Consider the following 144,179-nt stretch of genomic DNA (forward strand, 5'->3'; position numbering starts at 1 on the left):
CGTGCGCTGCACCGAGCCCAGCTGACGGAACTCCAGCTCCTGGGTGGACTCGTGGTGCCGCAGCAGCATGGCGCACTCCAAGTCCTTCTGGGTCTGCTTCTTGTTCAGGTCCTGGAGAGGGGGGACATTAATAAGAGCCAAATGTGAGTGGGCTGACACTTGCTGCTGGAGCCTGACATGCATCGTCTAAGGAGAGGGGGAGGCCCTTGCCTTCACCGCTACGGCAGGAGACAAAGCCAGTAAAAAGTACAGGTGTAGACATTAAGAGAGACTTTCCATTGCCGCTCCTAGGCAATATAGAAAGACTATATACATAATCTATACCGGTACTCTCAGATTAAAATCCAAGTGTCTTGCATCCAGTCTGTGTCTTAAATACTTCCAAAACATAGCATTTTCTCTCAAACCTCCCTTGTCAAAACACTTCTGGTGGAACATTTGCCATGCACAAACGAATGAGGAAAACGTTTGAGTGTGAGCCGAGTTCACAAGCAGGCGCTCACCCAGGTGTGAGACTGTTCATCCCAGAAGAGTTCACGGAATCGAAGTCAAACACCAAATTCAAGCTGTTCATTAGTTTTCTTGTTGTTTGACTGCACACATCCCCGGGTATGGACTAGTATATATATATCTTTTCTTTTCTCCCGGTGGTAAACGCTGACATGGAGAACATAGTACCTCTCTGAGCAGGTCTTGTTCCAGGTTGTGTCTGGCCAGCAGCATCTTCCTCTTGTACTGACGACACTGCAGCTCATAGTATTGCCTCTGCCTCCGCAGCAGCCCGGCCTCCTCCTCCGCCTGCATCTGCTGCAGACACTCTTTCTGACGGACCAGCCACTCCTGCTTCTCTCGCTTCGGGGTCGACTGGTTCTCGTTCAGCTCCTGTTCCCACAGACAAGGAGGCAACAGTCAACACATTGACTGCCAGGTAATAATTAATTAATTCTCCCGCCACTGCCAGGGTTTTTCAGTGAAGAGTCAGACCCTTATTTTGAAGGCCCGAGACGTGAACCGGATGTAAACAAACGCTGTGTTGAGTGACGGAAGATCGTATATTCTTTCACCTGGAAAAATATTTCGTAACCACGATCATCGGTTCTTTTAGTTATGGGCTGTTAAATAAAGCTTGTTTTGACAGAAAACCCAATCTGGAAAAAGATTTTGTCAGAGACAAATGTATTTTTCTAAATCTGATAACCTTGAGGCGGATGGCAGGCAAAGTTTTCACTTCCGGTTGTATCCGTCGCTTAGCAGCCCAGAACTATTCATCCATTGGGAAAAACTGCACAATCCATTGCCTTTGGCAGTGAAGGGTTGGATTTTAAAAGGCGTAAATCTGTGTTGGTGTTAAGCTAAACAACTAAATGTTTATGATTGAAAACATTGATTGAAATGTAGGAACAAAATGGGCCCTTACAGGTATGTAACGCTCAAGAGTTCAAGGCCTACATGCATACTAACTGGGCTCCTTGAAATAAAATAAAGTTTGAGAAACATCGTACTTCTTTGAGCTGATCCTTGCGCTGGCGGTACTGGCGTTTCTGGGACTCCAGTAAACTGGTGAGCTCTTTCTTCTGCTGGCCCAGAATGTGCTGCTGGAATTTCTTCTCCTCTGCCAGCGCAGCTTTCACCTGCAGACAGACAGACAGACAGACACACACACACACACAGCAATGTTTATGGTTGTGTTCAGTGTCAATCCAACCAGTTAAAACAAGCAGACTATAGCACAAACCACACCAATGAGTCACCGAGTGGCGCGCTAAACGCTTGTAGGTCTGCTATTCTTTTTAAATCGAAGAACGACTGACATAGCTTTTTCAGAAAACTGTCATTTTCAAACAGACATTTTTAGAATCTGATCTCAGGTCAGAATGGGTTAATATATTATACATTGTGCCAGGCTCACCTCTTTCTCCAGGATGGCCTGGTGCTTCTTCACCAGCTTGTCGCCCTCGCCAGAGAAGCTGTTCCTCTGGCTCTCCAGCTCCTTGTCCAGCCTGAGCTGGTGCTCGTCCATCTCGGCCTTCAGCTTGTTCTCCAGGCCCATCAGCTGCTTCTGGTGCTGCCGCCGCATGCGCTTGTAGCCCGACATCTGCTCTCGCAGCGCCGAGCCCTGCTCGTGCTCCTGGATCTGACGGGTCACCTGCAGACGGGTAGTAGAAGCTGTCACCATTAAGACACATTTTACACTATGTTTGGCTTGGGACATCCATAGCAGTGGTTCCCCAAACTTGAGTGAAAAGGTTATAATTTAATGACTTTTCTGTCTGACAGCCAAGTCTATGGACTTTTAATCGTTTGCCAGCTAAGTCTATGGACCTTTAATGTTTGTTTAGAGCACTAAATGATGATGTGAGACTTAATGTAGCTATTGTCACATTATCTATCTGTGGAACAGTCAAACTAGATGCTTCAGGGTGGGGGGCCCTCAGTTCATATATCATTCTTTTGGGAAGGTTGCGGCCTGTAAAGTTAGGGACCCCTTGCCATAGAAGACATTCTGGCTGCTATGGAATCCAAATGACTGAAATCAGTCGTGATGACTGAGAACTTGAATCCATGCAGCGACACCACCGTCATTTGACGCAAAGCATGAACTGACCAAAACACTCGCAGAGACTTCCGCACAAGTAGGACTTAACATCCATCAAGGAAAAAGAACATGAGGATAAATACGACTAGTGTCGAACCAATCACACTAGGCGACACCACGATAGGAGAGGTAGAGTCCTTCACCTACCTGGGAAGTACTATCAGCCACAAGGGTGGTACGGATGCAGACGTAAACGCAAGAATAGGCAAGGCAAGAACAGCTTTTATACTTCTAAAGAACATCTGCCGCTCTAGGGAGATACAGCAAAAAACTAAAAACAGAATATTCAACTCCAATGTTAAATCCGTCCTGCTCTATGGGGCAGAGACATGGAGAATTACAAAGACCACAATAAGCAAAGTGCAAACCTTCATACACAAATGTCTGAGGAGAATCCTGAAAATTCACTGGCCGGACAAGATAAGCAACAACGATCTCTGGATGAAAACTAAACAACTCCCTGCAACAGAAGAAATTGGACAAAGAAGATGGGGATGGATCGGGCACACACTGCGCAAGCCAGTATCAAACACCACCAGACAGGCGCTGACTTGGAACCCTCAGGGAAAGAGAAACAGAGGCTGGCCCAAAAACAGCTGGCGGCGGGATCTCCAGGCAGACACCAAGAGGTTGGGATGCACCTGGTCGCAGATAGAGACGAATGCCAGTGACCGAGAACTCTGGAGGACCCTCGTCGACGGCCTATACCCCAGTAGGGGTGTCAGGCGTAAGTAAGTAAGTATGAACTGACCTTCAAGATCAGGACCGGGGGTCTTACTTACCAGGGAGGCGGTTCGGATTGTGGCAAAGTGGTCGCGGTTGCGATAGTAGGCGCGGCGCCGGCCGGCCGAGGGGGCCTGGGGTTGGTCCATCTCTGGCTGGTAAGGGTCATCGTAGATGTTGTCCTGGCCCTGACAGAGGGAGAAGAGCAATACATGAGTCCAACAAACATACAGTACACATCAATAAATGTACTGGGTTCTTTTCTTTTCTTTCCTCCTGCTGAAATAAAAATGTACTGTAGTGTGGACAATGTTTTTCAGATTGGGCACAGGCTGGGATTGTGTACCAGTAAATATTTCAAGAACATACCCACAACCAGAACAAAGATGGGTAAGTAACCATTTGTGTACTGGAGAGAGTAGCCATTTTGCACACCTAATTGATAGGTCAGGTGCATAGGACTGGACAGACGAGGCTTAACAGACTTACTGCTTTTGGCGGAATGCTCCGCCATAAGGAATGTAATTACCTTCCGCTCCTGGCGGATTGATCCGTCAGATATGCTTTATTATCGCTATCAAACCGGATCGCTGATTTCTATTTTTTCATTATTATTTTGGCCTGGCCTTTCCTTCTTTAGCGATCCTAGACCGGGTTGCGTAACCTCGCCTCCGTCCGCATCCAATTATACAGGCTGACTAAAAGCTGAATAACTCCTAATCTACGGAGCTCTCCATGGTTTGGATAAAACGCGTGATGTTCGGAGGTCTTTGCTGATTATCCCGTGGTTTAGATGGAAACATTGGCGCGTTCTAGAGCAAGGATGGCTTTATTTTAGATCACTAGCATTGACGCTAATTATTTAGCATCAACAACAGAAGCCCAAACAGCATGGCGAGTCCAGCCTGTGTTACAATGACAATTGTTCGGCAGTCTGCGGTTGGTTCTGCGTCCAGCAGGTGGCAGTAGACAGTTAAGAAGACAAAAAGGAATACTGCACTGACTTCACTTACAGGCTTACAGCTAACTATTTATTAATGCAGAAAATACATTTTGGTCACACAGACCTTCATCAGGTGATGCCTGATGAAGGTCAGTGCGACCGCCCTGGTGGCATGCGTGCGTTACCGTGGGTCGGTGGATGATGGAGCTGTTGGAGGCCACCGTGTGCTCTCCTTCCTGCATCATGGCCATCTCGTTGCTGCTGTCATCGGAGGCGTCCGCCAAGCTGTTGACGGAGCTGCTCTGTGAGCTGGCCGAAATGGACATGCTGGGCACCGACTGGGAGCTCTCCATGCTGTTCACTGTGCCCGTCCGAAGCACGTACTGCTCCGCATCCTGATGTCAACAACACCACAAACTCGTCAGAACGTCATTGAGGCAATTCACTGATTACGGAAAAGACAAGATTTGAGACATTCACAAAATTGTAGCCACACGAGTGCTGTGACCACTAAAGTTTTTGCTCAATTAACATGTTCATATTTTGGTGAACTTAACATTTTTAACTATTGAACATGAGCATTGTTAAGTTCTGCGTTCTGCGTTAACGACACTCATCATTTCAAGTAGCTAGACAAATTGTCACAGTTTCTCAATACCAAGATCGTAAAGAAGAGAGCAGAGAGAACACATCTTGTCATGCGATTGCACTCTGCAGCTGTGCGTGTTTAAATCAAAACAGCAGGTTAATTTTTATTTAATTTAGACTTTTCGTTAGGTTTAATTAATTGCACAACCATGCCCCCATATGTGGTATTTGTCAAGGCAAAGCTTTACAAAAGGTATTATTCCCAGTTAAAACTGGAACAGCAAAAAAATAATAAATAATTGTATCATCATCAACATCATTTCATTCTCATTTTTAATTTTAAATTAGTTTGTTTTGTAAACAAATAGTTTCTGTAGTTCTGTAGAATATGTCCTTGGACCCTCAGAATGTGTACACAATACTACACATTCATATAGCACACTGATAATGACATACAGGATGTAACCACAGGGTGAGCCATATTTTATGCATTTGAAGTCCTGCATAATTGTCATAGACGGAGATCTCCGTCATTTAATGCTTTATATTTGTTTGTTATCGACGAGCGCTACACTACTGTCAATTGCAAACATTCAAAACCGGAAGTCATTGGTCGGTCTGCGAAATGATTCCCCTTTAACGGGAGCCGAAATCTTCTCCCTCTGATGTCTCCGAATCTAAATCACAGATTACGATTCAAATCAAAACACGCGTTTTTGACGGCCCATCGCAGTCCTGTTATATAATTCATGCCTCGGGTGGCCGGCGATCCTCCCACGGTGGATTTGGTTAGGCGCTATCTGTGGACCCTTGAAAACGAGATGATTCATCTAAAAGGGGTTATTCCCAATAAATAATTGCAATTAATTGCAAACCATGAACATGTTCATATAAATCAAACTACAGCAAATGTGAACTTAACTTTGGGCTAGCTTTTGAAGTGTGACCTCATTATTAAGCCCTCTCCCCTTCTTCATTAACCTGACGCTGCCAGATCCAAGAAGCTTGCTACACTTTGTTTCACAGCTTATTGGGATCTGGGATCTCGGGAGCCAATTTTTTTTCAAGATACTTGGTAGATGATTGGATGGGACCGTCTGTCTATCACCGTGTGGGCGTGCAAACACAACCAATCAACCATGTTCCCCAGACATCCGGTTTCGCACATATCCCGCCCTTAGCTCACGCCGATTGGTTCGAACCGGGAGCGGTTTGGTGTTAGCTCAATCCCCTGAGCGATCTCAGATGGATGCTGTGTTGGGGAACATGGTTACCCAATACCGCCCCCATCTGGCAGAGTCAGGTTACTTCTTCATACCCTTGCAACCCTCCCTCCATCTCCCTCCCTTGTGCCTTACCTCTTCATCTTCCCCTCCCTCTGACACTGGGCCGCTGTGCTGCGTCTCCTGGAAGAGGATCTTCTTCATCTTGCGGTACTGCAGGTTGTCCAGCTCGCGCACTGCGTCCTTGGTGCGTGCGATCAGGTCCATCACCGCTGTCAGTGGACGCTCGCGGCACAGGAAGCGATGCTGGGTGGTGGGGAATTGGTGCACGTTAGCACAGCGAGTAGGGCTGGGAAATATACTACATTAGCATGATTGTTATTTCTGAGAAGTCAATGCAAACAGGTGCTCATAACAAAAAATCAGGGCACGGTAAAAATGGAGGAAACGGCGAAGGCGACTGCCTTGTTTTGAACTTGAAAGCTCTTCATCAGGGTCTCTTTTCCCTATTCTATGTCATTCAGTATGACAGGAACATTATTTGTCAACATTTCTTAGCACAGTTAGTTGGTGGATGGAACCATATTGTCTGTCCTGATGAAGGTCTAATGGACCGAAACGTCGACCCAAGTGTCTGACAGTGTGCGGGGCCCTTTCTTTGTTTTTCTTAGTATGCTCTATTGCCCTACGCACCTGTCACTAGCCTTCTGAGGTGTGCATCGGCCTTTTGCTACAAAATGGAACCATATCAAGCATTAATGTTTGGGCCACGAGGACACGCGTACACAAGATGTAATAATAAAAACATCTGTGTGTGTGTGTGTGTGTGTAAGATGTAATACTAAAAACATCTGTGTGTGTGTGTGTGTGTGTGTGTGTGTGTGTGTGTGTGTGTGTGTGTGTGTGTGTAAGATGTAATACTAAAAACATCTGTGTGCGTGTAAGATGTAATAAAAACATCTGTGTGCGTGTAAGATGTAATAAAAGCATCTGTGTGCGTGTAAGATGTAATAAAAGCATCTGTGTGCGTGTAAGATGTAATAAAAACATCTGTGTGTGTGCGTGTGTGTGTGTGTTGTGTAAGATGTAATACTAAAAACATCTGTGTGTGTGTGTGTGTGTGTGTGTGTGTGTGTGTGTGTGTGTGTGTGCGTGTGTGTGCTTACGTTCAGCAGCACATCAGAGGTAGGCCGGTCCTGGGGAATCTTCTGTAGACAAGAGTCTACGAAGTTACGGAAGTAGTCGGACCTGACGAGAGGGAGAGGAGTTTTACCATTCGGCTTCCAAAAAGAAGCAGCGTAGCGCGCTTAACATAGGAGATCTACAAGCTCACAGCGCACTACATCCTTAACATAGCAGATCTACAAGCTCACTACATCCTTAACATAGCAGATCTACAAGCTCACAGCGCAGCACTACATCCTTAACATAGCAGATCTACGAGCTCACAGCGCACTACATCCTTAACATAGCAGATCTACGAGCTCACAGCGCAGCACTACATCCTTCACTGTGAGCTTGTGGATCTGCTATTTTGGACCTGCGACACCATGGTACCACAACGTATAATTCAGGATTTAGAGAAGTGAGTGTCGTCTCACCAATGGTTGGACTGCAGGATGGGACTCTCGTTCTGGGCGATGTGGTATAAGGCACTCATAGCATTCATGTTGAACAGTGGAGGTTTTCTCTCAGCTACAGAGGGGGAGCACAGAGATCAATATGAACACATCGGAATAAACAGCCTTCTTTTATTCAGAGGTGGCACCCTGTAAAATGATCAGTGTTCAAGTCAAACTTTTATTAGTAGTCTTTTATTTAAGCAACACCAGTGGTAGCTACGCGCACTGATCATTACAGTATTTTCTAAAACCGCAATTCCCAAAAATCAGTTTGAAACCAAATTAGACCCGCCCAGAAGCATCTTCGCAAAACAAAGCATGGTCTGAGAGCGGGGAATATTTTGAGAAGCAGCAACAATGTCAATGGTATGCATTTACTTAAGGAATGTCAACATGATACATTCACGGTCACAAGAAACTCAGTGGTTTTAAGTTACTCAATTTAGTAGTGAATTGTCTCCACCAGGCCGAAGGCATGGGGGGAGAGTATGTTTTGCACTCCGTCCGTCCGTCCGTGTGTGTGTGTCCGTCCGTGTGTGTGTCCGTGAGCAGCTAATCTCCCGCACCGTTAACCCGGTCGATGCCAAATTTTGCACACGCACTCCCTGGATGGCAACGATGAACCTCTGCCCCAAAATTTCCAGAACGGCCTGTTATAGCGCCACCAGGAGGCCGCTTTGTGCAAAACAAGTTTTTGCACAGTACACCTACAGATTTTGTCCAAACATCGCGCAAATTGGTACACAGTCTCTCTAGAGCCATTCAACGAAACGGGTCTTTCAGATTTCTCAGACTCCATCCTGATTGGTTAAGATTGGCTTCCAAAGTTCACAGGAGTGCTCAGTTTCAAACAAAATGCTGCAAATCATGAACACATCGCGTGATTTCCGTGAAATTGTGCACGCACATTCCCACTAGGCCGAGGAAGAAATGCCACATGAACAATTTCAACTCAGCCTCAAGGTGGCACTATAACTGGCCGAAAAGTGTTTTTACCTCTAATTAGTGTGGTTGCCCGAATGGGCAACCAGACTCTTGTAACTGTGACACTTTATTATTTCACTGGAGTAGTCTTTATTTTGACGCTTTATACCTCCCACACTGTGGGACCGAAAAAATCGGGAATCGTGTGCTTGTATTTTGTTAAGAGAAATGTTGTATAGTTTAATTGATATGAATTTATTAGTGAATTAAATTTCCCCATTGACATGAATGGGAAAAGGCAAAAATTCACATTCAAGTATTCGTTCCTCGGAGACTGTAATCACTATAGTTACAAAACTTTTAGGGATAATTCAACATTATCCCTAAAATTATTTAACCCTAAAATGTTATCGGTCGGCCTCATGGTGGCGCTATAACAGCCCACTTTACCTTTTGGCTTATAACTCTTGAACCGTAGGTCGTAAAATCAAAATTATTTTTTCCCTGGATTCCTTGGGTCATGACGCATCTCCCCATATAGGCCACGCCCATTTCCGCCATGATAGATTTTCCGCCATTTTGAATTTTGTCCAAAACACACTTTTTGCTTTTCCTCCTACAGATTTTGTCCAAATCTCACAGAAATCGGCACACGTGATCTCTGGACCCATCCAATTAAAACTGAACTGCAGAATTTTTAAAGTGCGTATCGTTCGGCCGTAATCGTCTTCCGAAGTTAGTAGGAGGGGCCTATATCACAAAAAATGCCATAAATCACGAACGGAATGTCCAATCCATCCCACATTTCAATCACATGTCCGGGGTGGTTCAATCAACCAAGTTCTAAAAGCAAATGCGAGAAATGTAACCGTTTGTCGCAAAAACATGAATTTCGGGGGTTAAATCCCTTCCGAATTACTTACGCATGATCTAAGGCATGACTTGAAATTGTAATTGGCTGGCAATACTAGTGGGAGGGGCATATGTAAGCCACTGCGGCAACCACACTCTGCAATTTTTTTTAAATTGCGAATTTTCTAGTTTTCATTGTTTTGTTCCACTTTTGCTGTGGCAATGTAAACGTCACACACACACACACCCAAACAAACTTGTTTAAATTACTCCTAAACATTTTGCCAAACATCACACACTCTCCTATCCTCCTGGTGGAGACCTGTGCCCAGAAGGGCACTTTTTCTAGTTTATTTTCATTTGGACGCAGATTAAATTTATGTACACTATGGTACCATATACAAACATTTTAAGCATTTCGCAGACGCTCTTATCGAGAGTGCAAGATCATAGTAAATGGCATGAACGCTAGTCAACAAACAGGGTAAAAATAGTCACATAAACAGGGCGTAAATAGCAACTTCAAACCTTAGCATGCCATCTAAATAACATTTTAGATCGACATTATACAAGCTCCTATAGAAAATGGGCGACAAGTAGGAATACTAATATTAAGAGGTGCTAGGGGGGGGGGGGGGGGGGGGGGTGGAGTCTGAAGAGGTTAGTATTCAGCCTGCAGCAGAACATGGGGAGTGAGTCTGCAGTTCTGACTGGGGATGGGCAGGGGGTGTTGAGCCTGGAGGGAGAAGAGTCTAGACTATGTGGAGCGTTGGCCAGGGTGTCATGAGGAAGGGAGGTACACAGAAGTCCTAGTGTGTTAACTGATCGGAAAGGAGTGTGTGGTTGGATCATGTCCTGGTCTCCTGGAGGTATAGGGCTGCCATGCCCTCGATTGCCTTTTAGGTCATCATCAGTGTTTTGTACTACTGGGTGCGGGCAGCAAGCAGAAGCCAGTGAAGGGAACGTTACACAAAAGGGGGTAGACGTGAACATATTGGGAGGTTGTAGGTTGCTGCAGCATTCTGGATCATGTGGAGGGCTTTGTGTGAGCAGGCTGTGCATATAAATGTTTACTTTTGGCCCTTGCATCCCTAATTTGGGCATAATTTATTTTTTCTTTATTTTATCTAGCTCTACAAGATCAAAATCTATCTAGCAGGTCTTCAAGCTCAAAACATATCACGGTGTAACGCGTTGTTAGCTTGTATATCTGCTATTTTCACTATTTGTCTAGTATAGTGGATACGTGGGTATTGAGTTGAAAATGGCAGCAATAGGACTGACTGGTCAAACATGGCTCATGTGACAAGTATGCTTACCTAGCTCTATGCAGGTGATTCCCAGGGACCAGACGTCCACCTTGCCATCGTACTGGCCCTCGTCCATAGCCAGGATCACCTCAGGAGCCATCCTGACACAGAACACACAGGAAGCCACAACGTTTACATTACACAATCATGTTTGGAGGCAACCAGCGTGAAGTTTGTTTGCGGTGGGTTTTCTTAATCAGAGAGCAAGCTTAAGAAATTGAATGAACCTCTGATGCAATAGTCCTGTATTACAGTATATTCTCAAAGGGCAACGTGGATGGCTTTAGTGACGAAGGCTTGTGGCCGCAACGTGGAGGTTTATTTTAAAAGTCTATTATGATCATGTGATTTATTATTAATTATTACAATAACGGCATTTTGAAGTGTTCTTCAAGAGTGTGCCTTGGAGAGTGAGAAATACTGGCTGTGATGCAAGGCCCATGTTTGATAAACACCAACAAACATTTATAAATGTGCAAGTTAACAAACCAAACCCCCCACATTTACTAGTGAGTTCATGTCCGCAGACAGTAAACTCAGTTCGAGCTGTCTGGAGTCCAGAAAGAATGACAGAGAGCTTGATGTGTATGAAGACAGAGAGACCAGTGTTGTTACAAATATGTTTATGCCAATTCAGGACATGGCAAGTTTTTTTCTTAACTTGTTCAGTGACTACTGTATGGTGTGCAAATCACACAGGCTGGTCTTATCATCCTGGTCCCTTTCATTTGTAATAACTTCATAGACTGACTGATTAGCTGGTTTACACAATTTGGCTGCATGCTCTAACTCAGTGGTTTTCAACCAGTGGTCCTTGAGGAGGTTCCAGGTGGACCCCAGATGAATGCTGGAGAGTTGGTAACCAAATGGACCCTTATTCAAGAGTTAAAATTATTGTTAAACATCTGCATTACTTAATTTACAGAAAGTCTACACAATTAGAGAATGTAGAATAATTGTTATTTTGATCAACATTTGCCTGTGTCTCCTATTAGCCGGGGAGCCAGTCACCCAAAAATTGAGAGTACCTTTTTATTTGTGTTCTTTCTATGAATTTAGTCATTAAGGTCCACAGAATGAGAGGTCTGCTGTGCCGGAAACATCGCAAAGATTTCAGTATACCACACCATAGACAACCTATAAGGCAAACATTTCCAAATTTCACCATGCTTTAAATAACATGTGACATGATTCTGAATCCATTCGTTTTGCATGAAAAACACTCCTTGGCCTAAAAACGGCAGCACAGGGCACATTTGGGCGGGTGCAGTACTTAGTTTAGACTAGTCATTGGTTAGACCAGTCATTAGTCCTACAACTACAACCTATCTCAAACCCTCACCCTAACGTCCCACGGGGCAGCACACCTAAATCTAACCTTAACAGGTTCACTGCCACCTGCTGGACGAAAACTTCTGACTGCCACGGTCTGTGGGGCGATTTAGAGGCTGCGCACACAGCACAGAAACGGATGTTGTGGGCATCCATCTTATGCTAAATAAATAGCGTCAATGCTAGCGAGCTAAAATATAGCCATCCTTGCTCTAGAAAGCACCAATGTTTCCATCTAGACCACCGGATAATCAGCAAAGACCTCCGAACATCGCGCTAATTGACCAAACCATGGAGAGCTCCGTAGATTAGGAGTTATTCAGCTTTTAGTCTGCCTGTATAATGGGAGGTGGACGGCAGCGCGCATGCGCGATCCGGTCTAGGATCGCTAAAGAAGGAAATGCCGAGCCAAAATAATATTGAAAAAATAGTTCTCAGCGATGCGGATTGATATCCATAATAAAGCTAATCTGACGGAGCATTCCGACAGGAGCGGAAGGTTATTACATTCCTTATGGCGGAGCATTCCGCCAAAAGTATGGATTGTGTTAATAACCCATGTCTAACCAATTACTAGTCTAAACTAAGCTGCTATTTACACGAGGATGGTGTTCATATAAAACGTCAAAATAAAGTATCGTTTGCTGCTGTCATTTAGACGAGAACCGTGTTCTCAGGAGGTGAAAACGCAACGAAGTGAAACCACCTCCCAGAGTGGAAATCTTTGAGAACGCCGTTTCCTCTGGTCTCCATATAAACAGGCAAAACGGTGAATCCGCAAAACGTATGACATCATGGCTCACGTTGGCTCACAGCGCATATGTTTATTACATTGATGCAGAGCCATATCATTATGATATAATGGAGTTCCTGAACAAGCCTCCCTCCTCGACTACAAAGTGATGCTCATCAGCGATGTTGAATGTAAAACCATGATGTAAATAAAAAGCCTTGTGATAGACGGCAGCCGCGGCAGCAGCGTTTATGTAGCCTAATGTATTATAAAATATATACCATCCCGTGGCACGCCCAGAGCAGTGTTGCGCCGCTTTGAAGGGCTTCTTCTTCTTGTACGTGGGTGACCTGTCTATTTGGCAGCCCGTTATCGCCACCTAGCGACAGTATAGCATAATAGCACATCATATCATAACGTGTGCGTTCTCGTGTAAAGGGTAAGAAAAAATGAGAATGCAACGGGACTTTGACGTGTTATATGGAGATCGTCGCCGTCTAAAAGAGGCCTAAGTATGCACCCCCATTTGGGCAAGTGAATATGGCCGAATTTAGGCCAAGGAGTGCAGACCTCTCATTTTGTGGACCTTAATGACCAAGTGAATAGAAAAAACTGAAATAAAAAGTATGTCATGACATCACAGGTTAATCTCTATTCCTTGAGTGGCTCCTAAATTCATGATATTGGACAAAATCTTATCCAAGGCTAACAAAATATTGAGGCTAAATCTCATCCAATGGTGGTCCATGACTCAAATAGTGAATAAATAATGGGCCTTGACATGAAAAATGTATACAAACAAAACCAACACAGGAATCACCATTATTGCCCTGCGCCTTTTCATACACACAAAACACATACAAATCAAATGTACTACAGGGAATGCATCCTCTGGGTGCACTTTCCTAGATTAAGGACTGTAGCACAGGCACTCACCAGTAGGGGGTTCCCACAAAGGAGTTGGCTGGGGCCACGATGGAGGCTGAACCAAAGTCACCCAGCTTGACTTGGCCCGGCTCTGTCAGGAGGATATTGCCTGCTTTCACATCTCTGGTGGATAGAGACGCCATAAATATGTCATAAGTTAGCACACATAACCACCTGAACCCAAGCGTCCCCATTCTGGGCTGGGTCGAATATATGCAAGGTAGCCGATGTACAACCTCACAATGTCGTGTCGCCTTGTGAGCTTGTAGATCGGCAAGGACATTTAGTGTTAAGCGAAAACAGGAGTCAACATTGTCTTGAAAATCTATTGATATACCCATGACAGTCACAAGAACACCTGAATCACATCATAACAGAGCAGTAGTCGTGTGGAACAACATCAATGTGTCATAAGCCTAGGCATTGTAAAAGTGGTTTACCTGTGAATCATATTGTGAGAGTGAAGATACGCTAAGCCTAGTAGTGCACCATGGGTAATAGCAGCTATTTCCACCTCCTGGAGTGGCTTCTTGTGAACTGCAAGTCAAGGAAACATAAGGTTAGAGCAAAAAGACTAGAGAGCAGCTCAATAATAATTTAACCACTTAAGCCAGATTATTTTGACGTCGCACAGTAAAAATAGTAGAGCTGACCCAAATTGTTTGAAGCTTCGAAGCTTGGTTCAATGGCCAAGATTCGATAGTGAAAAACAAAATTCAACTATTCGTTTTTTTGTTTTTTATTATTTAAATTAATTTACATCTACAAGCCCACAACATTGCAGCCTGACTGGTTGAGAGCTTATAGATCTGCTCCCCTTCAAATCCACATGATACGTTGTTATTTTCCGCCTCTCTTCTCTTCCAGACTAGGTCAACTTGGCCGGTGGATAAAAGCTAGGCTGGTTAAAACTAAGCATACGCACAATGGATTATGCTTAATTTTACATTCATATTTTCTTATTTTTCTTTTAAATTATAGGCACAAATGGTACTTTCTTTTATATAAGATATATGGACAAATTATAACATGCAAGGCTTAAGTGGTTAAGTATAAAGCAGTGGTTCTCAAAACATTAATCGCCCAGTCTGACGTGCAATACATTTGGGGTGTACTACAGTATGTACTGTAACAAGCCATACAAAATAAAATACATATGAAAGTAACCGTTGTACTGACCTTCTAAGAGATCTGAGGCCGAGCCTAGACAGTACTCCATCACCAGCTGAGAACAGAGCAGTGGCATGAATTATGTCACACAAGACCCACCGCTTCTCAGTCACATGTACCAGTGAATACTGTATATTCAAATTTGTAAAGGGTGAGTTTACATACACACACACACACAAAAACACACACACTTACCCATGCTGTGTGCTCTCTCAGGTAACATCCTCTGTATTCTATGGTGTTGGGATGGCGAAGCTTCTGAAGAAACTTCACCTCCTTGATAATGTCCTGCCATTTCTGGAGACAGAGAAGAAGATTAGCCAATTCATAAAAACATTGAGAGTCATTGACACACCCTCATGTCTCCCGGACAAAGAAAACAATTATATTTCTGTTATGATTGCAAAAAACGACGTTAAAAAAATGGTGCAATCGTTTATTTGGTTAGCATAAAATTGAGCATCTCCAATTCTGAGCTCATATAAGAGAGAGTCTGAATTCCTTTAACCAGTTTCAAGCTGGCAGGCCTATTTTGGGCATGTCAAGTACAATGCGGTGGGTAAAACGTACAATTATGACTATCCACATTGTCACACCGTTGCCAGTTGAATTCATCGTACCTGTCAGCCGTCACATTGCTCAATGAAACCACAAGCTGCATGAGCCGACATATGTCAGGGTGATTTGCAGCTCAACGCAACAAAACGTGTTGATTTTATCAACTAAAACTGACAAAAAATGTTTGCCAACTACCTTTTTTCACTGACTAAAACTAAATAAAAACTAAGCTGTGATGACTAAAACTAAGACGGTTGATGAAATTGTCAATATTTTATATTGACAATTTCATCAAACGAAAAAAAGATCGACTAAAATGTTAGGGAGGGACTAGTGGAGAAGAGTAAATAAAAATGTAAATTACCCTAAAAGGAGCTGTAAATATCAGAGATATCTAGAGAGTGATTGATTCCCTGTGCTTTAAAACTTAAAACTGCAAAAATAGACGATGACCAAGCTCAAAACATCACAATGCTTAACCACTTACCCTATTTCAGAACTTTAAAACAATATAAGCTCACAACGTGCAGCATCAAATTCTTTTTGAGCTTATAGATCGCCCATTTTAAGAGATCTTGGGGTATTTATTGAATGTTTTCCCCTATACTTAAATGCCCAAAATAGGGACACCAGGTTGTGAGTAGTAAACAAATTAAACATTTGATTGTTGTCGCAGTATTGTATTTGATAGGTATACAAATAAGTCGCCGTTTCTGTTAACAAAATTAATGACCTTATAACAGGGCTCTTGCATTGACTATTGTCATAACACCAGCTACGACGCTGCCAAAATGTCTGACATTACTAGAACTACGGCGTGGATGGGCTTGAATGGCAACCAACCTTGATCGTGCCACACTGAGCGACACCGAGAAGTTTACAAAAGACTGTCCACAGAAAGCAGTTAATCAGTGGAGGAGCACTTTGGCTATCATGGGCAGCACACTCGCACAGAGCGTTTATTCATGCCAGAAACATTCAAGCCTATTGCTGTGCTCAAACGTTGTGTATCTGCGTTATTAGCACAAACAATGGTATATGCTATGGGCTACTCATGGTTGTGGGTAATATCAGGTTGTAAATGGCTGGGTTGTGAGACACAGCCAGGAGGATCAAATGGTACTTTGATGAGCGACACACCTCTCCAAAAAGGTGAGCTATTTTGTTCTTGCGCTTGAGTGCTCCACCAATAAAAACAGGTTGGTCGGCAAACATGATGCTTGGCCCTAAGAAGACTAGCGCTACAGTGCATCTTTACCATAGACATGGATGGCAGAAAGGCCCTGGCAACTCAAATATGCGATTTCCATGGACATAGTCCCTTTATACTTTATGTGTTGATTCCATCCGAGTTGTTGATATTGCACTGTGTATGTGTGTGGTCACTATGACAACACTCTCGTCTCGTTACCTCATTGGTTTGCTTGCCGCTGTAGGACATCTTCTTGATGGCCACCACCTCATTGCTGCGCACATCTCGGGCCTGTGGAAAAATAGTCAGACAAATTTAAAGACAAAACTAAAGGCAAACCAGTCGACCTGCCATCCTAATTCACAGGCCAGTACATAAACATTCAATCAATTTAGGGAGGTGGATTTGGGTCATGTTACATGTTAATTGTATTGTAAAACATCACAGCAACACAGAACTACGTATTGTGTTAGTGATGACATTAATGATGTCATTTACTGACTCAGATACCCTACACATGAATTTGTACATAAGATTTCGTAGTACAACAGAGCAGGTATATATATATATATATATATATATATATATACATGCATAGCAACAACTACCGGTAAATTGGTAATACTACAACAACTAATAACACAGAGGTAGCTCCCGGATTGAAAGGTAGAATAATGTTTAGGTAATAACCGTAATAACCGGTCTAAATTAGCTAATCATAAAAAAACCTTTTTTTGTTGGATTTTAATATTAACATATTGGCTTATTCAATGCTTTTTTGTTTTTAATTCTAAAAAGCAGCAAGCATATAATGCAGCATGAAGTTGTAAAGGAAAATGGCAATGATGATTTTGAATGTCTGGCACTGAGGATTTGGTGTTCTCTTAAATTAACATTTAAAGGACCACTTCACCACTTTTCAACGTATGTTCATATAATAGGTCCTCACTAATAATCATGATAAAATGGCACGATCTTTTTCTACTCAGTCTGTGTCTCATAGGAGGGCTGTGGGCAGTTTAGAAACCGTCTTCCAGTGACATCATCATTAGGCAGATTATTTTTTAAACAAGATTTTTTTTACAAAAATGTTTAGATTTTCATTATCGTGAGAACGATTTTTTTTTAGCTTGTATTCCCCATCGATGATGTCACTGGAAGACGGTTTCTGAACTGCCCACAGCCCTCCTATGAGACACAGACCGAGTAGAAAGAAATTGCGCCATTTTTTCATGATTATTAGTGAGGACCTATTATATGAAGATAGGTTGAAAAGGGGTGAAGTGGTCCTTTAACTAAACTCTCTCAATCAAGAAACTTTCCGGCGTTTAGTCTTCAGGCTATTTCGTTCTTTGGTAGGTGATGAAAAACAGCCAAGCAGCTGCTGAAAGCTGCCAAGAATTCACTTCCATTCATTAGCGACGTTATACCATGAATGCAAATGAATTCACAAAAAGTAATTTTTGTGACACATCCCTTCCCCTGAAATGTTGATTCAATTTCCTTTGCATGTACAGTAGCTGGGGAAAAAATACCGTAATAGGCTAATGGTCTCCCATCACAGTAAGTATGCAATATGCTATTGAGGAAACATACAAATATGAGGATGAGATCAGGCTGCTAAATTCATTGAAAATCACACCATTTGTTGAATTATTCATCCTCACAGAACATTGTTGTCAAACTAAAAACAAGACTGTTATATGTGTGATATTTTGCAGTAATTTTGGGTGTGAATTTACCCCAACTCAGAAAGAGATGAAACATTTTTGTAACATTAGTTATCGCTGTTGCAGTGAGCCTTTAAGGGAATGCAGTCAATGTGTGCCTTCAGAACCAACAGGCCTGTTTCCATACTCACAAAGTAAACTGCACCGAAGCTGCCATGGCCGATCTCACGGAGGTCAGCAAACAGCTTCTCTGGGTCATCTCGGTAGAAGAGCTCTGCCACCTCCGGGTCCTTCAGATTGCCTGCCCGTGCTGCACTGGCGGGCATGGCCAGGGCCTGGCGGAGAGAGACAGGGGCCAGGGTTACACTGGGTACTCTTACTGGACAATCCACCAACCATGGGAGCCAAATATGACCGACCTACCAATAGAACCCTGCCGCTGGTCGAAACAGCTAGTGAACATACCATGCCCTACCCATGAACCATTTACTATGCAATAATCAAGGCCCTATTATGGGACGCACATTTATCAAAATTAGCCGATCTACTAGCTCGTGACACGCCAGCTTGTAGATCAGTTATTTTCGGTAGAGGTGGACAAGGAGGAGGCCTACAATAGAGCCCTGGGGGCTAATATATATAGGGTTTACGTGGTTTAAAGGTTATCTAGAATACTGACACAGGCAATGTCACAAGACTGATTTGAATCTGTGACAAGATACGTGACAAGGAAGGGAGGTGCACAAACTTGTCGAAGCACTGTCTGGAACAGCTCCTATGCATTAGCAAGACCTTAAGGGGCCTCTACAAACTAAGCTGTCTTGTCCTGACATCTCCGGACTACATCTGGAAATCAGATCGGGTGTCGTCAGGTGAAATCTCACCTTTCAAGATGCTCCAAGTTACTGCAAAGACTACAGCTGATGGTACTGAGACAGAGGAATTAAAGGCAGTGCCATACTCTCCCTTCCCAATGAGTCCCACTGCCTATTAAACATACCCACTTGTGCTCTAACACAAGCCATTGGGTGTCAAATAAATGGCATCAGGTCATGCAGGTGTGAACATAATGTCCCAAACAATTTCATTCTAATGTAATAAATAGGAATTATGAGAGAAGGCTGCCTTATTTTATTTCAGTAATAAAACTCCAACATACTGTGCATACTGGAGAGACAATGTCATGTATATATCTAGACACAATCTACAGTATATGTGAGATATTCAACACCGTCAGTTGGAATCTGGCTAAATCTTGGTCTTTATCGCACAGCTGGATGTTAACCAAGCAGGAAGTGAGAACACAGAATGAATTGGATTTTCCTCCAGTCCATTCAAAAGCAACGACAGCCAGCCCGTTGTGAGCTTGTAGATTGGCCATTGTCACTATTTGTCGTACAACAAAGAGGAACACCCCCTCCCTTTGGTTCTTTTTTCCTCCCTTTTTACAAATGCGACCCTAGTTATTTAGTATGGTGAGGTGCTGGCTAGGACAGTCATTCTCAACCTTTGAGAATGACCCCCAAGATTTTTTATCTCTGGGAACCCAATCCATCTATACAGTAGCTGAAAATAAATACTGAGTTTATCCATTGGGTTCCATTTGTTTAAAAAACTCAGTCGCAGACCGATAATGGTCCATTTTGACCCGGCGTTGAGAAAGCGTGGGACTAGGACGACAAAGACGAGCCAGCATCATTAGCATGCGTCTATGATTCAGTGACTGCATGAAGACACAGCCTTGGGGCTTCCATTTAATGCAATCCTTCATGGACCACTTCCTTGAACCACTTAAGCCCTATATAATTCGACGTATGTATAGTAGTGAAAATAGCCAGTCTACAAGCTCACAAGACAACACTGTGAGGAACATTTATTGAAACTTTTGCAAATCGTTGCCTATAATGATGCCAAACATAGCCAAACATTGAACTTGAAAAGGTTGAAAGTGGTAAACGTATTAACTATGCAAGGCCAGGGCACCACTGTATGTGCGTGGCATCTGCATGAAGTACCATAAAACAATTTCATGGCATCATGGAGTAATTTGCTGGTGGTAAATCAGAGGAAGCACCACAGCAGAGGCGCGTGTTGTACAAGTGTGTGTGAAGCCACACACACACACACACACACACACACACACACACACACACAGTACAGTACATTTTAAAGAATCGTCACTAGTGTCGGGCAGAAACCAAGTTATCTCCATATTCCACCCTTCTTTGCATTAGGGTCATGCAATAGTAGCAAAAATACTAGCCGATATATAAGCTTACAACGTGCCGCATTGTGAGCAGGTAGTTCTGCCATTCAATATTTTTGAAAGGTTTCACTGAATAGTGTATGCAATTAATGCATTCAAAAGAGCTGAATAAATGTTTTATGGACCCATAATAGTGATTATTATTTAAGTTTTGCCATAAACATTTATTTTGCCATAAATCAGGTAGCTTTAAGGTACGGCCATGACAGCAATGGTAGGAAAAAATATATAATATTAATCATATTCATTTCCTATATTCGGTTTTGGCCAAGAATTTCCCTTTCGGTGCATCCCTAAATGAAAGGTATTAACAAGAGCTTGTAGCCATAAATACATGGTATCATTATCATAGGTAAAGTAACATACACATTTCTGCCTGACAGCGACAATATATAATATCCTGTGACAAATGCACTGACAAATGCTTTTAACACTTCAAACATGAAACGTTTGCAAGGCGAGCAACCAACTCTTTCCACCGCAAGTGGCTGAACATTCTTTCAAATAAGAGTGTGAAAGAGAGACGTTTGTTGAACAGAAACGGCGAGTTATAATTTGGTGTGTCAATGAAGGCTGATGACCATGATCACATGGCTGAGCAGACTCCGAGCTCCCAGACTTGGATGGCTGGCTGATATGAGTCGTCATTGTAGAGGGAAGCAAGGTTGTTACATTTGTACAGTGGAAACTACTTCTGTAGTATAACTACTTATAACCGTTTCCTCACATTGCTCACAGTAACAGTACATACGTGCACGTGACGTGTAAAATATCAACCATTAGTACAAGCCATTATACAACTAGGCTATACGTGTCAGCTCATTGTTTTTATATTTGGCAGCCTGAGTCATGTCCACAGGCTGGTGGTCAGAGGCTTGAGGATTATGGGGTTGTTTAAGTGTAAGTCAAAGCAGCTTGCAACATACTGTTCAATCTCCTCCATTATAGGCAGTCGGTCTATTTGGAGGAGAAAGCGCTTTTGGATTTCTTCCCCCCCAGGTGTTGGTAATATGACAGACTATGACCAATGTTGGCTGTTCATGTGCATGTGTTGCCTATATTCTGTACATTTAGGGCTTGTTTGGATTCAAGCACTGAGACGCATGTTTTTAGTGTGTGGAATATCGGAAGCAACTGAAAAATATTTTTGCCCTTGTTGATAATGTATTTTTTATAAATGTGGACTCAAATAAATAAATTGAAGTGTGTGTGTGTGTGTGTGTGTGTGTGTGTGTGTGTGTGTGTGTGTGTGTGTGCATGCGTGCGTGCACACACACACACACACACACGTTTTTGTTGTCTGATGAACTTGTGTAATTGTTCTCACAACTTGCCTGTGTTAACACCGTTTCTATTTTATGTCTATTCATGTACTGCCTAATCACAGATATATAAGATAATAGCACGTTGTATTGTTAGAACTGAGCAGAGTGCTGAAATTAATACCCTGCCTGCTACTGTAAGCTTCATTTTACTCACATACGCCGACAAAAATTGGACTTATCTCTGGTTCCTAAACTTTAGCTAAATGCAACAGACAGTATAGTGTTTCACTCAATGTGGAGAAAGCGTTCCTTCTCCTCCTGACTGATGTACCATCTGGTGATAAATAATGGAATATCTCGAGCTGCTCCGTCATGATACCACCGCTAAGTGGAGAATGACTTTGCTTCATCCCTTGTTGAGAAGCTACAGTTCTATGTTCAGACCCCAACTCAGCGAACGCAACCCAGAATCATGGGAAAGATAAACAAAAGCTTGGCTACATAATAAACGATACAACAAGGCTATTATGTCAGCCTTGTTTAACCACTAAACCGCTATACTTCATTGTATGTCAGACAAAAAAATGTCTTTAAACTCTTTTTTTGCAGGGTTTTTTCCCCAAATGTTTGACGTTGACTATTCTGACATGCCCAGGCCAGAAAAAAATTGTCAATTTACAAGCTCTCGACACGTCACGTTTTAATAATGTGTGCTTGTAGATTGGGTATTTTCACTGAATGTTCACTGCAGAATAGGGATGCTAAAGCTCATATGATTAACTTTGGAGAGATGTCAGATTGCATAATGCTTTTTGTACAACATCACAAACTCATTAGAAAAGAGAAGACTCGTTCCAGTTTACAAGGTCACCAATGACTTCTGACTGCTTCCTCCTAATAATGGACTTATTCTGTCAGAGATTATAAAGTCTTACAGGAAAATAATGCAATTGGGGCTTGTGACTGATGTTTTTGGTTGACCTTTTAAATCTCATGTGAGTGGAGTGGATGTTGGAAGCACAATCACTACATTGTCCCCAAGTTAAGTATGTGTACAGTACAGTAAGTATGTACACTACAGTAACTTTTGCCGGGTGGGATTGACATAGAACACATAAACACATTACACTGACGTTACAGTACAATAATACACAGTACTGGAAATCTTTGAATGTAGGTCGACACATCACCAAATGAGGTTTTGTTTATGTACACCTAAACACTCAGGATAAGATACACTGAGCAACGGAACCTTCAGTGAGTGAGCATAGATAAGAGAATAATTTTACAATCTCAGATGGGAGAACATTGGAGGCTGGTTCGGAGCATGTTAGCTTCTTGTTGTGGTTCAGTGAAAACATATATAATATTGTTTTGAGATATATTTTATAAAAACGCGTATTTATGACGCCTAACGTGGTAAATGTATAGGCACCCATCGTGATATTATTAGCCAACTACTAGCTTATTATTTATGATACATGATAGCACAGCAAACTCAGTATCATTAACCCACTAGCTGACCTACCCAACTACACTAGCAGTTAGCATAGGCTAGCATCACTTACCGCGGCTTATTGTGCCACTCGCTCCTCTTTCCGCCACGAAAAACAAGCGTTAGCACCGAGCGGCAGCAGCAGCTAGCGAGACGCGGCGGTCCTCATAGCCCGGGTCCCTGAACCGCTCTCAGTCCGTCTCCATCACCGATGCTCTCCTCGGGGTTTTTCGGGGGTGACCAGCACGGCTAACGGCGACTCCCTGGCTACTAACGGGCTCCTTGTTCCGCTGGCTTAGCACTGTTAGCAGGCAGCAGTCAGTCGGCTAACTAGCTTAGCTTTAGATTGGCTCCTCCGGGGTTAGCAGCCCAGCTGGCTGCTGCTGTGCTGCTGGCTGCTGTGTACCGCTAGCTGCTGCTTCCTCCCGCGGGGTGTGGCTGCCGCTGCTGCCGCGTCTCCTCCTCGGTGCTTCCCCGCGTCTCTCCGCGGTACATGCTGCACGCGCCGCCGTCACATGCGCTCTGGATGGATGATGTACGGGTTTGTTTATGATGAGGCTCGGTTGGGGACAGACGCTCGTTGTTGTTAACGGTGGTCTGTCTGTGTGTTTGTTGTGGACCCCGCGCCGCGCGCACCGCGTCCTGTCTGTCTGCCTGTCTGCGCTTCGTTTCTCGTTTGGACCGGACGCCGTTTTTTTTTTTTTTTGTTCTAAAATACAAGATGGCACACAGTCACCGGAGGGGCGGGGCTAAACACCATGTGGACCGGAAAGTGTTGTTGTTCTGTTTCCTGTTCATTGTAGAACCCAGATTGATTGATTGATTGATTGATTGATTGATTGATTGATTGATTGATTGATTGATTGATTGATTGATTGATTGATTGATTGATTGAAAGATGTATTAACAGATTGGAGAATTACAGTACATTTCAAGCACAAGTTGCACAACTCAATACAAAACTGTTACACATAGGGTCCACCATGATCAATTCATCATAACATTTAGAGACGTACAAATATACACTTCTATACAGGCAAAAACAGGAAATCATCATGGAGGTAAAAAAGGGGAAAAAAACATATAGGCTACAGTGAGGAGAAAAAGGGGTGGGCGGGGGGAATCAGATTTTACGGGGGCCAGTTTCGAATTGCAGCCGTCCATAGGTGCCCTTTTAGAGCGGTTTTGAAGGAGTCAAGGGATTCGCATTCCGTACATTTTGGTGGCATAGGAGCAAAAAAAATGTAGTCCCTTGTTTGTGCCGAATCTGGGTAAGCAAAGCAAAGCAAAGTTACCATGTTTAGTTTGTTTACCCAGGGTAACTGGACTAAGCTCAAGAACTTGTTTACAGCCAGGCCCGTGCACATTTTCTCTCCTGTATCATGGTATGTGAATATATACCACACCCTGCTCATAGAACATTTCATGGTAGGGGTTCAATGCCTTGCTTGTGGTAATTTTAACGTGCCGGTCCGGGGATACGAACTAGCGACCTTCCGATTTCAAGACCGTTCCGCCACCGCTGCCCACACATGGTTTGTTGAACTGAACTCCCTCTGGTGTTGTGGGTGTGGACTTCGTTGACATTAAGGAAGTATTTAGACAGGTACATGGGTATCTTGATGGTGTATCAAATCTTGTGGACCAGACCCATTGCAAGATGCTGTATACTCTATCATCGACCCTAAGCCATCCCAGCCTGTCAAAGTGGGCAGGGGTGAGGTGGGTCCGGGGGGTGAGGCCAAGTAGGAGCCTGCCCTGACCAGTTTGTTTTGGGAAGTCTGGAGCCTTGTTTTAAGGGCCTTTGAGGTGCTGTGGTACCAAGAGGTGCATGCATAGTCAAAGAAACCTTGTACGAGGGCTCCTGTTAGGGTCTTCAAGGTGTTTTTGTTGACCAGTGAGGAGATCCTGTAAAGGAATCTTGTTCTTTGTTTGACTTTTTTGATTACGTTGGTGGCCATTTTATCACCGAAAAGATTAGCCTCCAGGATGGAACCTGTAGGTAATTTCATATTTTCGTGTGATAATATTGTCACCCACTCTAACCATCTATCTTGATTGATTGATTGATTGATTGATTGATCATGTTATATAAACCAAAATGCAATGCATAAATACAATCAATAATAAATACATTCGGCCCAGGCCGTAGCGTAACGGTCTGGGCACCGGACTGGTGATCCAGTCGCGGTGTGCCGCGGGTTCGACTCCCGGACCCGACACGGCCCTTACCGCATGTCATCCCCCCATCTCTCTCCCGTTTCCTGTCAGCCTACTTTCTATCCCTTAAAAAATATCTTAAAAAAAAATATATATATATATACATTCATACAATTTCAACATAGTTCCTCTATGATTTGATTTTAGAGTTCTTTTAGATTATTATTATTATTATTATTCATTTTAGTTTCTAATATGTTTTTCACATGTAGTTTTCGTTATAACCACACACGCACGCACACACACACACACACACACACACACACACACACACACACACACACACACACACACACACACACTCACACACACACACACACACACACACACACACACACACACACACACACACACACACACACACACACACACACACACACACTGTGTGCACACACACGTTGATAGAGACCGAAAGCATTTTCAGACCATATGTCTATCAAACATATACTGTGAATTCCTGAGCATACAAATGAAACAAAATGAACTGAATATTAATGAATATACTGTGCAACACAAATTTTAATAACAGAAAGAAATATAGCCTGTGAAAGCAGTGAAAGCTAAATCAGTTAGTTTTATTATATTTTACTAGATCAATTGCTTTCTATAGTTGATTTTATTATTTACTTAATTAGGGGGCCACGCATTAAAAGTAAATTAATCCACAAAACTAACGTCATTTGTATTGTTGACCTATTTCTAAAATATTATAGTGCAACTTTCGTTCATGTTTTACCCCTCTATCACACGGAACTATGTTTTTTGTTCTTCGTATCCATATCACTACGCCCAAAAAATAGTTCCATGTGATAGAGGGGTCAAAGTTGAACGAAAGTTGCGCTAATATTTTAGAAATAGGCCAACAATACAAATTGTAATACAAATTACTTTTATTGCGTGGCCCCAGTGCCCCCCACAAAATGACCGGACTTAATATTTCACCAAAACCAGAGCAGAACTCCCACCACGGTACTCGGGCAATCAATTAATACAGTTGCAACCACTATATGGCAAGTATTTCATACAGCTTAAGTTAAAAAATATCTGAACTATCCCATTAACAATTAAGAATTGAGCTTGGTATGAGCCTTGTGAACTTGTTTAATTGAAATGATCAGTCAATTGACTGCTAATGGAAACACTCATTCTTCAGTCATTAATCAGCATGCTGGGGTTGTCTCTGTTGTTGTCATCATGGAAGAGTGATGTAATGTCAAAGGATTCTGCCAGCTCATCGTAATAAGGTGTTCTGTGGCATGTTTCTGAACGTGTCTACAGAATTTATTTTGAAATTGTATTATTTTATTTTTAAGAGACCGGGAAGCTATATGCACTCTTGTATTTCTGGTTATTCTTGCTGTTGTTGTCTCCACCAGGCCGAAGGCATGTGGGGAGAGTATGTTTTGCACTCCGTCCGTCCGTGTGTGTGTCCGTCCGTCCGTCCGTCCGTCCGTCCGTGTGTGTGTCCGTGAGCAGCTAATCTCGGCCACCGTTAACCCGGTCGATGCCACATTTTGCACACACACTCCCTGGATGCCAACGATGAACCTCTGCCCCAAACTTTCCAGAACGGCCTGTTATAGCGCCACCAGGAGGCCACTTTGTGCAAAACAAGTTTTTGCACAGTACACCTACAGATTTTGTCCAAACATCACGCAAATTGGTACACACTCTCTCTAGAGCCATTCAACGAAACCGGTCTTTCACATTTCTCAGACTCCATCCTGATTGGTTAAGATTGGCTTCCAAAGTTCACAGGAGTGCTCAGTTTCAAACAAAATGCTGCAAATCATGAACACATCGCGTGATTTCCGTGAAATTGTGCACCCACATTCCCACTAGGCCGAGGACGAAATGCCACATGAACAATTTCAACTCAGACTCAAGGTGGCGCTATAACTGGCCGAAAAGTGTTTTTACCTCTAACTGCACGGATCTGTGGATAACTTTGTATGCCAACTCCCTAGAGGCCAAGGAAAAACCTTTGCCTCAAATTTTTCACATCTGCTCTTTATAGCGCCACCAGGAGGCCGACATATGTAAAACACATTTTCTATTATTACTCCTTCAGATTTTATCCAAATTTCACGCAAATCGGTATACACTATCTCCATAGTCATGTGATCAACACGGAGCGCCACCATTTCCCATCTTCCATCCTGATTGGCTAAGATTGGCTTCCAAAGCTCACACGATTCGTCCATTTCGAAAAAAGGCCACAAATCACAAACACAGTGTGCAATTTCCGTTAAATTATACACGCACATTTTCACTAGGCCGAGGACGACATGCCACAATTTTTTCCTCAAAATCAGCCTCACGGTGGCGCTATAACAGGCCAATTCCTGTTTTTAGCTATAACTGCATCGATCTGTATACAACTTATGTATGCACACATGGAAAAACATTGTACCTGCATCCCTCCAACACGAACCTCCGGCCCAAATCTTCCTCAACAGCCTGTTATAGCGCCACCATCAGGCCACAACCTGACCTGCCCTGGTGGAGACCTGTGCCGATTGGCACTTTGTCTAGTTAATACTTTTTCTTCCAATCAAAATCTACCGTCCCATTGATGAAAATAAACAAAACTTGGCACACATGCAGGCACAATCCAATGGCAAATGCGGCCCATGTCATTGTGGGCCAATAGTCCTAATGGTGGCGCTAAATTCAACATAATGAAATTGCTTGTGTAGGCAAATCATCTTCAGCAGTAAATAAAGTTCACTCCCTCTACCACTCTCGTTGAAGAGCACATTGCTGCCTGTTGGCTGGCATCTCACATGCAGTGGATGTCTTCCCACAACCGAGTCTGAGTTTCCATCTTCCCTGGAAAGCCCTGTCCCCTGCAGGATCTTTCAGAACTATAGTAACTTAAAATATACTAAATGTTCAGCTGCTTCTCCCTCACTTCTGTGCTCTCTTTCACTGGCTTCCTGTTGCAGTCCGCATCCAATTCAAAACACTATGATAACCTACATGGCAATCAAGGGAATGGGACCCTACTACCTTCAGGACATGATGCACCCCTACACCCTTTCCTGCTCACTAGATCAGCTAAACACAGGATGTATGTCCCTCCCTTCCCTAAACCCTGGACAAACTCTACAAGGAATTCCACTGGCATGGCACAACCCGCCGTCAACGTTTTGGGACCTGCCATGGCCTGATGTCATGTCATGCCAGGCTGGTGATGTCAAAGGGGTCTGAAATGCATGGGTGCCTATTTTGGCACCACTCCAGAGTAGGTCTGACTGAGCTAGGCCAAACATGACCAAACACATAAAGACTGATCACTCACTGACTTTTATTTAGACCAGGATCATAATTGTAATACATTATAATATAGATTATTATTATTGTGTTATAATCTATTTGAGTGTATTATTATAGTTGTAATACATTATAATACTTTGTATTGTATTATTAAACAGTTATAATACATTATATTTCATTATATAATCAAAATATGTATTATATTGCCTATAGGCAACCACACTAGGTCAATTGTCACACTAGGTGTGACAATTGACGATGGGCTTAGCTGGAAAACACACATCACAAACGTAAAATATAAAGTAGCTAGAAGTATAGCAGTCATAAATAAAGCAAAACAGGTTCTTGATCTTAAGTCACTTCACACCCTCTACTGTTCCTTAGTCTTGCCATATTTCCATTACTGTGCTGAGGTATGGGGTAACAACTACAAAACATCAATTCATTCACTTGTCATTTTGCAAAAGAGAGCAATAAGGACTATTCACAAGGTTGGTTATCTGGAACACAAATCCACTTTTTATACAATCAAAATTGCTCAAATTCACAGACATTGTAGCGTACCAGACAGCAATAACAATGTACAAAGCCAAGAACCATAAATTACCAGCAAATATTCAAAATCTGTTTCATGATCGGGATGGAGGTTATAATCTGAGGGGAGAACTCAACTTTAAAACTTTAAATCGTAATACCACATTGAAAAGTTTCTGCATTTCCATTTCTGGTGTAACACTTTGGAACAGCTTGAGCAAGGAACAAAAGCAATGTCCAGGCATCAATCAATTTAAAGCAATGTACAAAAACAATATATTTTCAAGATACAGGGAGGAAGAAAATTGATTTCACGAGTACTCAAAATATATTATATTTATGTATATTATATATTATATTATATTTGTGTAGAATGTTTTGTTATATGGGTATTAAATTGTCTATATATTAAAATAGACAATCTTTGGATTACGTATATAATATGGATGTATGTGTAACTGAAAAGTAATTTCAGTTAAAAAGGGGTGGGAGTTTATACATTTTTACTTCTTCTCAGTCCTTTTCGGATATGCTTAGATTTATTTATTTTATAATTTTCCTTTTATTTCTTCTTTTTTATTTAAATTATTTTTCATTGTGAATTGCAAGGAATTGTTCTGTTTATTGGCATATTCGAAATAAACATGACAAACAAACATTGTCAATGCTCGGGTGAAAGTTCAGATCAACTGCTCCAGCTACTGAGGAGAAGGGACATTGCGTAACGAGGAGTGTTGCGCAATGTCCCTTCCCTTCTCCTCAGTAGCTGGACATTGCACAACACTCCCTGATGAAATCTCTCCCCCTCGCTCTACCACTTATATTGGACCATGTGGCACACTCGTTATGCGATGCTCAGCCAATCGCGGCGCAGAATGGCACACATTGATTCCAGCCAATCACAGCATGAAATACATCCATATACGTTTCCGCACGCAATACGTTTCGGTCCTCAAATCTTCCCCTCCTATATACAGCTATAGAGATTTTTGTCCTAACACAAACATTAAATGCCATTGACAATGAATGGAGAATTTACGTTATATGTATCTGAGCAAGTAGATATTTTGATGCGTTGTGGTTTAGTGCCGTGTGGTGCTAATAGTATAGGGTCGGCCAGAGGCTCCACCAGCACCCGAATGACATTTTAACTAGACATAGACTAACAAAACAGGTTACAAAAAAATGTCATTCAGGAATTTTCGAAATCCAGCAAGTGTCCTGGTCTATTCTCCCTCCTGGCTCCTAAGCTGTAGTGTGGAATGACCTCTGACCGCAACCCCTCAGTCAGAAGTCAGGAAGCACTCCTCATTTCTAGCACTCTACATACTAAACTCATACATATTTGTAGGCTACTTGTTAAATGTATGTTATATATATTTTTTTAAAGCTATACTTTTTCTTGACCAAAAGATTTTATTTAACAGGTTTTTTTCTGTTAAATGCCTGTTAATTGTAATTAAGCAATTAATATATCGTAAAGTAATAAAAGATTACATTTGGTGATGGTCTGTTTTATGGTCTTGCTGAGAGACTACTGTAGTGGTAGTGATGACGGATGTTTGCATCAGGGTTAGTTGTTATTGACAGATCGCACAGAAACCATTGCTGGAAGACAGGTTTTGCAAGGACACTGTCACACCTCCACCTGACCAGAGACTACTCCCTCAATGCACCTGTGGTTTACACACAGTTGGGAAAGGGGACGTGATGGAGTCGACGCTGACTGTTTGTGTTGTAGTGATTTTAGCTTTACTGGTTGACGGTAAGTGTCACAATATTCTAAATGCTATTCTAAGAATATTAGTTTATGTAATCTCTCAATAGTAATTTAAAATGTAAATTAAATATCTGATGTAAGGTATAACAATCATATGTAGGAAGTGTTAGGTTTGTAAACTTTGTACATAATAGGTTATGTAATGTCTATCAATTGATACTGTCTATATAGCAGAATGAGACAAATGTTCATCCATGTACATTATTCTATAATGTACAATATCAACTGGGACCTCTCATAGTATACAGTTATGTACACATCTCTGTGGCTACATGAGAACGTTTAAATTGTAAAATTGTACGTGACAAACAATCCAAGGTACTTATTATCTAACTTATTGTCTAGTCTTCCATGACATACCACTGATACCAGAACTTGTTTATGACTGGAAATAAAAACCTTTTGATTTGTTTCTGTCCCCCCTGCAAGATAATCTGTGTTGATAAAACACATGCCAATCTCATGACGTGCATGCAGGTCAAGTCCTATGTATGCATTTGTGTTGGTGTTACTGCAGTGTTACGTAACGATACTAACAATAATTTCTTGCAATTTATCAGGTGCCAAAGCACAGGCGAATGGTGAGTCCTGCTTTCATTCAATCATTAACCTTTTGTCAAACGACTTAAACTCTGTACTTCCCAGTCTACACCAAATGTGTTTGTCAAAAAAAGCCAATCTACAAGATCACAATTAACTTGTGATAATGCAACATGCTGTGAGCTTGTAAAACAAATCATGTGCTGTACATACAATGAAATTACTTGTGGTGGGTCAAAGTACAAAAAACTGTGTCCAACCCACTCACTCCTGAAAGAAATGCAAAGCAATATGTTACCAAGGAAATGATAAACAATACAAGAAACACAACTGTATTCACATCTGAATACAGTTGAGTTAAGACAAGAGAATAGAAAATAAGAATACATTCAAATACCGTTAAAATAAATACGATATGTGAGAAAGTTACAGCGCTCCTAAAGAACTGAACCAAAAGTCTCAATAAAAGGCATGGCCAAAATGAAAGTCTTCAGCTCTGACTTAAAATAAATGGAGAGTTGTACCAGACCTGTGGTTTTGATTAATTGATTGATTGAATACTTTATTAACAGTTTGCAAAAAAAGCACAGAAGATAGTACAGTTTAATACAAATAAAAAAGGATTGAACCCAAGAAAGCACTATGGCTTGTTTCCATTGGGGTCCTGAGTATTCAATTCATAGAAACATAATGACACTAAAAACATTATCAAACAACCAAAAAATTATCAAATGTAAAAATGGAATTGGACCATAGTCCCCTTGGTGTTATGGTTATATAAATCGAGTGCATAACTGTGGTTATATTTTAGTTGATTTCCATAATTTAAGAGCAGGTCCCAGAATGGAGCCTTGGAGAACTCATTTTTGCACTCTCATATGTATAATTATTATGAGTATTAGTACTATGCTAGAAAGTCCTACCTGCATGGTCTTCCAGAATTAGGCAGCGAGAATGATAGTCATGGAAAAACGGGTGAAATAGAGTGTTTACTTTGAGGGTAGTTCAAAGGCATGACAAATGTTTCTATTCCAGGAAAGGCCAGCAGAAAAAGGCCTAAAAATTAAGGAAACAATACAGTCTTCACAAAGTGACATTGCATTGCATGTCATGGTTTGTCTCCACCGGGCCGAAGGCATGGGGAGAGAGTATGTTGTGTGTGTGTGTGTGTGTGTGTGTGTGTGTGTGTGTGTGTGTGTGTGTGTGTGTGTGTGTGTGTGTGTGTGTATGTGTGTTTGTGTGTGTGTGTGTGTGTCCGTCTGTTACCAGCTAATCTCCGGCACCGTTAACCTGGTCGATGCCAAATTTTGCACACACACTCCCTGGATGCCAACGATGAACCTCTGCCCCAAAGTTTCCAGAACGGCCTGTTATAGCGCCACCAGGAGGCCGACTTTTGAAAAACATTGTTTTTTATATTACTCCTCCAGATTCTGTCCAAAAATCGTGCAAATCGTTCTATAGTCATGTGTTCAAGACGGATCTGTCCAATATTTTAGATTCCATCCTAAATGGCTAACATTGGCTTTCAAAGTTTGCAGGATTGGCCTGTTTTGAACAAAAAGCCTCAAATCATGAACGGAGCATTTACGTGAAATCTTTCACAGTCTTTCCTACTAGGCTGAGGAAGATATCACACCCTTTTCACATTGGCCTGTTATAGCGCCACCAACAGGTGGACTTTTGCAAAACATCCAATCATCCAATCAAACCTCAAATCATCCAAGCCATCCAAGGCGTAAGAAGAAATGTCACCCTTTTCACATTGACCTAATATTGCGCCACCAGGAGGCCACAACCTGACCTGCCCTGGTGGAGACCTGTGCCACGAGGGGTACTTTATCTAGTTGGTTATTATGTCGGTGGAATGTAGTTTGTCTGGAATTTGTTTTGATACATTCATCTCCCTAGGAAGCAAGTGAGGTTCATGCCTTGCTTTGGCTGCAGATTATGTCAAGTGTTTACTAAAGACACAGCTAATGATGCCAATCTCATACAGATTAAGGTCATGCAGACATACCTCCTCAGTCCCCACACACCATACAGTAAAAAAGGTGTGTGAAAATTGCAAGATTAAGAACATTTGGGTTAAACATCAATTATAGTCTGCAGATCATGGTTTGACTGAGCACGACAAGAGTAAGTAAGTAAGTACATTTTATTTATAAAGGTGCTGAACAATTGACACAGTAAAAACAATAGAAGCACAGAACATATACAGTTGTGACAAGTTATCTTTGGTGAAAAATTCATATTCCATAGGGTAGGAGCTACCACAGCGAAAACCCGGTCACCCTTAGTTTTCAGCTTGGACACGGGTATTTCTAGCAGACCATTGTTGGATGACCTGAGCGGTCTGACATTGGTTTGTGAGGATTCTGGCTGTGGAGTTTTGTATTAGTTGAAGTCGGGATAGTGATGGTCGGCTAAGAGTGGTGTAGAGTGCATTGCAATAGTCCAGACGGGAGTTTATAAAAGCGTGCATTATTTATTTCCAGGTCTTGAGGTGAGAGAATAGATTTAATTTTGGCGATGTTGCGAAGATGAGCAGGCTGTCCAAGTGAAAAAATAGTGCACAGTAAATGAAAATATATGGGAGTGAGTGAGAAATATAGACAAATGGTATGAGCTCTGACAGCAACACAAGCATGACAGAAAGAGGACGATGTGAAAACCTGATGGGGAAACATTTTGAATTGTCATTGCTGAGTGGAACTCTTATACAGTAGGCCTATGTACAAAACCATTATTATCAGGAAATGGAAAAGTACCCTTTAGCGCACAGGCTTTCATTGGTTATAAATAGGCCTATACCGTACCCACAGACAGAGATACAAAATACAAATACTGGGATACAAAATACAAAATACATCTTCCATCCCAGCGAAATACAAATTACAAAATACAAAAAAAGTATTTCAAATACGTATTTCAAATACATGTATTTCAAATACTGCCCATCTCTGATGGGCAAAATACATAAAAAATACATCTAATTTCTTCCATCCCAGCGAAATACAAATTACAAAATACAAAAAAGTATTTCAAATACGTATTTCAAATACATGTATTTCAAATACTGCCCATCTCTGCCCACAGACCGGTTTCAACCTGGCATCCCTATAGACATGAACAGCAATGTTGTTTGTTGCATTTCCTTGTAGTGTGCGGCCAGGCTCCATTGAACACCAAGATCGTAGGAGGTGCTGATGCTCCAGCAGGAACGTGGCCCTGGCAGGCCAGTCTGCACTATCAATGGACCCATCGCTGTGGAGGATCCCTCATTAACAGCCAGTGGATCCTGACTGCTGCTCATTGCTTTAAACCGTGAGATCATTTGCTTCTCTCTAAACTCTCCATAATGTTAACTGTCTGATTCCTTTTCCGTCTGACCCTATTATTCTGGGCATGTCCCATTATAGGCAAACATTTTGCAAAAACCTGACACTGATGAAGGCTGGATAGCCAAAACTCTCTCAGCTATTTATGTCATACAAATAATTGAAAGTGACTCTTGCCACTGTGTGCGATCCAATACCTTTGTTTTTCACGATGTTATTTTGAGTGGATAACACACCAGAAGTCAGAAAGCGGTGGTCACAAGAAAACCACCTGGTGAACATAAATTTGGCTAAAATAGCTCCTTCCTATACGATCTACAAGCTCACTACTGTGATGTGAGCTTAGATTGTAAGGAGCTGGGAAGGTTTAGACCCCCCATTGTTTTATTAAACATTTCTCAAAACTATTACAAAGATTTATGTGATTGATGTACAGTAACAGTTATGACGAGAGATCAAATTTGTCCTATTGATGTGTTATTGCCTTTTATTATAATCAACCACACGGTGTTGGTTGAGAATCAAATTAAATCAAGCCAATGTGTTCATTCAGATTAAAGTAAATAAAAATAAACTTGTGCCATTAGATTGTGAGATGAAGTGTTGTTTGTTTGATTGTTTATTCTTTTTAACAGTCCACACATACTATACTATATATAGTACTATTATAATGGTGATCGGGTGACCTTTGCTGGAGCCAGTATAACAATCTCAAATGTTAAATTAACTGGGTGGGTTCATGTTTACATAATCTAATTATATACTTTGAGGTAGTATAGATAGAGAGTATAAGGCTATAGTATTATGTTCCTCCCAATACCACTGACATCTCTCACTCCATACATTCAGGGGCAGCGGCATCAGCGCCAGTGACATCACAGTGTACCTCGGACGAGACACCCAGCATAGCTACAATAATAACGAGGAGTCCAGAACCGGCTCCCGGCTCATCAATCACCCTAACTACGATGACTTAACCCAGGATAACGATATTGCATTGATAGAACTCTCCGCCTCGGTTGATTTTACCAATTACATCCGACCTGTCTGTCTGGCGGCAGACGGAAGCGTCTATAGCGCTGGCACGATCACCTGGGTTACCGGTTGGGGCGCTATCCGCAGTGATGGTGAGACATCTTTCAGTGATTACTTTGAAACTACACATTCTCACTCTGAGGTCATATGGTCAGGTGATGAGGTGGGCAACATCTTCAGGCTCCTGTGTCGCATTGCTCTTCAACCCTATTCCATCACTTTTCAACATCCCAACGTCATGACAATGGAATGCATATTGTACGTTCTTCTCACTCTCAGCTTGTAATGTGTAGGCATGCAGGTGTAGGTGTCAGTAGTGGACTTGAGCCCTGTGAGGTGAGACACTAGCTGAGTTGAGTGGCCACACTCAGCGGTGCGATGTCCACTTCTGCGGACTCAGCGCTGTTCGAGTTGCATAAAAATAAGCTTGGAATTGTAAATTATGACATCCTCGTCAACATGTGACACAACAGGAAGCCTGTCACATCAAACGTGGTTGATGTTGCCCAATTCGTCACTGTAGCTGGATGTGAGAATGCATTATATGAAATGTATAGCTAGACGGTCTGTGGCAAAGTTTCTCAATCGTTGGTCTGGAACATCGTAAGATATTCTCAACACACAATTGTCAATTCATATACTGTAAATAATTGATACCTTTCACTTTATACTGAACAACATATCTTCTCTTCCAGTGCCTCTGCCTTCTCCACAGACGCTGCAGGAGGTCGATGTGCCCATTGTGTCCAACGATCAATGTAAGGTCAGCTATGCCAGCCTCACTGACAACATGATTTGTGCTGGTCTTACAGAAGGAGGAAAGGACTCCTGTCAGGTATGTCATCTAAGTTTGTACACTTGTACAGAGGAAATGCCATTGAAATGGCTCTGGGGCAGATATACCTCTACTCTTGAATACTGGAAAGCTCACCTCAAAACACTGTCAACCCGTTACCCGGGCATACAGCTGGCGGAACTGCTCAGCCTGTTATTCCTAAACGTAACCTACAGTAAGCAAGCTATGCTTATACGGTTAAACCTAACCTTATGGCTTATTCCTATCCTATAAAATGGTGCCAAAACCTAACCCTATTCCTAAACCTAACCCTAATAAAATTATAACAATAAAAGAAGAGGATCCAAGGCACTCTGTTCCAGTGTTATGATTTAACCTCGCCAACGAGCATTCCCCCCCCCACCCCATTTCCCCTCACTGTATATGTATCTTTTCCCTTTTTGCTTCCTATATGATGAATTCCTGTTTCTGTTCTTTAGCTACATAGAAGTGTCTATTTGTATGTCTCTAAATGTTTTGATGAATTGAACAATGTGGACCCTGTTGTAAACAAGTGTAATGCTTAATTGGGTCGTCCACTCACAGTCAACAGTCTTTGTATTGAGTTTGTGCTTAAAATGTACTGTAAATTCTACAAACTGTTAATAAATATTTCAATCAATCAATCAATTCAGTTCAGCAAACAAAGAACCACAGCAGCACTCTCTTCCTCTATTCAGCAAAATTATGCCTAAACCATTCTCACAAAAAGAAATACAAGAATACAAGAACCACCCCACCGAGCGGTTGGTATGAGGTCGGCAGTCAAAAACGAGGGAAAGTGTGTTTTAAGGCGAGCATTCTGGATACTACTGTTTGGCTAGGTGAATCTTTTATTTAAGTAATGACATGGATTGATATAAGCACTTGCAGTTTATAAAGAGAGTTTATAAATTAGTTAGCACAGAGGATGTTGTTGTGCAATGTGGTGTGCTTGCACATTTGAAGATGTCCCTCTGCTAATGTAACGCCCGGGATTCGAACTCGGGCCTCCCGCCTGAAAGTCCAACATCTTAAACACTAGACCAAAGGGATATCCCTCTGGACTGGGGGAGATATTAGACTTTTGAGGCCATCAGGCAGAGGCTGTGAGCCACTCTGCTACACTCACCCCCTTTTGACCTCCTCCCATGGGGAAACCCGATCCGGGTCACGGCAGTGACGGCACCCATGTAACGCCCGGGATTCTAACTCGGGCCTCCTGCGTGAAAGTCCAACATCTTAACCACTAGACCAAAGGGATATCCCCCTGGACTGGGGGAGATATTAGACTTTTGAGGCCATCAGGCAGAGGCTATGAGCCACTCTGCTACACTAAGCTCCCTGTTAAATGATAAATGGTGCATTGTATATAGCACCTTTATCCAAAGTGCTTTACATAGACTGTGCAGAGAAAACCATGCAAGGCACATCAGGAGTAATTAGGGGTTTGCGTATTGCTCAAGCAAGGAAACTTTGACAACAACTCTGGGTGAGCCAGGATCAAACTGGGAACCTTGTGGTTCCCATCCGGCCTCCCTACCAGCCACTCTACCCCTGAGCCACTGTTCCCATCCGGCCTCCCTACCAGCCACTCTACCCCTGAGCCACTGCCTCCCTACCAGCCACTCTACCCCTGAGCCACTGCCTCCCTACCAGCCACTCTACCCCTGAGCCACTGCCTCCCTACCAGCCACTCTACCCCTGAGCCACTGCCGCCCAAATCTGGCACATGTTACAGACTAATCTTTGACCAAGTTAATGAAGTCATTACTAACTATGATTGGCTTGGGCTATAGTGTCCTAGCCTAATAAGCCAGACCGAATCAGCCGTTGGCAAAAGAAATTGCCTGCCGGCGGATTGATTTGAGTCTGGCTTATTAGCCAGGCTAATAGTGTCCCTCCCTATCACTTCCTTGAAACAATCCCGCCCATCAAAATACAGAAAGTGTGTTCTGAAGAAAATGCAAGTGGGTGTAAATGGGTGTGGTCTATGGAGAGTCATTTTTTTATTGTACAAACTGGAGTCATGCATGACATGATACTGTAAGTGGGCTCGTAAAGCATCACCATGCAGCTCATTTGAAATTTTTGGGGTGGAGTAACTTCCATGACCTAATGGCATTCTGTATGAGAAATGTGGCGTTGATTGGTCTAGCCAAGATTAGTTCCAAATGTATATGTACACAGACATAAATATGCACAGGCAGGGTCAAAAATATAATCACCATCCCTCGCCTTTAGCCTATACTTGAGATAATGATAGCAAATATCCATTTTGTGTTTCTTACACAGGGAGATTCAGGTGGTCCAATGGTTTCCAAACAGAGTACCAGCTGGATCCAGGGTGGAGTTGTGAGCCATGGTTATGGTTGTGCGTTACCTGACACCCCTGGTGTTTATGCCAGAGTGTCCCAGTACCAGACTTGGATCAACAGCGAAATTACCAGCGACCAGCCAGGATTTATTCCTTATGTTGGCGGCGATGCTGTGTCCTCCAATGGTATATCCAGTCTATTTTCCATTCTCCTTGTATCGATTATACCCCTTGTATTTTCTATCTATTTCTCTTAGGCCTATATAAACAGTGCTTACCAACTTGAACCCGTAGCAACTTGAAACCTAGTATCTCTATTCTGGGAAAACGAAATTGTCAATATAGTAGTATTAGTTTTAGTCATCATTGTTTAGTTTCATAGCATATCATAGTTTTTGTTTAGTTTTCATCAGTAAAAATCTGTAAAATAAAGTGTAAACTACAATACATTGAGAAGAATGTCATGAATCCCAGCTTTGTAAATGTATGTCTAAATACAAGTTTTGAGAACCCCCTATGGTTTACATGCAACCACATGAATCCTAGCATTCGGAGCATTCCAGTTCTGCGGTGAACATTTGGCAAAAATAGCAGATATACAGTACATGCTCACAATGTGTCATGTTGGTACTCCTGATATGTACACAGGCTTATTGATGTTTAAGTTACAAATCCAAACGTTTTACGTCTCTGTCCTAACAGAGAGAGGTAATTGCAAAAATGTCCAAATTACAATAAACCTGACAATAGTGCAAATAGTGTTCAATCTGGGGCACCATCAAATAACGTTATTGTGTCAATCAGTTGGTGTACAAACTATACAGCGTATAAATCCCAGATTGTATATAGCTTCAACCAAAGTTACTGACTGGAGCTCTGATCGGGTTAAATTGAGCCAATTATCCTACAGTATATGAATATCCTATATGAATCACTATTCATATCCACGCCTTTGTTTTCTCTCGGCTTGATTACTGCAATGCACTTTTTTCAGGACTGCCTAAGAAAACAACTGACAGATTACAACTTGTCCAAAATGCAGCAGCCAGAGTTTTAACTAGAACTAAGATGAGAGAACATATTACTCCAGTTTTGGCATCACTGCACTGGCTTCCGGTTGTTTTTAGGATTGATTTTAAAATTATTTTACTTGTCTATAAAGCCCTCAATGGTCTCGCACCTTCCTACCTACATGACTGCCTGCCTAATTATGTCCCAAACCGCCCGCTAAGGTCTTCCACTGCTGGCCTGCTCGCTTTGCCTAAAAAAATGGCAACTAAAAAATATGGGGAAGCAGCTTTTTGCTTCTACGGGCCCATTGGCATGGAACAAGCTCCCTCTGTACCTTCGTCAGGCAGCCTCTGTAGACATTTTTAAAGCTCAGCTCAAGACCCACTTCTACAACATTGCCTTTAAGTGATCTTATATTTTTTGTTACTGCTTGTTTTTTAATGTCGTTGCCTTGCTTTTCTTTTATGCTTTTCTTTTATTTTATTCTCCATTGTTCTGTAAAGCACTTTGAGCTGCATTTGATGTCATGAAAGGTGCTATACAAATAAAGTTTTATTATTATTATTATTATATGTTTTCATTGTGTATTTGCTACCGAAATTATGCTGAATGACCTTTAATTTGGATGTATATACTGGTACTCATTTAATGGAAGTTTGCAATAGCCTACTGTATTGACAATTGCAAATATTGAAAGGTTCTGAATAACAATATAACTTATATAAGCCATATTTGTATGGCCCTTTGTCATAGATGCTTACTCATAATTTCAATTGATATAAGACATCATGAAATAAGGGTAGATCTTTAGATTTTACTCCTATCTCATTTGGCCTTGCACGACAACTTAATGAAGTGTCTCATTTTACCCTGTTCTCCCCTATAGCTGTAAGTGTATTGAATTGCCTTGTTGTTAAAATGTGGTAGGCTATACAAATAAACTTGCCTTCTTTGCCTTGCCTACATTTACATTCCTCATAGTGTAACATTGTTACCAGTTTTATCTCCATCTTATGGAGAGATAAAGCCTGGACAACTATACCCCAAAGTGCATAACTGGATTAAGTACATTGAGATACAGTACATGTTATCCAGTATGACACTTTCGTTCTCCATCCTACCTCTATATTGTTCAATATCCAATTCAAATAATATGTCCATCAATGTCCATGTCTATTCCTCATGTGTCATCTGTCTGCGATTTACTTTGTGTGTATGTGTGTTTGTATTACGATAACTTGCAAATGATTAACAACTGATTACAACACAAACAGGACAGCATGTGCCACTTAAAGACAATAAGGAACAGGATGCAGCAGGGAATCAGTAATAAATCTGCCGTAAGGCAGTAGAATAGGGGGTCATTATTAAGGTAGCATATACTGTATAAGCATAATGTAGTAGGGAGTCAGTAAGTCAGCTTTCAAAACAAAAACCTGGGGGAAGGACTCAGGAAATCTGAGTGGGAGTGAACCTTGTATTTTCCTAACCAATGCAGAGGGGTGTTGCTCCAAATTCGGTGACGTCAGTGTACTCCGCTGCATGTGTTTTTTTGTGTTTTCATATATTTTTAAATAATTCTTTTGGAAAATAACCTACTCCGGCACCGCTCTAAAAATCTAAAATAATTATTAAAAATAAATAAAAACAGTAAATGAAAAAGCCCTCACGTGTACAGTAAATAAATAGACTAATTATTTTGTGCCATGGCGGATGTGGACAAAATAGAAGCTGGTTCTAACCCTATTACTAGGAAGGACCTTTTACACGTTTATACTAAAAGTACAGTTTCTATTCCACCATATTGATGAGGAACAGAGGTGTCAGAATCCAACAGGCTGGTGCTACGGCCACCACTGCCATGCTGATGTTATACTGGTAACTTACTGGAACATGGCTAAAGAAATGGGGAGAGCTCAGATAGACTACGTCATGTGCTAACTAGGCACTGGAGAGGCAAACAGTAGCCAATAATGATGGAATTGCAACCTGCAAAAAGTCCATAGATGCTGATACTGTCTGTTTCTATTTGCCCACTTGCCAAAGAAGCTTGCAATTTACAATGGGAAAGAGAATATACATAGGCAAGACATCCTCGCACGTTGGGTGGTCTAGAATAGACCAGGGGTGTCAAAGGTAAGTTGCATGCTCTGCTCGTACACAAGTAAGCCATTCATGGCCAACTTACTTGTGTGCAAAGCGCAAGTTGGCAGCTCGACAGAGTGCATTTCTAGTTATTATAAAGCATCATGTGTCTTTATAAGCGCTTATAACTATAACTAACCTGTTTCATGAGCAGATTATAATCAGTGCATGGCAAGTGTTACCAAAGAGATACTCAAGTAAAAACTGGAATTTATTTGCACATACAGTACATTTTGTTAGAACAGTAATGCGATGCATTCAGCTCGGTCTGTTGCTTGCAGCACCTTGTGACAGTAAGCATTTACAGTTTAAAATGTAACACAAACCAACAACAGCCAATACAGCACTTTGATATTCATACATTTAATATAAACATAAAGCAAAAAAGTGTGTTTTGTTTGCTACTGTAGATCATTTCTCTGTTGCTTCTCAGCAGTAACCATTATTGAATAGAATATATCATCTCAGTCGGGTGGAAACCTCATATGTCCAAAACTGTTACTTTTCAGTATTCAAAAACAGCTAAACATGCAGATCTACAAGCTCAAAACACACTTGTGGATCTGCTACTTTTGATGCTTTTGTGTGACGCTGTAATATGAATGAATAGTTTATTATAATTTCTACAGTTGAGTTTACAAATAAAGAGATGGCACCGAAGAGGTGTAGGCTGAAACCGAGGCTTAGTTACCTACTACCCCATCTACAGAGTAACTTTGTTTCTAAAACAAAAAACGGTATCAGAACTTAATTTGACCAAGCTGAAAACCATAATTATGTCAACAACTTTTACTTGGGGCAGGGGAGTTTGACACATTGTTCATTGATACAACCAACACACTTAGCTGTGCCACTCGTCCCATAAAATGTTTGTTCCATTCCCAGAAAATGAGGCACGATTTGAATAATGAAATAAACAGGCTTTCTAACAGCATAAAAGTTAATGCCAAGAAGCATTGTTACAACAGAGATGTAATGTACAAAATATTTTGTTTTATGTTTAAAATTACATTTATGATATTGTTGCTGTCGGGCAGGAGCTCTCCAAAATCTCCATATTTTAACTTCCCCCCCCCCCCCTTTTGTAAATTAATGCCCAACTTGATCATACTACAGTGGCACACAAAAGTACAGTATCATAAGTAGCAGACCTACAAGCCATAAACAAGGCGCAAAACATAATTTGAGCGTGTAGATCTTCTATTTTTGTCTTTGATTGAATTTGATGGTGACGGCAATTCCTTACAGCACTGCTTATACCTAAATATAACTAAGACACCATTTGCAATTTGATTGAAACAGTCACACGTTTTATATCACAAGGGACACATTTATCTGAGCTTAACTTGTAAATACATATACTGCAGGGCAGAGTTTTATAGTGGGATAAAGTCTACCAAACTGAAATAAAAATAAAAAGATTGGAGAATTGCTGCTGTAGGGGTTAAAACAACACTACTGTGCTTTGGCAGCTTGACCTTCTTTCAATTAACATTCAAAGTCAGATGGATTGTTGCACTTGTGGGTATTTTTCATTCAGTTCTGTTCAAAGGTCCAAACTTTGCTGCTTTTTTTCCTTTTTTTTAATTGCTGAAGTCACATGCAAAAAGAAGCAAGTATTGGCCCTAGCAAAGAAGACACTGTATTCATATTCAGACATATCTGCATAAGACACATAGGCCCTCATTTATCAATCGAGTGTAAAATCTGCCACAGATTCGAGTGCAGGTTTCATAGTACACCCACGTCGCCACGGCATTTATAAAGTGATCGCAAACAGCTGATCCTTCCTTAATTTCGTTCTCACGTTAATGAATGTCACGGCTGAATTTGATCTGGCACGCCCTAAGAAATCATGCCTCGCCCTCGTTTTTGCGACCTGAACCACTGCTATACGATCTGGAAACCATGGTTACCGTGCCTTTCTGCCCGTCTCACCCCCCTCTCTCACACTCACACACACACACACACACACACACACACACACACACACACACACACACACACACACACAGACGCACACACGCTGCACGCACACGCAACTTGCAAGCCCAACTAACTGGTGTGTTGTTAAATAAATAAACAACGAACACCTGCATGAATTAAATAAAGTTGTAGGCCTACCCTGTCTGTTTCCCTCTCACCTCGCTTGCCTTGCTGTCATGTCCACGCACGCACGCACCTACATGACACATCGCCATCGCATCGCCATGAATGGAATACGTTTGGGCTGGCCTATATTAATTTTACCCATTCGTGCGCAGTGCACGGCGAAGGCGTGAGACTGCACACTGCTGTGATATTAAAGTCCTGTGGGTGACTCAGTGATGCCTGCATGAGAGATAGGCTATCATGTCGTCAAGGCAGTCATAATCAACGTTTATGTAGTGATTTGATCATTGATGAACGAATCATAAACATATGGATGAAGGCTTGCTAGCATGTGTGCTGGTATGTATTGGCGACGCACGCCGCGGTCCCGTCCTCCCCCGACCCCCGAAAATGATCTCGCTTTTATCTGAACTGTCAAAACCTGTCTAAGCACTTATTTAAATGGTGAATGATTAAGCCCCTTACGCCTATAGCCTGCTAGTACTTACTACAAATAGGCAAGCTTTATGCTTGTCATTGTCACTTGGAAATAAAGGCGTGCAGTCCATTTATGCCTTTTTTTTAATAATATCATAATCACATATGCCGCATCACCGCATGCGCTCCAAAATCATCTCACAAGTGCGCTCGCATAACAAGGCCAGTAAAGCACTGTTTGATTAAGTACAAACTAATACATTGTAAACATGTTATATTGGTTTTAATTGCGCGATTTTAATTACTTGTAAAGTTGGAAATCTCTCTTTTGTTTTTTACATACACATACCATTTTATATTAACATTTTAGGAGTGAAAACATATGTTTAAATGCCTGTGACAGCCTCTCAGCTGGCCAAACAATGCTGCTCCGCTGTTCTAAGACAGAAAAACAGGTGAGGACAAAGCGTACGACAGGTCCCGAGCAGACGTGGGTTTTGAACGTTGTCACGTTCAATTTCAAGCTTTGCCGGAAATGTTAAATGCCGAAAATGTCGGTAATTTCGGCGTGTGCCCATATTTTGGCGTACGCACGGTTGATAAATGAGGGCCAGAGGGCGGAAAAAATCCATGCAAATTAGGAGAAAAAACAGAAACCAGGGTCTTGCCCCTTTGGTGTGGTTAGGGCTTTAGGCCTACGGTGTTCAGTGAATGCCCCCCCCCCCCCACAGAATAGAGATGCTAGGGTTTAAGTGGTTGAACATTTAAAAAACAGTTCCTAATTATCACACAAATATTTGGTGGCCCCCTCTGCAGTATTTATTTTATTTGTTTGTTTTGGGACATTTATGCCCATGACCGCTACACCAGTGGCCTGGGCCGTGGACCACCGCCATAGGGGTCCCAGACCCCCTGTTGAAGACCCCTGGTTTACATAATCAAATGACAAAGGTGGCGCGAGAAGCACATTTGAAAAGTAACGTTAGTAGTTGATAAACACATTCTCAGAGGGCATATGTTCTAATGCCTGACTCAAAATAGCAGATCTAATGTTGATCGGCTCTATTCACGTGATGATGACACCCATGCGCAAAGTGCAGTATTACTCAGGCTTAAAAGGGTGGCACACCCACTAATGATTGTCTGCAAGTGTAATTTTTTACCTTATGTTTGGTATATATTCTGAGGCATCTTATTTGATAAGAAACGATATTAAATTACACTCCACGGATGTCAGAAATATGTCGCTGGCTGATAAAAAAATGGCATGCCTTTTCTCTAGTCTCATGTAGCAAGACAATCAGAGATTATTTTGCCTAGCACCTCTGTTTAGTGTTGACGTCTAAATTCATTGCATGGGCTAAAACGATAGGGTTGCTTATATCTAACCTTTATATTTTACCATCACTTATGATACTTATACAATACATTCATTGTGATATTTGGTAGCTTGTAAGAGCCTAGTCGCTGTATTTTGCATGTCTTAAGTACCAGGTCTTATTAATTAACTTAAGACCTGGAGGCGTGGTCAATGCTCTTTGGCCACTCAGAATAGCCAAATGGCATTGATCACGCCTCCAGGTCTTAAGTTAAGTAATAAGACCTGGTAAAATACAGCCCTAGATGTCTCCACTACTAGGCCTAATAGATAAATACAGCCCTAAATGTCTCCACTACTAGGCCTAAATACAGCCCTAGATGTCTCCACTACTAGGCCTAAATACAGCCCTAGATGTCTCCACTACTAGGCCTAATAGACATTGTTTAGGCATCTTGTTATGGTTCAGTTGTCCATGAAGCAGCCACAGTATAACTATGATTTCTGCGCTGTGCTCTTAGCAGTACTACCGTACCACTGAATGAGTGTTATTGTACTTCTACCCATGATATCATGTTACATAAAGCATAACCATCACCAGATTCACCACCGAGAATATTGTATCACCTCCTATTTGCCTCATCGATTGCGGCTTGATCCAGTATTCCACGACAAAACTATTCCAGATTTAAAACAATAACTGAATTGTGGGTTTGTCAGCTGCCGCCGGGCGTAAACCTTGTAAGCCCAAAAAACGATTTAAAGTAGTGAGAATAGCCCAATCTACAGGCTTGTAGATCGGCTATTTTAACTACTTTTGTGCAACACTCTTGTATGATGAAGTAGGGGCGTGCATTTACAACAAAACATACAAATGTTGAAATATTATGAAGATTCAAAGTTTCCGCCCGACAGTCAGCAGAGATATATAGTAGATGATCAGCTATTTTCACCCAACGTTCAACCCCAGAATAGGGATGCTCTTTTTTGTGTAGCGTGTTCTTGTGTCCACCTGGGGTCAGTAATCCTCCACCCAGCCGTTCTCCATCGTGAAAGCATCGATGACTTCCTTCATGGCCAGATTAGGGATGAGCTGCTCTTGAGTCAGCTGGGCGCGGGTCACTGGGTCAAAATGGCCGACCCGCTGTAAGTAAACATCAAACAATTATTAGACTATAAAGCAGCAGTTCCCCAACATTTTTGGCTCAGGTCACCCCTGTAAATAACTTTTTCATCCACGGCACCCCTGCATTGCCTTGTTACTTCATAGCACCTCATGTCATATTAAAGGAGAATTCCATGCTAGAAGGCTTTCTTACCTTTATTTGTAGTCGTTACGTCCCCAACAAAGAGGTCCAGGTGTTATTTTGTGCAAAAGTGCATTATTGGCTATTTCCCCATATATAAGCCCTCAATGGGGGTTGGGTTTTTGTGCTAATTCGCTTATTTCCATTGAAATAAGTAGTAAAGTGTGCCGCTCAGGATACTATTTACATTATGAAGAGAGGATATATGTACAAAAAATATAGATTTTTGAGCGATGGAAATAAGCGAATTAGCATAACACCCCATAGCCCCATTCAATTCAATGCAATTCAATGCAATTCTTTGAGGGCTTATTATGGTACAGGCCAGGGTAAATAGCCAATAATGCGCTTTTGCACAAAATAACACCTGGAGCTCTTTGGTGGGGACGTAACAACTACAAATCAAGGTAAGAAAGCCTTCTAGTCCGTTGCCGTTGCTCTCCCCAGGTTGGCGGAGGGTGTGTAGAGCCCAGGATCACATTAGATGATTGACACAGGGGTGAAAAATGGGTTACAAAATCGTGGGATAAAAAATATATTGAAAATAAAAGAAAGCCTTCTAGCATGGAATTCTCCTTTAACAGTAAGTTAATATGTAAATCATTGCCGCTAAGATACAGTATGTCACGAGAATAATAAAATGATGAAAGTAATTGGTGTTTAACCACTTAAGCCGCCACATCCCTATTCTGGGGGTAGTCTCGCGTTACCAGACTGTTCCCTCTCGCAATTTCCAAATGCTTCCATCATACAGTCTGGAGCAACGGAAGAGCTGTCATGAGTAAAATATAAAAAGGAAGTGGAGCCTCCTCCCCACTTCCGTTTAGTCTTTACAGTCGCGCAAATGTATTTCTCTCAAGCAGAAACGATGAACCGGAAGCAGCGGGACACAAATCTGATATCTCCATAATAATTTAGAGTTGTAGTTCTGTTAGGTTATATAGGTTTACATTTGCGCTGTGGCACAGCTACAATATGTCACCAGTCTCGCGCTGATCGCGTGGAGTGAGGTTACTCTAGGAGGGCATGTCATACAAACATTACATTTGTTAGTGAATAAAAAAATGTCGAGTTACATACAGTACAGTACAATAGAACTACAATCGGCGTGGTTGTATTTGGTCTCCCTGCTCTTCTATTGAACCATTTAGATCCTGTGTCTTGGTTGGACACGACTTTGACCTGTACTGTAGGTCAAAATTCAAATCCAGGGTCAAACAGGAAGGTTACATAGTGATGTAACAGGGTTCCCCCATCTCTCCACCTTTTTTTAAATAAACAAAAAGATACCCTGGGTCAGGATCCCAATCTCATCCAATCAGGAGATGACAACTCATGTGGGATACAGGACAAACAAGTGAGATTGTGATCACGGTTCAAATGGATGAATATGTGTAGGTACAGTATAGGTACAGAACCTGCAGATGGTCTTCAATGTCTTTGCGGTCGTAGGTGATACCGCTGGGCGTGATGCAAGGTTCCTTCATCAGCTCAAAGCTGATCTTTCCACACAGGTAGTCTGGGATGTCCCGCTTCTGTCAGGGTGCGTGCACGCACACGCAAACACACAATTATGAATTTATATTTTGAAAACTTTTCATGTTTTGCTGAGAGTTTGCTGAGAGTGAAGCTATAATAGTGTCAGTTACCAGCAGTCACCAGTACTAACCTTCCTCTTTTCATCGACTTGACAGAACAGCTCCTCCATGTTTGAAATGTATTTATCCTACAGGAGAAAGCACATCGATCATCAATTTATTGAAATGATGTCATCATTTAAACAAGCTGAACTTAAATAGCTCTATATTCCACTAGTAATCATTGTATAGTGAGTTCACAGGGGTCTTCACATCTCTCCCTCTCTTTAGAAAAACAAAAAACACATGTTTAGGTCCAGGATACCAATTGTATCCAATCAAAAGAGAGAGAACTCATACAGAATACAGGATGAACAAGTGAAATTAGAAGTGGAACATGAACAAATTAACAGACAAAACATGGAACTGGAACACTATAAAGCTGATAAATTATCTCTCCTGATTGGATAAAAGTGTCATATGAAAATGTGTTTTCTGCTTGCGATGGGGAGGTGTGCAATGTCACCATCAATGATTCACATTCCCTTTCTGCTAAATTGACCGTAACTTGTGTGCATCACGATGATCACGGTGATAACGTACATATTTGGACTGGATGGTGGTGAGGTTGTGTTGGTTTCTGCCGTCCTTCAACTTGTCATCTTGTTTGTGTCTGCAGCCCTCCAGCTCTCTGCGGAGCAGACATGGACCAATTCATTCACAATGCATCTCCAACACTGTGAACTGCAGGACACGAGGAGTGTGCCGAATAAAAGTCTGTGAATATTTCTCATCAAACTGTTCATACAGTCCCGGCCTCAGGGGCACGTTTTAACACAAAAAACACAACAAAAGGAGGCCTTTATCAATTTAGGCATTTAGCAGACGCTCTTAATCCAGAGCGATTTACAGTAAGCAAGAACAACACAAGGTAAATACATCAAATACATAGAAATGCTACGGGCTAGAGTGGAGTCTGAAAAGGTGAGTTTTCAGACTACGGCGGAAGACTTGGAGTGAGTCTGCAGTTCCATTAGCTTGGGAGCCAGTAGGGAGAAGAGCGGGGGTGGGGGTGGGGGGTTGGATTATACTTTGACGATATGGAGGTGCCATACCTTTGGTTGCTTTGTAGGCCAACATCAGTGTTTTGTACTCTGTGCGGGCAGTAATCGGGAGCCAATGGACTGAATGGAGGGAGCGGAGAAGGGGGGAGACATGTGAAAATTGTAGCTGGTTGAAGACCCACCTCTCTTTCTTTGCGAGGATGAGTTTGGTGAGGTAGGCGTGCAGCTCGTTCTCCTGGCTAAGACGCTTCTCCTCCATGCTGTTCCAGCGCTTCTTCTTGGCGATTCGGAGCGCGCTGGGAATGTCGTCGCCGAAATTCAGCCGCTGCTCTTTGGCTAGGTTGTAAGCTATAGCAACAGACAGGGTTGTCGTCACGAACGTGACATTTTAGTCGACGATTAATCGTTGTACACATTTTTGCGATGAACAATTTCATTTAAGTTTTTGTTGGAATATGAATAAAGTATATCTCTAGTGTCTCATGAGAGGTCTACATCACTATAGAACTGTCGGGTGGAAACCTTGTATGTCCAACAGCGTTCCTTGAAAAAAATTGTGACAAAAGCCACAACGTGTGTCATTGCAAGGTGTTGTGGGCTTGTAGATCTGTTATTTTCACTAGTTTTGTGCAAAATAATTAAAATTGAAATATGGTGGTGATACAGTACGAGGTTTCCCGACAGCAACATACGCGGTATGTTCTATCAATGTCAAACAGCACTTGAATTGGTCAAGTTAAGTGTATTTACATAGCACATTTCATACGACTAGTGTCAACACAATCTATTATCTATAGGGATGGGCATTTTGTTCTGTAAACGTTTAACATTTGGAATGTGGGACGCCTATGACGTCATATCAATAAATAAAGTTGCAGTCCTATGTGTGGGTTTTGTTTTTTAAATTGTAATGTAAAATATTGTAAGAGGAACAATTATAGATTAATATTAGGGATGCACCGAAAGGGAAATTCTTGGCCGAAACCGAATACCAAATATAGGAAACAGTTGGCCGAAAACCGAATACCGAATATCCGAATATGATTAATATTATACATCTTTTTTCCTACCATTGCTGTCATGGCCGTACCTTAAAGCTACCTGATTTATGGCAAAATAAATGGTTATGGCAAAACTTAACTTAAATAATAATCACTATTATGGGTCCATAAAACATTTATTCAGCCCTTTTGAATGCATTAATTGCATACACAATTCGGTGATATATTTTTATATATTTTCTGCGGCCGAATATTCGGTGCATCACTAGTTAAAATAGTATGTTCATACAGAGTAAGTACAGCATAAATAATCTCTCAATCACTTGGTAATGACTGTGACACAGTTCTGTATCTGAAAGGTCAGAAATGCAGTCCTTGCAACCACAATGTTTCCAGCCATACAGGTCTAGTCCAGAATGCCACTTAAGCACTATATACTTTGTTGTACAACAAATAGAAAAAAATGTTGACCTACAAGCTTGTAGATGTTTGGAAAATTTGAAAGATTTAGAAAGCTTTTGCCTATAATGCCATGTTGAAAGTGGTTATCACTTAACATAACTACACCGCACAGTATCATTGGTATGAAGTGTAACTGAATATCGCTGTTTTAGTATCCTCACTTAACCCATTAACCTGAGTTTGATTCTACAAATGTTATGTTAACTTAAATAATAATCACTATTATGGATCCATAAAACATTTATTCAGCTCTTTTGAATGCATTAATTGCATACACTATTCGGTGATATATTTTCTGCCTATTTGGGCCGAAACCGAATAGGCCGAAAATGCATTTTGAGCCATTTTCTGCCGAATATTTTCTGCGGCCGAATATTCAGTGCATCACTAATTAATATATTTAAGTGAATTATTCCATTAATATTCTGTTATTGTATCTGGTTATAGTGACACATATTTAGGTTTAACCCATCAAAACCGGGAAAGTATCTGTCATTTTAGATTTTAGCTACTGTATATACATACATGTACAGTACATTGTCTCTGTCGAGTGGAAACCATACATATACTGTACATATATATGTGTGTGTGTGTGTGTGTGTGTGTGTGTGTGTGTGTGTTACTTTTCAGGATTCAAAAGTAGCAGATCTATAAGCTCAAAATGTGTCTCTTAGTGCTGCATTTCGAGCTTGTGGATCTGCTACAGTACTTTTGATGCTTTTGTGTGAAGCTGTAGTATGATCAAGTACATGGTATTCATTTAAGAAAAAACACAAAAAGTTTAAAATATGGAGATGAGTGGATTCTGCCCGACAGCAGCAACGATATAATGCAGGTTCTTTCAGAAAATTGTTAGGATTTAGAAGGCATTTTGTAGAGTCTTCTTAATGGTTTAACCATCCTATCCCCAAACTAGACTTGACAGTGGAGACCAACCCCCGACCCCCCCCCCCCCCACACACACACACACACACACACACCTTTCTTCAGGTTGCCTATGGCTTCGTCATAGTTCTCCATCTCCAGGTGACACTGTCCCATGAAGAAGTGGGCCTTGACCGACTGGCCATCCAGCTCCAGGGCGTGTTTGCAGTCCGCCAGGGCCTTGTCATACTGCTGCAGCTTTACGTAGCACAGCGCCCGGTTGGTGTAGTATGCCGGGATGGATGGCATGTGGCTCTGGAAGGAGGGAGAGCAAATGGTTACTTTTGGATTAATCTCTCAAAAACAGATTATGAGCTGCACAAACAGCAGAGGGCGCTGTTTTTCCTTTTTTTTGCCGATGTGTTCCCAGATTGCTTTTGGATTGTTTGTGATTTTCATGGACAGGATCTCGAGGCGAAGTCGTGGCGGAAAGGGTATACGGCTCGGTGAGCTAAGGGTTGCATCACTGCTTTTTGCAGATGATGTGGTCTTGATGGCACCATCGGTCCAAGACCTTCAGCTCTCACTGGACCGGTTCGCAGCAGAGTGTATGGCGGCTGGGATTGAGGATCAGCGTCTCCAAATCAGCAGGAAACCGGTGGATTGTGCAGTCCGGGTAGGGAATGAGGCATTACCCCAGGTGAAGGAGTTCAAGTATGTCTGGGTCTTGTTCACAAGTGAGGGGAGGACGTAGAAGGAGATCAGCCGGGGAATCGGAGCGGCAGGGGCGGTATTGCAGTCGCTGTGTGAAAAGAGAGTTGAGCCAGAAGTCAAAGCTCTCTGTCTACCGAGCAATCTTCGTTCCTACTCTCACCTATGGTCATGGTGTGGTGTGGTCATGGTGTGGGTCATGACCGAAAGAATAAGGTCGCAAATACAAGCGGCCAAAATGAGTTTTCTTCGACGGGTGGCTGGCATCTCCCTTAGAGATAGGGTGAGAAGTTCAGTCACACGAGAGAGACTCGGGAGTAGAGTCGCTGCTTCTTCGCGTGGAAAGGAGCCAGGTTAGGTGTTTCGGGCATCTGATTAGGATGCCTCTCGGGCGTCTCCCTAGGGAGGTCCTCGAGGCACATCCCACTGGGAGGAGACCCCCGGGCAGACCAAGGCGCAGTTGGAGGAAACACATTGACTCACTGGCCTTGGAACGTCTCGGGATCCCCCAGGAGGAGGTCACTATTGTTGCTCTGGAGAGGGAAGTCTGGAGCGCTCTGGTGGAGCAGTTGTCCCCGCGACCCGACTACGGATAAGTGGTTGAAGATGGATGGGTGGATATAAAGCACTTCATTAGTCTCAGTGAGGGGGAAATAAATCATGTATTGGAATCGCGATGCATCGTGATACAGTACATCGGTTATCGATTTATAATCGAATCGTAGCCCTCTGAATCAGAATCAAATCGAATTGTCACAGGTACCTAGAGATTTCCGCCCCATGCTGAAGTTTCAAGTTGCACATAATCGTAAAGGGCGTCACTTACGATGGCTTTGGTGTAGCAGGCAGCAGCCTCCAAGTACTTGCGGCTCAGGAACAGTCTGTTTCCCTGCTCCTTGGCCTCCTGTGCGGACACTGAGGCGTGCTTCTCAGGGCTGCCGTCCATCTTATCCACCAGGCGCGCTGCACCGCTGGCAGCTGCCTCTCTGCTTTGCTTCCCTATCCTGCTGCTTTTTAAATGCGCCACGGCCACCTGCGTGGCGTGAAAAGACAGGAGAGATAAGCACGGGGGATTCACATGCACGTCCGAAAATATCTATTAACCTGCAAATGAACCATTACAGGTCGAACATAGACATATAGGCCTATAGGACCACAATGGAAACACGTCCCAAACTTTTTGTGTGTTATCCCTTTTGCTTTAATGTCTTACTGTACCATGTCCAAGTACAGACTAATGACTAATTACAGACCTGTTCATTTGGTTCTAACTATCAATTATTTAGCTGAACCCCTGGGGGTCCCCACTTTGAGACGCACGTACTGGCCTACAGCCATTGAATTTCAAGTAACGCTAATTATGTGGACTTCACCTGAATTTGTCAAAACCATTCATATTAAGATTTCAAGGAAGGAACCTGGTAGATCAGGCCACAGACAACCATTTGATACTCATTTCTATCTCTGGAAATCCCCAATCTACACTGTTGATCACCATCACTGACTGTGTTAATTTAACTCAGGGAGGCTGGTTCTAAGAGGGGACAGGCACACTTGCATCCTGCCCACCCAATCAAAAGTTATAGAGAATAATATAATTTATTTTTAGCCAATATAAAAATAACACCACAAAATATCTGTACCATTTATGATTTATGATTGGGTGGGAAGCATTTTTAGAGAAATTTAGACCCATCTGAACACTGTTCAGTGCTGTTAACCGACAGGGTGCTGATGGAAATACTGTTTGTCAAACGAGAAGATAGATAGATAGATAGATAGATAGATAGATAGATAGATAGATAGATAGATAGATAGATAGATAGATAGATAGATAGATAGATAGATAGATAGATAGATAAGATAGATAGATAGATAGCATAGTTTATTAGTTTTCTGTGCATTCCATCCGTCCGTCCCTTAGAGTATAGGTCCGTCCCCATTTACGGTGCACACCCTAGTGGGCCAGGCTACAACTGACAAATGGTCCACTGGTCACATACATTTGTACATTATGTATGAGTTACAGACTGACTGTTATTAAACTGGTAAGGATCCATTTGGTTACAGACTGACATGGTAAGGTAACTGGTAAGGGTCCATTTGGCTCAATCATTTTGGCTGGGGACCCCCTGAAACCCCAGAAGCACAATGACCGTGGAGTCCTGCTGTAGCCCTAGCATGGTTGATATTCCGGGGATGATCCCACATTTAATGTATGGAATATCAAATCAAATCAAATGGCTCTTACAATCAGTCAATATGAGTTTTGCCTTTGATATGCTAGGCTAAGCCGTATCCCATTTTCTTAATGCACTGTCTCCGTTTAAAATGTTGATTGTTTCTATTACAGTTACCTTGACACGTTTGTTGAGAAGGCAGACACTTTACCAACCTGAGATCGCTAACTATGTCGAATCATGACACCACTAGATAACATGACAGCTAGTGCACGGTACGCCGAATTGAGTGACCTATCGAATTGAGTGACGAAAGGCGGCGACATTTCACGTTTTTACTTTACTGGGCAGTGGGCACTGGAGGAAAATGTTCTAGTGTCCACACAAAATAAAAGACAATAATAATAATAATAATAATAATAATAATAATAATATCCCCATTTGTCTAAATCGCAAAACAGCGATCTCTGGAATAACATAATTCTATAGGTCACCGATTTGAGTCTAGCAGTGGCTAAACGCTGTCTGTCTAGTAAACGTGCATTTCAATTGTTGTATGATAGACAACGACATTTAGCAAAGTGGTTGTAATGTTTGTATAAAAGAAGGTTGTGCTACCTTGTTTGTTAGCGTTTAATGCCACCGCTGTCTGTATGCTCTGTTGAAGAGAGTGCTCAATACAACTGCTGTGTCTGCTGCGGACAACTATAACCCAGGGGGGCAGTCAGCCAGATATTTCGTGAAGCCTCATTTGAAATCGGTAGTTCATATAATGGCCTGTTGTGGCGCTGGACCGGACCCAAAAAGCCCCATAGCTCCATAGAGGCCCATGTATTTTGGCCCAACTTCACCTAGACTGTATTACCTTAATAAACATGGTCATGAATACTTTCTTCTTCCAGTCACTAGTTTAAAGTCTCATTTCTAATGTCATAATATTATTTTTGGAAAATTATGGTCCAATTAATTAAAAAAATGACCATAAAGAAAAAAAACCATCGTATGTTCTGAGGGGCGTGGCTACCATTACAGTCTATGATCGGGATTCCCCTCCCACTCGAGTCAAAATAAAAACCAACGGAGAAGAAGGGGGGAAGTCCCGCCTCGTTGTCTGGGCAGCCAATGACCAGCTGGTATACAAAACGGAGCCAGCCAATGGCCAGCTGGTACCAAAGATGGCGACTTACATCAGGAATTAGCATATTATTACAGGCTTCATTTTACGTTCATGTTAGACCCGGGGAACGCTTTGTCCATATTTTTTACAGTCTATGCTATAACCAGCAGAGTAGCTTTTGTCGTTTTGGTTTGATAGCAGCTTGCACCCTCTATGTTGCTTTACTGCCACCTTGTGAGAGTGATAGTCATTACTACAGCAGTAGTTCTCAAACGTTTTTAAGGACCCTCAGTTATTTACTGTAGGCCTATAGCATTCATTGCATGACCCCCACTGTCCACTGAGTTAGGACCCCCATAACTCTGAGCGAGTACAAATAGACCCTTGGGTCCACTTCGTTCCATTTCACTCAAAGTTAAAGATCTGTAAAGGTTAATTTGGTTTCTAACTATCAACAATTTAGCTGGGGAGTGGGGTCATGGACCCCTGGGGGTCCCCACTCCCCAGACCTCACTTTGAGAACAATAAATTGTCCTGACCTACAGTGTCCAGTCCAGGTGTGCCTTGAGATTTGGTGGCAGCACACTTTATTATTCCGATACAATAGGTACAAAAACGGGTGGATGGTTCTAAATTTACTATCAGAGTATAGGCTACTCTATAGATCTATCAGCGCACTGCATTTCCCAAACAAGAGGCAAATTCATATATTAAAATTGGCTAGGCCCGGGCCGGCCTAGCGGTCCGGGCAATATAGTCTCCTAATGCAGCCTGACAGCGCATTGTCAGCTTTGTTTACACACTCCTCATCTCTCTCCCCTTTTCCTGTCTGTCTCTACTTACCAAATAAAAAATATCAAAAAGAAATCACACCGTATGAACTGTGAAGTGAGGGGCGCTTTTATCATCATACGTCATCATATATCATCTCATTCCGGCCAATCAATGTTTGTGTTTACACAAACACTCAAAGCTGCAGGCCATTCATTGTCAATGGCAATGTTTGTGTTAACACAATCAGAATTTGTGTCCTTACCTTTGTCATCAATGTTTGTGTTACGCAATGTTTGCGTTTACACAAACACTCAAAATTGTCCATTCATTGTCAATGGCTGGATATAGAAAAACGGCTAAACGGATGGCAAGGCAGCCGTCCGTCCGGTGGATGGACAACGGCCATGTCACTATGACTCAGACATAACCATAAACCAACTTGATACACCCATAGGATCACGACAACGTCCCCCAATATTATACCCATACTATATAGGCATGTCACTATGACTCAGACATAACCATAAACAAACCTGATACGGGCAGACTCAGACGTAACCATAATCAACCCAGATAAGTCCATATATAGGCATCTCATATATGACTTATAGTCAGGCGCGCAGATAGAGGGGGATCGACCCCCTCAGTTTCATGAGGAGGGGGGATTACCCCCCCCCCAAAAAAAGCCATGTACCGTGGCTGCATGTGTTTTGCTGTGTTGTCAGTGTTTTGCCGTGAAATCTGCTAAAAAAAACACAGAAAATCTGCGTAATTATGCGCAAAGGTGGGGGGGATATGATATCCCCCCTCCTCTTTCGCGCAGATAGCCCCCAAATATGACCCCCCCAGTTAGAAAATGCTATCTGCGCCCCTGCTTATATAGTCATATGCCCACATATAGGCATCATGTCACCAAAACCATAAACAAAGCCCATATAGGCATATATGGGGATCCGGTTGTCCAGGGCCACAGATCCGACCGCTATGCCCATAATATGGTGATGTGCATATGTGGGCCAGACCAACTTCAAACTCATCCAGAAACGCTTGTGCCCATAGTCATGCAGGGTATGCATGGGCTTATACTAATGACATCAGGGATCTCCATATATGAGCATAAGATGGATAAGGCTTGACAGATACAGAGATCTCCATATATGGGTATAAAAAGGACACAGACACGGGATCTCCATATATGGGCAAAAAAGGGACACAGACAGTTAGGTACATTGACCATGACATCGGTCGGATTGGTGGTGTGAGGGCCATGTCACGCCCAAATATGGGCCAGATTTAATCTGCAACAGATGTCTGAGCCTATATGGCATCAGGCATGTACAACTGCATGATGTCAGTATGACATCAGTATACCGTGTCTATATCAGTACCCAGCATTGCCCGGATTTAATCATTTCCTTCGTCTCCCCTCTTGAGACACCTGCAGTAACATTTGAACCCTTTACTGTCTTTAACACGTTATATAAGACCTTGTTTTCTGTGTGTCATACATCAATTGTTTGTACTTCGCAGTGTCAGCTTGTTGTTTGGTTCACGGACATGGACCCAGTATCACTCGCTGATGTGATGAGCGAACAGCTAGCCCAACAACTGGACGATGAGAACCACGACATGAACAGATTCTCAACAGAGTCCAGTGCAGAAACAGACACCGCCGGTGACCTTGTGTTGGCTCAGATGCTGCAAATGCAGTTCAACCGTGAGTTCGATACACAGCTGCGTACGGAGGACAAAAACACACCGGTTAAGTTTGACCGCAGGTTTGACCATGAGCAGTCTCATACCCTGCTGCATCAGAAGGAGAGGAAGTTCAAGGACCTGGAGAGTGACAACCACAACCTAAACACACTCTCTGAGTCCAGTGCAGAAACAAACACTGCCAGTGACCTTGTGTTGGCTCAGATGCTGCAGATGCAGTTCGACCGCGAGTCCGATACTCTGAGGCGTGCAGAGGAAAAGAAGTTGAACGGAAACAGCAAGCTGTCCATCTCGTATGAGAAATATTTTAAGGTCCATCCATACGAGGACAAGAGCGAAAGAGAGGACGAGGACGAGGACGACTGGCAGGAGGAGGATGATCCCTACAGTGGAGCACCTAAACCTCCGGTTATGTCCAGGAGGGGTTACATAGGAAAGGGAAAGAACATCACAACCAAACACGATGCAGTCATTAGTGGACGTAAGAACACGGCCCGTGTGGACAACTTTGCTTCCCGTGTTAACGTAGGCGATGAGCTGGACATGGATCTGAAGTTGTCCAACACGGTGTATAACTCTCTGAAGCAGCACTGTCACAGCGAGCAGAAACGCGGGGCACGTCTGCACGAGAAGAAGGAGCACTCCACCGTGGAGCAAGCTGTAGACCCTCGCACGCGTCTGATGATGTTTAAGCTGGTGAGCAGTGGCATCCTGGATCGCATCAACGGCTGCATCAGCACTGGGAAAGAGTCTGTCGTATTCCATGCCAATGGCGGGAGCCCGCAGGGCCAGAGTGTTCCGGACGAAGTGGTGCTGAAGGTCTTCAAGACGACTCTGAACGAGTTTAAGAACAGAGAGAGGTACATCAAAGATGATTACCGCTTCAAAAAGCACTACAGCAAATTCAACCCCAGGAAGGTCATCAAACTCTGGGCTGAGAAAGAGATGCACAACCTGACCAGAATGAGGAAGGCAGGTATTTCGTGTCCAGAGGTGGTGTCATTGAAGACCCACATCCTGGTCATGTCATTCATCGGCCACGACCACGTGCCAGCTCCCAAACTCAAAGACGCCATGTTGGGACCAAGCGATATGGAGGCTGCTTACAAACAGGTCCTACATATGATGCAGTTGTTATATGAGAAGTGTAACTTGGTCCACGCTGACCTCAGTGAGTACAATATGCTCTGGCACGACAACAAGGTGTGGCTGATCGATGTGAGTCAGTCCGTGGAACCAACTCACCCTCACGCTCTCGAGTTCCTCTTCAGAGATTGTCGCAACATCTCCACGTTCTTCCAGAAGGGAGGTGTGGAAGAGGCGATGAGTGAGTACGATCTGTTTAACGCCGTAACGGGATTGGACCTCACCGTTACTGAAGGCGATGACCAAGGCGAGTTCATATCCCAGATTGTAGCTCTGGAGAAGATAAACGAAGGCCATGTCCAGATGAGTGACAGACAAGCTCACCGGTTCACTCTGGCAAATGAATCAGAATCAGAATCAGAATCAGAATCAGAATCAGCTTTAGGTTTACAAGATAAAGAAGTGGATGAATAGTTTTCGTGCATAGTATATGATAGCACCACAGCGATGACGAACACCGGAACAGCAGAACATTTCGTAACCTGAAACTTTCTAGAACCTGTGATCTGTGATCTTTTTTGTCCACTTTTCCCTTAGATAATAATATAATAATCTTTTTATTGTCCCGAAGGATATTCATCTTCACAGGTCTGTTCAACACCAACAACAAAAGCAGCACATAGTACAGAAAAACATTACACTAAGACAAAAATACAAAAACATGAGTTCCCCACTGTGTACAGAAACCCTCCTATCGGTGGGGCAGTTTGTTTAATGCCGCGATGGCTGATGGGACAAAACTCCTACTGAAACGAACCTTTTTCCAGGGTAAGGTTCTGTATCTTTGTCCTGATGGCATGAGGTTGAAGAAGCGATACAGGGGATGATCAGTGTCACGTGATATTGAGAGTGCTAGCCGTGTGATGGCATTATTGTTCATATCAGAAAGTGTTGGTGTGGGAAGTCCGATAATCTTGGAAGCAATACGGGTAATACTGAAAAGTTTGTTTCTGTTAGGCATGGGTAGTATGTTGTAAAAACATGCGGAACAGTACAACAGAATAGGTTGGATAATGCTTTTGTACAATAATAAAAGAAGATGAGGAGCAACAGATCTTAACTTGCGGATTACATGAAGTCTTTGCTGAAAACGTGACTGGATAGATGTAATATGTTGATCAAACCTAAGTCCAGTGTGGGTTGTTACAATGACCAGTTCTTTTGTTTTGTCCACATTCAACACTAAATAGTTGTCAGTGCACCACTGTGTAAAATGAGAAATGGTGTTCTGATAGACCGTGATAGAGTTATTGTCATGGAGCAGTCCGAGAATAGCGGTATCATCAGAGTAAATATGTGATGTTGCTGGGTGAGGGGCTAGTACAGTCATTTGTGTATAGTATATAGAGGAAAGGACTGAGGACACAGCCTTGGGGGGCCCCTGTGTTGGTGATAACAGTTGATGAGAACGATGTACCTACTTTAACTGCTTGTGGTCTGTTACTCAGGAAACTGTGAGTCCAGTGTATGAGGAGATACACCCTTGAATGAGGAGAATATATGAAATATGATATGAAACAAAACAAAACATTTTGATAAAACATAAGCGATCTATACGAGCTCACAACATCTCACAACACGACACGTTGAGCTGATTTTGTACCTAACTTCTAATAATGAAACACCAAGAAATGACTCCCAAGAAACGTTTTCAAGAAATCAAATATACATTTTTCAGAAAATTAAGAACCTTAATTAACAAAAAACATCGCATGGATGCACCTGGGACGTATCCTCAGTGATGTATCCCAAGGTCATCTGGGTTTCGGGTCTCTCGAACATCATACCCCTCACTCAGGCAACCCAGCCGGGGTGATCAAGTCCCAACTTATGTCCCAGTAGCTACCCTCAATCAGTCATATGCCCACATATAGGCATAATGTCACCAAAACCATAAACAAAGCCCATATAGGCATACAGAGATCCGGTTGTCCAGGGCCACAGATCCGACCGCTATGCCCATAATATGGTGATGGTTGGCAATGTTTCCGCAGACTCCACCCTAGCGAGAAGGTGGTTCTGCGGGCTCCGCTTGCTGCTTGAATGGCCCTCCTAAAGGCCTCACCGAGGGTTTGTTGGGCTTCCACCTCACGGAGGACACAGGCTGGGGTGCTAACCCATAGGCTACTACTCACCCGGGTGCCATCTACATTCCAGCTGTCACCCGTCTCTCTTACTATTTGTAAAACAATGCAATAGTTGGCATTGTAACTTTATATATTTTCAATTACTTGCATGAGAGGGGGAGAGGTTGTGGAGTTATCTGCTTTAGCAGACAGTTTGAGGATCCCAACACAGTGCCTGTTAGGGCAACCAGCCTAATTTGTTTGTGTCTCGGCACTATATATCACGATGACGTCATGCGTGATGTCACAGTCACAGACTCACATGTACTGTTGAAGGTGTGACATCGGATCGATCAGAGCTCTAATCAGTTAGAATAATAAAGTTGAACTTGTTGAAGTATAGATGTAGAAGTAGAAGTATAGGAGTAGGGATAATTCAGTTGAAGTTGAGAAGAGGGAGTCAGAGAAAAAGTAGTGAAAAGGCAGCAGAGACATTCGAAACCATCTTAACCGGAGACTTTGTACGAGTATACTGTGGAAGGATGGGAGCCTCACTGTCGACCCCTGCTGCGCCAACGCTGAAGACCGAAGAAGTGATGAACGCCCCATCCCAGGGCTGTCCCACGCACCAGGACCACCCGCAGCATGTCAAAACATCTCCGTCGGAATGTCCCATGCACCAAGCAGCGTCACCAGCAGCTCCAACCCATCAGGACAGGGCCTACGAGTTTGTGGTAAAGCACATCATCGACCCAACAAACATGATGCCTCCTTCTAACCAGGTGCCGGCTCCAGACCAGCCCTTCCCTCTGAGCCTCAACCAGCAGGAGTCCACCATACCCCGGTATGGTACCGACAAGAACTGGGTCTACCCCTCCGAACAGATCTTCTGGAACGCCATGCTCCGGAAGGGCTGGCAGGGCTGGCGTGACAACGGCCTGTGTCCTGAAGACATAACCAACATCATTAAGATGCACAACCAGAACAACGAGCAGGCCTGGCAGGAGATCCTCAAGTGGGAGGCTCTCCACGCACATGAGTGCCCATGCGGTCCCTCTCTCAAACAGTTTGGGGGTAAAGCCCAACAGTATTCTCCCAGGGCACGCCTTCGTCACTGGATGGGGTACGAGCTGCCTTTTGACCGCCACGACTGGGTCGTGGACCGTTGTGGGAAGGAGGTGCGCTATGTCATCGACTACTACGATGGAGAGATCAACAAGGACACGTACCACTTCAGCATCCTGGACGTCCGTCCGGCCTTAGACACCCTGGGGGCGGTCTGGGACCGCATGAAGGTGGCCCGGTGGCGCTGGTCCTCCTAACAAGGCTAGCAGTGGAAAGATTACTCACAAGGATAAAACTCCTGCAGATAGAATGCAAGAGCTAAGGTCCAAAAAAGCCACTGGGAACAGGCAAGTGACACTAAGGAAATAACCAAGCAGCGACATTCCCAAAGCCATCCAACTGCTGAGACTGAGACCCTGATGTGAGGGCTATGTAGCAGCACCAACTGAGACCCTGATATGAGGGCTATGTATGTAGCAGCACCAACTGAGACCCTGATATGAGGGCTATGTAGCAGCACCAACTGAGACCCTGATATGAGGGCTATGTAGCAGCACCAACTGCAGTTAAGCTGTGATTCTAAACCTTTGGGGGTCCGAGATATCCGACATATCTTACTAACTTATCCAAGTCTATGTAGACATAGATCTACATATATGGAGACGACGGACAGAGACATTTAGTGTTAACATCAGAAACCACATACCGGTATATGGATATAAACGACTGGCATCGTCATTGTCATTTGACCAGTTACCACTGTCGCAATATTGCTTACTCTGGGTGGATCTTTGTTGGTTTGTAAAATGTCTTGACAACTTGTTGTGATTTGACACTAAAATTGAATTGAATTGAATTGTGAAACGCAACCAATTGACTGGCATTGTCATCGTGCAGTATCTAGTCGAACCCTATATAAAGACTTTGAACGTTAAAGATGAAGGAGAAAGCATTATCTACTAAGGTCCTCACGAGAGACTCCAACACCTTCAGTACAGAATATTTGACTTCAAAACCCATATTGTTGTGTCAGAGATTTAGACATCAAAACAAGAATTATATCAAAATTAAGGCCAGCCCTACCTGTGCTCTCATCAAACCCTGTACACTCAAGACACTGCCACCGCTGCCACCCTTAGATCTCCATAAATGGAGCTGACCCGTTCCATGTTGATCCAGCCTCACCAAACCCTGTACACTTAAGACACGCTCCATATATGGCCAGCTTCTCGCCCTCAGGTGTCTTACTGGTATACAATTCTATTTAGAAAACATCTCATCGATTTCCAGATATCAGATTTTACATTCAACTCGACTGTTAGTATGTGAATATTATGTAATGATTAGCCTACTTTCTATAGGTAAAGTAGAATCATCAGGGCCCTCTCACAGCACGGCCCTGTCATGTTAACATAATATTTTACTAGCCCTGTCACAGCCTCACAGGGATGGAAGGCCTTAGTTAACCAGGCCTGGAAAAAAAAAAACGCATTTTTACGAATTTTCAAAAATAGCAGACCTACAAATTCATAGCGCGCCACTCGGTGGCACGCTATAACCCAAAATGGGTTAATATAGCATCAAAATCAGTTTAACAACTTTAACCCTAATTTAACACAACGTGTTGCATCACAACACATTTCAAGTTTGTCAATCTGCTATTTTTGGGGGGAAATAATCTTGAAATGTTGTGAAACATTTTGAATGTTGTGTTTAACACAAACCTTCTCTTGGGTCTTGTCAGATGGGGGTCTGCGCAGCGGCCAAATACATCAATTTGAGAGTCCTCCTTGACATGAAAATGCACAAGAGCCACTGTACACGCCTTATGGTGTATTATAAGTGTAAACAGCAACTGACCATTCTGAATCAATCCAAATTCTTTATTTGACCTTTCAGTTGTTTTTATAACAAAACATAGGCTACTGTTGTGTCTCCACGTGCATGCGCTGTGCATGTTGACTGTTGACTGTGGCATGACTCATGAAGATAAAACATTCTTAAAATAGTGAACCAGTTAAACTGGGGCTTCTGCTGGTGAACAAACAGACTGTTGTGAAGCTTTTTCAATATGACAACTATGCCCGGCCTAAAAAGACTGTTTTTTTGGGAGCGTTCTACCCATTGCAGCCTGTCTGAATACCAAAATAAATAAATAAAAAATAAAGGTCATTAAAATTTCGACATATTGCTTATAGCAGCTTTAAGCCATATGTAGGCTACTAACAATTAAAGGTAGGGTAAGTGATTTTTGTTGGTTAAAATAAGCTCTATTGTGATAGTACTCATTGCCAGAGTGTTTGTTCAGTAACAGGAGTCGCCATGTCTCTCCAGCTCTTTATTAAACTGAATATTCAGGTTGGGATAGAGAACGCAGTCAGGATACAGATAAACAAGTGGAATTGTAAGTGATGAGACACACAACTTGAAGATCTTCTTTTAGGGTCCGTTAAGTGACATGACCCCAACCCTGCCGTTAAAGAAAGTTCACTGGCAGTACATTGTAACTCCTACTGTCCTACACCAGTATGCCGGCTAGAGCATTACTAAATCTGGGCCATATCTGGTGGCGGAGTTTCTGGATCTCAATGGACCATGTTAAAGTTGTTAGGTTTGGTGGAAAGTTTACTGGCTGTACATTGTAACTCGTACACCAGTATGCCAACTAGACTAGAGCATTAAGACCAGGTTTTCAGGGTTTGGTAAAATGGTTTATTCTCCGTGAACATGGAACAAATGGTGATGGAAATGACTACATTGCTAGTGATGATTTAATGAGTAATGCATCAAGAGTCAAGACAGACACAGAGTTATACCACTTCACTCTTCAGACCAAATGTTTTGTTCTACCTGGGCCTATATTATATTATATATTTTATATATTATAATTATTTATTAGTTATTCTGTTCTCCCTTTGAGCTTCTTCGGTAGTGCAGGGTACTGTATTTAAGAACGTTGTCTGTCGTGTTATTGTCCTGTATTTATTGTTACTGGCAGAGCTGTATGTGTTACTTATTTTGCCTCTTCTCTTGGCCAGTTCACACTTGTAAAAGAGACTTTAGTCTCAATTTGGTTTTTACTGGTTAAATTAAAAAAAAAAAAATAGGCCTGCCTCAGGTGTGCAAATGAAGCTAACCACAGACCCCAGCCACCACTCAGTGAAATGATTAGCACCCCAGCATCTAACTACTCCACCCACTCCCAGCCAGAGAGTGAGGGGATTTTGTACAACTGCCAATTTTCTTTGTTCATACATTTTGGGGAATAGTGAACCACTGGAACCCAGCGTCCATATTCTGGGACAAACATTCTGTGACTGTGAAAATAGCTGATTCAAACTCACAATGCGTCTATAGAAATGTGTCTGAGTGAAAACAGGATGTGGGCCTCGTACAGAGCCCTGGGGGACTCCTGTTGACTACGTACAGGATTTAAGTGGTGAAAAAAAAGTGAACCCTGTTAACAGCACAGATATTGACAACCATGGTGAAGACACTGACAGTAAAATGGAAGAAATAATGGCAAATATGAATATTAATGAAAAATCTGACCCGGCTGAAGTGAGTGGTGCAAAAATCTCAGCTTCCCATCATGCACCTGTGCACAGTGTGAAGCTCAACAGCGCCACTTTGTCACCTGTTGTACCCTAAACATACATACATACATACATACATACATACATAGAACCACGGGGACAGACATTGCTGGGCATTGGAGTGGTTGCACCACTCAAAAATATGTAAACAAGAATAAATTATAAAAAAAAAAACTTTTGTAAAACAAAACCGAGGAAGAGGGGGAATGCACATTAACAAATCGTCTCTGTCGGATGTAAAACTGTTACATTTCAGGATGAGCAGCAGCAGATCTACAAGCTGAAAAGTGCGCCACACTTGGAGCTTGCGGATCTGCTACTTTTCATGCTGTTGTGTCACACTGTAAAACAGCTTTGTCCAAGGTGGTGTTCATACCTGAATTGTATTATGAACCAATGTATTATTGTATTATGCCCAACACTATGGGACATTTTTACTTTCAAGTTTTTTAACCTCACAGAATATAATTTGTCAGTGTTCCTTGTATTCTTTTTATTTTCTTTTTTTTACCTTGCTTGCTTGGTTACATTTGGTAATGTGACATAAGGCTGAAAAAAGGCTGAGATACACTTTTTGTTCACAGCACACACCTGACAAAAGACCATGTCCATTGATATTAAATATTGATCATGATAGTTAAATAGAATCGTTTAAAACTTTAAATCCGAAGGTACAAATTATGTAGTTGGCCCTTGGGTGTTTTAATATTTTCTAATATGGCCGTCTTTGAAAAAAAGTTTGGACACCCCTACTGTAGGGCATTCATTTATGAAAAAGCTAAAAGTTAGAATACAGAGATAAGAGGTTTCTGCCCGACAGCAACGAAATGCAGTCATAGCTTTCAAATGATTGCATAGATTTGTCCTCCCCAACAATAGGTGTGTGTTCAGACTCAGAGTCAGATGGACTGCATGCAGCCAAATCTGACGTGTTTCTCAAAATGAACGAGTCTATTATGGGCGATTGACTGTTGTACCGTGCAGTATAAATCAAGCTTCAGTGTCCAAAAAGAGACATCGGAGGCTGTTCAGTGGTGGAAAATAACTAATTAAATTTAATTACTGTACTCATTGTACAATGTTGAGGTATTTGTACTTCCAATTTCCAATACTTTTACTTCAATACATTATCTCAGATCAAAATATTGTACTTTTACTCCACTACATTTATTTGAAAACTTTAGTTACTATACTGTAGTTACTTTGATTATTATCAACCACTTCTGCCTTATAATATAAGGCAGAAGTGGTTGATATTAATCAAAGTAGTGAGGTGCGAGTAGCGACGTGCAAGGTTGGCTATTTTCAAATGGCCGAAATAAATTTTATGTATTTCGGCCATTTGAAAATAGCCAACCTCGCACGTCGCTTGTAACAGAGTATTTCTATATTGCAGTATTGATACTTTTACTTAACTTACGTAAAACTTACTAGAGTACTTTTTCCTCCACTGCGAGTGACACTATTGTACCATGCAGTAATAAATCAAGCTTCAGTGTCCCAGTGTCCAGACTGAGACATCTTTATAAGGCTGTTTGAATCATATTGAAATTAATTTAATCAAAACATAAAATTGAGTTTGTTTGTGGGTTTCTTGTGTTTTGACTTCCAAATAGGTCAAACAAAAAAGGGAATTGGGCTGCCAGTCTGAACATACTGTACTGCCTACTATGGTAAAAGACCCGGGGACCCCCAGGGGTCGTTAAGGGGGTTCTAGGGGGTCCCCAGCGAAACAAGTTAATATAGCCGATCTACAAGCTCACACCGCGTCGCGATGCAACTTGCTGTGACCTTGTACATCTGTTATTTTAAATAAATAATGGGTAAACGGGTAAAAAAATATATACTTTTGAAACATTTTAACAACACAGATGTTGAATCCCTGTGGCACACGATTCAGATGAGGGTCCGTGGCCAAATACATATTAATTTGGGTTTCTTCTTGACATGGAAATGTTTGAGAACCCCTGGTACCTTTTGCCCAGTTTTACACTCACACGACATTATAGAAACTCCACAGGAATGTAACAAACACTGAGGTTTATAAAGTGCTGTTTGCAGTGCACAATGCATTTCCGCAGCATTTCTATTACTAAATTATATTTTAGTTTGAACTCCTCTTCCAGGCAACGCATCCATAATACAATTAACACTGAATTCAATGAGAAATAGAAGGTATACTTTAAACCTTTTTGGTTGTGATGTGTGTTTTTCTGGCATGGTTTAGCTCCCCTGAGGCTGTATTCAGAGTTGAAATGTATTGTACACACCCATAGAAATGTGTGCCACTGTTTTGGAACCAGTGACTTAGCTGACTGTTTTTCACTTAGGGGGAACAGTTCAAATGCCATTGCCAATGGCATGGCATTCTGTTGTAAATGCGACGTTGTCATCATTTGAAAATACCTGAGAGACTCCGTCCCTTGCACCAGAGATAAGCACCTGCTGGCTGCTGCACATAACTGGGGCAGAATAGCAGCTTTTGTATTTGGATACAGGCAGTGGCAATCTTATAAGTGGGGACCATAACTGGTCTACCCAGATCTGGTCTCAGCCCTTGTTTTTGAGGTCCAGCTTTTGGTGCACATGTGCACAAACTTTGTCCTACACAAATATTAAATCCCACTGACAATGAATGGACAATTTTGAGTGTTCGTGCAAACACAAACATTGCGTAACACAAACATTGAAGACGAAGGTGAGGACGCAAATTCCGATTGGCCTGAATGAGATGATGTATGATGATGTACGTTGATAAGATCGCCCCTCACTTCACACAGGTGTGATTTTAGTTTTATTATTAACGTTTTAATTAGATGAATTAGCAAAAATGATCAAATACATGTACCGTTAGTTAGGCATACAGTTCACAACTGGCATTAGTGTAAATACAATTTGATGATGTTTTCTCTCTCTCATATCAAAATGTTGGCCCCCAAGATTGCAGGGGCTAAAAGTGCTTATATGTATACAAGTGAGATCCAACTCTGAATCCAGCCCTCCAAAGGTAAGGTAAACCCATCGAGGTAAAACCACATCCAAACAACCATACCATAAAGTTCACAACCGGCTGATTAAAAAAAGAAAGAAAGTCTTGAACCATTTTGAAACACTAAATACAAATTAACTGGGGGGCCTTGACATGAAGAGAACAACAGCTGTAATGACTGAGTTCTAAACAGGTTTTTTAATACTTCAGTGCTGAGAACTATACCCTGCTATCCTAATATGGCATTTGTGTTGCGTACTAACAGACAGTCTAAGTACAGTATGTCTAAACTGACAGCTGCTACAGTACATAATGATTTGACCAGTGCTGTAAAGTCCTACCATTTATAACATCTTTGGAAACATGTAAAAGTGCATCATAGAGTTAGTGATCAAGTAACTGCTCTTTAAAGGGAAACGCTGCCGATCCTGAATGGAAATCACATTGTTTTGATGAGGAGATCCTCATATTATACAGGTATACCTAAATACCTATGTAATATGTAATTTGTGTATTTCTCTGTGAAATGCGCTTGGTGTCGTTGGGGATACAACACGTCTCGCATTGAGCAGAGAAATACACAGAAAACATACCGAACAGTAGGGTATTTATTTTGCCGACATTACATAATATGGCATATCGTCTCTGTCGGGTGGAAACCTCATATCCAAAACAGTTACTTTTCAGGATTCAAAAATAGCAAAATGTAGCAGATCTGCAAGCTCCAAATGCTTAGTGATGCTTTTGTGTGGCGATCAAGTAGGGCATTCATTTACAAAAGATCACTTTAAACATCGTACTCGATATGTTTGTTCAAAGTGCTCTGAACTAACATTAAAAGTCCATAGACTCGGCTGCCATATGACTTAATTTCTGAAAGCCTGACGTTGGATGGGCTATTATTGCCCCTCAAAAAACACACAACAAGTTAGAATATGGAGATAAGAGGTTTCTGCCTGACAGTGACCAATGACCTATACTATGTATGACGTCAGCACCCGTTTGTCAGGGAGTTTGTCGCTACTATGACGTCATATTGATGGTATGCTATCCACCGACTTGGAGAGTTGGGAGGTCTCCACATCGGCAAAATGTCCCATTAATGTCATCGTCAAGGGATGTGCAAAACATTCTCCACGTCTGTCAAGCCCCCAATCTGATGGTCCCTTCTTCAAAACAGACCCCCGCCACCCATGGTCAATTAAGGCTGGTAGTGGTCATAATTATAAAGATGGTCAAAGTGGGGTCTGAGGACCCCTGGGGGGGTTCCAGGAGGTCCCTAGCTTGACAGTTAGGAACCAAATGGACCCTTAACAGGTCTCTAACTCTAAGAGAGCAGTGGGTGTCATAGTGGGCGAGGCTGGTGGAGCCCCGCGGTCTCTGGGCTGAGGGCGGGACAGTGTGTGGCCTTGGCGGGGCTCCAGTTCCCCAGCGAGGCCTGCAGGGCCTTGCGGTGGGCCAGCCGGTGGGTGATGGAGAAGCCTGCGTTGCCCTCCAGCTGGGACAGCACCACGAGCACCTGCCTGAAGGAGCAACACGCACACACACACACACACACACACACACACACACACACACACACACACACACACACACACACACACACACACACACACACACACACACACACACACACACACACACACACACACACACACACACACACACACACACACACACACACACACACACACACACAGGTAACCGAAGGTTGAAAAAGACAAGCGCTGAATCTAGCGAGTCAGTCTGGATCGCAGGATAATGATTTTGAGCAATGTGTTCTTAAAGGGTAAGACCACTTTTTTTGAGGTTTGGGTTGTGTAGTTACTTTGCCATGATGCAACTCCAAATGTGGACAAGAAATAAAAAAATACTGCTCCAGTGATTAGAAATTGATAATTCAAAATATGCTCCTCATTGACTTACATTGTAGCTAAAACAGCTCTCAAAGTCACTCTTTTAGTACGTAAACAAACACAAACAATGTTGATTCAGACAATATAGAGCATCACCAAAACTCATGTGGTTTTATTTTTTCATAAAAATGTTAGATTCCTGTTGATTTGTCCATTTTATTGGGAAGAAAACCCGGACTGGATCCGTGGATCCGGATCCAGATCTTCAATCAACAGGAATCTAACATTTTTATGAAAAAATAAAACCACATGAGTTTTGGTGATGCTCTATATTGTCTGAATCAACATTGTTTGTGTTTGTTTACGTACTAAAAGAGTGACTTTGAGAGCTGTTTTAGCTACAATGTAAGTCAATGAGGAGCATATTTTGAATTATCAATTTCTAATCACTGGAGCAGTATTTTTTTATTTCTTGTCCACATTTGGAGTTGCATCATGGCAAAGTAACTACACAACCCAAACCTCAAAAAAAGTGGTCTTACCCTTTAAATGTAAATCTTTACTGCCTTAACACAGTTTTCTGTAGCTAAAAACAGTGTTTTAAGGATGGTGGTGTGTTTTCTCACAATGCGCATTGTAGATCTGGATTTTTTTTATTTTAGATATTTTATTTGAAAACGTGGTACTCAAGTACTCAAGTACTCATTTTGAACTCCAGGCTTTTACTTGTAGCGGGAGTGTTTCTACAGCACTGATCCTTTTACTTTTACAAAAAATAAAAGTGAGTGCTTTTTCCAGCGCTGCAGCGCACCTGTGAAGAGGAGGGATGCTGTCGATGGTCTTGAGGCTGCAGCGGGTAGACATACCTGTGAAGAGGATGCTGTCGATGGTCTTCAGGCTGCAGCGGGTGGACATACCTGTGAAGAGGAGGGATGCTGTCGATGGTCTTGAGGCTGCAGCGGGTGGACACCACATTGAAGCTGTCGCTGCAGTCACAGGACACGTGCAGGTGGTGCCTGGGGTGGCGGTTCTCCACCATGACGATGAGCCCCGCCCAGCCGTGCGTCAGGTAGTAGCAGGTCATCCCCTCACGGCCCTGCAGAGGGCAGCAGAGCAGCGCGTTTTCAGTTAGAAACATCAGTCAGAACAGGTTCTCAAAAGTGGGGTGGGGGGGGGGGGGGGGGGGGAGTGGGCCACAGCGGTTCCTTGAGGCGGTTATAGGGGGTCCCCAAGAGGGGAGGAAAAGTGTTATTAATATGGAATCACAATAATGATTTAATAATTTAACCATATTTTATACTTTAGCTGAAAATAGGTTTGTTTTTAGTGTTTAGTTCAGACACTTGTTACCCAATACCCAGTCAGTAGTGGTCAAACAAGACCACAGGATATAAATGTCTCAATAGAAGAGCAGGGAGACTAAATGCCAATACCCAAATTGTGCAAGTTAACATATTTACTCTATACCTGCACAGCGGTTCCAAAATGTTTTAGATCAAAAAGAGAAATGAAGACATTTCCCCTGGTTTAGGACACTAGTTTGGGTCCAAACCCAAGGTAGTAGAGCGGCTATTTTCACAACTTCTTCTTAGATTTGTTTGTTTGTAATTTTCGGGGGAGAGGAAATAATATATAGGTTAAAGTTGTAACCCCCCCCCCCCCTAACCACTGTTTAGGAAACTCTATAGTGCTCTATATGTAATTTAAAAAAACGGAGGACACACGACCACACCGACCAGTGACTCTTTGGCTACCAGGTGTACTCACTCAGTGAGCCAGCTGTGAGTGTGTGCGTCTCACCTCGTGTCTCTCGCCCTTGGTCTCGGTCAGCTGGATGATGGCATCGGCGATGGTGGTGGTGGAGGCCGTTATCTGCTCCTCCATCACCAGGCGAGAGCTGTAGACGGCCAGCGTGTAACCCGGTGGCTCCACTTTGCACCCGCCCGCTGCACAAATATACACATGACATCAGTGACGTTGAGCCCATTGCATTTAGGTCAAAGAACCCTGTGCACCCGTAGAATAGAACAAATACCGAATCTTGAATCTGTGTGAATTGAATTTTAATCGTTTCGTGCCACAGTGTGTGTTAAGAGTGATTCTGACATATTGTTAGCATATAAAGTATGAGAACTCTTGCCAGACTGTAAACACCATTCCACTTCACTGACACAGCTATGAGTGTGTATTCATTAACCATTTTAAACCTTGCTTGGCGTTCCTATTTAATGTCATTATAAGCTTTGGCTTTTTCAGAAGGCATATAGTTACAGACTCTATGTAGCGGACTAAGTTGTGGAATAGTTGATTGGCTTGAGGGACCAGTGAACATAGCGTCGCTGTCGGTTGGAAACCTCTTATGTCCAAAGCTGGATTAAAATTCAAATATATCAAAAGTAGCAGATTGACAAGCTCAAAGCACGTCGCTTCGTGGCACATTTTGAGCTTGCAGATCTGCAACAGCAGCGACGTATGAGGAGGTGTCTGTGTCCTTGCCTGTGCTGTCGGTATCCATGTTGCTGTGCCAGTGGTTAGAGTTAGCTAACCTGTGCTGTCGGCCTCCATGCTGCTGTGCCAGTGGTTGAAGGCGCAGCAGAGCACGGCATACTCGCCCGGCTCCAGCATGACGTCGCAGCCCACGAACCTCCTGACCGAGCGCCTGCTGTGGGCCATGAGGCGGCCCAGCGTCACGCTGCCGCACCGGTCGTACCGCGCCCTGAACACCAGCACACACAGGTCCAGCAGGTGCGACTCCGCCGTGTCCCAGCGCCTGACGAGATCACGGAGAGGAGGAAAGGTGAACACGACGGGGATGTTACATTGTGTACAGTATGTTACGTCTAATGTTACGTACAGCAGTGGCTCTCAACCTGTGGGCCCCCACATTATTTTGTTGGGGTGGGTGGTTGTCCCCAGATGACAGTGAAGTGATAATTTAAGGACTTTTAAGACCTTTTTTAATACATTAAAAAAAAGGAAAGTAACAAACCTACTACCGGTATAAACTATAGGGTTGTCCCGATCCGATCACGTGATCTGAAAATCAGGGCCGATCATTTTCAAATGATCGGAAACGTATCATGAGCAAAAAAACGTGATCGGGACATCCCTAGTATAAACTATACTATAAAAACTGGTCAAACATTGGACAAATTGTGAAATACTATGAAGATATTATAAAAACTCCTACAATTCCATGTGCTTCTGTTCTGTTCTGTTAGGTTTAAGGCTGTTAAAGTGCTGCAATATCTAGCTATTAACGGCACTAATTTAGTGCACACAAGAGTGGATAGTATAAAGAAATGAAATAATTGAATGGATACCTGAAAAGTAATGAATATTAATACATTTGGATTTTCCATTCAGATGGCTATACAGCATCATACTGTTTTTAGTTCACCATTCAAGTTTGAGGAAGTACCTGAAGGTCATCCGTGGCCCAAACGTTGACTCCTTTACTAAATATTCTCCTGTACCGTGCAGATCGACAGAGTGCGGGCATATTATTTTATTTAATTATAATTTTGAGGTAATAAAAAATTGATTGATTAATCGCGATCAACGACACAAAATTGAGCAATTAATTGTGTTTATTGCGTGGCAGCACTATGTTATGTACAGTATGCTATGGTATTGTATGTTTTGTTGACTCCAACTCTGACAACTAAAAGGAGCGGCTGTTCTGTTTGCCCAGCTTAGAGCTTAAGGCCATAGCATAGACTGGTTTGCCTTCAAGTCATCTTGTTTGACTAAGTGACCTATATACCAAAGCGTAAATACCGGTATATACCAAACCGTAAAGCCGAAAAACAAAGACTGCTCAGAATGCGGCCGCTTCATTTACATTCTGCTCCCACGGGTTAGACCGGTGCAGCACGGCGTGAATTCCGTTTGTGTCCGAGCATAGGCATGGTAACGCCCCGCCTGCCTGTGATTGGCCTACCGACACTATCCTCCGAGGTGGATATGCTGGATCATGATGCCTGGATGTCTGATGCGAGGTGGGAAATAATAATAAAAGTAGACATAGTATGGTATGATACAAGAGAACGCTAACTTGTACGTTCTATTTTTGTAGAAGAGGCAAACTAATATTGTTTATTCCGTTTGCTTTGATGGAATAATTGATTGAACATGCACGCCATAATATGATTTGTTTTGGGTGTGTTCTAAAATAAAGTGTTTGTATGTGTAAACTTGAAACATTATTGTAGGCCTACTATAAAAAGGTCTATTTTCCCTTCATCTTTATCCTTTTTTGTTTAATAGTATTATTTTACTATAATTAGATGAATACACGATAATCAACACTATCAAATCAAACGGCATAAACAATAAGTTTGCCTCTTCTACAAAAATAAAACGTACAAGTTAGTTACAATCTGCATTCTGTTGCGTGTGTCAAACTGTCATTCTCTTGTAGCCTATTATTTATTTCTCCATCTCACCACGGAGTAACCTCGTGTCTCGGAGGACAGTCAAGACGGGCAGTGTCAGTAGACCAATCACAGGCAGGCGGGGCGTTACCATGCCTCAGCCATGCCTATGCTCGGACACAAACAGAGTTCACGCTGCAGCACGGCCTCGTTGTGTACCTGCTGCCTTCCTGGAACAGAGCCAGCTCCACCGTGGTCCTCTCCAGCACCGTGAGGGACACTACCGTCACAGGGACGTTGGCTCCTCTGGGGAACAGGCCCGGCACTCGAACCTCCTGCCAGTCACAATGGATCTTACAGATATCCACCGAGTCAAAGTACCTGGAAGAGAAAAAACAAGAAAAACGACTTTTTTTGCTTAAAGGATAGCCAGAGGCAGCCAATCATGAAAAAGTGCCTTGTCACTATGGTCGTTAGTAAATGTAGTTCAGCTGATAAAAACAGGGGTCATCAATAGAGGTATGCGAGGTATGACATCATCATCAAACCCGGACGTTATGCAGGAATGAGTGTCAAAAAAACTACTTTCTGGCCTTGACAGCCCATACATCCAACAGAAAGGTCCTATCTGATTGCATTAAATATTGTTAAACAATGTTAAACTCACTTTGCCACTCGATTTGCCACTAGATTTGCTATTCACTTTATGCATGAGCATACCCTCTATATGTCTGTAGGCAAAGACTGTGGCAAATTGATATTTTCTCTTCAGCCTGGGTTCTATATTTGTATCAATAGCATCCCTATTCTGGGGCAAACATTTGGCAAAAAATAGCTGATCCACAAGCACACATGATACGTTGTGTGTGATTGTAGATCAGCTATTTTTTGCCAAATGTTTGCCCCAGAATAGGAATGCTATTGATACAAATATAGAACCCAGGTGCAGACACAGACATGGAGACAGGAATAGAGTGCAGAAATGACAGTAATAATGGTGTTAGTGTTGGTCTAAAAATGGTGTTGAAAACCAGTAAACCACATGGATGATTTCACAGTCATCCCCGACTTCAGCTGAAAACCAAACATGGAGATAAATGTAGACCGACATGTGAAGATCAGAAGATTACTCCTTCATGTCTTGGAAATTGTTTCGTCATACAGCACAACTTACAAATATGCACTTCATTTCTGAAGTGCGCGTTATATTTTGATTGGTTTGAGTAGTTTTATTTAGAGAAAGATTTAACACAATAAATCAGAGAATTACCATCTGTGCCATTTTACATTTTGCTATTATCGTCTCTGTCAGGTGGAAACTGTGTGGATTGATGGATTCAATTTCATATCCACAAGCTCAAAGCTTGTAGATCTGCTACTTTTGTGTGACGCTTTAGTATCACGAAAAAACACCAAAAGTTTGAATATGGAGTTAAGAGGTTTCTGCCCGACAGCAACGATATTTAAGATATATATAGCCTACGTTTAAAAAAAAAAAAAACTGTTAGGATTTAGAAGGAGTTTTTAGAATTGGCCTCAGGTCTAAATTGGTACAGACTGCAGTGTGTTTTCCCGGTCTAAATAAAACGAAGCAGCATAAATAAACACTGCTAGAATGAAAGGCAACCATAGATACATGGGTTGAGAGGCCGTTCCTCGGTTCGTCTCCCATTCCCTGGTCTATGTGTTAAAGTGTCCCTGAGCAAGACACAGAACCCTATCTGGTCCCAGGTGCTGTAGCATCCACTGCTCCTACTAGCTAGCTTAACCAGCTGAACACCAGCATCAATAGTATGGGGGAAGTAACGTTAGGCAAATTCTCGAGGAAATGTGCCAACTATTCCTGGTGGTTGGAACACAAAGTCCAGGGTGATTATCTTCTGTTGCACTGTTTAGTTTTTTGGGTTTAACATCTCACTTCACGGCCACCCTTGCATGCGGAAAGGTGACCTCATTTTCCTCCCATGCCGCGGCTGTGGCACTACTGTATGGAGTATGGTTACATTTAGCCAGGGGCTTGGCTGTGGCACTACTGTATGGAGTATGGTTACATTTAGCCAGGGGCTTGGCTGTGGACAAATTACTTTTAGTTATTACTTGGGTTCGGTGCGCTTTAATTAAAGGTAGTGTGTTTTTTTGGTTTAAAAAGAGGACAGAGCAGGAGATCAGCCGGAGAATCGGAGTGGTATTGGAGTCACTGTACCATACTGTTGTGATGAAAAGAGAGCTGAGCCAGAAGGCAAAGCTCTCGATATACGGAGCAAACTTCATTCGTCACCTACAGTATGAAGTGTGGGTCATAAAAGACAGAATCGGGTCACAGAGACGTGGATACAATCGGACAAAATTAGTTTTCTCAGAGGTGTGGCTGGCATCTCCCTTAGAGATAGGGTGAGAAGTTCACCCGCGGCCGTGAGAGACTCCCAGTAGAGCCACTGCTTCTTCACTCGGAAAGGAGCCAGCTTAGGTGGTTCGGGCATCTAGTACGGATGCATTCCGAGTGTCTCCCTAGGGAGGTCCTACAGGGAGGAGACCCCCCACACAGACCCTTTACGGTTTTACAAATATTGAAAGCAATGAAAAGTATTGAAAACTGCTTCTGACTAAACCTCTTAACTCCATTGCATACTCACACTGTCCGTCAAACCACCTAAAGCCAACTTTTGGTTCATCATTCTAATCAATGATGGACATAACTATCTCCACATTCACTGGTCAAAAAACACCTCCTAACTTCACTTGAACTGGATTTGTCAAAGTGATGATTATAATAATGACACATGCACATCATTTCCTGAAAAGTTAATATTTTGATAGTTGCCGCTCGAAGAGTTCCGTCCCATCGACGATGGCCATCTGACAACGACACCGCTAACTGCTACTGTACCTTATGAAGTCCCAGAAGTCCATCCAGAACAGGCCGTCCTCTCCTCTCTGGGCACACAGTTCCCTCTTCAGGTGGAGAGGCCAGTGTGACCAGCTGTCTGACCAGGGTCCCGTCCAGGAGAACCGGCCCCACGGGTTCCTCAGCTGCAGCAGCCTGAAGGAAATGATACGCCTAAGCAGCTATTGTATTGTACTTTTATAGAACTAAATCATTTCATGCAAGAAAGCCCCGAAGAACTGAAGAGGTGACGGACTCGCTCACCCCAAACATTTTTTAAGTATGACTCTGGAGTGTCTAAGGAGATGTTTATCTGTCTCAGGCTTAGACAGTTACTTAAGCTCTTACATTCTCAACAATACTGCAAGTGCAGTAATCTTCTCTTCTGGGGGTCCCTAGCACAAAACATTTTCAGATGTGGGATCCACGGCTAAATACATATCAATGTGGGTATCCTTGACATTAAAAAGTTTGATAACCACTGCTGTAGGTCAACACAGGTGCATCAGGGTAACTAATTAAGCTCACCCGGGAGAACATGAAAGCCCCCGTCCCCATACATCCATGACCCCCCCCCCCCCGCTCACCTGTGGCTGTCCATGTCCCTCACGTCAAGAACAGAGTAGGCGTGTCGCGGACGCAGGCCCAGTGACTCATACTCGCCGTCGTCAACCTTCATGTTCCCGCCTCCGCACGACGCCCCCATCAGGAACCTAGAGAGCAGCAAGAAAGGGCAACTACAAGGTTATAGGAGTCCTTTAGTGAGGCACAGTGTAACACAGAGGTTCATGTCAAATTAATTAAGGAATATTACACTAGAGGGCGTGTGTTATCGTGATTATCAGCACGGCGCATTTTTTTATATTTAGGTTTGCTGCTCGTTTGAAGCAGTGTTCTGTTATTCTGGCTTGAAGCACAGGTAGCTATTTCAACCAATCAGATTGCTTCGTCGGAACTACCTTTTGTATAATATCTCTGCTGTCGGGAAGAAACCACTACAAATGTGTCATTTTTCAGGAATTGAAGAAAACCTTATATTTAAAAAGAAATCTAATCAAAGTTGGTGTTGTGACTTTATATATTGTCAATTACTTGAAGGGTAGAGGTGGTGGAGTTAGCTGCTTTATCAGACAATTTGAGGGTCCAATGGAGTTAAGAGGTTTTTTCCGTAGCGCTTTTTACTACTTCATTGGTTCAATATTTGTTTAACCAACACACAGATGTAAAGGCTGTTCAATAGCAGTGATTTAAGGAAAAACAAATCAAAAACCTAAAAAATGGAGTTAGGTGGTTTCCTCCCGACAGCAACGATATGTATTTGTCAATGTGTTGAACTGACTTTGACAGTATACTATACCTAATTTAGCTGGGGACCCCCTTGAACCTCCTCAAGGACCCCTGAGGGTCCCCAGACCCGCTTTGAGAACCACTGCGTGGTAACAATTCAAAGTCCCTCAGGCATCCCACCACACACACACACACACACACACACACACACACACACACACACACACACACACTGGAAGAATGCTTCTCTCATACCAGTAATGATGTAACGCAACTTCACATCAACATGTCATGATGCAAAGTGGAACTGCAGTGCCGTACATCAAAGGAACACGTTGCATTATTTATGAGACGGGTTAAAAACATAAAAGAGGGTGCATTTTGTCACACAGTGTAAACCGCATGAACCGCATGAACCCTAGCATCCCTTCTGGGCACACAATGTTCTGTGAGCTATTTTCGTTGATGGATTTAGTGTAGAGGGAAAAAAATAAGGGGTCAAGAAAGTACAGAGCCACCCGTGGGACCCCGTCGATGATTTAAGTGGTTAATATAAAGCTGCAATCTGGAACTTATTTTAATATAAAATTATGCATATAGCGTCTTTATACAAAGCACTTATGCAAGAAACCACAACCAGGAGCAGTTGTGTCTTGCTGAAGGACACTTTGACACAGGCACAAGCAGGCTAGCTATAAAACTGTTTAAAACTTTTCCAGAGAGTCGGGAGTTTTTTTAATACAACACGGAAAGGCAAGGATTGAGGAGCTGATCGTCCCCTCAGAGATATCTAACAACACTTTGATAGGACCGAGTCCCACGCAGTGAGCGGAGGTGGAGGTCACCAAGTCACATGCAGCGAGCGGAGGTGGAGGTCACCGAGTCACACGCAGCGAGCGGAGGTGGAGGTCACCGAGTCCCACGCAGCGAGCGGAGGTGGAGGTCACCGAGTCACACGCAGCGAGCGGAGGTGGAGGTCACCGAGTCCCACGCAGCGAGCGGAGGTGGAGGTCACAGGCGGTGAGGAGACAGAAATGGTGTGAGACGGATCATAATAAAACTTTGATAGCCTGGTTAAACATTCCAAAAAGTGGAAGAGCCCATCCGAGTCTGCGCTCAGGGCCCTGTGATTGACAGACACTGATTGGCTTTTCCACGTTTTGGTTTCTGCTTGGGCCAGAAGACACATGATGATGTGAATTCACGTGACCCGGGATCGTTTACCAGGCTAAAACTTTGATCCACTGAATCGGCTCTTTTCATATGAAGTAATGAGTGACGTGCCCAATAAATGTCGGCATACCGACTTGGAAGAGAAGCAATTATGCTACTATTTACCGCAAAAGTAGCTGCGTTACATTAGTGCGTTACTGTGTCACTGTGTTACTGTGTGTTACCGTGTCACTTTGTAACTGTGTAACACGTTGGTTCCAACACTGCTTTTAACACGGTGGTTCCCAAACTTTTCAGGTTGAGAGCCAAAAGAGTGTCCCGGGACCCAAACTAGTGAAAATAGCAGATCTACAAGCGTACAACGTGTCGCTTCGTGCTGTTTTGCGAGCTTGTAGATCAGCTATTTTCACTACTTCTTGTTTGTTTTTGTTTTAAAATGTATACAATTCTTAAATATATATTAAAAAATAATAAATATATAACTTTTGAAATATATATTTTTTAAATGTAGGAAAAGAAAATGGGATTCGTGACCCATAAGTTGTGACCCATAAAGATTGGTCCGTGACCCACAAATGGGCCATGAATCGATTCAGGCGCGTTCATGGAGGTTAGCACTTCCGCATTTTGGGCACCAAATTTTGGTCCGCACTCTAGTTTATAACTCTATGGTCCCGACTCACTGTTTGGGAAAGAGTGTTTTAACACACACCCTGCTTCTTTGGAGCTGAGCATCTTGGCCCAGATGAGGTCGGTGTCGATGGGCTCTTCACGGGGGTTGGTGGTGCTGACCTGCAGGGCCAGGGACTCACAGGGGGCCCCGGTCAGCGTGGCCAGGCCCTCGATGGCGCGGCCAGCCTGCAGGGCGAAGTAGGAGCCATGCAGCTTGGCCAGCGCCTTCTCTATCAACGCCACCCACAGCTGTCTCCTCTGGGACTACACAGGCGCACCAGACAGAGAGAAGGGACACATTTCACCACATTAGAAAGAGCACTTGGACCATTTTCGACCGCATCTTCATATAATTGATCTTCACCTTGACTTTATGTAGTTACTGTACTGCACATACATCATGGTCACACCATGATCAAAAGATGAAGATAAGATAAAGATAAAACATAAAAAACAAGTGTAAAATTACACTCTCAAGAGTTAAAGATCTATAATGGGTCCATTTGGTTTTAGTTGTCATAGCTTAGTTTTAGTTTTCGTCTGTGAAAAAAGGGTAGTCGGCAGACATTTCTCGTCCTAGTTTTAGTGTGGTCTGTCACACCTGAGAGAAGAGCAGATGTCCGTTGTGGTCACAGGGCAGCATGTCGTCCACCAGCACCGTGGTCCAGGAGCCGTCCTTACACAGACGGACCTGGTACGCCCCCTCTGGACACAGCTGGCGCGTCACCATCACCCGCTCCACCAGCTCGGGACGCTCGGCCAGGACCGCCAACGCACTCAGGAACCTGCTCTCCATCCAACACATTCACATATAAGAGCCTGCGGTAGTGTTGATTGAATCACTTGTCTTTTAGTTGTACTGGATCTCTTCTCCACTAGTCGTCTCTCCCTAACATTGTTGTCTAATGTGAGCTCTAGCTGCGGTGGACTCAGGAAGGACAACATCTTTCACCTGTAACACTCCTTCTGGGATATATAATAGCATGAGATTAAGGTAAGAAAAAGCCTAATCCGGAATTCTCACATTCCTTGAGGATCACAGTTTAAAACCTTTCTACTGCATTCTGTACCGTAGTTATAATCAGTGAATGCAACCAAACCAGATAATTCCCATTTGTTATAATGCTTTCTCGATTTGAAGTTTATTTAAAAAGAAATTGGGGGTGGGGGATCTGGGCTCACCAGCAATTACCCAGAAGTCCCTGCAGGATGTCAGACGGGCGAAGCGTGCGGAACACGGACCACCTCACGGCGCGGTCTCTCACGTTGCAGTTGTTTATCTCTTGGGGGCGGAGCCACTTTTTGACGCGCTGCTGTACTCCGTCGTCTTCAGGGAAGCCCACCGACTTGGGTCCGGGAGGAAAGCTGTCGTCCACGAATGTCACCGCGTTCTGGGAGAATCCAAAATAAATGCAGTGGATTAGTTTATTCACACGGGAAGACGGCCACAGCAGCACACACAAAAGACCGAAAGAAACAACAGTGAACGTACGCAAAGAGAAAACAGTAAATATTATCAGGATTCAGATTTTAAAATGGCATAAAATGGCAAAATAGCAGATCTACACGCTTCACGTTCACGCTGCATTTCGATTTGTGTTTCAACCTTGTTGAACTGCTACTTTTGATGCTTTTGTGTGACGCTGTAGTATGATCAAGTAGGAGTAGAGAGAGTTTATAGAAAAACACAAAAAGTTATAATATGGAGATAAGGTTTCTGCCCGACAGTAACGATATGATGAGACCACCCAATACAACGGATACTATACAATGGAAATTCAGTGCAAAATTAACTACGGCACGTCATGTTTATGTTAGTTTGATATTAAAGACATACTGTGCGACTATTTCAATTATACAAAAGTTACTTTAATATTTTTTATATAATCTTTCACTTGCGTGTTTTGAACAATAACCACTCCACATAAATGTGTTTTTGTTTTGACAGCTTCTCTAAACAACATGTTTTGTTTAGAACTGCAACCTTGTGATCAAGAAAGATCTTCTTCAGGCATGCATTCCTCGAAAATAATTAAATGAATCGAATCAAATCAAAATACAAGCACTATGTACAGTACATCTTTTGTGTTATGTTCATCCTATTTCGTCCTGCACCTGGAAACTTTAAGTGGATGTAAATGCACTAGGCCAATGGTTCTTAAACCTTTACATTTCAAGGTCCACCCCTAACTCTGACAGTATACAAATGGAACCAAATGGACTCGTTATGGTTATGGAACCAAATAGACCCGTTAGTCCATTTGTATACTGTCAGAGTTACAGACTTGTAACTTTGTAAGGCTCAATTTAGACCCCCCTAAAGGAACCCTGAGAGTCCCTGCACTAGGCCTCTCTTCTATAAACCAACCTCTCTGCAGAAGGAGAAGAAACCCTGCACTAGGCCTATAGCGTCTCTCTTCTATGTACCGACCTCCCTGCAGAAGGAGAAGAAACCCTGCACTAGGCCTATAGCGTCTCTCTTCTATGTACCGACCTCCCTGCAGAAGGAGAAGAAACCCTGCACTAGGCCTATAGCGTCTCTCTTCTATAAACCAACCTCCCTGCAGAAGGAGAAGAAACCCTGCACTAGGCCTATAGCGTCTCTCTTCTATGTACCGACCTCCCTGCAGAAGGAGAAGAAACCCTGCACTAGGCCTATAGCGTCTCTCTTCTATAAACCAACCTCCCTGCAGAAGGAGAAGAAACACTGCACTAGGCCTATAGCGTCTCTCTTCTATGTACCGACCTCCCTGCAGAAGGAGAAGAAACCCTGCACTAGGCCTATAGCGTCTCTCTTCTATAAACCAACCTCCCTGCAGAAGGAGAAGAAACCCTGCACTAGGCCTATAGCGTCTCTCTTCTATGTACCGACCTCCCTGCAGAAGCTGACGATGTTCTCCCACAGTTCCTTGGCCTCTCCCTCGTCGTTCTGCCGCCGCGCCTCCACCAGCATGCTCTCCTTCCTCCTGAGCCCCGCGGCGGGCGCCAGTCGCGCGCGGTACCGCTGCGGCGTGTGACAGGCCACGCAGTGCTTGGCCCGGACGCCGTTGATGAGCGTGCACGCCGGGCACGCCCACTGCTGCTCCGCCCTCCGGCGATGGGCGCCCGCGGCCACCGCGCCGACACCGGCACGGGGCGGGAACGGCCTCGATGTCTCCGACGGCGGCGTCGAGGGCGACATCTCTTCTTTGAGGATGCTGAGCCTCCTGCCGGCGGGCGCAGCGTCCTGCTGGGGGGGGGTGGGGATATCTGAGTCGGCGGTGGTGGTCGGCGACGGGGGCGGGTGGGAATTATGCGATTGGTTGAGACAAGCCGGCGGAGGCGGGACCTCTCTGCGGCTGCAAGGGACCGGGTTATTCTGTCCTGTGAGAATCAGAAGCAACTTTATGTGTAAAGAAGTGGTGGATAATTATGCTTTGTGCAACGTCAATCATTTGTAGTTTTCAGGGAAAAAAGGGGGACAGGTCAAAAGAAATATCTAAGAATTGTAAATGTATAACGTTGCTGTCCAGCAGAAACCAGCTAACTCTATGCTATTGAACGTATGTTTGTTAGGTTTATTGAACCAATGAAAAGTATTAAAAAGTGCTTCTTACAAAACCAGCACAACACCAACTTTGATGAGGCAGTATTGCTTTGTTTTAAAAAAATATAAGTTTTTCTAACTTTTCTTCCTGAAATATTTACATTTTGACAGCAGAGATATACAGTATAAAAGTTGAGGTTAGACATAAGGTGCAACAAGTAGCAACTACACAAGGTGCAACAAGTAGCAACTACTGTATGTTTGAGTTTAGACACAACGTGCAATTAGTGGCAGGTATGTTCATGACGGTTAGACATGATGTGCAGAAAGCAGCAGGTACTGTACTGTACCTGCTATGGAGGGCATGCTAAGGGCAGAGGGGGCGGGCTGGGCGGACGGAGGGTCCGTCGGTAAGGTCTCCCCTACGGCAGAGATGGACAGGGACAGCGCCCCCGCCGGACAGTCCTTCTGCCGCATCGGCATCAGCGATGCCGTCGACGCTTGACTCTTGACCTCCGGCACGAGCAGGGCCTCGGCGGGGATCAGGGGGAGGGAGAGCTTGCGGGGGCCGCCACACGCCGAGCAGGACATGGAGATGGGCGTGTTCCGCAGCGTGCACCGTTGACAGTCCCACGCCGGGGTCTGGTGGTCCGCGGCCCCGCCCTCCGACTTGCGTCTCTCCTGGCTCTGCTGCCCCCCGCCTGGCGGGAGGTGGGACTGCAGCTTCAGCGGGCTGGAGCAGCTGATGGAGCGCCGGGGACTGGCCCTGTCACCGTTCACAAACAATTAACCTAACAATTAATTGTGTTTTTACGACGTTGGAATTGAAAAGTTATCAATAAAAAAATAAATTTCTTGTTTGGTCTTTTAGGCTTCATAATCATTTTCGATATCATATATCATATCAATCATATATTTCAAATCATAATCGCGGCGATCATGTACAGTAATAATGGCCTACCGGGGACGCGGCTGGTCGCCCTGCGGGGGGGTCTCCTCCCCGGCGTAGCCGCAGACGGAGCAGGCCATGCTGCCGGGGGAGTTGGCCAGCGTGCAGCGTGGGCACGGCCAGCGGCGCCGCTCCGCCCCCTCCCCCTCCCCCTCCTCCTCCCCCTCCACCCGGCCAGCGCCGCTGGCGCTCCGGGGGCGGTGCCACGTCCAGCGGGGCGGCGGCCTCTGCCGCGGCGCCTCGCAGATGGAGCAGCGGGGCGCGCCGGCGGCGTTCAGGAACGTGCAGCAGACGCACGACCACTGGTTGGCGCTCCGCATCGGCACGGACCCCGACGAGAAGCTGTGGGAGAGAGAGAGAGAGTGAGAGTCTTACTTGGTTTCATTTCATTGTTATCAACTTATACTCAATATACTCAAAATACACTTGAAAATAAATAAATGTACACATCAATAGCCTAATTGATTTAGCACAGTTACAATTCATTCGTGACAAAAAAGAAAAGAAAATATTTTCGTTGAAGCCGTAGCTTTTTAGTTGATACACATAAGCTTGTTACATGAATCATCTCCCTTTCTGTTTACAGTTACACAGTCAAAGAAAACACAATCTCACAAACGTGGTTTCTACCACTAACAACATTGCTGAAAGACACTATTAAACTTTGTTTTAACATTTCCAAAATCACTGCACTTTTGATGACATTCGCAAAAAGAGGGAGGCCAGGTAAAAAAAAGAAGAAGCCAGGGAAGATAAAAGTGGGACACATCAGCATGTCACGGTCGGTGCTTATTACTGTAGCCAGTGGCAGCTCAAAGACCGTAACCCATTAAGAGTAAGACCTGAGGCCTATTCTACCAAATTTCTAAATCAGTCGTTCTAAAAGACATTGTTTCAAGGACTCTCAAAACTTCCTGTCTGGAATTCAAAATGTACTTGAGTAAAAGTACAAAAGTATCGACATCAAAATGTACTTAAAGTACAACAAATATGCAGAATCATTATGCAGAATGTCCCATTTCAAGTTGTCAAATGTATAAAAATCTTTTGAAAATAGCAGATCTACAAGCTTGCAATGTGTCACATCGCGACACATTGTGAGCTTGTATAACGGCTATTTTCAAATGGCCCAGAATGTATATAGGGCTGAAGAGTAATACATCTACAAAGTAAGTTTACTTAACTTGAGTAAATGTACTTAGTTACTTTACACCACTGGAAACACTGGCCACACAAAAAAGTATTATTTACCCCTTTCATGCACTATACTGTATCTGCTGGATGTTACTAACTTACTGTCATACTAAACACATTGTTGCCTGTACTGTATGTAAGTGTATTGTAATCAGATTGCATAGAAAGAACCATATAATGTGTCCAGACCAACTGACCTGATGTGTGTGTCTGTGCATGTGTACTGTATGTACATTTGCCTGCGTGCACGCAGCACGCACGTGTGTGTGTGTGTGTGTGTGTGTGTGTGTGTTGAGCTATTACACTCATGAAGGTCAGATGACCGAACAAGGTCAATTTGTGTGTGTGTGTGTGTGTGTGTGTGTGTGTGTGTGTGTGTGTGTGTGTGTGTGAGTTGCAGTTGGCAACTCAAGCAGTCTCTACTAGCAAGGGCTGGAAGGGGCTGGCATGAAGCCGTTCTCATGGGGTGCATACTTAGTTTAGACTAGTCATTGGTTAGACATGGGTTAAGGTTAGGTTTAGGTGTGCTGCCCCGTGGGAGGTTAGGATTAGGGTGAGGGTTTGAGATAGGTTGTAGATGTAGGACTAATGACTGGTCTAACCAATGACTAGTCTAAACCAAAAACTGTCTAAACTAAGTACTGCACCGGTCGGTGCAAGCCTCCCCAACCAGACCAGGTGTTCCTTTGACGCAGAAGGGCTGAGCTATTTTCTTGCAGCGCTATCATGGAACAACCTGCCTGGATGGATGCCGCTTGCATTGTCACACTTTGCATCACGGCACTGGTCTGAACAGCGGACATAAAGACGTATTCCATAACGACGGTTGCTATGGAAACGTTTTCATGTTCGGGCTTCCTTCCAAGCACCAGTCAGGAAATCAATGCCATTTTAATTAACGAAGCATGCTTGCAAAGTGTCTGTCACTCACATCACTGACATCATTTCCTCCTGTCATCTCTCAGCATTTCAAATGAACCACTTAAGCCCACTGTATATTGCTGCTGTAGGGCAGAAACCTCTACCATATTTTAACTTGTATTTATTATTATTATTATTATTATTTTGTGATCATATTGTCATAAAGTAACAGTTTTGGACATATGAGGTTTCCACCCCACAGAGACGATATAAGACTTTGTTTGCTTCTCGGCTCGCACAGCTCGTAGCCATGATGCAATAACTTGTTTACTTTACCAACGTTTCTTCTTCAGGGTATTAAAGAGGAGTGTGACCATAATTCAGAGTATAAAAATGGACAAATGTGGTTCCATTTTACGGTTTGCTTCAATAAATACCTTGAAGACAAGCAGGCTGCTTGCATCTGCAATGTGTCGCAAGGACTGAGGGCACTACAGTATGTGTGCCTGTGTGTTGTGTTGGTCACTGTGCATACAGTATTTGTCTATGTCTCTCTGAGGAATTGTAAAACTGCTATCAAAAGAACAAGCACGAAGCTTGTAACTATTTTATATTTCGATAGGTCACTGGAGACCGGAAAGCAGAGACAGTGAGTATAGGGAAGGACATGATGCAGTCTGTTCAAACCAGGGACTCACTGTCAGACATTAGAGCCTATGTGGTACAGTACATGCTCTAACCACTTGGTTATCAGGTCTCCCAGGAGCTTGTAACTCTAAACTACAGGTAGAGGTGATGACGTCACCACCCACAAAAACGGACCTGTATGTGTAGCTGATTGAAGCACTTCTGTATGAGCGGGCATATCACAGGGCTCTCCTAACAACTGTAGTCTGGAGGAACATAGGGTCTGCGGCAATGCATTTAGAAAATTGGCCTGATAGCTTGCGCAAAGGTTTTGGTCTGTGAGATTAGCCCTGAACACACACACACACACACACACACACTCTGTCATTTCTCAACCGTTTCGGACGTGGGGCCGCTCGCCGGAATCGGGCCGGCACCCTGGGTGCGTTACTGTAGGTCTGGAACCCACACACGGAGTTGCACCACTTACTTCACACGGGTGTGATATTTTGCTGACACAGGACAGATTGCTTGTACCAGACTATAAAGAATACACTTAAAGGCAGTGAGGCAATGATCAGGGATTCCCCAGTGGTACTAGGTTTCCTGTCAGTGAGTAACCTGACTCCTGCATCGCACCAGAGCAGTAAAAAGGGCAGAGGCAGCAGAAAAGACCCACAGTATATCACAGGATACATTAGAGAGATGCTGTTGTGTGTTTGACACTAGTGATATCGCACGCCCACGCAAGGAATTAATGTCAATACCGGCGTTGAATCAAATCAAAATGATCTTACATGTGTACTCAGTACAAGTAAAAACATTAAGAATAATAACTATAAATATGTCATTAATAAATCATTGTAACTCCAGTGGATGGCAGCTAGTCCGCACCACGAATAATTGATTGATTGATTGAACATTTTATTCAGTTTGTAGAATGGGTACAGTTCAACGAAAGTACAGGTCAATACAAAATTTGTTATGAGGATAATCCAGAAAAAAACACTAAGACTTATTTACATCAGGGTCCTCCATTTTCAATTCATCAGAACATTTAAAGACGTATGCAAATATAAACTTCTATGTAAAAACAAAATCACACCTGTGTAAAGTGAGTGTTGTAACTCTGTGTGGGGGTCCCTGGGGGGTCCCTGGAACATCCAGACCCCCAGAAATGCAGCCAGGGGGCCGGGCCTTTTCCGGCGAGCCGCCCGCGTCCGAAACGTTCGAGAAATGACAGTTACCAACCAAGCTATTTTCGTGCTTAGACAGACAGACCCATGAACCCAGGGACCAAGGGACACACATAGCTGTGTAATGGAAAAACGTCATTTAACATCAACGTCAGTGGTGAACAATATCGCTGAGATCACAATCAGAGTGTTTTTTTTTGTTTTTTTTTACCCATTTTTCACCCCTGTGTCAATTATCTAATGTGATCCTGGGCTCTATAATTGTGTTTCCAGCTTAAAGGGCCTTGCAAACGGGAGCGATAAAACGCTCCTATAGTTCATTTTCAATGAGACCTGCGCTTTTGCTCGGAGAAGTCGCGGTGCGACAACGCAAGCGTATTTACGTGAGCGCGGTCCCGTGAATTAGTTGCGCGTGTGCTCGTTTCGTGCACACGCCCGCGACTCACCAGACCTGGATTCGGTTTACCTTTTTTTTAACGCTTGCGTTGTTGCACCCCTCTGGAGTAGACCGGTAGCAGACCTGTCGTTGATCCAGGCAACAAGGTGTGCGTTCCTCGCTCCCCGTTAGCAGGGCCCTTTACACTTAAGTGTGCTGTAAATGCTTGGTAGTGTGCAGCAAATGCTTAGTTGTGTGTACTCAATGAATGGTATGTGTGTGTCATTTGAAAATATGGCTGTGTGTACCAAATGAAAACACGAGTTACATTTTGGGAACAGTTAAGAGATTTGATGGCAAAGAGTCATTATGCAAAAGGAGTGTCAGGGTTTTTTGTGTGTTTTTTGTGCATTTTGTGTGTGAGGTTTTCAGTTTTGTGTGTGCAGTTTTGAGAAAGCCGTTATTGTTTTGAAAAACGTGTGTTAACAATCGTGGAAAAACTGTAACTTGTATCGTTCATCAGTGAGGACGATCACATCGTTGTTGTTAAAGTTACAGTATCTAAATAGTTATCATTCTTGGTGTGGATGGCCCTACAATCCCTGTGTATTTCCGTGACAGGTCATTTTATTGTCGTCTCTGTCGGGTGGAAACCTCTTATGTCCAAAACTGTTACTTTTCAGGATTCAAATTCAAAAATAGCAAAACTAACAGATCCACAAGCTTTGATCTTGCGGTTCTACTACTTTCTTTTTTTAATATATATTTTTTATCCCACGATTTTGTAACCCATTTTTCACCCCTGTGTCAATCATCTAATGTGATCCTGGGCTCTACACACCCTCCACCAACCTAGTCCCCATATATGGAGGACAAGGGGAGAGCAACGGACTTGAACTCATGCTTCCTTCATGCCTGAGTGTCCAAGTTGCTCCTTTACACCTGACAGGGGGGAGTTTCCCTGGTTGGACGTAGCACGTGGAAGGAACAACTCCAACCAGTTCCTTTCCCCTCCATCAGGCGCCCCGGCTGGCCAGGGGGAGGCAGTTTAGTGACCAGGATTACTGCATGTTTTTTGTGAGGGTACCTACCCTAGGGGACACGGGGAGAACATGCAAACTCCACACTTTTCTACTACTTTCAATGATTTTGTGTGACACTGTAGTATGATCATGTAGGGCATCCATTTACAAAAACAAAAAGTTAGAATATGGAGATAAGAGGTTTCTGCCCAACAGCGACCTAGAGGGATACATCCTCATGCGCTGCTAAAGTCGAAAATGATTGATCTCCTCCATTCAGACTCGTTACCCCGTCAATGCACCTGTAGTGTACAGGATGCTCTCTCTCTCTCTGAATGATCTATGAAATGCAGCAGATGTTAGTCAAAACGCAGCTGGCCCTGCTTCCTCTTCAAACGGGACTCAAGCTGAGAGATGCCTGCACTGTTAAAATCCTTTGCTAATTGCCGTCCCTATTTTGGCATGTTATTATAGGCAGAAAACATTCTCAAAAATAGCCTCGGCCTATATGGTATAATTTATACTCCATCATACGCCGGTGTCATGCTGCAAAAGAAATGTAGATACAAGCTCACACCGTGTCTCCATGAGACACATTGTGAGCTTGCACATCGTCTATTCTTTGCCATGCAACACCTTTGTACTACAGAGTACAGACTGGAGTTGGTGTTGAAATCAGTGAGGGTTTGAGAGGGACAAAGCGATGCCTGGCTCAACGGAACTGGGGATATTTGATGTGACGTTATGAACTGCATAGGCGGTGTTGAAGGATATCGTTGATATTGGACAGAAACGTTATGTGTTTCATTTATTTTCGTAATTTAACGCTATAATTTATCAAAAAGTAAACAAAGGTAACAGTTTTGGACAGAGACATTAAATGCTGAGTTGGCACATTGAATGTGACAAGTTTATTGCTGGGGAGACGGGGATGTCCCTATACTAGGAACACATGTTGGGCCAGAAATAGATCAATACATGCAAATGAATTACAAAATCTGAATCCATTCCTGCTACCTGGCTCGCAATGATTGTAATCACACAGACAGAGACACAGACATCTTTGGGGCACTCTCCCATCAGGGTGATAAATATCATAGTTCATTAAAAATTTGACTAAATGTAAAAACTAAAAGAGGGAACATGATGTGAAAATGTATAGAATGCGTGTTTTTAGGAACATCTTTGATTTTAGGATGTTCTGGGGAAATGTTTGAAATTGTTTTTGAAGGCCCGGATGGCTGGCGTAGAGTAGACGTCTGGGCACCTATAGGCTGCTAATCCAGCCTGACATCATGTCATGGGTTCAAATCCCCATACCAACGAGCTTTGCTGTGTGTCACTCCCCATCTCTCTCCCCCCATTTCCTGTCAGCTTACTGTACACTATCAAATAAAGGCAGAAAAAGCCCAAAAATATCATTAGATATTTTTTTTTATGTTTGAAAATCTTATATATATATATATAGGGACGTCAGATTGACAGTGGTTTATGTGTGTACAATACAGTATGTATATGCATACACAGAATATACGGTACATATATAGTACTACAGTTACAGTATACATGTTACTGGCACCATGTGCCTCTTCCTTGTTTATCAAGAGGTCCAAGCATACAAGATGTCACTACAGAAGTACAACTACAGTATTATCTGTCTGCTGCTTGTTAGAACATGGTGTCTTCATCTATTCCTAGATTCCATATCGATCAATTTCTGTATCAGTTATTACTCACATATCTTCCAGTCAAGTAATGTGGCGTGTGCAAAGGTATTATATTCTCTTCTAACAAACTCCAGATCATGTTGTGTGATACTGTCTTGGTGTCATCTTGTTCTTTTCAGAGCTCGCTGCTTAATTGCTTATAGCAGTGGTTCTCAAAGTGGGGTCTGAGTGGGGACCCCCAGGGGTCCTTGGCGGAGATCCGCAGCAAATAAATAGCATCAAATATAGCATCAAAATCTGTTTCATCATTGTAACCCTAAATAAAGGGGCGGCGCTCGCTGGCCAAGTGGTCCAGCCTTTTGCCACATATACTGTAGGTTTTGGCCTGACAGCATGTTGCGTGTTCGAGTCCCGTTCAGGACGACCACTAATGCATGCATGTCTCTCCCCTTCCCTCTCTCCCTCTTTCCTGTCCATATTCACTTGATACTATCAATGAAGGCAGAAAAGACACAAACAAATCAAAATAAAAAAAATTGATAACCACTGGCTGACCAAGGAATAAAGCCAGATATATATTTAGTTGAGCCCTAGGGTTGCGCACCAAAGATGGCAGATCTACAACTAACAACGCATTGCAGCACAAACAAACACAATGCACTTGACTGCACTTCACTTTAAAATACAACATTCAGTGGTAGAAAATGCACCAAAGTAGCAAAAATATATACCTCCCTAATACTAACCTCCCACCCTCAAACCTCTCCCCAACGCACGTATGTAACAACTAACACATATCACGCGCGCGCACACAGACACACACACACACACACACACACACACAACACCCCCCAACACCACTGAAGTGTCCTTGAGCAAGGCATTGAACTGCTGATCAATGGCCACTGTGCTTGTACTGGGCAGTTCCCAGGTTGTCTGCTCCCCCTTGTGTGTGTGTGTGTGTGTGTGTGTGTGTGTGTGTGTGTGTGTGTGTGTGTGTGTGTGTGTGTGTGTGTGTGTGTGTGTGTGTGTGTGTGTGTATGTGTGTGTGTGTGTGTGTGTGTGTGTGCGTTGCTGAATAGCACACCATTATCTGCCCTGGGTAAATAAAGGTTAGGAAAAACAACAACACGCAGACTCATACACGTAAGCACACACTGTAAACATCACGGGCCTGGCAGAACAGAATGGTCTTAAGACCGAGGACACCGTTTCCACAGATGTCATTACCGGTATGTCATTTGTTCCAAAGAGCAAGTCCACACTGACCAAAGGCACCCTCACCAGATGTGACTTTAGGTTAGGCTAGGAGGCTTGTCACAATCGTCTAATCGCAATTATTTGAGATAATCACAATTATGTATTTAATTTACATAATCGTCATAATAGTTGAAAAATTTTGAAAGTTTTCCATACATTTTCAAATGTAAGAAAGAGCAGAAATAGCAGATCTACAAGGTTACAAACTTTTGATTATGCAAACCGAAATTATTTTGTATGTTCCAATGTCCAATGACAAAAACACAATTAAATCGTTTAACGCAAAACGTCAAGTAAAATGTGTAATTGTGACACCCCCATATATGTGTTGATGTGAACATAGGTTAGAGATGTATTTGGGAGCTAGACCAGTGATTCTAACCTTATATTTAATTCAAGGACCCCCAGTTTGTTTGGCTTCAGTGTCCCTTCCTGCACAGGAGTAGCCTGGCGTGGCCAGACTAATATCACTGCGTAGGGATTATTATTTTTCCTGTGGCAGGTTGGTTGGTTTCCAGGATAGCACAGGAGGAGACCCGTGTTCGAATCCCGGGAGTTACATTGGTGCCACAACTCAAAGTTAAAGGGGAGGTGCCTGAAGACCTAATATCACCTCTGGCCAAGGGGGATTCCCTCCTAGGCTAGTGGTTAACATGTTTGGCTTTTTAGCATCCCTTAGTTCCCGCATGGGAGATCCGTGTTGAAACTGTGTAACTGGCGTTACACAAAGCATGCATGCATGCTTTTACTGTACCTTCGCTCTCTGTGCCTGATGGGGGGTCGGGCCAGCTGTCGGGGTATGAAGGTACTCTGGCTGCTCCTCAGACAGCCCATGAGGGGCGAGGGCGGGTGCGCAGGGCCGCGGGGCGCCGGCTCAAACTCTGCCTCATCCACCAGGGAGGAAGTGGAGCTTCCCATGGTGCCGATGGCTCGACGTGAGTACGCAGGGGCTCAAAAGGCTGCGCTGAGGGAGAGTTACATTGAGGTGAGTTGGCACTGACACCGGTAGGGGTATCGGATTCTGAAACAGGGTGTCCGTGCACGCTAAAATCATCAGTGTTCATTTTACCAAATGAACCAATTTGTTGTTCATGTGTACGCCCTCTACAAATACAAGTTACATTTTTAAGTGTGTAGTGAAATTACGTTCCAAGATCCATGTCAGAAATCAAATGCTAAATTATGATTCTACTATTTCACCACATCTCTCAATTAGTAAGTAAAAGCCTTGGGAGCCAATGCCTCCTGAGCCATTATGTGGCCCATAAGGTCAGGTGCCTATCTCCTGTTTCTGTAGCGTGAGGCGGCTTGATGTATAAAGTTCACCCCGGGGGGTGGCGGTGGCTCAGGGGTAGAGTTAGGGTGGCCAGACGTCCGGTTTCACGCCGGACAGTCCGGTTTTAGACCCACCTGTCCTCCTCCCACCTCAACCTCTGGCCGGACACATAATTGTCCGGTTTTTTGTGATATACAGTGCTTGTGTCATTTACGTCGTCTGCCTGGGTATTAAAATCTCCGCAGCGCTGCTCAGCTCCGCCTCCGCAGCGAGCCGGCCACACTGTCTTAAAAAGAGAGAGGCTAGTGGAGACGTTCAGAGTGTTGCCATGTCCGCTTAATTATAAGCGACTTTAGGCTTGTTTTATATAATAGGCTACTAAGCCTAGTCAGGCTTCTTTTGGGCTTGTTTTCATAGACATGGTTGCTTGGTTCTCTTCCAAAACTGGGCAACACTGCCAGTGGGATGGTCGGTTTGTTTGTTGTGCTCTCACAATCACTTTAGTATAGTTAATGCAGAGACAAACAAACCAAATATGCCGAAATGAAAAACTACATTTAATGAGCAATGGAGCAAGGAACTCGACATCATAAAGAAAGGGAGGCTGTGTGAACATATAGGCTACTGGCATCATTCTATGTCCCACACCGATGACCATAAAACTGTATTAAAAAACCCACAAGAAAGAGATTAAACATAAAACATATCTAAACATGAAATAAAATAAATTTATTCTAAAATGAATGGCCTTTGTGGTACCCTATAATTTAAAAAGGTTAATTTAATTAGCAAATATATGTTCTCTGTGGACATAATGCTGGAGATGATGGTGGTGAAAATCAGGTGCAATAGTAGTAGTAATAATATGAATATATGGGGAGGGGGGGAACTGGGAGGGGGGGGGGGGGGTCGGGGGAGCGAGCCCCGCAAAAGTGTCCTCCTTTCTGAGGTCTTGCAGGTGGCCACCCTAGGTAGAGTGCCTGGATGGTAACCGTAAGGTTGCCAGTTCGAACCCGGGCTCCCCCAGAGTTACTGTCGAAGTGTCCTTGAGCAAGACACTGAACCCCTAATTGCTCCCGATGTGCTAGTTGGTGCCTTGCATGGTTTCCGCTGCCATCGGTGTATGAATGGGTGAATGTAATGCACAATCTCTGTAAAGCGCCTTGGATAAAGGCGCTATATAAATGCACCATTTACCCCTTGGCCACCGTTGGACATGATGGTAGTATGTCACAGGGACCTAATCCATCCACTGATCCACCTCCCAATCTCAGGGCGGACACTCTAACTACAAAGACACTCAGTTGCAGGTCTCTCAATCAATGAAATCAATTAATATCACAATAAATTGGGTCCGGTGACCACAATATTATTCTGTAAAATGCTTCTGATATGTAATCTGCATTGGAGGATCAGTTACCATACATATTTATCTTGGTAAACATTCTCACTGAAAAAGATAAAGCAGATATCAGAATGCACGTGACATTGCCACCAAGGTTGCCGTTTCAAAGCCCACTAACTCGAACCTTAAGTGCTGCATCTGTATTATTGGTGGCGAGGGGATGGGGGCTTGCACTGCAGTTTTGCCCTTGAGTAAAGGACCCAAATTCACTCTATTAATTAGCCTACACCACCAGCTTTGGCAAAAACCATGTGTTCTTTTAACTCAGAGAGGGTACAAATAGAACCAACCAAATGGACCCCTTTGTACCCTCTCAGTCAGTTAAAGTAACACTGAGGATTTGGCTGTGCAATAAACCCCAGCCCAGATCTGTATTATTCACAACACAAACCTGGTGAATTATAGCCCATCAATTCCAACAATTATGCATCACTTTCTTTAGCGAGTGTTTAAGCAAGTTTAATAGCCTACAGGATAATATTGGCTATTTCCATGTGGCTGCATGCAATGCATGTGTGCCATCAACCGACATCAATGCAGATGCAGCCGCCGGTGCTGATATAAGTTTCGAATACACAGTTCCACCAAGTACAGTATAGGCTAAAGCCTGCATGTGCGATTATTACATTACACCGATGGTCGCTCGTGGCTGTATAAAAGCAATGTTTCAGATGGTTTCACTTACCCCCGTCGCGGCTTTAATACCCTTTCAACGAGGAAGACTATAGTCTCGGCAGTCCATGTAGGTAGATCCTATGAGTTATATAAAACGGACTGGATCAGGATGCATTACTTGAAGCGCCTGATGTGCACCGTCACCGCTGGTCCATTCTTCTCTGCTGCTGCCCTTATAATAAAGCCTTAGAATTTAGGACGTGTTTTGTGCGTCTCATAGCCATTGGTCCATCGAGCCGGGGGGAGAGCCTGAGAGGTAAATACGGTAGTAGAGTAGCCTAGTGCATTTCGCATGATCGAACGTAAGCCAGCCTGAAACGACCTCTATTCTTTATGCCAAAGCAGACAGACAGGCAGGCTTGTGTGTGTCACTGTAGGAGGACGCCGGATCGAATTCCTTCGCTGCGGTCGCTGCTGGCTGCTGCTGCCTGGTCAAACGTGTTGGTGGAGATTGCGGTTTGGTTTGGGTTTGAGTGTAGGCAGGCAGTTGCACTAAATATATTTGTTAAACCATTATGTGATGTCTTAAATTGAGGGGTTTGCAAAACCTCTAGGAACATTACATCACACAAGTTTTAAAAATAGACTGGACTCTGGACTGGAGTCACTGGACGCACCGCACTTGCAGTGGTTGGCTACTGGGAATTTGTGCATTTTACTCGTCTACATCTTCAGGTATAGCCTTTTGGCTATACTTGAGCATTATAGGCTACAATTTCTGCCTTTAATGAATGAATGAATGCAAATGCATTGGGTCCTGATTATTTTTCTTTACAAAAAGAAGAAAAGAACAACACACTTGTGTGGACTTAGCCTAGAACAAGAACAAATATCAGAAATTTAAATGTCCATCCAAATCACACAAAATACAAATTCAATTACCTTTACAATTTCTCCTGATTGGAACTATGACTAAACCTAACCTTATTCTTAAACTTAACCTCAGTAAAACTATGCCTAAACCTAACCTTATTCCTAAACTTAACCTCAGTAAAACTATGACTAAACCTAACCTTATTCCTAAACTTAACCTCAGTAAAACTATGACTAAACCTAACCTTATTCCTAAACTTAACCTCAGAAAAACTATGCATAACCCAGCCTAAACATATTCCTAACCTTAGCCTCAGTAAAACAAATTCAAGAATACAAGAACCATGGGGCAAGCTGTCTCCAAAATAAATTGGGCGAGTCTGTTTTGGGGCGAGCATTCCGGTTACCTAAATGGACTGTATTTATATAGCGTGTTTACACAATTAGGCCTAATGGTCTACAAACAAAGATCATTAATAGCCGAATCAAGTGTTTGTTTGATAATAAACAGTTTATTGGTTATTTAAAAATAAGCATGTAAACTATCCAATTTACAGATTATTCAATAAAAATAAAAAACTTTACAATTTGCACAATACCAAAATATACACAGTACAGACTCATAGCATCACTAAGTATTCTGGGACATTTGCTTTGCACAAATAGCAGATCTACAAGCTCACAACGCAACACATTGTGAGCTTAGAGTTTTGGTGAAATGATTTAGTGTAGAGCTAAAACAGAAGGAAACTATAGTATAGAGCCCCTGGGAATCATGGTTGAAGAAAGCTTTGAATCTAATAATAGTCTGAAAATGACAGACACTTAATAGTTAGATTACATCTGAGAGGAAAAAACACAAAAGCATATAAATCAACATTATGTCAACATCAAATTCAAAAGCATTAAATGTAGCAGATCTACAAGCCCTCATTTCAAGCTTTAGGTCTGCTATACTTTTGATGCTTTTGTGTGACACCGTAGTGTGGTCAAGTAGGGCGCTAATTTACAAAAAAAAACACAAAAAGTTAAAATATGGAGATGAGAGGTTTCTGCCTGACAGCAATGGTAGAAGTCACTTATTCCTCCTGTAGAAGAAGCTGTATACTGTATATACTGTATACTGTACAGGGCTGGACAGACAGACAGACAGCACTCCACTCCTTTGTCTCCTACTGAGTGTTGTGCTGCCGGGGGACTGTGGCAGCGCCAGCGTCCCCTGAGAGCGTTGGGAGGAGAGCGCTTTATCACAGTGTCGACCAACCTCCACCAAAACCCATGGTCCAGACTTCCTCCCCGGAAATGTAGGTTGCCTTGATGTTGAGGTCTTCATCGACCAAAACAAGGTCTGTGAAGAAGGGTAGACATTTGTATACTCACTGCAAAAACCTGTCAACTTAACTTAACTCTTATTTTAAATCAACCAATAAACTGCTTATTATCACAATAGAATAATCAGCTAATGATTAATTGTTGTTTGTATTAATTGTGCCAACGTGTCCTGAGCTTGTATAGAACGGTTATTTTAGCTATTTTTCAAAATCTTTGAAAGTATAACATTCTATTTCACATTCATTTCATACTTCTGTGAACACCCCGGACAGTTTGTAAGTTGCTTGATTCAGTATTTAATTTAGATAATTGATATTCATTTTAGCCGCCCCCCCTTCGCATACAAACCCATTGTAACTTCAAACTCCATTTAAACCATATTAGATTCATTGAAAACACCCGGTTCTGGTGACTCATACTGCCCTCCTAATATGTGAGGGGGCAGTGTTACTTTATTCATTTATTTATTTACATTTTATTTTAAATAAATGAAAAAAGTAGCCTAATAGAAAAAACACTGCCTGTTGTGACATGTAAAATCCCTGTAGTGAATGGTTACCTGCGTCTGTGCCGTAGTTGAGGGTTCCCTTCCGATCGCTGATGCCCAGTAGCTGAGCAGGGTGAAGCGAGGCTGCTTCCAGAGCATACTCTATACTGCAGCCTGTCAGTGTACACACACACACATATTTTTTGGGGGGTTTTGCCTTTAATGACAGATTAACAGTAGTTTGACAGGGGGAGTGAGATGGGGGGGAAGACACGCAGCAAAGGTCGTCGGGAACGGGACTCGAACCTGCGACACGCTGTCAGGCTGCATTACCAGCCTAGATGCCTGGACTGCTCAGCCGGCCCAGGCCAGTGCAATAGATTTGACAAAGTCTATTGCAGTTCACTGATGCGAGGTCCATGTTGTACGGCAGCGGCTTTAGCTGCGTTCACCTAGCCTGGCTAATAAGCCAGACCGGGCCCAGGCCGTAGCGTAACGGTCTGGGCACCGGACTGGTGATCCAGTCGCAGTGTGCCGCGGGTTCGACTCCCGGACCCGACACGGCCTTTACTGCATGTCATCCCCCCATCTCTCTCCCGTTTCCTGTCAGCCTACTGTCTGTCCCTTCAAAAATCAATAAAAGGCGTAAAAAAAAAAAAAAAAAAAAAAAAGCCAGACCGAATCGGCCGTTGGCAAATCACACGCAAATGGCAAATCACACGCGACAGTGTGATTTGAGTCTGGCTTATTAGCCAGGCTAGCGTTCACCAAGCGTAGTTGTGTGGCGTTTGCCGTGCGATAGGCGAGAGATGTCTTTTTGGGGTTGTTGCCGGCGTGTTGTTGCTGGCGGTAGCTGTCATGGGTCCTTATTAGTGTAGTCTAGTCAACACGACGTGGTGGAGTGTTCGCCTGTCCGGCACAGCAGCCAGAGGGGGAGGGGGCTGAGGTAGAATGAGCTGGTGTGGAGCAGAGGAAGGTTGGACATTGAGGGGTTAGAAATCATCCCGGTCGCGTGGTTCATGTAACGCGTGTGTCACTGTGAACGCCGTAGACTACAATGCGCCATTGGACTGGCCCCATGAAGTGAACGGAGTTGGCGTAACTCGGGAAAGTGGTGACGATTTTGACGTAGGCTGGTGGTCTTGCGCAAGAATGTGTTCTTTCATAGAAATGGGTATTGTACTGTAAATATGACAGTTGCATGGATGCAAAGTAGTGCGTGAGGTCTGGACAGGCATGTCTGTTGGTGTTGTGCATGGTGAGATGTGTGCAAACGGTGTGGTTTGGTAGGAGAAGGCGGACAAAGGATGGGGTGTTGCGCTGGCTATTAGTGTGGCAGGATGTTTTGAAGATCTTTCTTTTTTTTATTATCACAACGTTGAAAAAGACAGCTTCTGGTGCAAGTCAATTCAACGGAAGCCTATACACAGCACAGCACACCTTAGGTTGTTGCCAGGCTTTTCTCCTCGAGAGATGAGAAAAGGCTGGGAGCGAGGTTAGTGTTGCACACTGAAAATAGCCAATCTACATCTACAAGTTCACAAAGCGTCGCAATGGGACGCTATTTTTGGCTAGATATTTGCAGTGCGTGACACAGCGTGAAACCAAGTGTAACTCAGGCATAATATATCCATTATGGAACCAAAAGTAAACAGCACGAGGTACAGTCAGACATGTAGTCTAAAAAGAACAACGCAAAAAGGTTCAGGGGACTTCTTTACATTGTGGTCCTATGTATTCAATTCATATCAACATGATCAACAAATACATACACTATTATTGTAGGACTCACCCGAAGTTTGTTTGAAGTGTCTCACACACATATCCATGGTGGCTATACTTCCACTGAGTGTCGTGGTACCTAAAATGGGACAGCATATTCATATTCAGTAGTGCTCAGTAAACCCACTGAATGAAACATTAGTCTCCTGTATCCATTTCATTTGGTAACCGAGCTGGTGAGATTACAGTCAGTGGTGCCAGACAGTACAACAACCGTTTTAGGATAATACAAATAAATAAATTATAATTTCTCAATAAACTAGTAACTTCTGTAAGAGCTATCGGATAACACACATCTCTTGATTTTGAGGTTGAACCACATTCAAATAAGCATATATGATTCTTCAACTATTTTCAGATTTCAATACAATTACAATCTACTTTTAAATTCTGTCAATGGCCTAATAGTTATCTTTAGGCTAACTGTAATGGCTCTTGACATACGCAGCCACCAACCAACACAGTGAGTCAGTGACAAATGTCCAGTGGTGGAAGAAAACTAATTAAACACTCAATGATGACAGTTTTGGGACCTGCTACGTAGGCGTGGAGCCCCTGTATCTCCAGGACCTGCTGTCCCAGCGTGTGGCGTCCAGGTGGAAGACCCATGGCTGTGATGGCATCTGTCACCAACACCAGACCTGAAGCACAAACCCCCAAAACCCACATTCATTTATTCATGTAGTACTACAGTAAACTCCTAATCCTTTTATCCATTTGTCCCTCGTTCCCAACAACTTAGTTTTTCTTTGGACAATAATGTACTTATTATTTCTTCTCCCAATAAAGTTGTTGTGCTGATTCTCTGATTCCCGGAGTATTTCAGACCCTGTCATACATTTGGCCCTCAGGAGAGCACAGACAACCACATATCTCCTCCAGTAAAAGCTACATATTTTCACCTGCACTCAGTAAAATCATTTATGAAGTTTATTTGCCTCGCAGAGCAATGTGACGGGCATGTTTCAGCGCACCGCCTTCATCAGCGTTGATGAAGGCGGTGCGCTGAAATGCGTCCGACGTATTGCTCAGCTAAATAGACAATCAAATTAAACCATTATTTCCTACTCTGTAGAAAATTCTGAGTGTTAATTTAACTCTGCACCATTTTGGTAAGTTTTGTACACTCTCAAAAGTTAAGAAATGAATACATCAACAGAGAATGTTACCGGGTAGTTAAGAGCTTTCTGGTCTAGAGGGTCGGGTAGCGCATGGAACTTGCGCTGGATAATATTGGTTCACCGATCATTTTTTGAGCCAAAAATAAAAGCCTGGGTACCGAGGCTAGTTCAGAGATAAAGCCATGCATCAGTTTACTATACTTTGAGGCCACGCCATTTTTCAGTTCATTCCAAAGCTGGGAGTTCAGAATAGAGTAAAAATAATAATAATAATACTGACCACTAGGGTGCGCTCTGTGGGCGATGCGCAGTGCGGCCGGGTTGGTGTGGATTCCGTCAGCGATCATGCCGTAGTACACCGTCCTGCCAGCAGGGATCCGGTCACTGGTTAGCAGACCCACTATACCTGGGTCACGATGATGGAACTGCATGATGACACCATGACAACAAACACAAGAACGTGTCAAAGAAAGAAGGTGCGCTTCCTCTGGAAACTGCCCTTGGTTGAGGCAGTGGGTGCTCAGCTTTAAATATAACTTAACTCATAAACCAACAAAGTGGAAAAAGCTGCACTCCAAAATAAAAGATGCAAGTTCTCTTGACGTTTCGGCAGTAGCCTTCTTCAGAGCAGATTAAAAACCAATAACGTGTCATCAGCAAGCCCACCGCCACAACAAATCTGATGTCCAACTACTGTAGCATCGATTCTCAAATGTTTTATTTCGAGGACCCCCCCCCTCCAGTTTGATATTGTCTCACATGTCCAAAACGTTACTTTTCAGGATTTCAATTTCAAACGCATCAAAAATAGCAGATCGACAAGCTCACAACTTTTTTACGAGCTTTGCAGCGCTTTTCGAGTGTGTATCTTATACTTTTGATGCTTTTGGTGACAAAGTAGGGCGTTAATTTACGGGAAAAAAGTTAAGAATATGGAGATAGAAGGTTTCTGCTCGACAACAGCGATATGCATTAGGCCACGGATCCCGATATGATCGGTCTACTCTACATTAATTGTATTTGATTTCAGACACACAGCCTTGAGGAAGACTAGATGTGACTCACGGCATTCATGGCGTTGAAGAGATGCGTGATCGAGGAGGCTCCATTATTAACAGCATCCTCTGCTTGGGACAGGTTGGCCACCGAGTGTCCTACACAGTATAGTACAGTACAGTATGAATGACGAAGCAAACATCAAGCAGGGTGTGAGCGTCACAGTGGAACTAAGCAGCAGGCACACTGAGGCCCCATATCCACCTGGGTTGAACAGGTTCAGATCATGTCAGGTTGGAAGATGCAGATGTGTATAAACTATCATAAAAAATTAAGAACGGAAACCAGTTCTAGAACAAAAGTTATTTTGGTGTAAAAGGGGCCTGAGAGAATACCTAAGGCAATGTTGTTCCAACAGATTTAGTTGATTATATATGATCAATTAGAAAAAGGAATTGTGTTGATTTGTTGATATATAATAATACTATTACTACTACAAATAATAATAATAATAATAATAATAATTAAACTAAAAAAGTGCTTCTCAATCTCGATTATTCCATTAATTGAAAAGGCAATCGATAGAATAATCACATTTACATGTAGGCAAAGTAAGCCTACATGTAAATACATGATTTTGGGGTGGCTGACATAGCACCTGTAGATGCAGATAGGCCTGTCACAATAGAGGGTATGCGCATGGATAAAGTGAGTGTCAAATCGAGTGGCAAAGTGAGTTTAACGTTGTTTAATGCAATCAGATAGGACTTTTCTGTTTGGATGTATGGGCTGTCAAGGACAGAAAGTAGTTTTTTGCCGGTCAGTAGGCGTTCCCGCATAACTTCTGGCTATGATGATGATGTCACGCGCATACCCTGTATTATTTCATAACCGTCTAATCGCAATTATTTTAGATAATCACAATCGCTTCCATGTTGAAAAATGTTGAAACATTTTCTAATATTTTTCAGAAATACACAACACATCATGAAAGTGATGTGTTGTAAGCTTGTAGATCAACTATTTCCACACATTTGTAAAAAAGAAAAAAAATGATTTTTTTAAATTATTAAACGTGACAGTGATTTCATATCTGCCCTGTGCAATTTGTGATTACAAAGCCTAAAAAGCAAACAGAAATACAATTAAATCATTAATTGCAATTATTTGTGTGACAATGAATCTTCAACTTAAATGTTGTAACGGTGACAGCCCTAGACGCAGCTAAAGGAGGCTCACCAAGGGACACGGTGATGCCTCTCTGGCTCAGCTCCCTCACCACCGCCTGGCTGCCCGGCAGCTCGGGGGCCAGCGTCACCATGGCCACGTTGTCCAGGCTGCCATAGGTCTCCAGCAGGTCACTGACGCCTCCGCCTGCTGCTCCACCTTCTCCTCCGGACTGGAAGGACCGCAGGTACTTCTCCGGGTGGGCTCCCTTCTTCTCCCTGCTGATGAACGGACCCTCCAGGTGAAGGCCTACACAGGAGAGCAGAGAGATGATGAACGGACCCTCCAGGTGAAGGCCTACACAGGAGAGCAGAGAGATGTGTTTCTGCTTTCACCCTCCAGGTGAAGGCCTACACAGGAGAGCAGAGAGATGTGTTTCTGCTTTCACCCTCCAGGTGAAGGTCTACACAGGAGAGCAGAGAGATGTGTTTCTGCTTTCACCCTCCAGGTGAAGGCCTACTCAAGGTACTGCCAGACCATAGCGGAAACGGTTTTGCGCTGCCGACAGTCTCGGCTGTCGGCAGCCGAAAAAACGGGTTTTTAGACAGCAGGTGGATGGAGAAAATGCTCCACTTCCGCGGACGACTTCCGCGACGGCCAGCTTACATCTGACACTCTCCTCTGCGGCAGATGTAAGCTGCCGACAAGCATAAAAATGAAGTGTGTCACCCGGCAGTGATAGGCACTAGCCAATGGAACAGATGCAGCCTGCAGGCCATCTACGGAGGAGTTTCAATTGTAGTTTTCTTCTTTCACAGACCCAAACGCCCCTGGGAGGGACTTGTGAATGTCGAGGGATACAGGGGGATATCTGGGCACCTCAAAGTAACATTGTCTGTCCAAAATCGTCTGAAGTAATGTAAAGCAGTGGTTCTCATGTTTGGTTCAGATCACCCCTGTAATCTTTTTATCCATGGCACCCCTGGCTGAATTACATTGTCATTTACTGTAACCCTGATCCTTGATGACATTGAAAATAACTTTATACTTTATAAAATAGCCCGTTCTCTTCAGCCTCCACAGCCTTCTCATCATCATCATCCTTCTCCATGGTGGTCTAGTGGTTAGGGTTCGGCGCTCTCACCGCTACGCCCCCCGGTTCGATTCCCGGTCAGGGAACACTGTTTTATGATGAATTCCTGTTCTGTTTTTTAACTATATAGAAGTGTCTATTTGTACGTCTCTAAATGTTTTGATGAATTGAACAATGTGGACCCTGTTGTAAACAAGTGTAATGCTTAATTGGGTCGTCCACTCACAGTTAACAGTCTTTGTATTGAGTTTGTGCTTGAAATGTATTGTAATTCTGCAAACTGTTAATAAATATTTAAATCAATCAATCAAAAATCTCCTTCTCCTTCTCACCGCCGGGTGACACACTTCATTTTTATGCTTGTCGGCAGCTTACATCTGACGCGGAGGAGAGCGTCAGATGTAAGCTGGCCGTCGCGCAAATCGTCGGCGAAAACAAAACTATTGTAGCCTCGGCCGGGAGGCGAACCCGGGTTCCCCGTTCCAATGGCACGTACGTTAACCAGTCGACTAGAGAGTCATGACTCGATAGCCAGGTAGCAACGCAGCACCATATAGCCTACACTAGAATGCGCCTTTGTCTGTGTCAACAGCTTGTCACTCACTTGTCACTCTCACGCCCACTTCGCCAACCAAGAAATATAGAGGACTACAGGCCATAAATAGGCTTCTGTGTGCGTCTCCTGAGGGGACCGCCCAAAGCCCCGGAAGAAGTCAAAGTGTCGGCAGCCGACAACCGAAACTGTCGGCTGCGCAAAATCTTTATCGGCTATGGTGTGGACAGGCCCACAGGAGAGCAGAGAGATGTGTTTCTGCTTTCAGCCTCCAGGTGAAGGCCTACACAGGAGAGCAGAGAGATGTGTTTCTGCCGTTTCTGGTGTGTGTGTGTGGGGGGGTCCCTAGATGATTTTTTTTTAAAGAAATAAACAATGGTCTATACTAGGGCTTTCACGTCTAGTGATTTGTACTAGTTGCCTAGTTTACTAGTCGACTAGTTGTTTAACTACCCGGTACCTATTATGTAAAAAGAAAAATCTAAATAAAAACAATACAAATAAACATTTAAAAATATATATTTGTACTTTAAAAAACTGTGTACATTGGTGACTATAATCTAGCATTCTAGCTGATCTTGAGGCCTAAAAAACGTTTTTTTTTTTGTTTTTTTTTCTAGTACTAGTACCAACGCGGTCAACTAGTGAATTTACTAGTCGACTAGTTGAATAGTCGACTAGTTCAAAGCCCTAATCTATACAGCTGTAAAAGAAGAATCTTACCTAGAATCCCTGCTCCTTCCATTCCTCCATTTTGAACTTTGACCTGAGGTATGACCTAGGATTTAATTAAATAAAACCAAAATCAACAATTTAAAATCTTTTCAGAAGGAAAGTAGCCGATCAACACATCGCATAGTGACAAGTTGTGACCTTGTAGATCGGGTATATTCACAAATCCATCCATCCAACCATCTTCAACCGCGGGGGCAACAGCTCCACCAGAGAGCTCCACACATTCCTCTCCAGAGCAACATTAGTAACTTCCTCCTGGGCGATCCTGAGGCTTTCCAAAGCCAGTGAGTCGATGTAATCCCTCCATCTGCGCCTTGGTCTGCCCGAGGTCCTCCCAGTGGGACGTGCATCGAGGACCTCCCTAGGGAGACGGCGAAGAAGAAGCGGCTCTACTCCGAGTCTCTCTCGCGTGACTGAACTTCTCACCCTATCTCTAATGGAGATGCCAGCCACCCATCGGAGAAAACTCATTTCGGCCGCTTGTATTCGTGTCCGTATTCTTTTGGTCATGACCCACAACACCATAGGTCACAAATCGCAGACGACAAAGTACATAAATACAGTAGGGCTTAGTGGTTAAATTGAATAATTACTCAGTGGTGTGTAAAGTAACTAAATACATGAACTCGTACTTAAGTACTTTTGAGATAGGCAAATATTGTACTTTTACTCCACTACAATTATTTGAAAACTTTAGTTACTAGTTACTTCAGATTTATAATACTAACCTTACATTAACCACTTAATTTGAAAATTGCCGATCTACGAGCTCAAAATGCATGTGACGCTTTGTGAGCTTGTTGATCAGCAATTTTCCACGGATTCTTTAATACATTTTGAACTTGTGAGTCGTGATTTGGGACATTCTGCACAATGACTACTTTTACTTTTGGTAAAAGGTCATTTTGATTTCAGTTCTGTTGTACTTTTACTCAAACACATTTTGAATATGGGACTATTGATACTTTTACTTACGTAAAAAATAATGTAGTACTTTTTCCATCGCTGCAACTAATAATAGACTTACTAAAACAGTCTAGTGGCGTGGTGAAGTTGTACCTTGTGGTAGACGGCAGAAGGAGAGGTGACCAGCGTGGGACAGAAGGATGTGACACCGTGCTCCAGGATCTTCTTGGCCACAAGGGCCACCCCGGCGCTCACGTCATCGGTAGCCTGAGAGAAGTCAACGCCATACCCTCCTAGTGGCACGTGGCAGAATCCAAGTGTCATACTTGTGTCAATGTTTAATGTGTAACAACTCTTCCCAGTCTACTAGGTCTAGGACATGCAAATAATCTATATATTATTATTATTTTCATAAATTAATGCCCTACTTTATCATACAAGAGTGTCACACAAAAGTAGTTAAAGTAGCATGTCTATAAGCTCACAGTTTCTTTGTGTGAATAATAACTATGTGGTGGTTGCAATGTACTGTATATCCTGTGGTCAGTTAGGACACCTACTGGTTGACAAGAGCTACTGCATCATAGTCAAAACCCAGCCTTTTAGCATCTGCTGTCCCCTGGGTGAATGTTATGTTATTACAGTGTTAAGGTAGTTTACTGCATTGAATTTAGACTCTAGGTTCTCAATTGTGTTATGATTTATCCCTGTTGATGGTTGAGCACCTCTTGTAACCCCATTCTGGGTGATTTCTTTGTTTTTAACTTGCACTTACAGTTGATTCAGTTCATTATGGATGAGAGCCTATGGCTACTATGACCTAAAGCCTGTGACTCTAACCTGTGACGTCATTAAAACTTTACGTTATTCTAGTTGCATGCAGGTGTCGCTGCGACATGTTGTGAGCTTGTAGATCTGCTATTTTTGGTGTGTGAAGTCAATCTGTATACAGTAAACAGAAACTAGACTTTGCACAGATATGTGAAATATGAACTTAATAGTAAACAGAAACTAGACTTTCCACAGGTACCGAGGAAGTACTGTGGAAAGTCTGGTGACAGAGCATTAACTCAACCAACAGAAGCAGGATTCAACCAACAAATGCCACCAAATGGACCCGTAACCTCATTCCATTACCGTTGATCTGGACATCCAGGAAGCCCGGGGCGATGATGCAGCCGCCACAATCGAGACGCCGGTCAGCAGAACCCTGTTCATCAAAGAACAGCTTCGCTGGGTCCAGAATCCTACCCTCGCGCACCCAGAGGTCCTCTCTACAACACAACACAACACAACACAACCACACACACACACACACACACACACACACACACACACACACACACACACACACACACACACACACACACACACACACACACACACACACACACACACACACACACACACACACACACACACACACACACAGAGCAGTGGTTCTCCCCAGGGGGATGCTGCATCAAAAGTAATCAACAAACTATACTATAAAAACTGGTCAAACATTTGCCAAATTGTCAAATAATATAAGAATAAGAAGGCCTCTTTCCTTGTTTGCTTGGTTACAGGTGAATGATCCAAGAATGATAACTACACTACATGGTTAACTATAATATCGTTAACGCTCTGTAAACATGTTGAACAATGAGATGGATTTTCACTGGCTGTCAGACAGTGTATCTATCGTTTGTCAAATCGCCCTAAAAGTCATCCCAGCGATATTGATCAACACCGTCGTTGTCGTTATAGTTGTGGTGTGGAGTGACTCTTCATTAGTAACAAGTAAGACGCGCAAACGCGTGAAGCGAACGCAGCTCGTGTGTGTGTGGTTGTGTGTGTGTGTGTGTGTGTGTGTGTGTGTGTGTGTGCTACAGCTGCGCCCTGTGTGTGTGTGTGTGTGTGTGTGTGCTACAGCTGCGCCCTCTGGTGGCGGGCGGGTGGTGTAACAGCGTGACACACACACACACACACACACACACACACACACACACACACACAGACATTCAGCCCTTGCTGTCATAGTAAGTGGCTCACTGCGTTCGCAATAATTAGTAAAAATAGGCACACCGGGTTTTAAGAAAGGTATTTACATCAGAGCTATTTCACTGTTCAGTTCCTCAGTCCCTCAGTGCCTATCTCTCTCTCTCTGTGTGTGCTTATCTGTGTGCTATACCTTTGCAGCTTGTGGTCTCTCAGTATCTGGCAGTTGACAAACTGGGTGATCGGAGCGTCAGACACAGACTTATTGGATGGCATCTTTCGGCGGAATGGGACCAATAGTTCACCTTCTCCCTCAGAACGGAAGTAGATCCGCTCAGTGTGGTGGGATGAATGCTCTGGTCCGCTTGCTTCAGGTGATAAAAGTCAGATGAAATAATCTATTTTAGGCATTTAGCAGACGCTGTTATACAGAGTGACTTACAAGCATTCGATTGAAGCAAACAGAGTAAGAAAGAACTCAAAGTCAATAAACAAGGTAGTCACATAAATCGAGTGCAGAGAGAACAGAAAGGACAATGGCAATCATTCTAAATAACATGCAATTGATTAGCAGGAAGTCGGGAAGATGGAAGAAAGAGCTTCTGATGTCAGCAGCCTTGTTATCAAAGTATAATATGCACAATATCCACTATAACACTGCTATGGAATAGATATTGACCTATGAATGCCATAAAATATGCGGTAATGAATTGACCAAGCACAGATAATCCCCATATAGGAAGATGATATCTTATCACAGTAAGGTGCAGTTCTTGACTTTGACCCCATATTTAAAGAATATTAAATCGCATGGAGTCGGAGACTATGAGCTCCATTTTCGTCACCGCTAAACCCCTTATCCCTAAACTTCTTTGCCTTTTCTTTTTTTTTTTACTATTTTGCTAAACATTCTTGAAAAGTAAAAATGGCCTACAAGCTCAAACGTGTCAATGTAGACTGGCTGTAAACTATTAAAATTTTTGGGATAAGGGGTTTAGCGGTGACGAAAATGGAGCCCTGCGGGTCAAACTAATTATTTTGTAACATTGCTTAATTATTTAACCACATTAACCCTGGCATCTCTTATTTTATTGGGCACAAAAAAACAAATACCGGATATTTACATTTTTATTCTCAACAATAGCTAAAATAGCAGATCTACAACCTCAGAAGACAATGTTGTAGATGTAGATCGGCAATTTCCTCTGTGTCGCACAACTAAGTAAGTATTCTATAAATTAAATACAGTCCGTGTGCACATGCACACGCACATGCACACGCACACAAAGTTCTGCAAAAGTAAGATTTCTACATGTAAGGTAGAATATCAAAGCAAATTTAATTTACCCAGGTCTAATTAAAATGCTATATACAGGTTAGTGATGTGCCAATGGATACAAATCATACAATCATACAACCATGTGAATAGTCTGAAGTATTATTCTACACAAGTTTGTCTGAAATGGTTCTAAATAACAAACTTTATTTAATAATATATTGTTGTCTAAATAACCGTTAAGAAAATAAGACTATTTGCAAAAGGAAAATGTGATATGCAATTATTTTTGATAAGTAAACACATTATTTGTTCAAGTTTAAACTTGATGATAATAATAATAATAATTATTATTATTATTATTATTATTATTATTATTTTTTTTATTATAGAAAAAATAAAAAAGGAAAAATAAAATGTGGGTCAACTTAACCCTAACCTGGGGCAAGTTGAGCCACAGGACAGGACCACTTACATGCTTAGCTTACTCATACTTTCAATAAAGAAGACATCCTGAAATGAAGGGTAGATGTTTATATTTTACTGCTATCTCAGGACAACTTCTGTGTGTGTCTCAAGTCATCTACCTACCCCGTTCACCCCCATGCGGGGACACAGAGTCCATCCATCTACACATTCCAAAGTCTTCATCGAGGTGCGGCATAAGTCATAACTTAAAAAAGACACATTTGCAGATGCAGATGTAGCCATGGTTCACATGACGCTCGTACGATCACGAGCTGATTATCATGTTTCAGGGCTAATGCAGATGCAGATATTATATTTGATGATCAAAGTGACAAAGTCGCTATTATCAGGTAAACATGACAGTTGAGTACTTACCCTTAGTAAACGATCAGCTCCGAAATAAATTAAAAGGAATAGATAGTGTCACGTGACAGACCGGAGCTAGTCAGCTGGTCAAACCAAAACACGAGGAAGAAAGTGTCAAATGAGACTTATTAATACAAAGACAAATTCCAGTTCTGACTTCAAAATAAAAGCTTAGAACTTTACCGGTAATCTTTCTTTATTTATTTTTTTATTTTATTTTTTGACCGGTATTAAGATGCTGTTAACTGTAAAATAGTAGTTCTCAAAGTAGGATCCAGGGACCCCCAGGAGAGCTTTTATTTTATAAAACCGGTATTAAAGGTAGTTTAAGTGATTTTCGTTGGTTAAAAATAATTGTTAAAAAGTTATATATTGTGATAGTATTAGTATAGCTACTTAAAGTTGTTATTGTTACAGAGTATATACGTTTGTGCAGTAACAGGAGTCTCCATGTCTCTCCAGCTATGTATTAATGAAGTATAGCCAATCAATCAATCAATCAATCAATCAATCAATCAATCAATCAATCAATCAATCAATCAATCAAATGTGTCTCTCTTATCAGTGATCATATGAGACGAGGGTGAGACTGAACAGCTGATTGAGATGGTGGAGTGGACTGGAGTGAGGGTGGGATACATGGCCGCGACTCCGCGAGACGTTAGGTTGTATCAGCGAGGAGGAGGATATTGTCACCCCCACCCCTTTTCCACCGGTTGGGAACCGGTTCAGTTCAGAACCAGTTTTTAGTCCATGAGCCAGACCTCCAAAATTGGAAAGTTAATTATGAATTGAGTGGGCAAAACCATACCTATATTAAATTGTTTATAGGATCAATATAAGTAAATTAATATGATAACCCTTCCACAGTAGTAGCTTTTTCATATTTGCTGGCTCATGGACTAAAAGTCTGAAACCACACATGAGGATTCATACAGGGGAAAAACCCTTTACATGTACTGTGTGTAGCAAAAACTTTAACTGCACGGAATATCTGAAAGCGCATGAGTGTTCATACTTCATATACAGAGGAAAAACCCTTTGCATGTACATTCTGTAGCAAAGACTTTAAAGGTATATTCAGTGATTTCACTTAATTCAAATATCACTTATTTTTTTGTTTTGTTGTGATAATCCTCCCTACTATAGAGTGTGCTGGCCATATAAGGAGTTCCTCCCTGTCCCCAGTTAACCCCTGGGGGTCAAAAAACCTTAGGTTTCGTTTTTGACTCTCTATCCTGATTGGACGAAAGGCTGGGTCCCACAGCCAAAAACGAAACCTAAGGTTTTTTGAGCGAAATCACTGAATATACCTTTAAACATATACTCAAAATCGGAAAAGGAACATGATGATTCATACAATCCTCTTTACTTTACGTTTGTAGCAAAAGCTTTAACCCCATTGGAAATCTGAAAAGGCATATGAGCACTCATACAGGGAAATGCTCTTTGTTTGTACAGGAAGTGTTTCTCTCAAGCATTGAAGTAGGCTATGGATGATTATCTGTGCAGGAATCTATGCATCCACTAGACTGAGGAGAAAATCACACATGAGTTAACCATATAGTCTGGAGTAAACAGAACACAGAGGCCTCTGTTCTGATGTTGACTTTCCATCAAAACCAATAAGAAATTCCTACGTTTGACACCATTGATACCAGTGCACGTTTTGATTGTTTGAAATCAAGGCTAATCTTTATGCAGCTGTACTCTTATCCTTTTCTTTTGGTCAATGCTATGTAGTCTACTGACCTCCAGTTAGTCAGAGGATACATTACAGTGAGCACACATATACAAACATTTTTTTAAACCAATCAGTCAAGATTTTATTTATATATAGCACAATTCATACAAGTGCAGTACAATGTGCTTCATAAAATATATGTTAAAGCAAAATAGAAGACAAAGACTACCTAAAGAAAATTAAACTAGAGAAAGGCCTATAGCAAAAGCAGATTCAGAGATCCAGGCTCTTAATCCAGAGAGTGCAAGGTCAACATGAGGTAATACATCAAATGCATAGAAATCGTAATCTAGGTAAACTGAATCTATCATCAATCTATCATAAAAAAACAGTAATATTTAAAAAAAGATCTGTACATTGAAACTACTGTATACAAACTATATAGAGAGAGCACAGATCCATGTTTAAAAGTGAGGAGGGCTTTGGTCTCTTTCAGCTCAAAAACATCCAAAAGATACATCTGGTGAGATAGACAGACAGACAGACAGACAGACAGACAGACAGACAGACAGACAGACAGACAGACAGACACACATTGACCACATTGTGGTGCATTTATGCTCTTCAGTCTTTCAGCCTTTTTCTTTTCCTATGGCCCGTATTGGGATCTGAATGTTGGAATGAGTTTATTGAAGTCCAGAGGCACGGCTGCATGGTAGCTGACTCGGTTTCCATTAGTACCTCGCTGTCTGAGGTGGTTTTCCAAACCTTAGCTGGCATCTTCAAGTTATCTCTGGGTTTCTTGGATGGAGGTAGTTCAGTGTGGGTCTGGGTTGAGGACCTCTTGTCTTCTAATTTTCCTGATTTCAGTTGGCTGTCTGTTACCATGTTGTTTGTTCTTCCTCGTGAGCTCCTTCAATACGTCTCTTGATTTAGCAGCCACCTTTTCTGGAGGTGTCTTTCCTTGTATCTATATCACCCTGTGCTCATACTGTGCACAAATGTATTAGCCTATAAATCTTTGTGTTTGAACACAAAATGCATTTGTAGAACGCACACGCTCCACACACAATCATTCTACAGTTGTGGCCCCCGACCTAACCTAGTTGAATACCCCTGCTATAGGCTATATTTTGATTGGGGTTCCCCAGGGGTCTGTACTTGGTCCCCTCCAATTTAATCCTTCTTCACCGAAAAATGTTTTTCCAGCCAAATTCCATTCAGGGATGAAGTGTTTAGGACATGTAAGTTCCATGGCACCAAAGGTAAGGAAACTTTCACAGGCTTCCTGGCATCCAGTGTTCCATTTTTCTGGGAGGAATTGGCACAAACTATTTCAGTGAACGCTATAATGAGAAAGTGTAACATTAAAGTGTGTAAAAATGTGTATAACCCTGTTATACACACACACACACACACACACACACACACACACACACACACACACACACACACACACACACACACACACACACACACACACACACACACACACACACACACACGCACGCACGCACGCAAACACACACACACACACACACACAGTCACACACACACACACACACACACACACACACACACACACACACACACACACACACACACACACACACACACACACACACACACACACACACACACACACAGAGCACTTGTCTCCTGCAGGGAAATACAATATTTCCACCCTCCAACTCCAAGTACAGAGGAAGGGACGGAGCAATGAAAGGAAAATGGAACTTATGAGAATATTAATGTGTCCAGTCAGCATTTGCAATGTGCCACCACAGGCACAGCAGCGCAAATGGGAAGCAGCACAATAGACTTTCATTGAAAAGTCAGCTCCAGTCAAGTCCCACTGGTGTGATGGCACACACACGCACGCACGCACACACACACACACACACACACACACACACACACACACACACACACACACACACACACACACACACACACACACACACACACACACACACACACACACACACACACACACACACACACACACACACACACACACACACACACACACACACCTCTGGTAAGCATGGGGCAGTTGCAGTGTTGGAAATACAATGCAGATGTCAAAATCACAAAAGACGAAGTTTCCTGAGGTCAGCTGTTGAGGAATAGCAGCAAAACAAAACCATTTGCACACTCTCAGAGTTAAATGAGAGGGACATTTAAAAGATATTCAACTTAAATCCCACTGTTCTGATGCAAGTTGATGAATAATATTAATATGGTGTGATTGTAGGCAATATTTTGTTGCAAAGTATGCCAGACATGTGAAATTACACGTTTTACATTTTCACAGAGACTACACAGAATATATTTTAGTTTTTTACATATGTAAACAAACAAAATATTAAGAAGAAAATAAGCAACATATTCACAAGCTCACAACTGTTGAGCTTGTAGACAAAGACATTTGGGTGTAGAGGGGAGAAAAGGGAGTGGGCCTAGTATAGGTCCAGGGACGGACCCTAGTCAACAAAAATATATAAGGTAGAGTTTAAACTTTAAATACAAAACTCACCTTATCCAATTATACAATTAAAGATGTCTCTCTTTAAAGCACAACTCAAGACCCACTTCTTCACTCTTGCTTTTAGTTGAGTTTTAAAATCTGTTTCTATTCTTGTACTCACTGTTCTGTTCTGGCAGATTTCAGTGACGTTTAATGTTCTTTGCTATTGTTTTAACTGCTTGCTTGTTTTATTGCTTCTTCTTCTTCTTCTTCTTCTTCTTCTTCTTCTTCTCCTTCTTCTTCTTCTTCTTCTTCTTCTTCTTCTTCTTCTTCTTCTTCTTCTTCTTCTTCTTCTATAATATTATTATTATTAGTGTGGTTGCCCAAAGACTATAGTTATTGTCACACTATATTCTTCTTCTGGAGTAACCTACCTAACTTCCTAGCTGTGAAAAAATCTAATTACTTTTCAAGAGAGTCAAGGATATATCCCCTCCGACTTACTTACTTATGCATGATCACAGGGGTAACGTGCACATTGTAATTGGCTGACAATATTAGTGGTAAGCGACTGCGGCAACCACACTTAGCAATTTGCGACTCTTCTATTTATTATTAAAGTATTAGGGGTCAAGCCTGAAGAGCTTATTGTTTTCATATAGATTCTGCCATTTTTCGCAGTTTTGGCAGTTCTGTGCTGTCATTTTCCACGAAATTCAGCAATATGGTAGAGGGTGGGAAGCGCTCAAGAACTGAAGCTCACAGTCATTCGTCAAAGGACCTCTGACAATTAGATCTCCCAATGAATGAATTATATGATCTGCTCTATCCACTTTAGTTTACTTCAAAAAAACGAAAGGGTGCATGCAAAGTTTCACAGCAGTGGAGCTTTTAGACCTTGTTTCCACCCTGCAGCCTGTGGAGAAAGAAAGATCATATGGGTTAAAAATATACAGCCTCTATTGGAAAACTATAGATTAACGAATGTAACTAACTAAAAAGATTAAAATAGAACCCTCCTTGCTATTCTGAAGGGAAAGGAAAACACAAGCAGTGGTTAATGAGCAGTAATTCGTTTAGTATAGCCAGTGTATGGCGATCACACGTGGACCTCGTCAGTGTACATAATATTAATCTGTCAAACATACGTTATTCCTTTCAAAATTCCTGTGCATGCATGTTGATTTTGTCTCTGTGTCCTGAAAAAGGTCAATGCTCGCCAAGTTGCAAAAGGAATACAGTATGCCCTATAAGCGTTTGCTTGTTTCAGATGAATCCTAACTTTTCTGAAAAATGCATGTTGCTTTATCAGTGCGTGGCACTCGAACTTTTCATGTCAGTCAAGGACCTCCAAAATGATGTATTTGATCTTATCTGTTATTTTTGAAAACACAGATGCTTTCCCGGTTCGCAAAATCTCCATGAATTCAATAAGGCTTCAAGGCGTGTGTAACTGAAAATATGTAAAGAAAATATATATATATATATATTTTGTTTGCTTGGGTGAGAGCTTGAGTGAGGAGACTTCTAGCACCTATGAGGGTCTAACTGCTAATTAAGTATGAAGTATTTCTACGCTAGGTGTGAGGAGTGGAAGGCCATTACCTCACATGTTTGTGAAGACCTAAGGCACCCATATTTAGTCACTGATCTCAACATTTGTTGGCCGTGGCAACCCACCACCTACATGTGTATGTAGTATGTGCACATTTACATGCACACTCGAGGAGTGGAGTAGGACCGCAGTCTTTTACTATTCCAAGGCGATAACGCGATTCTCTACCTTTCTTTATTTATTAAATCCCGTGATTCTATTCATTTAACGCTCATGCTCATACTCATACTTTTAAAGCCAAATTGAAGTAGCTCTGTCCAAACTACAATGTGATGTCATTCACAGGTCTGGGTACCGTCCTAAATTCGGCTCTTCGGTGCGGCACCGACGGTGCCACCAAAAAGTTGTGAAGTCATGGACCTCCAATATTTACAAGTAAGACGCGCAAACGCGGGAAGCGAACGCAGCTTGTGTGTGTGTGTGTGTGTGTGGGTGTGTGTGTGTGTGTGTGTGCTACAGCTGCCCCTGTGTGTGTGTGTGTGTGTGTGTGTGTGTGCTACAGCTGCGCCCTCTGGTGGCGGGCGGGTGGTGTAACAGCGTGACACACACACACACAGACATTCAGCCCTTGCTGTCATAGTAAGTGGCTCACTGCGTTCGCAACAAACGACTTCGGTGCTAGCCGTGGCCCGTGAGTGAGTATGAATTGACTTTTATAGAGCCGAACTAAAGTCGAGTCGAGGATCCATCGCAAGTCGACTTTTTGTCGGCGCTAAAAAGGAGTATGAATCGGCCCTTACAAACCCATCCATTTTGGACCCCTGGTGGTCCCGGGCAGGAACCCACATTGAGAACCAGGGCATTTGAACGCAGAACTGGGAGATACATATGAGCCAGAAACTGGGACTTTGTAGGCCAGTTGAGAGGACTTCTATACAACTCACCTTGCCGCCAAAGGCCCACACTCTAACCCATTATATTCATCATCAACTACAACGACATGATGTAACAATATACTTACTCATGCATCATTAAACTCAGTATCCCCACTTTACATCTTTCCATGTTTTTTATGCCATAGCCTATATTATTCATAGTCGTATGACCGACCTACAAGCAACGAGTCCTGATGTGACACGAGGGAGGTTTGTAGATCGGCTATTGTCGCTATTGGAGAGATTCGAAAGTTTTTGCCAATGTTGCATGCCCAAATGCAGTAACTCAAACAAAGTTAGACAATAGCTTCACATAGGCCTACTGTTAGGTCAGAAGCATTCATCAGAAAACAGTATATTGTATCAAAGGAAAAGACACTTTGTTCCCATGAGGCAAGGAGGTGAAATTATTGTTTGTGTGGATACAGGTGTGTCTAAAATTGTGTATATTTGGAGCTTACTTTTGTCTAAAGTACCGTATAATCCTCAAATGCCTATATGTAAGCATCCAATAGATATATGTCTACAAATAGAACAACATTTTGAATGAATTCATTGTATCGCATTGCATGCATAGCACCCATGCTGCTCTGTGCCAACTCTCTTCAGCAACTATTTAAAATAAAATCAATCAATCAATCAATCAATCAATAAAAATACATGCCTGTTTTGGACTTGAGTAGTAGTTTCACCAGAAAATCCACCAGTGCGGTGTGTCGTCTCTTCTGAATCTGCAGAGTGCACTGCAGTAGCAGGCTATTGTGTGCAGTAGTATTGTAGGCAGTGTGTTGCTGTCTGTGCACAGTCAAAGTGTGCACTGTGCAGTCAGTGTGCTGCCTGATCCTCCCCCAGGCCCTCCCCAAAATGGAATTCAATGAGTTGAGGTCAACCTCACAATATCGTCAAACCTCATCTCCAGAACTGTTAGCCTACTTTTCAGGAAATGGGGGATATTACATTTATTTTTAAACACAGACTTAACTACTTTAACTTTATGACAGGGGAAAAAGTTCCATTATGAAGATACAAGGTTTCTGCCCGACAGACAATATGCAATTTGTTGTTGCTGTCGGGTTGAAAAAACTTTTTTTTATTGCTATATAAAATAAAATAAAATCTTTAACAATAGCCGATCTACAAGTTCACACCGCCTTGCATCACGACTCACGAGGTGTTGTGTGCTTAGACCTGCTATTTTCTCTACTTTTGTGCAACACACTTGTGTGATGATCGTCACCCAGCCTGTCCAGGGCATTACTTTACAAGTTACCTCAAAACATAAACAGTTTAAATATGGCATACAAGGTCAACTGCCCAACTGCTCTGCAACTGAGTGGCCAAAAACGGCCTGAGGCTTGGAGGCTGTAAATCTGTGAAGCAAATTAATAGCTTAAATAAATTACCAACGTGTTTTAATAGTTATTTTATAGTCTAAAGAAACTATTCAAGTGTCTAACTTATCTCTATGAAGTACATGTAGTAGGCGCAGCGCAGGCCGCATGTTTACAAAAGGTGCACAAACTGCACATGCTCTCACGTGTGTGTGAGAAGGATTTCAAATGGAACACAACCACCCTAAATACTAATCATTGTGTATATTCCTGCACTATACCTGCATCGAGTGATCTTGGTACATAGAAATTGATCTATTGAAGATTCTGACTTTCAAATGTACATCATTTTTGTTTTGATTGTATTACTGTATTGTTATATTGTTCTTTCTGCTTTGGCAATGTAAACGTATGTTTTCTCATGCCAATAAAGCCCTTTGAATTTAATTGCGCGCGCGTGTGCGTGTGTGTGTGTGTGTGTGTGTGTGTGTGCGTGCGTGCGCGCGGTAGAGAGGCAGGCACATGCACTGCCACTGTTATATTTTTGCGCCCTGTGCCGCAGGTTTAGGGACTCGACCAAACAACACGATGCTGCAGTTACAAAATGACTAATCTGTGAGTCTGTGACTGGGTTTCCAAAGATGTAAAATTCATATTAATTCTGTAATACACTTCTGTTTGTCTTTTAGTTAGACAGACTGTAGGCTATATCTTTTCCTTTAAGTCTTTATTATGTAGGCTACGCTACAGATTAGTAATAATTCAAATAAATTACTTAAGAATAAAGATCGCATAATTATTATTGTAACTTCACCGGATTTATAAAAGTCAAAGTCCGCTTGGATCAGTCGCAAGTCGCAACAGAGGATCTTTTCCTTGCTTGGTGCACTTTAGTTCAGAGAAGAGTTCATTCTACCACCGGTTATACACGATTATATACTTGAAGTTCAACTACAGTCACATTATCAAACAGCGAAGATCCAGCTCCAAAAAGCCGGTTACCGTCAATTGTACTCAGGCACGGACGGGGTTCGAACCCGCGATCTTCGGTTTACGAGACCGACGCCTTACCACTTGGCCACCGCGCCTGGTAGCGAGCTGAACTCAGGGCATTAACCTTAAAGGTACACCGGCACCAAGGACTGATTTATTTCTGCGTTGACGTCGTTATCGCCGAGGGGTACACTTTATTCAGCAATCGCTACTTTAATGTGACGTTAAAACAACTTTACTAAAGTGTCACGCGCACGGAGGAGTGGCACGGCGCGCACCCGCGCACGGATTCACCACCACAACCCGGATGTGTGTCAGGGTGCAGGATGACAGCTGGGTTAGACCGGGCTCAGTTGGTTAGACTGCGATCCGTCTGTGGATCCGGTCTAGAGGGGACACGGAGACGGTCTGTGTGTGTGCATCTATGTGTGAGTGGAAATGACAGGATACAGTGGGCTGGCCCAAGAGCGGATATGAGTCCTGGACAGCAAATCGAAAACAACCGTGATTCCAGCCTCGCTGTTATGTTACAGCTGGGGCTCAGCCCTGACATTCGCTGGCTGCGCGTGTCACAGCTATAAATAATCCTGTTGAAATGTTTGCATTAAAACAACAATGTAGATGACCTGGGATTGAAGCCTGTGTGCTGTCATATAGCTGCCTGTTCGCGTGTGTTAACGACTCATGTGGCGGTAAGTTGGGCTGATACACGAATCAAATGGGAGTGACCTGATGTGCTACGTTTATTAGCCGGAAAGCTATTGTATAGCAGCTACGAGCCTCCCTCCTACGTTATGTATTTATAATTCTGTTACACAGTAGCAGAAAACCTGCTGTTTAAGATGTTTATTCTGCATTATTATGCGGAGCCTGGGCGATTGTTGAAAATAGGCTGCTCTAGCTCACCTGACATGTGCTGCATGATAAATGAGAAAATGACAACTTTATTAGAAAACAAGTAAAATAAGAGTAAAAACCAATAAGAACAACATAATTGCTTGTTTGGTTAATTGGTTCTCACAAATGGTCATTATAAGATGGCACAATTTCTAAACTGTGTCTCAGAGGGCTGTATACTGTAGTGTGGACTGTTCAGAAACTGTCTACCAGTGACATCATCAGTAGGCAGGTTAGGTAATTTAAAACTTGTAATACTTGTTTGTATTAATGCAAGAACAATGTCTTCTATTTTAGCATGCTAACTTACCTCCAGTATTGTTAGGCACATTTATGGACTGTCCATAACACCCCAATTCAAAGAGCACTTATGGGCGGCTGCAATTTTAAACTGGCCCACCTTAAACAACACCCACCCACCCCAATCATGTATATGATGATTTAGTTTGTGCATAGAAGTGTATAAGAATATATAAGTGTCATAAATATAAGTGTTATATAATATACTGTAACAATCCTATATTTCTGTCTGCTTAATCATTATTACAGTCTTTGACGGAGCCCCGCGAGTCATTTATGTTCCACACCCTGCCTTTCTGAGCCCCTCCCTGTTGGCTCCGCTATGCCTCTAGTGGTAGACGCCGTGTGGGCGCTGTGGAGCATCGGAGCAGGTGTCTACGACTACGTTAAAACCTCCGCCATGGAGGAGAGGATCCACGCGCTGGAGAACGTCCTCACCATCCACCAGTGTGTGATCATGGCCCTGGTCATGGCCCTGGTCCTGCTCATGACCTACATACTGTGGAGAAAACACTGAAATGCGGGCCCCACCTGGGCCGCTCCGAACACGCTGCACAGCGCACGTTCAACCCTTCTCCATCGCGGCTCATGAGACAGAGACCTTCCCCAAAATCTCCAACATCTGTCATCATCTGTGTTTGACACCCAAATGACAACCTAGACTTTTAAAATGTTTAGGTGGCAGATTCTCAAACCTTTGGAGCCCCAGTTTGATATGTATTAGGCTAGTAAGGCTACGGACCTCCATTTGATATGACATTCATTTCTGGGACCCCAATGTACACAGTGGATATTTAACTCTTGAGGGTGTGCAAATGGAACCAAAAGGACCAGTAACGTGTCCGTTTAGTCCCATTTGCACACTCAGAGTAGCAGACCTGTAAGGTTCCATTGGTGGGAATACAAGAACGCTTGCCCAAAAACACGCTCGCCCCGAAAATAATGGGGGTCGACTGTTTTGGGTCATGTGTTCCGGTTACCCCTGGTGGGGACCAGTTTAGGGACTCCCAAAAAATAATAATATGGTGGGCAGGTGGCAATGTCAGACTTGAAATGTTAGTTTTCCGTCCATGTGTTAGAGAGGAGGAGAATATCGTTGCTCTGGCCGAAATCTTGTATCTCCATATTACATTTTTTATGTTTTTTTTTAATGTTATGTTTTTTATGTTCTCCTAAACTGTTGGACTGATCAATGGGAAGTTTCTTGTTCATACTGTCTGTCACTAGGCTAACCAGTCTGTTCACATTGTGTTCTACTGCAGTGGTTCTCAACCTGTGGGTAGGGACCCCAGGGATCCAAACCAACATACAGTATAAGTGTATACAGGGCATCTGCACATTTTATGTCTCAACTCAACAAGGTGGGGGGTCCTCAGTTCAAATATGATTATTTTGGGGGGTCACGCCCTGAAAAGGTTGAGAATCACTGTTCTACCTTTGGAAGTTTTTAACTTTTCCTTTCTCTTAATGGAAGCCACTGCAGGGTCTCGGGTTGTCTAAATTTGGCCATGGATGACGTCATTAGAGCCAAGCCATCTATGTATGTGTAAGAGGAAGTGGACAGGCGTCAAAACCTTGCCCAAATATGGAGTCACGCTTCATAGACGACTGTCGTCACAGAATGGCCACAAGATGTCCCAAATTCACGTGAAGCCTAAAGGGCCTCGCAAACAGGGAGCGAGGAACACACTTTGCCTGGATCAACACGGGCCTCCTCCAGGTCTGTTGAAGACCTTCCGAGGGCATACGTTAGTCCCACGTACTGGCTCCGACATACGTGGCCGGTTAAGACTTACCCGTGGCTTCCACCTACGGTTAGGGTTTGGGGTAGGGTGTCGGACTGTTAGGACGTCAGACCAAATATGCACCCAAGACTTTCACCTATGATATGCCCAGATAGGAAAGACGGGTTCAAAGTCTTAGTCTGCCTGTGGTTTTTATAAATATTGAACAAATGAAACGTATTAAGAGCTTGTGACTAAATAACTACATTGAATCCATTAGAATGCTTGTTTTTTCTTTTTTGTGTTGCATTTCCTGAAAAGTAATGGTTTTGGACATACAAGGTTTCCACGAGTTTGTAGTAATCTGTGTGCTATAGACATCGATTGAGGTTAGGATTTCAGCACTTAAAGTTACTAAAAGTTCTACGAAGTAGATCAGACACCTGGAAGTAAACATGGTTATGGCTTAATGCTCATTGGTCTTTATGCTAGCTTGATGCCTCATCAAGTCAAGCACAGGCTGCTATTGAACACTGAAGATCACACATTTTGGGTGACTGACTAAACATAAACACTGTAATACCTGTTACTGAATGTGATGTTTTTATACTTCTGGAGAATAAGGGATTAACATGAGTATTCACTATTCATAGGATAACTGGTACATTTATACGGTACTTCTATTTAATGACAGACTTTACATATGTAAAGTCCGTCATTCACATGTTTTAATAATAAATTGTACTACTCATTCATTGGTCTTCATTTGAGATTTCTCAATGTCAAGTAGGCTACAATTATCAATTATTGTCTTAGTGACTACGGTATTGGACTAATAGAAAATAGCAGATATACATGATCAACATGGTATTAATGCAACAAGATAGCACCATTTCTGTGTACTTTTGAGCAAAATGTTCTGTTCCTATGCTCTTGCATTAATAAAACTAAAAATGCACTCTGTCGAGGTGCCAACTTGCGCCTTGCACACAAGTAGGCCATACATGGCCTACTTGTGCGCAAGCAGAGTGTGCAAGTACTGCTACTAACTAATGTCTATTAGAACTGCTGTTCTAAATACTTTAGACCTGCTATTGGCCTTATACCATCCATGAAATGTCACCATCAACAGCCAATACCCCCATTCTTACACCATACATACATACATACATAACATACATACCCAGCCGATCACCAAACATACCTTAGTACGTCATCAAGAATGGTGGTCCCTTATTGGCCGGTGGATAACACCGACATACATATATATATTGGCATAGATGGTGTTCTTACTATGTTGGTTTTATTGTTAGCAACGTGGAAGATATTAGGATATCCAAGTGTTCCTTGGCATCCATAATACTGCTGTAGTTTGCAACTACATACAATGGTTCATTGAGTGCTTTGTTAGCCAGCTGACTAATGCTACCTATAAACATAATACAAACAATCAAGTGATACATTTGTTGATTTTTATGCAAAATATTGGAAATGATGCAATATCTCCTCCCTCTTACCATTTCCTGTGGAGTTTCCCTTTATGGCAAAACCGAAAGTAGCCTACTGTAACAACACAGGTGTGTTTTCACCAAAAGGTAAGCATGTCTTCATACTGACTTGAAAAATATTGTTGGAATAGATATTTTATTATACTATATCTTAAGTAACACTCAATTGTGACATTTTCTGAGCTGTGTATAATAAGGCATGAGTAACACTGTTATTAATTGGCTCAGGGTTTATTGTAGTCAAAGCACAAGGCAACACACGTTTTCAAAACTCAAAATGTGATTTATCCTCCAAAAGTTTCAAATAAACAACAGCATCTATATTCTAAGTATGATAATAATTATAATTATTATAGGGCCCTTAAAAGAGGTAAACTAACTTCAAACATAACATAAACATAAATAAACAGTGAACATAACTCTACTAACTATAATTAATACTAACAAGTTGTGAGCTCAACAGTTGGCCGTAGCCTAGAACGAAAAAACATCACATGGATGCAACCTGGGATGTATCCCAAGGTCATCGGGGAAAGGGTCTCGCACCATCATACCCCTCACTCCCAGTAGCTACCCTGCACGATCAGTCCCATTAAGGAAAGACAGGGCCACACAGTCCGCCGCTCCCAAACTACACTGCCGGGACTGGGAGGTCTGGCGCGTGGAAGGACTAGGCTCTGTGGGTTCTTGACTCCTGTCCGGGCCCCTCCTACGTCTCACTAGGTCCACTCCTGCTCTCACCAGGTGCAGTGCAGGACCTGTGCGTTGCACCAGACTCCCAGGTCCCAGCACCAGACACTTCATTCTTGATGGTTCCGCAGGCTCCACCGGGGCCAACGGTGGTGCTGCAGGCTCCGCTTGCGGCATGAAAGGCCCTCCTAAAGGCCCTATACCGTGGGCTGTTGAGCCTCATCCTCACGGAAGACACAGTCTGGGCGCCAACCCATACTGCTCCCGGGTGCTGTCTACATTCCGGCTGTCACCCGTCTCTTTGGTGGTCACCAGACTATACCCGTTTGTCACTGTATAGTTTACTCCTGAGTCACTATAAATAGAATAACTAAGAATGAAAAAACATTGCATGGATGCAACTGACCTATCCTGATGTATCGCAAGGTCATCAGGGTTTCGGAGCACAGTATTGCATGATTTATAATTATGTTACCCTGTAGTTGAAAACACTAACTGTTTATACTTATATATCCTTAAAGGTATATTCAGTGATTTCACTTAATTCAAATATCACTTATTTTTTTGTTTTGTTGTGATAATCCTCCCTACTATAGAGTGTGCTGGCCATATAAGGAGTTCCTCCCTGTCCCCAGTTAACCCCTGGGGGTCAAAAAACCTTAGGTTTCGTTTTTGACTCTCTATCCTGATTGGACGAAAGGCTGGGTCCCACAGCCAAAAACGAAACCTAAGGTTTTTTGAGTGAAATCACTGAATATACCTTTAAAGGTATATTCAGTGATTTCACTTAATTCAAATATCACTTATTTTTTTGTTTTGTTGTGATAATCCTCCCTACTATAGAGTGTGCTGGCCATATAAGGAGTTCCTCCCTGTCCCCAGTTAACCCCTGGGGGTCAAAAAACCTTAGGTTTCGTTTTTTACTCTCTATCCTGATTGGACGAAGGGCTGGGTCCCACAGCCAAAAACGAAACCTAAGGTTTTTTGAGTGAAATCACTGAATATACCTTTAAACTGAGCCTGGATTATAATGTTGATAATAGTACTGTTCTAACTACAGTAACTGACAATACAATTACAATAAATAAAATGTCATCATGAGTCATCTTATCTTATGTAAAGTAATGCAAGAGATGCCATTGTTTGATGCCATTGTCAAGCTAGTTATTATCTAGGGGACCCCAATCTGATACGGCATGTGATTTGGTCCACAATTCCTTTACTGTCTACTGCAGTAAACCACTGATCAAAATGACAATTTCTGAATGTTCTCTATATGGGGAAGGGGAAGATTACTATAACTATGACACACTTAACTAGAGAGGAGACCCCACGAGAGGGGGTCTCAACTGCCTACTGTATCAGTGAACTGGAACTGAAAATATAATGACCCTGACCTATTATTCTTTGTCTGATTGAAAATTACAGTCTTTGACCCACACCTCACTACATCTCTGTTCTCCGCCATGAAAGCAATACTGGATACTTTGATGACGCTGTTGATCTTTGGAAAAGAGATCTACAACAATTTCCAACCGCCGGAGAAGAGGAATCACAAGCTAGAGAATGTTATTACCTATATGGAGAACAGGATCCATGTGCTGGAGAAATACCTCAGTGAGATGGAAAGGAGGAATCATGACATGCTGAACATGCTGAACCACTTCATAGTTCAGCAGTGGGTGATGATGGCCATGTTAGCATTCCTGCTGGTCTGGCTCATCATGCGCAGGTCCTAGGAGCTTTAACTGATGAAGGGCCAGATCCCTTGATCAGCCCAGAAATAATAAAAAGGAAAAATGGAAAAACGTTACTGTTGAAATAGTATATATGCCTTCTTCATACCCTGAACACAATGGCACCCACTATTGGTGTGCGCTCCTACCCTTTTGTTTGAAATACTGTTGTAATATGAAACACAAGATATGGAAGAGTGAAGTGAAGCCAAACCAAATTTTGATTCTGACCGTAGACAAATGCACTTGTTCAGATGATAATTTATCAAACATCTCGATATGCAAATATTTTATGAAAGCCATTAGGCAATCCACACATTATTCTCACACTATATTGATATCAAGGTGACAGTGTATACAGTATACTTCCCCACCACTAGAGGTCATGCAATGCTGTTGAGCATTTAGATCAAGCAGTAGACTTACAAGGTGGACAATAGTGTACAAAACTCTTTATTCTTTTAAATAGAAAACCATTCTGACTTATTTCATTATTACAAAGTGGTCAACTTGCTGGTTTGACATTTAGCTGTCTCGTTTCCTCTTCCATCCTGTGCAAACTGCTGCTGGTCTTGTGAACGATGTGTGAAGACTCCCTGTAAACCGGGGCAGTCAAGTCAAATAAAAGTATTATGGAAGGAGTCAAGGACATGAAGAAAAATAAAAGTACACTGCACTAAAGGCCAGACTAATCAGATTAACCATGTATGATATCAAATCTGAAATGTATTCACACCGATTACTCCTGCTTCCAATATCTACTTAGTTGCGCGTGGGTGTCCGAAAGCAGCCAATATCTGAGCTGGACACGTTGAAGGTGTGCGACACCCACCTGCAACTCAAGTATAATTCAAGGTTTTTAAGATCAATTTATATTCCATGGCATGATGCTGCTTGAAAATTAGTTATTAGAGGCATTCTTGGAAAAGTCTGATCAGCATCTACTATGTTGAGTTTCAGTGGACTGGCCTTTAATCACATGAATAGACAAAGTTGTGGGAAATCTCAATGGAATGACTGCAAGTCATTCCATTTTTGTTTTGTTTGTTTCAAGACATTACACTTTCCAAAATGCTCAAAGTATTGTCAATATGCACTTTTAAACATCCTTAGCAGAATCAAGGAGACTAGAAAGGAGGATTTAATAACAGTTTTCATCGACAAGAAACCAAAATCTGTAGCAAATTCAATCACTTTGGTCTGCAACCTACCAAAAGAGTAATATTTTAATCATTCTCACCTCTTGACTATGAAACAAACCATATTATACCAGTGAGCTCATTGAACCATATTGATCCATTTCACAATGTCTTGGGGAGTGAGGGAGCAATGGTTGGAGTCTGGAGAAATAAGACATGAAACCTAGCCTATTCTGAGGGTGAACATTCGGTGAAAACAACCAATTATAAGCTCACAAAATGACACATTGTGTCATTGTCTTAGAGATCATATATTTGCAGTGTACATCTGGTGTAGAGGGAAAAAAGAAGCGGACCAAGTATAGGCCCGTGTGGACCTCAGTCTGTTAAGCAAAGGTGCATTTCAAAACAAAAAGATAAAATCTTGGAAAAGTTCATTACGGGGGTATTCCACTGATATTCTAAATATTTGGACTACACCTGCTTTAGGTTTAAGGGTTTAAATGACATCACAAAATAAGTTTGCTACTTATATAGATCACTTTGACTGATCAAAAAGGAACACTGGATGCAGTGGAACAAAGTCATGCTGATCATCCAGGAAACGTGGTAACAAAGCAGCACAGCGTGTCTGCACGCAGTGGTGCGCAACGCTGAGGTCTTTTGAATTCCACAGACCACCAGGTTGAATAATTATGAATTAGGCCACAGACCTCCATTTGATTAAAAACAAAAAACAAAACACATCATAATCATCTCTGGGAACACAATCTACACAGTAAAATTCTGTTTATTTAACTCAAGAGTGTACAAATGGAACCAAATAGCGTCCATTTGACTTACTTGGCAACCCAGGACTAGCATTTCTGTAGTTCACATGCTACACACAGTATGAGACAAATTGATGAGTAGACACATTAAGCCGAGTAGCAGACAGCGGGCTAGCAGCCTGCAAAGTTAAGTCTGAGTTCTTTACCGTTTCACATCTGTGGAGCAAGTGGAAATGTCAAAAGGCTTTGAGCTTTATCACCCAATTCATTGTATATACACCGGTATATTAAAAAAAAAACTGAAATAACCAATCATCTGTGTAACAGGTAGATATCATTCAGGCTGTACTAATTAATTTGTTATGTGGGCAGTGGTATTCAGGCGGTACTACTGTGTTGGGTCCCCATGGGGCTTGTGTGTGCATGGCTGTGGCGCATGTGTTTTGCGTGTTTAATTACTGCAATTGGCTGCACCTTCGTGTTGCAATAGGCTGCAGCTGTTGATGCCGTACTCATGCAGACGGACAAGCACACACGGTCAAATGTAGAGCGGCTGGCACAGCTAAAAATAATAAGAAAAACGTTTGACATGAGGTTTTCACCCGACAGCGACAATGTGCAGAACAGTACCACCTGCTGCCTCCAGGAGTGCCCAGATATCCTGGGGAAGGGAAGTCATTGTCTACAAGTTTCATAGCTTGCGCGCACTAGATTCAATCAAGCCTTGGATGGGATGCAATTTGACATTCTCACTCTGCTTTCCAGTTCTGTCAATTACACAGTAAAAATCTGATTTCTCTTTCTCGACTAGGACATCGTCCTAGAATTATCGACAAATAATTTGGTTCTATTCGCACACTCTCAGAGTTACAGTCCTGCAGGGGTCCGTTTGGACCCCTGGTGGTACCCAGAACCGACGTTGAAAAACAAATGCTTTGCACAATGTAAACGAGGTACGACTGAGGTTAGACACTCATCCAATCTTACCGTTGCTTTTGAGCTTTTTGTGGGGAAAGAATCTAGCACCAGAAGAACTGAAAAAGACAAGAGTGCAGTGATGATGTGTAACACAAGTCGGAGCACCCAGTGCGGAATTGGCAGAAAGAAAACACTGATCTTCCCCTTAACAAAATCATATACACCTCTGCTGCTTGCTTCTATAGAAGACAGCAATGTCTGTGCTCAAGTATACTTCAAGCACAGTTAGTTAACTGCAGTTACCGTATGTTGACCGATTTTGATTATCAAGCACAATGCAGTTGAGTTATGACCCTTTTAACTGACATTATGAAGTAAGAAACGTCACACATAATTGATCCAAGCTGTGTGTCCACATGATGAAAAACATAATCTCCGTCCCTGTGGTCACCGACATATTACATCTGACATGATCATAAATACGAAAAGTTGACTCTGGCAGGTGCACTCCATTTCCCCGAGACTTACAGGGGAAACGTGCTCTCTTTAGGTTGTCCGACCACCGCCAAGGCGATGACCGTTTCAACGCCACCCGTCAGTAAAGCATGGCCGACATTCTGAAGACAAGCCAGAGACCACCTTTGGCCTATAATATACGTAGCCGTGCTCTAAAAATTGTTAGCTTGACAGTTTTTGGCACACGGCACTGGCGCGCAACTACGTATAAACCAGGCCTCAGAGTGTCTTTTCCTCTTCGTCTTTCAACGCAACCTGCTCTGTACTGCTATCTCTGCCCTCGTCGTTATACAGAGAAGTGTGTGCGCTCAGTTCGGGATCGGGCTCCGGCAAGGACTCGGCAGCTGTTTCCCATCCGTCGTCTTCGTCATCCTCCTCCTCCTCTTCGCCTCGGCATGTCCGTGCGGCCAGCAGCTGGCTCCGGAGCTGGCGTATGTGTGCCATAGCCCGGTCGATGGTGGCCGTGTTGACCAGGTTGAAGTCGTACATGCTGACCAGGTGCAGCAGGAAGTTGCGGCAGAGGTCGTGCTGCGCGATGTGGGGGCCACAGCGCTCGGCGAACAGCAGGCACGCGTCGTTCATCTGGTTGTCCGCAATGAAGCTGGACAAAGGAGTTTTTTTTTTTTTAGCAGAAGCGCTTTATCTAGTAAGCAAGGTAAATGCATATATTAAATGCAGAGAGTGTGTGCCGCAGTAATCTAGGATGAAACCAAGAACATAACTCTTAGTGTAAACAATATAATAATCAATTAATAACCTGTAAATTGAAACTGTACAACTATAGGATGCCAGGTCAACAAATTAACCTGGCATCTTTCTAAATAACATGCTAGGTAAATTACATTTTAACCTTTGCTTTGCATAAGACTGCATGGCCAATGGTCAAGTGCTACAGGCTAAGAAAGGCGTGTTACTAAATGGCATCGTGACGTGATGTCAGCTGTATATCTGTCATTTTAGAAACTGTGGTTAAACATACATTTTTTTTTAATTGTTAAATGATATTATTAAACATAGATAAAAACAGACCAAAAATCTGACCAAAAGGAAACGCATTTTGTTCAGTCTGACCAGAAGCATGGATTAAATCCCCCCTCCCACAAGCACATGGAACCATGCGGAGCAGAGCATACACACCCGTGCTTCATGACATGGAGGTTCCACAGCTTCATGATCTCCTTCTCGCCCTCGTTGACATCCATGAACTCCTCGATTTGCTACAGCCACAAACAACAAACAGAGCATGTGAACGTTTCAAACTACTACTTCTGGTCTCCGTGTGTTCATTCATAGTTTGGATTTTCAGTGGTGGGGTGACCACCGCTCCGGTGGTGAGATGACCATAACGTTAGCTAGCTGAAATAACGTTGAGCGGTGGTGAGTAAAAACAGAGAGAAGGGCTGGGGCGGTGGCTTGCCCTTCACTGCGGCTCGTCATGTTGTAGTTCGGTGGTCACCTCACCACCGAAAATCCAGACTATGAATAACGCTTGAGGGTCCCCAGCGAAATTATATAATAGCGTAAAAAAAAAATTGTTGGGAGAACCAGTCAGATTTACAGGCGCATTAACTCACTGCGTCGGTTTTCTCCCTGAGCCAGTCGGGGTCTCTCTCGTCCTCACTGTCGTGCTCCAGCTCCTGGGGCCTGAGTGGCATGCAGCAGTCACTGTGGAAGTACAGGCGTTCATGGCCAGCGATGAGCGTCCTCTGCTGCTCCGCGTCCGGGTCCTCCCACTCCAGGAACTCAGACAGGCTGGGCTTGGTCCTCTTAGGCCTGGATGGATGGAGGGAAATAGCTTTATGCATTCATTATTGTAAAAATGCTGTGTTGTCTTCCTTGAGAGATAGGCTGTAGCAAGCGTGATGGGGCCTTTGGTCAGACTTCACCACCCCAAAAAGTCAGTAAAAGTGGGGATGCACCGACTGGGATTTTTTTTTTGCTTTTCTGCCTTTATCGATAGAATCAAGTGAAGATAGACAGGAAAGAGGGGGAGAGAGAGAGGGGGAGATACACGTAGCAAAGCTCGAACACACGACACGCTGTCAGGCCAAAGCCTATATGTGGCATGCGCCTGGACCACTTGGTCAGCGGGCGCCCCCGACTGGGAAATTCTAATCTGATACTGATGCTTAAACAAAGAAAAACACATCGGCCAAATTGTTATGTTGTTATTCATTCCCACTTGTGCCGTTACACCGAAGGCAGAATAATTACATTAAATAATGAATGATCAAAATGACATGTGAACCTGCACACTAGGATATGTGTGACCGAAGTCCTCTTGACGGGGCCGTTCCTGCTGAAGGCGAAGCCCGGCTGGTTGTGGATTTCTTGGGGGTTGCCCACGTACGAGCCATCGTAACACTCGTTTATAGACACCTCAATCTTGGCTCCTTTCGGGTGGGGCTGCCGAGGGAAGAGATGGAAGGAGACGGGGGAAACATTCAGAGGATGCATTCTTTCGAGGGATGGACCTGGGAGGGCCCGGGTCCCACTTTGAGGACCACTGCTCTAAATGGGCAATGGTTGTTATGTATTGATGATGTTGAAAGGCTCACCACATAGTTGAAGATGAAGCGGGAGTGGGACAGTTTGAGGTGCTTGAGCAGACTGTAGAGCTTCCTGCAGTTCAGCGTGCACCAGGGACAGTGCACGTCGTCTCTGGCCTCCGTCTGCTGCCGCGTGTTGTGGTTGTACTGGAACTGCACAGCGCACACAGTGACACACTTATGTTATTGTTTTGTAGAGAACTTTCACCTTTTTACACTTGGTTAAAGACAATGTATTGGACTGTAAATATAATAGCAATGCAAACACCCGATAATATATCCAGAGTGACATACAATAAGCAAGGTAAACGCATGAATGCAACACATAAATAAGTGCCTCGGTAAACTAAGATCACAGGTAAACAAAGAACCTAGGCTAGCATCAGTCTGACTCTAAACAATATACTATCAAAAATACTAATCTGTAAAATACTTATATGAAAATATAAGATACCAGGTAAACAATGAACTTTGAGTCTGTTGAAATACCATGCCATCTAGAGTTCACACGATGCAATTAGCCCTATGGTACTTTCATATGTTGGGCTTAAGTGAGCAAGAGGTTAACCCATTCTGACTGACCTGAGATCAGATTCTAAAAAAATTCAGTCGGTCTTCGATTTTTCAAAAAATAGCAGACCTACAAGCTCGTATCGCGCCACTCGGTGGCGCGATATGAGCTTGTAGATCTGCTATTTTTAAATAGCTAAAGCATAACATGATGCCGACACCAAAATGGGTGCCCGTTCAGAATGGGTTAAAAGAACAAACGTATAATAGCAGAAGCCCAAAAGTAAACATGGGCTGTACCAGAACGCAGAAGGCCAGTGCTTCTAGGAAGAACCATGTTTGTACAGAGAACAAAATGCTGATGTCAACTAACCCATTCTGACTTGAGATCAGATTCACACGAGGTTTTCCACCGGACACACACTGGTCTGATGAACCCATTCTGACCTGAGATCAGATTCTAAAAATGTCAGTCGCTCTTAGATTTTTCAAAAATAGCAGACCTACAAGCTCGTATCGCGCCACTCGGTGGCGCGATATGAGCTTGTAGATCTGCTATTTTTAAATAGCTAAAGCATAACAGGATGCTGACACCAAAACGGGTGCCCGGTCAGAATGGGCTAATGAGCTCCATCGCCTGCAGTGGCAGGTCAAAACAATAATACCAGACAATGGAGCATAACAATACTGCTGACATTGAGCTGAAATAAAAGTTACTGTAAGTGGTGATTAATGGTGGAGGAGAGGTCACATGAGCACGCTTACTGTACCTGGTAGAAAATGCGTAGTTTTGGTCGAGGTACAACGGGGGAGAGTTCTCTTCTGCTCTGTATGTCAGCGCCTATAGACTCTTTCATGGCTACACACACACACACACACACACACACACACACACACACACACACACACACACACACACACACACACAGTTAAATTATATTGTTGTGTCAAATTGCACGGTCACTGTCCGAATAGGAAAATTATGAACATCTACTTTATACTCCATAGTACAATGGTGTCGCTTCACTTGCAGACAAGAACACACACATACAAGCTGGGTGCAATGGCTATTTGGAGAATTTTATTTTGTAGTTTCACTCTGAAACGGAAAGCTGTTTTGAACCAATCAGAACGTTGCATCCCTTCATGGTATGGGGCGTAGCTACGCTGCATGCGCGACGCATGCGTTGAGTTTTTGGTTTTTGTCACAGAGAGACGGGGAGAAAAGATTGTGGCTTATTTCTAACCTATAATGATACAGATACATATTTTAGCGTGATGATTACGTTTAAAATGAGTAATACACTGTCTGGATGTCATCTTGAATGAGATTAAAAATTGAGTAGTTCTGTAATCAAAACCAGCTGTGTTGGAGGAACACTCAGAAATGGGAATAAAACAGGAGAATGAAATCAAGATTCATTTTTATTCATGCAGGACTCGATACGTCATCACGTTTTCGTTCAAAGTAATTCAAATTGGACTTTTATGGACTTTTGATATAAAAATACACAAAGATGGAAATGTTCCCATTGTTTTGGTTTTGGCATAGATTGTTAGGTATGCCCATATGATGACTACGGATATGCTCTAAAAGTATTTGCATTGTTCCATCTGACCGTTGATCATCATCATCAAAAAATAACTGCCCACCGTGTCCCTCGCCGAGTTTGCCGAGGGACGATACAATCCGCGATAGTTTTCTTGTTTGTTCGAGTATGCAGAAGGAAAGGAGACATGAATCTGACCAACTTTAGATCCGTTATGATCGTGTCCATGCCGGGAGCCGGAACATGTTCCGACAGACAGACACTACACACAAGACGCCCTCCCCACCCCTGAAACAAACAGGAGGGAAACCCTCCCCTGAAACAAACAGGAGGGGAGGGGAGGAGGGAGAAACAGGAGGAGAGGTGGCGACAAGCCGATCGAATGTTATGCAGTGTGATTCTGTTGACTGGAGTTGTATGTATGCACGCATGGGCGCCGCCATTACGTTTACAGAGACTATTCTACACAATGCGCCCCTCCCGGCCTTATTTTCAGGAAGGGAGGGGGAGAGGCAGAGTGTTGTGGGATGAATTGGGGCAGTTTGATCTATTGTCCGGGTGTGTAGAAAGACGATTGAAAGTAATCAATAAAAACATGCACTAAACGGAGATCTACGTGTCCCGCATCGGACCGTTGGGATTCGAACCACGTAGAAAACCAGTTCTCGCATTCGGAGCGTTAATGCTGGGTGAAAGACTCGGCACTGAAGTACATTAGCCTGAAGTGGCACTAGCTGCAAAGACTGACCGAGTGTGTGCGTGGCTCTGAGCGAGCTGGCTCTGGTTTCTTGGTTGGCAGTAGCAGAGCTGGTGTCAGAGTTGCGTGTGGCCAGGGGCTTGGCCACGGGCGCTGTGGAGTGGTCAGAGCCATCGCCGGTCCAGCGCAGGATGAATTGAAGCTTGGGGCCCTGGGAGAAGCTCTCAAAAGGTGGCAGACGCTACGCAAAAGAGGTGCCATGTTTTTAGTAACTTCCCCATCCATTCACACAAGTGAAGACAACTTATAACACCACACACACACACACACACACACACACACACACACACACACACACACACACACACACACACACACACACACACACACACACACACACACACACACACACACACACACACACACACACACACACACACACACACACACACACACACACACACACACACACACACACACACACACACAATAATTGAATTTCTGCAAGGACCCTGTGCAAAGAAGTGTTTTGTCTTTACAGACAACCGTGCTTTAAAACAAGTAAATCAATCCAAAACGTAGTGGAGCTTTAAGACACTGAAAAACTAAATTAAGCACTCGTAACATTAAATAATGAAACACACCTTTCCATCAAGAATAGTCTCCCAGGTAGCTCTCTTTTTGCTGACAGGACACTCCTCCATCTCCTGCATGGACACCTCATACTCCCCATCTAATAGCTGTAGACGTCTACACACACACACACACACACACACACACACACACACACACACACACACACACACAGGCACACAGGCACGCAGGCACGTGCCCACACACTTTTAGTTCAGGTAACAACAAAATATCATTCCTCTGGTCATACGCACGACAGTGTCTCATGTAACATGATAAGCTCACAATGCAGATGTGATGCGTTGTGAGCTCAGCTTGTAGATCTGCTTTGTTTTTAGTTAGTTTTTTTGACAATTTGCAAGGAAGTGGTAGACGATCCAAGTGCGTTGTTGTTACCTGTTCTTATCAAACACAGTCATCTGGGCCACAAACATGGTTTCTTCCTCCTCACTGAGCACAGAGCTCCTCCTTTTCCTGTTTGCTGCTTCCTCTGCAACGTCTGAGACACAGATACGAGATCAACACAAAGAGAAGAGAAAAGTCAAACACACATCTTCTCTCACGTTGGCTTAGGTTATCTGTGCTCACACCGACTGGATCCATTATGTCGTTGTCCTACTACCTCTCTCTGCGCAACATCTACCCCTCATCTAGAGGGAATACCTACTTGCCCTGGGGAGCTACTGGGCTTTGTGACATTTCAGGCGGATCTAATTTTTAGCCAGTAGGTGTCCTACCAACACCAGGGTCTAAGTGTCTCAGTGGAAGAGAAACCGCCAACCACTGCATATGTAGTACTTGTATTGTATTAACATACTCCTTAAGGACGTTTAGACAAAATCTTCCAATATGGTCACATGCAGCCATCTCAGACCATGTTTACATGTTTATGTATAATTTAACAGTCTCTAGAGTAGAGAAAGCGTCAAAATAAAATATAAAATGCGTCTTCCGTTTTGGACGGCAATGGCGTTATCTGGGGTTGAAAATCTGAAAACCCCTTCCAGCTAATCTGCAAAACGTGTGACATGTCTCACATCGGCTCACTTCGCATGTGTTTATTACATTGGTGCAGAGCCGAAGGCAATATATGGGTAAGTAGGATGAGCAAGCGCTCCCTCACCCGTTTATCCTAGGAATACAAATCTAGCGAGCCTCAACACCATGCTGCATTGGTGAATGTAAACAAACAGGCATGTGATAGGCAGTATAAGCATGCATCGCTGGTCTATCTGGCAGTGCGTCACTGCCAACTAGCATGCACAGTACACTACAGAAGTTTTCAATCAACTGCCCCTCCACCTAAAGGCAGAATAGAAAGTGAGAACGCAACGGGACTTTGCCGTTTTCTCTACAGACCATTGTCTAAACGTGGCCTCAATAAAACTGTTATCATACCACTTTTCAGTCATATGGGAGTCAGCTCTACCTCTGGTGTGGTGCGTGTCTCCGTTGGCATGGCCGTTCGGCTGTGGGCGGGTGTGCCCTCCTTGGGCACTGGGTCTGGACACTCTGAAGAGCAGCGAGTAGGACTTGACCGTGTGAGAGTTGCTGGGCTCAAACTCGCTGCTGGACACCAGCAGGGTAGGGAAGGACCCTGGTTTGGCCGGGCTGCCTGCACTGGTGCTCACTGGGTTCAGTGGGACCTGCTTCTTCCCCGTGGGAACCTGCTTCACCGGGCAGCTCACATCCTGGGGTTAGGGGAGTAACCGCAGGATGAAGGGTTTAACCATTTATAGCCAATATAAAAGTTCACCACTTGAACTCAAGGATTAACTTATTAGAAGTAGGTGGCAAAAGGTTAAACATCAAGGTCACTGACCTCACAAAACATGTTTCTAAATTCCTATATTAAAATGTATACTGTAGAAGTAGGACTTTGCAGCTTGCAAACAACATTCAAAGTTGTCCCCTCTTCCCCCGCTCAACGTCACCAATAGCTCACACCTACCTACTGCCCACATCTACTTACTGCATTCGCCGAATTCTCTCCTATCATGACATGCACAGAAATGGGCCCCCGGGTTTCATGTGGTTACATAATTATAACATTCATGGACTATTGACATAGAAGTTGCTTTGATGGTAGCAATGGGAGTGGTAGCAATGGGTTTCTTTTGGTTTTTAGTTGTGATAGATTATAGTGTCCTTCCTCTAGAGAGAACAGAGAAATGCCTCACACCAGAGATGGGGATTGCGGTTTTAGCCACGGGTACTGGAGTTGAGGGTGGATTTGGGTCAATTCAATATATTATTTATTCATATTGGATAAACCGTGGGTGAAATAATGCAGGAAATAAATTAATGACATCTATCTATAGGCCTATTATAGCTTTTAAAACGCACAAAATCACAGCGTGCGTGCATTAGTATTAATATTTACATATTTTTCCATCAGGCACAAATTAGCCGCCTACTACACGTTTTGCCGGCAAGGGAAACAACACGGTGGACTACAGGCAGGCAGCTATAGTGAGAGAGAAACTTAAAACATTTTAAAAGGAGGAATAAAAGTTTGGCGTGGGACAGGGAGTGATTTAGGTTCTGTGCGAGGAGCTCCGCCATTACATGTTTTGGGAGAGGAGGAGACGGTTCTGCAAGCCAAATAGAATGGGACTGAATGGTGGCCTACTGGCAGGGGATGAGTTTTAATATCCTCTGACTACAATAGGTGTGCAAAAATACATTTTGTGTTCTTCTAACAAAGGTTTGTAGCCAGAACTAATCACTAAACATAATTTTACCTGCTGACATTACCTGTGAGCCTTCATTATTTAGTTTCCACTTTGAGGTATTAGTTTTTCTGTGATTTCAAATGGTAATTACAATGTTTACGCATGCACACACCTTTCTCTTCTTGTGGCAGACTTTGATGAGCAGCACTTCAAGAGATACAGAGTTCTGTTCATTCTCACAGTCTTGGGATGGTTTGTCTGCAACGGTAACACAAAAACAAGGAAAACTAATGAGTCACACTTTCTCTGATGTGTTCTATGATGTTCAGTGAAAATACCGAGTCATTCAGGAGCAAAGCAAAGACAGACGGCTCCATCCCAGGAGATCTTACCAACTTTGTGGAAAAAGCCAGTGAAGGTGAGCTGCAGATGAGAGGCCAAACTGTGGAGACAATAACAACACTTTTGGAACATTCCTTTTACCTCTTTATATAGTCGCTGTCCGGTGGAAACATTGAAAACATCCAATGTTTGTCAAAAACATCCAAAAAAGTTACTTGTCAGGAAATGGGAGGAAAGGAAGCTATGATCCAATGTAGTTATTTAGTCACAAGCCCTTGTTAATATTTGTCATTGGTTAAGTATTTATGGAATTCACAAACAACCTGGCATTCCTATGTTGGGCATGACATTTGATTATAGGCGACAGTTTTCAAAACTTAAAAGCAAATATAGGAGATCAACTTCACATGTTTCATCATGACATGCAAGCTTGTAGATCGGCTAATTTCACTACATTTACGTGACACTGTCATAAGGCAAAGTAGGAAATTAATTTATGAAACAATCTCAAATATAAATATGGAGATACAAGGTTGCTGCTCAACAAAACTAATAATAATAATATTGACAGCAGCCTCAAGTCTTAAACTGTTGCAAAACAGTCGGCACTGTGTGAAGAATGTGTAGACCATACTGTCATTTGCTAAATGCCTTTTGAGATGCCCTGCATAAGAAAGGTATTCAGAAACCCAGACCACAATTTAGTAGTTATGTAGGCAGAATTACTGGATGTTCATGAAAGTTGGGCTACCCTGGGGACCTCTGCCCGGGGGAGGGCGCCCACACCCGGCCTTGCACTACTAACGAACTCCGGGGAGCACTTCCAGGGGGACCCGTGACCCGTGGGTACCCACCCTTAATGTAAATATTACATTTAATCTCTGAAAGTTCAAAGAATCTACAACCAGACTAAGTGGACAATTTAAAATAATAAGAGTGGAAGAGATGAGGAAGTTAGGTTTTTAAACATTTTTAGGTGGAATTGCTTACCTGTGTGTTTCTTGTTCACCCCTCATCTTCTCCACTTTGAACAGCAGGTCATCTACCCTGGAGGTCTTCCTGAAGCCACAGAAACACAGCTGGGTCAGGGACTTGAGAACAGACTAGCGGAGCAGAACACAAAAGTAGCAGTTCTGCCTCCATCTTTATTTCAAGTGGTGGAATGATTTAAAAGAGCCCTTTCATCCCAACTGTAACTTGTTGCACTGCAACCGATTTTCCATAACTGTCATTAACCACTTAAACCATATACTTAACGGACCGGGTCGCACAGGACTTTATACTAGCTAGGTCTGCTAGCATTTGTCTCTGTTCAGCAAATATCTAGGATTAAAGTGAATAAATTGAGGTACCGTACATTTTTATTTCACACCTTACAACTTAGTTGTAGTGATATGTAGGAAATATCACAATGGCAGTCCCCAACTGCCTTATTCAGGGGTGAGCATCCTCAGTCTGTTGACCTACAGTAAAATCCATCACCTGCAAACATGTTTTATTTTTCCCCACGGACCCGGTCCTTTGAAAAACTATGGTATTGTGAAACGGACAGTGAGAGACACACCCTACTTTCATCTATGGAAGTTCAGTCATCTCCCTGCACTAATAATTCACAGCCTTCACTAGTGGTGTCATGGATACTGGATATAGATATAATACAAAGAGTACATTTTACATTTTCTGATTTCCCATTTATAATACGGGAAATAGTATATTTACAAGTGTTGCGAGCTTGTAGACCCGCTATTTCTGCTCTTTCGGTAATGTTTAAACGATATTTATCTATGATGAGTTGACATGCCCAAACTAGGGACACCAGCCTTGTCTTATAGGGGCCTAAATATTGTCCATATCGACTGCTCCTAGACTTTGTATTAACAACTTCCAATTCAATAAGTTCAAGTACATTGTCACATCACAACTTAAGTTTACAAAGATAGTGAGTGAAATTAGTTTCATACACACTCCTAGTTTTGCAGTTTCATAAATAGTGGAAAGAGTAGAGCATGAAATAAAGGGGAAAAAAGCCAGATAACAAGACAATGTCAAATACACACAGAAAATAAAAATGCTGAATATAGCTCACTTGTGCAAAAAGAAAACACAGCAGCAGATACAGTCAGCTGAGTCACCATCTCTTGGGCAAGTGAGAAACAATATTAACCCTATTTAATGATACATCTTGGTTTGTCCTTTCTTTCACATCGTAATGCAACAACATCAATGTATAATTGACTGTTATTAAGAGTTTAACGTAATTTAATACCAGCTATGATGGTATGTTTATGTTCCTCGGGTATTCCTAAAGTGCTCTGTGACTAATCGCAGCTCTAGATGTTTGTGCCATCATTTGCCATGTCTCCACAGACACCCAGTATTCCATGTATCATGGTCTATTCTTGCACTAAATTAAACTGCATCTCGATTTAAAATCATCAGATGTAAAATTTCCTAGACATAATAATCCCGCCATGAGGACTGATAGAAAATAGTGCTGAAAAGGTTCACATTAACAACAAGACCATACAAGGCATTTGAAAACAGGAAAAAAACGTATTCTTTGTGTAGTGTACTTCAATCTGCGTAGACTATTGCACTAAATTAAACTGCACTGAGCAAGGTCTTTGTGCTGTAGACAAAAATAACTTGAACAAGTCATGGAGGCCCCCATGGATTGATTACTTCCTTTTCCGTGTTTGACACAGAAACAGAGCAGTTATGAATGGAAAACTGTGATATACTGATTGTTCGATGATAAGTCTGCCTGAAGTTCAATAGATATATTATATGTAACACTACTAACCAAAGATTGC

At 42.8% G+C, this 144,179-nt stretch overlaps 8 protein-coding genes across 10 annotated transcripts in view; 3 read left to right on the forward strand and 5 right to left on the reverse strand.

The window, feature by feature from the left end:
• The window catches only part of taok2a (TAO kinase 2a), a 32,576-nt gene extending 8,496 nt beyond the window's left edge, over positions 1 to 24,080 (reverse strand). For both annotated transcript variants that reach the window (XM_083779499.1, XM_083779498.1), the window contains exons 1-17: positions 23,463 to 24,080; positions 18,555 to 18,698; positions 16,913 to 16,984; positions 15,139 to 15,240; positions 14,953 to 14,998; positions 14,214 to 14,310; positions 13,783 to 13,896; positions 10,791 to 10,882; positions 7,675 to 7,768; positions 7,240 to 7,321; positions 6,209 to 6,379; positions 4,448 to 4,657; positions 3,379 to 3,507; positions 1,910 to 2,146; positions 1,503 to 1,631; positions 679 to 882; positions 1 to 111 (exon numbers count right to left, since the gene is read on the reverse strand). The exon at positions 1 to 111 is cut by the window's left edge and continues 129 nt beyond it. In XM_083779499.1, coding sequence (XP_083635625.1) covers positions 1 to 111; positions 679 to 882; positions 1,503 to 1,631; positions 1,910 to 2,146; positions 3,379 to 3,507; positions 4,448 to 4,657; positions 6,209 to 6,379; positions 7,240 to 7,321; positions 7,675 to 7,768; positions 10,791 to 10,882; positions 13,783 to 13,896; positions 14,214 to 14,310; positions 14,953 to 14,998; positions 15,139 to 15,240; positions 16,913 to 16,984; positions 18,555 to 18,689 — 2,025 coding nt within the window. In that variant the 5' untranslated portion in view covers positions 18,690 to 18,698; positions 23,463 to 24,080. The remainder of the gene's footprint in view (positions 112 to 678; positions 883 to 1,502; positions 1,632 to 1,909; positions 2,147 to 3,378; positions 3,508 to 4,447; positions 4,658 to 6,208; positions 6,380 to 7,239; positions 7,322 to 7,674; positions 7,769 to 10,790; positions 10,883 to 13,782; positions 13,897 to 14,213; positions 14,311 to 14,952; positions 14,999 to 15,138; positions 15,241 to 16,912; positions 16,985 to 18,554; positions 18,699 to 23,462) is intronic.
• Positions 24,081 to 33,750: 9,670 nt separating this feature from the next.
• On the forward strand, positions 33,751 to 39,568 carry LOC310868467 (tryptase-like; the record flags this gene model as incomplete). The annotated part of the gene is made up of 5 exons (XM_083778925.1): positions 33,751 to 33,796; positions 34,907 to 35,069; positions 35,933 to 36,210; positions 36,814 to 36,953; positions 39,228 to 39,568. The coding sequence occupies 5 exons, from the start codon at positions 33,751 to 33,753 to the stop codon at positions 39,504 to 39,506; spliced, it is 906 nt and encodes a 301-aa protein (XP_083635051.1). The 3' UTR covers positions 39,507 to 39,568.
• A 3,932-nt stretch (positions 39,569 to 43,500) lies between these two features.
• LOC310869014 (E3 ubiquitin-protein ligase CHIP-like) lies at positions 43,501 to 56,126 on the reverse strand. 2 transcript variants are annotated; one of them, XR_014570122.1, is made up of 9 exons: positions 56,037 to 56,126; positions 54,065 to 54,271; positions 52,644 to 52,842; positions 50,383 to 50,548; positions 49,740 to 49,827; positions 49,229 to 49,285; positions 48,978 to 49,094; positions 46,258 to 47,396; positions 43,501 to 46,212 (listed from the first exon to the last, which is right to left on the reverse strand). XR_014570122.1 is itself a non-coding variant. In XM_083779583.1 (8 exons), exons 2-8 carry the CDS (start codon positions 54,182 to 54,184, stop codon positions 47,271 to 47,273), a joined length of 873 nt encoding a protein of 290 aa, XP_083635709.1. In that variant the 5' UTR covers positions 54,185 to 54,271; positions 56,037 to 56,126; the 3' UTR covers positions 43,501 to 47,270. The 2 variants fall into 2 exon arrangements, 1 of the variants encoding a protein (XP_083635709.1); XM_083779583.1 differs by having other exon boundaries at positions 43,501 to 47,396.
• Positions 56,127 to 58,866: 2,740 nt separating this feature from the next.
• On the forward strand, positions 58,867 to 60,585 carry LOC310868468 (serine/threonine-protein kinase RIO3-like; the record flags this gene model as incomplete). The annotated part of the gene is made up of 1 exon (XM_083778926.1): positions 58,867 to 60,585. One exon carries the CDS (start codon positions 58,867 to 58,869, stop codon positions 60,583 to 60,585), a length of 1,719 nt encoding a protein of 572 aa, XP_083635052.1.
• Positions 60,586 to 62,779: 2,194 nt separating this feature from the next.
• LOC310868469 (holocytochrome c-type synthase-like) lies at positions 62,780 to 63,559 on the forward strand (the record flags this gene model as incomplete). The annotated part of the gene is made up of 1 exon (XM_083778927.1): positions 62,780 to 63,559. One exon carries the CDS (start codon positions 62,780 to 62,782, stop codon positions 63,557 to 63,559), a length of 780 nt encoding a protein of 259 aa, XP_083635053.1.
• A 7,672-nt stretch (positions 63,560 to 71,231) lies between these two features.
• On the reverse strand, positions 71,232 to 95,731 carry LOC310868470 (calpain-15-like; the record flags this gene model as incomplete). The annotated part of the gene is made up of 14 exons (XM_083778928.1): positions 71,232 to 71,410; positions 72,661 to 72,839; positions 73,544 to 73,689; positions 74,290 to 74,513; positions 76,339 to 76,500; positions 79,007 to 79,159; positions 79,591 to 79,716; positions 82,176 to 82,399; positions 82,737 to 82,920; positions 83,318 to 83,526; positions 85,008 to 85,498; positions 86,012 to 86,427; positions 86,623 to 86,952; positions 95,568 to 95,731. The coding sequence occupies 14 exons, from the start codon at positions 95,729 to 95,731 to the stop codon at positions 71,233 to 71,235; spliced, it is 3,186 nt and encodes a 1,061-aa protein (XP_083635054.1). The 3' UTR covers position 71,232.
• Positions 95,732 to 99,490: 3,759 nt separating this feature from the next.
• On the reverse strand, positions 99,491 to 111,497 carry amdhd2 (amidohydrolase domain containing 2). Its single transcript, XM_083778890.1, has 11 exons — positions 111,328 to 111,497; positions 110,292 to 110,428; positions 109,308 to 109,447; positions 108,237 to 108,291; positions 105,940 to 106,176; positions 104,770 to 104,858; positions 103,985 to 104,129; positions 103,117 to 103,224; positions 102,594 to 102,662; positions 100,874 to 100,975; positions 99,491 to 100,330 (listed from the first exon to the last, which is right to left on the reverse strand). The coding sequence occupies exons 1-11, from the start codon at positions 111,408 to 111,410 to the stop codon at positions 100,230 to 100,232; spliced, it is 1,266 nt and encodes a 421-aa protein (XP_083635016.1). The 5' UTR covers positions 111,411 to 111,497; the 3' UTR covers positions 99,491 to 100,229.
• Positions 111,498 to 129,551: 18,054 nt separating this feature from the next.
• Positions 129,552 to 144,179, reverse strand: part of LOC310869485 (polycomb protein suz12-B-like) — a 19,437-nt gene continuing 4,809 nt past the window's right edge. The window contains exons 4-16 of the mRNA XM_083780251.1: positions 142,357 to 142,425; positions 141,417 to 141,466; positions 141,197 to 141,282; positions 139,779 to 140,040; positions 138,746 to 138,848; positions 138,361 to 138,466; positions 137,768 to 137,957; positions 136,240 to 136,328; positions 134,969 to 135,112; positions 134,659 to 134,816; positions 133,985 to 134,183; positions 133,548 to 133,627; positions 129,552 to 133,011 (exon numbers count right to left, since the gene is read on the reverse strand). Of these exons, the coding sequence (XP_083636377.1) occupies positions 132,630 to 133,011; positions 133,548 to 133,627; positions 133,985 to 134,183; positions 134,659 to 134,816; positions 134,969 to 135,112; positions 136,240 to 136,328; positions 137,768 to 137,957; positions 138,361 to 138,466; positions 138,746 to 138,848; positions 139,779 to 140,040; positions 141,197 to 141,282; positions 141,417 to 141,466; positions 142,357 to 142,425 (1,918 nt within the window). The 3' untranslated portion in view covers positions 129,552 to 132,629. The remainder of the gene's footprint in view (positions 133,012 to 133,547; positions 133,628 to 133,984; positions 134,184 to 134,658; positions 134,817 to 134,968; positions 135,113 to 136,239; positions 136,329 to 137,767; positions 137,958 to 138,360; positions 138,467 to 138,745; positions 138,849 to 139,778; positions 140,041 to 141,196; positions 141,283 to 141,416; positions 141,467 to 142,356; positions 142,426 to 144,179) is intronic.

The sequence above is a fragment of the Protomyctophum parallelum genome (genome assembly GCF_964188405.1).
Source record: "Protomyctophum parallelum genome assembly, chromosome: 13".
Lineage (NCBI taxonomy): Eukaryota > Metazoa > Chordata > Actinopteri > Myctophiformes > Myctophidae > Protomyctophum > Protomyctophum parallelum.

Bases quoted from the DNA above. Each gene is read 5' to 3' on its own strand.
- LOC310869014 (XM_083779583.1), bottom strand. From the start codon at position 54,184: ATGGACGGCAGCCCTGAGAAGCACGCCTCAGTGTCCGCACAGGAGGCC. The intron at 50,549-52,643 runs GTGTGTGTGTGT...CTGTTGCTATAG, and splicing joins CATAGGCAACCTGAAGAAAG to CTTACAACCTAGCCAAAGAG. The intron at 47,397-48,977 runs GTTCTGTACCTA...GTTTACTTACAG, and splicing joins ACATTGAAGACCATCTGCAG to CGGGTCGGCCATTTTGACCC.
- amdhd2 (XM_083778890.1), bottom strand. From the start codon at position 111,410: ATGCCATCCAATAAGTCTGTGTCTGACGCTCCGATCACCCAGTTTGTC. The intron at 106,177-108,236 runs GTAAGATTCTTC...TCTCCTGTGTAG, and splicing joins GGAAGGAGCAGGGATTCTAG to GCCTTCACCTGGAGGGTCCG. The intron at 103,225-103,984 runs GTCAGTATTATT...TTTGTGCTTCAG, and splicing joins CCACAGAGCGCACCCTAGTG to GTCTGGTGTTGGTGACAGAT.